The following is a 144,179-nucleotide window of genomic DNA, read 5'->3' as shown; positions in this document are numbered from 1 at the left end:
TCAAATTATTAGAACAGATATTCATAAATAATGTGTGGGAAAGCCTTTGATATGGCTCTAGTTAAATTATCTGTAGTAATAATAGTGGAGGTAGACTTTAAAAAAAGTTATTCAAGAGAATAATGCAGTGACTATGAATGTATTAATACACAACAGAAAGTAATGGAGAGTTAGAATAATTGAGGTTTACATCACTGGAGACATACCAGTTTAAACAGAAGTCAAGAGCTCAAACAGGGCATAAAAGAAAGATGATAGAAAGTTTAAAAGTGAAAAGGAGTCAGTAAAACATACCCAGGAATGCTGAAAGAAAACATTAGTCTTCTGGGCATCTCACAGCATCTTGAGGAGCCTTAGAGAAGAGAAAAGGCTTTTCAAATATTCCTTTTTATGCCATGCTGAGGAGGATGAAGAGAAGTTTGTAGGTACTTTGACTGGCTGAGTGCAACTGAAGAGAATATGTGGCTTGTGATGATAGATCCTTAGGAGGGTTTAAGAGAGTGAGAAAGTCACTGAGGTGAATACCACAGTATTTCTTTAGTCTCCAAACCAATTTGATCAAGCTGCACATTTTGGAAATCCCACTTGTTTTCAAACTCTGGGACATCTGGAATTGGTAAGAAAGGAAAATGGTGGGTGAAATCCTGAAAAGACTGCTAGGTAGAGAATTAAAGGCCAGTAGCATAATTAGCTCCAGGCAGCAGGTTTTGTATTGAAAACTGACCAAAATAATGTATGTCCAGTGATGGAAACTGCCTTCGTCTCGGGCTGTGCGACCAGCTGACATGGGTAAGGCAGGCAGGTGCGTGGTGGTGGCAGGTGCGTGGTGGTGGCAGGTGTGTGGTGGTGACAGGTGTGTGGTGGTGGCAGGTGCGTGGTGGTGGCAGGTGCGTGGTGGTGGCAGGTGCGTGGTGGTGGTAGGTGTGTGGTGGTGGTAGGTGCGTGGTGGTGGCAGGTGTGTGGTGGTGGCAGGTGCGTGGTGGTGGTAGGTGCGTGGTGGTAGGTGTGTGGTGGTGGTAGGTGTGTGGTGGTGGCAGGTGTGTGGTGGTGGCAGGTGTGTGGTGGTGGTAGGTGCGTGGTGGTGGCAGGTGTGTGGTGGTGGCAGGTGTGTGGTGGTGGCAGGTGTGTGGTGGTGGCAGGTGTGTGGTGGTGGCAGGTGTGTGGTGGTGGCAGGTGTGTGGTGGTGGCAGGTGCGTGGTGGCAGGTGCGTGGTGGTGGCAGGTGCGTGGTGGTGGCAGGTGCGTGGTGGTGGTAGGTGTGTGGTGGTGGCAGGTGCGTGGTGGTGGCAGGTGTGTGGTGGCAGGTGTGTGGTGGTGGCAGGTGCGTGGTGGTGGCAGGTGTGTGGTGGTGGTAGGTGCGTGGTGGTGGTAGGTGCGTGGTGGTGGCAGGTGCGTGGTGGTGGCAGGTGTGTGGTGGTGGTAGGTGCGTGGTGGTGGTAGGTGCGTGGTGGTGGCAGGTGCGTGGTGGTGGCAGGTGTGTGGTGGTGGTAGGTGCGTGGTGGTGGCAGGTGTGGTGCCTCGTGTCACTCCTTCAGTGCCATTTGGCAGGGCTGACTCTGCAGTGGAGAGCTGCAGGGGCTAGGAAACGAGAGGGGATGAAAGAAGTGTATAAACCTGCACAGGGCTGCTCTGCTATTTTAATGAGTGTATTAAGGGCCAGTAAGGGAACTAAGGAGGATCTCCAGGGACTTTTAGCTCCCACTGAGTTTCTGAAGTTATTCCAAATGCAGCCATTGCCAACAAAGACTGGCAGCTTGGTTGTATTCCAGACAAGGACCTGAAGGTTTGGTGCACAAGCCCAGTATGCCTTATATCAAGCAGTGAAAATAGTTCACAGCTGTCATGTCTGGTCAGATGAGCTTTTACAGACTACAGAGAGTCAGACTATTCATTTAGTTTAAAGCAAGGTTGTGTTCCCACAGCCGAAAATGATGGAATTGTTGCAGACAGTTTGCAGTTAAATGTTTATATTTTTTTTCCCTCTAATGCTTCTCATTTTTCTAGAATATTAAGTGTAATATCCAGGGCAAATTGCTGTACTATAGCAACAACACTGTGAAATAAATCGAGCTGTTTAAAGGGAATGTAAATATAGAATGAATTGCACTAAAAATAAAATTATTTCAAATTGCCATTAGCTATTTCTATCCCAATTCTCACTAAGCAAAGCAAAATTGATTGACCTGCTGCCAGTAATACAGCACCACTTTATACATTACTATTTAAAAGATAATTCAAAAAATATTTGTCCTTTTTCTCTGTTTTCTTACTGTTACCATCCAGCAAGACACTTTCATGGCATCAGTTTGGGTGGTGCCATTTGGCTCCTGCAGAGGAAAAAATGGACCAGTTTTTCTGTTATGCTGGCTACTATTTAATCCTGATTTATTTTCTACCCTAAGTCCTGACAGCATCTTTCAAGTTTTGTGGCCTTGCAAAGACAAATTGAAATGCAACTTCTCTGCATTTGAATACCTGCATGTCTTCCACTGAATGGTTGGGCTCCTGTCCTGATTAACTTCACTGGGTGGCAAGGGAGGGTTACACATACCACAGCTGGGGCTGGAGTGACACCTGGTCTAGGAGAGCAATGAGAAATATCTAGTGCTTATGTCCTCCCAAAGATTAATTACTCTTGAAGATGAGAATAGAATCTCTCCAATTATTTGAATTTGTATCTGGATCACGAGGTGTATCCTTCCCTTTCTGTGCTAGCACTTATTCTCTGCAGCTGCCTGAAAGAGAAAAAAACATTTACCTTGAGATGGATGATAGTACAAAGGAAATTTTTATTTCCATTTAGGTATAGAAATTGTGCTCTAGTGCTGAGACTTTGAAATGCACAGGAGGCTTATGTGCAGTAGGACAGAAGGCATCTCCAGCTGTGGAATTGGCCAAAGTCATGGAATAGGAAGTGCTTGTTTTAAAGTGTGCGAGACACTGTCCTGGCTCGCAGCACAAGTTATGCATCTTCCCCTTCCTGCAGGCCTGCACTGTGTGTCCATGGCTGAACACTCAGTTCTTGGCCACAGCGTCTGGATAACAAAGGAAATGGAAGATTTTCTGCTAGGCAGAGCAGGCATTTCTCACTGAGCCTTGTCCTGAATGACATGGAGTGTGCTCTGGGGATGGATGCTGCTGCTTTGCTGAGAAAGGAGCACTATCTAAAAGCAATCACTGCTGCACTTCTGACAGCCATCCCAAGTAATTATCACCTTGGTAGATGAAAGGGAAACAAAATTCAAAACACTTGAGGATAACTCAGTGCCTAAAAAAAAAAAAATCTCTAACGCTTTCTCATTCCAAACTGCACTATCTTATTGACATTATGGCCAAACTCACTCAGACCAGACTCTCTGCTCCTCTTCCTCTCCCATTTGTTAAATGTGTATCTAAACCTGTTCTAAAGCCCAGTCTCCTTTAGCATTCACAGTGTAGAAATTAGCACTTAATATTGCTTGAAATGATAGTAAATGCTGCCCAAGGGAGGAATTTTTCACTGCATAACCTGCTGACTTGGTGATTACTGTGAAATGCAGTTATAATGAGCAAGGGACAGCAAAGGCATGGAGTGACTTAGGGACAGGAGAAGCCAGTGGATGAGTTGGTTGTCCTGTCTGGCGGAGCTCTGTCTCTGTAGAGAAACCCTCAAAACCAAGGGAGGCAAACAAAAAGACAAAATGTGTTTGTCCTTGGCTCCTGGCTACAGAGCTGTGTCCTCTGGAAAAGTGCCTGGGAAGTGTAGCACACCTTCAGGCGTCATGGGAGATACATGACACGTATGTTACAGCCAAGAGCAAGCTGTAAATGTAAGAAATAGAGAGCAGCCATTAACAAGGCACCGACCAGTTTAGTTTAAATTAGAGAACAGTCAAGCTATGGCAGTGATACAGATCATATTCCTATAAAACACAAACCTATCTCCGACCCTTAGAGCCGCCCCTTTATATTTCACTGTCACAAAAGTTACTAACTGCAAAATACTGCTTGGCCCTCATAAAACTGTACTCAGTTTTTGAGTGCTTTATTTATGGGATAAGTGGTGTGATGACATTTTAAATGCTTTCTCTCTGAATGGGAATAATGATCTAATGATTATTTAAGTGATTTTCTCAAACAGTCCTGCACTGAAGAAACTGAAATATATGAAAAGTATTGCCATGCAAATGTCAGTGAAAGTAATTAAGCAGTGAGAAATTTAAGAAGGTATAATTTGTTCCATTTCCCCCTCTTCTGTGAAGATTTTAAAAATGAGCAGAACTAAAATGTCTTGGGAAATATTATGGGATAATAATATGGCATGATTTAAGGAAGGTTTTCCATCTCCATTGCAGTTGGTACTTGGTATTTCTGTAAAAAAAATCAGAATTAAGTAAAAATGAACTGTACACTGGATCCCTAAAGTAATTTAATGACATACATTCACTTCTGAGTGTAAACTGCTATATCCATTAGAGCAGAAAATAGTTTATCAGGGGACTACTCACTGGAAAGTTATTGAATATTTCAATATAAAAATAAGTAGGCTGGTAAGAATGTTGTCCAGTGACTCTATGAATTTCTGTAAATGGAAGATTTTTAATACAGGTGAAGCTATATGTTTCAGAAATTGTTTAGAAAGGTTTATCAGGAGAGGTCCTTCAGGCTTCACAGAAAAGATCAACTAATGGTATAGATTGAGCTGATCCTTGAGGACAGAAGTTGTAAGTCAGTTATTTTCATGAGGTCTTTCACAGACGATTGAGGATTCCTTGATTCTCTGATCCTTTTAAAAATCCAGTCAAATTAAGATAAAAAAAATGACAAGATAATAGCCTGTAGAACTAGAACAGATTTTCTAATAATTTTCTAATATTCTTTCTGGTTTTTTTTTTCTTTTTAGGTTTTGTGTATATATCACTGAGAAGTTCTCTTTCTTTTCTTGTATATAAACAATAATGCAAATATCATAGTGCTAATCTGTCTGTATCTGATTCATTTTCATATATGCCATGCTCTCTACTCAGTGAATTCACTCATTAATTTTCTATGCAGCAGCTTGTATTTCATTAGATATTTTTTCCCTCCTACAGGCAGAAATAGCTCTGAAGAAACATTTATCCCTGATTCCTGCAGAAAATATTCTTAAATTGTGAGCAGCATAGCGATTCTTCTGATTTCTCGACTTATTCTGTTTTTCACATAACAGTTATTTCCAAGACAAAATCTTGGAATGTGTGGCCCTTCATTCAGTTACGACTGATTATCATGTTCAATTCTTTTTCTGACATTTATGAGGCTGCATTATTTTATTAATATTTAAATTACTTTATAGAGACTATAATGCATTTTTTTAATCTTGAAGAAATTATGGCTTTACTATTTGCTTAAATAGATATTTTACTAACAGAACAAAATAGAATTAAGAAACCATCTGTTGCATGTAGGTAGTGTTTTTCCATTGTTAAGGTAGTGCATAGGTGTGTATTGTGAATATACAGCATCCAGATATATAAATGAAAGTAGGATAGCATTCTGTATCAGCAGCTTAAAAGCTGAGATTTCTGTAGCTGATGATGGAAATTATATTTGATAAATTAATACTTTACTTCAATGTTCAGAAATCTGCATGGCCTTAACTGAAAACAGACTTTATCCCATCACTAACAGGAATGCACTACAACATCCTTGCTAAGTGTGGCATTCCTGATTCAGGCAGGGCAAGTGAGTTACCTGGTGAGTGTTCTGGGAAAAAGAGGTGGCAGGGATGGGAGTGGTGCAGTTAAGAGTTGCTGAGAAGGCACAGCTTCTCACCAGGACATGTGACTTGCCTGGTAGGGACCAAACTCAATTTTTATTTTCAGGTCATTAACAAGCATAAAGTTTTTACGGTTAAAAACCAACCAACCAAATAAACAACAGGGATTTTGAAAGCTGACCACTTCCTAACATCCCCAGAGTCAACAACAGATAAAAATACCTTCAGGAAGAAGGTCCCCACATGAGGATGCAATGAAAAGCATTTCTCCTGGCCAGTAACTTACAGTTATGTCCCCAGTTCCCTATGTCCCATGCATTCAATATAAGGCTGTTTTTGACAAAATTGAGAAAAAGCTGTTTTAGCACTCCTCTGATCTGTAGCAAGCCTTGGTTCACTGGGCAGCACCTTTTGGACTGGCCATGTCTCAGCCTGCAATTGCACATGGCCAGAGAGTGATGTCTCAATTCTCAGCTAGACTCAATGTGCAAAATTTTGCTCTGTACTATGATTAACAGAAAACCCTTAGGAATATTTGCATCTTCAGAAAGGATCTGGTGCATAATGATTTACTCAGGAGTGGTGAGAAATGCTATGAGTCTCAGCAAAGAACCAAATTATTCACTGCCTCATCTTCTTCTTGCTTCACAGCCTAGCCATGACTCTTGACATCCCATTCCTACACTAAAGACATGTTTACCTCCTGCCCTTGGTACAGTGGGAATGTCCCTCACCCCACACTTCATTTGGACTGCCAAACAATCCTAATGCCAAGAACAAAAGGTCTTTGTGTTTGATTTTCTGTGAGCATATTTCATCCAGTAGTTTCAAAACTACATATTTTAAAAACATTAGTTGGATTTATCGCCTGTGACTTCATGATCTTCTTCCAGGAATTCTCTCTTTGAAGTGCTTTTCCAGAGAATATTACAACTACGTCTGTTCCTTTGTAAACTCACTGACACTACTCTTTCTTTTCAGATAGATAACACGAGCAGTTCCCAGGCTGCTATGATTTAAACTCATCTCTTAAGCATGCCCCAGAGCAGTATAGTGAATAGATATCTCTGATGTCTTCTCATGCTATGGAGACTCCAGAGCCAATGGTTCCTAGGACAGGAAGAATCCCTGCCAAACTTGTACCTGGTCTAAACCCTGTGACTTGTCCTATCCAGCTTCAGATGTCAGCACTCAAGGACATAGTGCTCCTGAGTGTAAAATTGGAGGATGAAGTTGGGGTTGGATATTATAAACTCAGAGCTCAGAGTTGGGGTTGCTCAGCCTGGAGAAAAGAAGCCTCTGGCTTCTTCTTTTTCTTTTTTTTTTTTTTTTTTTGAGCAAAGAAGCTCCATCCAACCTGGCCTTGAACACTTCAAGGGCTGGGCCAGCCACAGCTTCTCTGGCCAGCCTGGGCCAGGGCCTCACCACCCTCACAGGGAAGAATTTCTTACTCATATTTAATATGTAGATATTATAAACTCAGAATTTCTTTGAAGATCTATAATGCCCCATAAAGAAAAGAGAGGTCCAGGGATTCCTGTACACATAAGGACATCAGAAAGGCCATAGTCCCAGAGTCACAGTATTCCTGTCATTCCGACATTGGCGTCCATCTTATTACCTCCATTTCTACATTTGTGCCTTGCAAAAGAAAATAAGAAAATTCTCTTGCAGAGAATGAGAAAAGAAGTATCTCCCTCTCTCTACATGGATTTCTGAAAGCAGCTTTTCAGGAGGTGAATCACATCCCAGTCTCCAGTTCAGTTTATAGGACAAGGGAGCATTGGCCTATAATCATGATTCCACCCTGAAGTACTGAACTAACAGCCTGGGTTCTTGCTCTGAGAGTTACCATCTTGGCATCTCATCTGCTTCTTCTCCGAGTGGCTTTGTGTGTTTGGTCTGCCATTGTAGCAGTAATCACAGAACACTTGATCTGATGGAAACAACTCATGAGAGGAAACCCAAAAGTCACATTAACAACAGGATATTGAAATACTCTTCTAGGCTGAACACAGAATGGGTTGGGATGGAAGGGACCTTAGAAACCATCTCATTTCAACCCCCCTGAAAGGAATGCCTTCCACTAGACCAGGCTTGTCAAATCCCCATCCAACCTGGCCTTGAACACTTCCAGGGATGGGGCAGCTTCTCTGCCAGCATGAGCCAGGGCCTTGCCACCCTCACAGAGAAGAATTTATTAATAATGTTTAATCTGAATCTACTCCCTTTCAGTTTAAAACTATTGCCTCTCGCCCTATCCTTCCATGTCCTTGTGAAAAGTCCCTCTCCAGCTCTCTCAAGTAGCCCGTTCAGGTACTGTTAGGTGTTTTAAGGTCTCTCTAGAGGCTTCTTTTCTCCAGGGTGAACAACCCCAACTGTCTCAGCGTGTGTCCATGGGAGGGCTGCTTCATCCCTCATGCCCCAAAAGGTCCCATTTCTTTTGATGGAGCCTGGGATATTTGAAAACTGAGGCTTAGCAGGGTAAAACCACTCTACTAATGAGGGAATAAATATTACTAAAAATATTTAGAAGGTTGATTGCAGAGGTTGTAGAAGATGTTTTTGTACTTCAAGACCCTTCAATAGAAATTTGAAACATGCTAATCGTTTTGAAAACTACTAGGGATTCCATCTTGACTTTTATCCCAAATGCCGTAATCCTCAACACTGTTAAACCTGGATTTGTTACTCTTGTAAGTGCCCTTTGTGTTGCTCTTACTGTTAGCATCACTGTTCCCACAAAATATATTACATTTGTTCTTTAATGATTAATCTCTCCACTTTCCTATTAACAAAACAGCAAATGGGATGCTAGTTTCCTTCCTCCCTGCTGAGCAGATAATTTTATACAGTTTCCTCACAACAGACAGTAAAGGAGAAATAGAGACTGGTTACTGTGAATTGCTGCTATGGATACAAGTATCTTCCCTTTCTCGGGGTTCTGAGACTGCATGGAGTGCTTGTTAGCATATTAGCCAAAAGGCAGTCATTGCTGACTATAGCTGTATTATATTAAAATCTACTGCCCATCTTATTTTGTTATAGTCTATTCTGTAGAAACAAATGGCAAAGGTTGGTTTTCCCTGTAAACTGCTAAACTTCAAAACTAAGACATACAAAGCTTTAGTGTTGATGTTAATGAGAGCTGACAGCCTCATAGGGAGCATAAAAAAGATCAGAATTGACTAAAGAAGAATTTACCATACATATAAGCCTCTACCACCCATATATCAAACATTTAAAAATAACTCTTTAAACAAAACTTGGAGGAAATTAACTTCTGCTATTGTTTGCACAGTGATCCTTATGCTAGTGCTGGTATATTAGTAGGTCACAGCTATTTAGCTGCAGAACACCAAACAGTGTCTCTTGCCTAAAGACATCCATCCCTTTGATGTCAGAAAGCTCAAACATAAAAGCAGCAAGACAAACAGGCAAAATAGATCAATTTAATTCACCACTGGAAGGATAGGGTTGTACTTCTTAATAAGATTAAATAAATGAACACTTAAATGACTGCTCTGTGTGAAATGACTTGATTTTTTTAACGTATCCACTCAGTGTTGTGTTCACAGAAAATCTCACATGAAGGATAACAAAGGAAACAGTTCTTGCATCTCTTATTTGCCTGTGGTAGAAATACAATACACAGTTAATGTGAGTGAAAAGTTACTGATGTCATTCTGTAAGTATCTCTGATACTTCTTTCATTTTAGGCTGTATGTAGGTGATGTTTTCAAGAGCCTTCACCACTGAGTCATGTAAATTATGCAAATTAATATTTGCATAATTTAACTGTGCTCTAGCACACACAAAAGTATGAATTATAACCATAACATTTTTCCAGTTTGCTTGAAAAAAATCCAGCTTGAGAGGTGTACACCGAACATTTGCAGCCAATGAACACCTCAGCCTGTTTTCAGTGTTACTTTTAGTGTCAAACCACAAGCTCAAATAATTGGAAGATGAAACCAACAGAAAGTAACATTTTAACAGTATATAATATTATTTTCAGGACCTCTAATAACTAACCATATGGAGTGTTGTATGCCCTCTCTTTACTCTGTTGAGTTATGTATCTTTTATAAAATAAAATGTCAGGACCTTTTCAAGTTCTTGCTAGTTAAGACAATGTTTGTTGTAAGGAAGTAGACCACTGCAGTCTGGGACTTGATCCAAAGTCTATTTAAATCACTTGAAAAATCAGGTGATGACTGCTCATACTGTATCTTGGGCATGTGTTCCATGTTCATGGGATTCTTAATCAAATGTTTTTTTCCAGCAAAGCAAGCACATGAGTGACTTGCTTAGTCAAGGTCTGTGAAAAAAAGAGATTATCCTGTCAGCACATAATGGTAATTATTTTGTGCTGTTTGGCTTCTGAGGCACTTCCTTATAACTTGAACTTATTCAATAGTAACTCAGTAAATACACTAAACCATGGATATTGTGCTATGAAATTAACTTAAATATATTTATGGTAACCCAGCAGCAATTCAGCTGGTATTGCAAATATCTTTATCATCCTTCATTGATTTTCCCTAGTGTCCCTACAAATTGATTCCTTTTGCTGCAGCTACTGAATGAGAGATTATCAGTCCAAATATTTCACTTGTTTTCTTTGGGCAGTGAATGAAATTGTTTCAAAAAATCAATTATGTTTTTTCTTCCCTTGATGTTTGATCTCACAATAGTCTTCTTAATGCTGAGATATGAAATTATTGTAAAATCAAGCTTTGTTTTAAAATCATTGATCAAATTTTGAGACTGTCCAAGAAGCAATTTAATTACCTGTTCTACAAATTGCACACAGCAAACACAACTGCAGACCACAAGACACCGCACAGTTACAGGTTTTGTTTAAAAACTGTCAGAGCAGGCAGACTTGGATTTATCTGAGCAGATTTATTTACTTTGAAACTTTGTGCCTTGACTTATTTCATTGAGGTACTCAGCAGATGAGACATTTCATAGATTACTTTTGGAGTAACCATGTGCTAATATTTATAGATAAATGTCTGCTAAAAACATGTTCAAGTTGCATTTTGATGGAAACCTTCATGAAGCAAACCCACTCATGGGAGCTGTTGCTATGGCATAACACATGATTAATGGGCAACTGAGGATGAGCCTTGATCACTGTGAGGGGCTCTTAATGAAAAAGGCTACAAAAAATCATATTAAGAAGGAAATTTATTATCTGGCATTGTTCAAGAATAATCCTTACTAAATCCAGGACAAACAGGCTGTCACGGCTCTGAGAGCCAGACCGCAAGGCACTGACCCTCTGCCTGCAAACGGAGCCTGCGTGGGCAGATAGGAACAATCAGTGGAGATTTAAAGACTTTTTAAAAGAATTAGATACAAATTGGCCAAAAGGACCAAATGGACCTTGGGGGTACATCAGGCACAAAATCCCTGGCTGGTCCAAGGAGGGGATTCTCCTGCTCTACTCTGCCCTGGCGTGGCCTAACCTTGAGCATCGTGCGCAGATTTGGGCAGCACGATATAATAAGGAAAAGCTATTGGAAATTGTCCAAAGGAAGGACATGAAGATGGTGAGGGCCTTGAGGGAGAAACAAGAAGTGGCTGCAGTCACTTGGTCTGTTCAGCCTGGAGAAGAGGAGGCTGCGGGAAAGAGGAGGGGCAGGCACTGATCTCTGCTCTGTGGTGACCACGACAGGATCTGAGGGAATGGCCTGAAGTTGTGTCAGGAGAAGTTTAGGTTGGATGTTAGGAAAAGGTTCTTCCCCCAGAAGGTGGCTGGGAACAGGAGCAGGCTCCCCAGGGAAGTGGTCCCAGCACCAGCCTGACAGAGGTCAAGAAGCATTTGGACAGTGCTCTCAGGCACATGGTGTGACTCCTGGGGATGGTCCTGTGCAGGGCCAGGAGCTGGACTCGATGATCCTTGGGTCCTTTCCAACTCACAATATTCCATGATCCCCTGATTCTTTGGAAAAGACTAAGAGTGCCAGAGGAATTCCAGATCACCACATTTTATTTAAGATATCAGTATAGCATTAAGATTTGTTTTGCAAATAACTCAACTGCTGCTAAACCCTGCAGAAATGAGAGAAATACCTCAGCTAGTCAAGTGGCTGAAAAATACAAATTAAAATTGCAATTTTAAGATTGATTTGAGGATTTTCATTACAAAGGTGAAGGTGGGAAAATCACAACCCTGCTTTATCAAAAAGTAACAAATCATTTATCACTGACATGAGCCTGATGCCAGACACTTCCATGGCAATAGTGTGGTATGCTTCTTCTGAGAAGTGCTTATCTGAATGTCATGCTTCCTGTACTGGGAAATGCTCTAGAGAAAAGTAGCCTGTTATTTCCATAAGTGAAGGTTTTGCAAGAAATATTTATTGCAAAAGCACAAAAGTACAGAAGGAGAAATAAAATATTTTGTGTCAGAGAATTTAATTACACTTGAGTGTATGGTACTAAAATCTCTTAAAAGTTGAAACATTGTAAGTGCAATGGCAAAATACACAACAACAAATTACTGAAGTGCCCGCAAATAAAATAATGTAAATGTTAAAGTGAATTATAGAAAGAGGGAATATTAAAGTCTGTATTCCTCCTTCTCAACGTTACTGCAGAAAATGACCTTTCCATTAATGCAAGGTGTGTTTCTTGCAAGTTCTGAAGTTATGAAGTGTCATAACTGTACCTGAACTGCAATTATGAGAAAGCCAAAATCAGAACAGCTATAGAAGTGTGTGTTGGAAAGATCAGCAGTCTTAGATATAAGAAAAAAAAAAACTAAACAAAAAAACAAACAAACAAACAAACAAACAAACCAACAAATAGCAAGGAAAGAACCTGTAAAATGGAAGTAAAAGTGAAGACAAAAACAGAATGGAAAAACCCACTGTTTTCATGATTAAGGCAGACTTTGGGAGGACTTGGCAAGATGGATACTGGCTAGTCAAAATAACAGTGATTAAAAAGGCATCTCCTCACCACATCAGTGCTGGCTCTGGCAGGTCAGTGCCTTCAAAGGCAGCTGTGGCTCAAGGACTTCAGGACTGTGTAGAGAGGGGAAGCAACCACAGACACTCATTTGCCACAGTATTTTTCAAACTGATAATGGCACTCACTTAAACTGAGTTTGGGAAGCCTTGCTTTAGGCTCTCAGATGTTCCTGAAAATAAGACATTGCCTTATCTTTTTACCTATTATTAATTATTATGTATTTGCAAACAGAAAAATGGTGGGATTTCTGTTGGGTTTAAAACACTTAGCAACCATTGACCACGTGTCTCTCTAGAAAAGTCCTTCATTAGATATTTTTATTAATTTGATTTAACGAAAAAGAATTCTATGAGATTATTCTCCTGCTCATACTTTTTCCATTTCTAAACTGTTTTGATAATCCATGATAAACTAATAAGCATGAATTGCTTTTCACTGAAATTCCTCTCATGGTCTCTTAAACATTTCTGATCATGATGAAAAGTAAAAAGACGAATGAATAGGAGTTATGGCTAGTATTTGAGAATTAGAATTTATGTTTTTATTTATTGAAATAAAAACATTTCTATTAAAGGAGAAGGCTTTCTGTTACAATCTCTGCAAATAAAACCACATCAAAACTCTGTAGCTGAAGTAACTGTTTTCAATAATTGGGTTTGGTTTGGGGTTTTTTTGTTTGTTTGGTTGGGTTTTTTTTTGTTTTGTTGGTTTTGTTTTGCCTTGGGTTGTGTTTTTGTTTTTTTTTTTTTTTTATTTCTTTAGGAATCATATTACTCTAATTAAGGGGTGCATTGATTTTACTTGACTGTAATTGCAGTATTTCCTAAGATGGGGCAAAACCACATAAAAAAATTTGAGAGGCTCATAGGAAGATGGATGTGAAAATAAATGCATATTATATACAACATTTTACATTCTGTTTTCTACTTGTTATAAATTACTTTTCAATCAACTCAAAATACTTCTGCTGTGTCATGTAATGAAAAGAGAAACCAAATGTTACAGAAAAGAATATTCTACTGACAGAGAGATTCAGATTCTTGTTCAGTAATTCTTTTTTGCTCAGATATTTCATGTAAATTCACAGGACTTCTGTGCTGTAAAGCTTTCAAGGTAGCGTGTTCTGAAAATAAGAAATTGAACACATTATGGACAAGATTTAGAGAGTCCTGATGCATTCTTTTCTGAGGTTCATTTTGCTTTAAGTCAGTTTTGTTCTTGAAGGTATGCCTGTCAAAAGATGAGCAGTAAAACCCCTAGCTGTAGGTCTACATGACATAAAATTAGCCACAAATATAGCAAATGTGTTCTCTCAGAAAGGTGCCTTTAGATAATTTTGTGAAAATGCTGTCTTGCTGCTTAGTAATGGTCAAAAAACAAAGAGAATATTAAATAAGGATCTTCAATTAAGATCCCTTAGTACATATTTCTTAACAAACAGTAATCATAACTAAGTCATAGAAATCAGTGGTGGAGCCATTTCCTTATCACTATGTGCATCTCTGGTTCCCTTTGAGAAGGAGATGCAGCAAAACTAGAGATGATACAAAGAGGGCAGAAGGGCAGGGTCAGAGGGACAGAGCTTCTACTGCACTGGAATGTAAAGAGTTGTTGTGGATTGACCCCAAGAGGCAGCTCAGCCCCACACAGCCAGGCACTGAACCTCCCTCAGTAGGAGAGGGACAGAAAGAGAAGGGTGAAAGGAAGAAAACTCATGGGTTCAGATAAAGGCAGTTTAACAGGCAGAATAAAAACCATACATGCACAAGCAAAGTAAAACAAGGAATTCATTCCCCCCTTCCCATGGGCAGCGGGTGTTCAGCCATACCCATGAAAGCAAAGTTTCTTCACACATAACAGTGACTTGGCAAGACAATCATTCCAAATGTACCCCCTTCCTCCTTCTGCCCTCAGCTTTTATTACTGAGATATGTGGTGTGGGATATCCCTTTGGTCAGCTGGGGCCGGCTGTCCTGGCTGTGTCCCATCCCATCCCATCCCATCCCATCCCATCCCATCCCAACCTGTTGTGCACTCCCAGCCCTCGCTGGTGAGCCAGTGTGAGAACTGGAGAAGGCCTTGATGCTGTGTATGGGCTGCTCAGCCACAGCTGAAACATCCCTGTGTTATCAACACTGTTTTGGTCACAAATCCAAAACAGCACCCTAGGACTGCTATGAAGAGAATTAATTCAGTCTCAGCCAAACCCAGGAGAGCTTGCAGGCACTACCTGGTTTGGAAGAGTGGTGACTGCAGAGAGGCAGTCCCTCATCCCTCTGGAGCCAGCTCATGAGTCAGGCAACAAGGGAAGTGTGTTCATGACTTCCCATAACAGAAAACCTAAAGGACACACAATTGAATAATTAAGCTTCAGCGCTAAAATAAAAATAATTACGTTTTCTGAAAATGCATAGCAGAATTGTAGTACTCAGATTTTGAGGGTGCTGTGGCAGTCAAAAAGATGTAATTGTGTTCAGTTCAGGTAAAGGAGGACAAGTCTAACACTGAGGACTAACACTGGATACAACTTTGACTCAGGATGTTTCCAGGCATATAATAAGCTGGAAAATGGGAGAAGGAACTCAGGAAAGAATGCATTTACTCATAGTTTTCTTCCCATTCCTTTTCCTCCTGCATCCACCACAAGTTCCTGCCAGAGGCAAACTAATTACCTGGGCTGATCTCTGGGTCAATATAATATGGCATTTATGTTCTTATTCTCCACAAAGTTTTTAGCAGGTGAGCACAAACCAAGACTGAGGGAGGGAAAATCATCATGTCTTGGATGTGTCAGTGTGGCTGCAGCCACCTTGAAACATCACACTCCAGGACATTAGGAAACTCAGTTCACACTGCACATAAATAACATCTCCATGAAAAGACTGAAAATGCATCTGTAAAACTAAAACTCTTTGGAGATGGGAATTAAACAGTGTCACCTTGGCAAGCAAATATTTAGAAGAATGGAAAAATCCTCAATGTTATCCACATATTTATATAAGCAGTAAATGCAGGTTTTGGGCGGATGTTATCATAACCCAAGCTCACAACCACCTTCCTATTCTCTGCAATTGCCAGGGGAAAACACGGCTGCAAGAATATAAAGATAACAGCTCAGTTAAATTTAGTAGACTATTTTAATCTTAAACCTCAGCCTCTAAACACATGTAATTGATAGTATATGAATGAGTCATGGAAACTTGCTTTTTATGAAGAAAATTACTAATGTTCAGTTCTGGCTCTTTTCATTACTTTTTATATCACTAGCTTTCTTCCAGTATGCAATTTAGTGATCCTTGATCCTCAACATTTACAGCAATTTAAATATAATTCAGATGCTGGTAACATGGCTCCTGCCATTTCAAATGTTCATGAGTTTCCAAGCGATTCTGCTTCCATTTTTGCTCTTTATGAGCAAATAATTATTTATGAAGATTTTAATGATAAACTCCTGCTTTTCTTAGGGTGGAATGCATCCCTTTCACAGACAGCTTGCCAAGTCTTCTGCACTGCACTTCCAGTGCAGCACAACTGGGAAGGGCAGCTGGGATCGGCGGAGAAAAGGCACTGGGAGCAGAAAGGCAAAGGAGGTTCTGGGCAATGCATGGTGGGCACCTTGATGAGCTCAGACAGCAGCTGATCACAGAATCATAGACTCTGCTGAGCTGCAAGGACCCACAAGGATCATTGAGTCCAGCTCCTGGCCAGAAGCAGCCCCAAGAAGCACATCATGGGCCCAAAAGCACTGTCCAAACACCTGAGCAGTGATTTCAGAACATGTGGGTCTCCAAGTGAGATGTTTTATGCTGCTGTAGTGATATGCTCAGGAATGTTAACTTAAAAAATATGCTAAAAGAGCAGGATAGGACTAGGAGTCAGCCAGGAGCTGGGATGTACCTGCCTAGACCTTTGAATTATAGAAAATGTCATAAAACAAAAATTATTTTGGGGGTTTTTCAACAAAATTTCAAGATTCAGTGGAAAATAATTTTAACAAATTAATATTTTTAAAAAGTAAGATAGAAGTGAAATATCAAGAAACCCAGTTTTGAAGGGATTCTGGGGTGGCTGCAGTCTGGACTGTAGGATAAGTTGCAATGTTATGTTTTTACTTTTCTTCCAAAGCTCTGAATAATGTCAGATTTGAGAGACACCAGCATGCTGATAAACTGATGGCAGGTAAAGGAAGGAGTAGAGAGTAAAAAATTTCATCTTTCAAGAAAAGCAGGTTACACAGACTCTCTCTCTTCTTCAGAAAGATTTCACAAGAATAGTCCAAGTCAGTCTACAAAAGTTTAAGTAAACTAGCACATATTTAATGAAAAGGTGAAAACCAGCAGACAAATATCTGATTTGACCTTGTCATCCAGAAAGGGAATAGGTGATATCTCATCATGTACAGTTTGCATGCAACCCTGCAACATGTCCATTTGAAACTTTCAAAAATGTCTGTATCGTTCTTGAAGTTTCTGCATTCTCTCTTCCCTTTCAGTGTCAAGCCAGCCAGTCTGCTGGTAGATTTGGGGTCATGTCCATGCAAATTTTCACCAGTAGCTCCAAAAATTCATACACTTAATCTAATTTTTAATTCATTTGTTGTTGTTGTTGTTTTGTTTGTTTGTTTTGGTTTGGTTTGGCTTTTTTTGTTGCAGTGGTAGGAAGGAGGAGGGAGAAGGAAGCTCTTTTGGATTACAAAATATGACTCAAGTCAAGTCTAAGGAAAGCTGAATTTATAGTTAAATACAGGGCTGATATTCAGAAGATCTGGATTATATCCTGGACTGCCACAGACTTCCTGTATGATCCAAGCATATGAGAAATATTCAGTTTTCACCTAGGAAAAATATGATTAGTTCTATCAGGGTAATAAACTGGGAGAATTTATTAACTGATATTTTTCAAGTACTCTGACATATTTGTTTGAGACAGTATAGAGTAACAAAAAATGGTTATAAATTATATTTCATCACTGTGCATAACAGGGTATCTACACCTGGAAGTTATTCTTTTTCTTGGCAGGAGCGTAAATTATTCATGCACTCCACATTTTTACCATGAAATATTAGTATATTCTTATTTCTCATTTGGTAAAATTAATTTTCTTTGATTTGTCTCTTCATCATGCATTTTCCAGCCCTTTCTCGTGAAGCTACATTTTCCCTATAATCATACTTTACTAATTGCTTCTATTCTATGGAGATTCAACTTGCAGTTCCTCTGAAAGGCCACAGGTAGGACTTTATATTGTCCCCACACATGGGCACAGAGTGACAAGTCGTTCTTTTTGGCTCAAGCAGCTTCTGGCCCCCTTTTTCCATCCCCTTTCCTTTGTTGACAACACTCAGTGTGCCAAATTAACCATTTGCAGGGGAACATGATGAAGATAAAAATAACCAGATTTTGCTGGGTGATTATCTTTTGGGATAGACATCCACAGAGAGAATGCTGCCTTTGCCAAGGTACCAGAGAGGAGGTGAAATTGGTAAGTGTCACACTACGACACAAAATAACTCACACACTCTCTCAAGATGCAAAAGAAGAAAAAGAGGAAATTTTACTTCTGACCTCGCAATATATAGAATTCCAAAAGTGACAGTGGATTGGAGGATGAAATTGCCACCTCTCCAACCACACTGGTGAAACCAACCATCAATTCTCTCCTCCCACAAAGAAGAATGCAAAACAATCATTATTTACATGAACAGTGCGTGTGAACTCCAGTAGAAATATGTAAACATCAGAAGGCACAGAAAGCTTTTTAAAGAACTTTAAAACTTTTAAAAGAACAGGGCAACACTTGGTCAGCAGCACCTCTTGTGTCTGTGCTAAAACTCACTGCCATTCCCTTCCCTCACCTGCTGACCAGGGTCTTGTGAAGATTTCTCTGCACCACCTCCTGCTCCTGCTTTTGAAGAGAGAGGCAGAAACCACCCTCAGCTTTCAGCTCCACTTCAATGAAACCAATCTTACATGTAATGAGAATTGACAGCCCCTGAAGGATCATTAACCAAACAGTTTGATTGCTTAATTAACTGCCTGATCAGTCTTGCTCCTTCCCAACAAGAGCAGTTCAGTTGTTCCTTCCAGCTCCACAAAGAAGTAAGGTGATCTTTCCACAAAATCACTCAGAGCTGGCCATACCGGGGGTATGCCACATTATTTGAATTCTGGATGTCACCCTCAGAAAGCAACCCACAACCAAGCCAACATGCCCATGGTTTATTCATGAATGGAACAGGATATGAATGCAATCCTAAACACCATGTGTTAGGGAAAAGGATATTAGTCAAATTAAATAGCTTTGTTTCAATTTCACCACCTGTGGTATCTTTAGATCTTTTTGCAGCCCCACAGGCAGAAAACAGCTTTGAATCTGGCAAAAAATGTGCTTTGAAAATTATTCATATGATGCTGCAAAAGGTTTTACTAAACATTTTCAAAAGGACATGATATATGAAAGCAAAAAAAAAAAAAGTGAGTAAAAGTATAAAATGGGAACAATTACACAGTTTCAAAGAGAAAATTTTTCATAAGACAACAACCAGAAACAAACAAGTGAGGTTTTGTAGCAGACAAATGGGTACAACAAGGCTTTCTAGCTTGCATGAATGAAAGAAAATTCTGGCTTTTGGTCCTGTTTTTATAGAGAACAAAAAGCAAGAGAAGGCAGGAGTCTTAAAACTTCATCTTAACTTCCAAAGTTAATTCCAGCTTTATTAACATTGGGATGAAGGAGTCAAATAAATATTTTATAATTAAATGCATTTAATTAATATTTTGTAATTTTATTTGTTATTGCATACCTGTAAGGTTTCTGAGATATTTGATCTGTGATGAAGCTTTTTATTCTTCTGGGAGTGGAAATCCTGAACAAAATCATCAGTACACGGGATTGATTTCATCTATGTAAGCATCCTGGGAACTGCTATCCTAAGGGCTGGGGAAGGGCAAAGGGCATCTTCCAGCCATCAGCAGTAGCAAGAAAATGTCTTGGTGTGCAGGAAGGCAGCATACAGCTGCACAGGGAGATGCTTCAGCCCAGAATTCAGTAAGGACATGCAATACCTTAATTTGGAGACTTCAAACTAATGCAACTACTGTATTATACAGCAAGGAACTGTGGAACTTAGAGAACGCACTGATCAGCTCAACAAACAGAGCTGAAAAGAAAGTTACCCTTTAGAAAGGACAGTCTACGGTGGGTAGGATTGGCAAACAGAGAATCAGTCTCAAGAGAGTGTTAGGGAAGAGTTGAAAGGTAGCACAAGGAGCTGGGTGTCTCATGTGTCTGGGTGTGAGCTGGGAGCTCTGGGTTAGAAAGAGACCAAGCAAAGGTTGCACAGTAAAAATGTTGATGGGTTTTTCCTGAAGCTTTTGCTATATGTGGCCATTGATTTGATCTAGTATGGCATGCCGTACTAGCTGTGATATAGCAATGCATTCAGAAATGTTTCCAAATAGATAAATAAACAGAAGAACCCTCTTGAAAACTAGCAAACATGCACACAGTTTATACTCAGTTTATAACAGGCAGTTGCAGTCTTTATTTTACACCAGTTATTTCTCTTTGCAGGGACGTCTCATAGAACCCAGCTGAAAGATTCTCAGAGTAAAATGGTATTTGAAGTAAATTTATGAGAATCTGAACAGTGTGCAGATAAATAGAAAGCCTCACTTTTAAGCCCATAAAATTGTCTATTTCTGGACCACTAATTTTATCTGTAAGCAAATCTGTGTATTTCCATCACTGCTGACTTGAGAAAGTGAAGTCCAAGCTTTCTTAATTTTCCCCATCCAAGACATGGCTTTAGCAACAATTATTGCATTTGGATTGTGTGACTTAGTGGAGATCCTTGAGTACTTTAAATGCACTCAACCATTCTCAAGTGCAGTCATTAATTGCACAGAAACTTCTGCACTAATTCAGTGTCTTGTGTCAGTGATTTAAATCCTATTTTTCAGTGTCCGGGCATCATCTCTGGGGTTTGTTAATTTGGTGCTAAAACATCATGTCATAAATCACAAAAAATATTGCTGGGGTAGTGGAGGGACACAAGAAAAGACAAAAGAAATATCATATATGGGAAATATAGCTTAGGAATGAGCAGGAATTAATATAAAATGCCATTAAGGATTACTATTCTGTACAAATAATGCTATAGACTACTGTTATTGTCCATACACAACATACGAACATTTAAAAAATAGGCTTGCATTGGAGGTTGCAAGGAAAATCTAGTGGGCTTCTCTCTCCACTTGTTTGAACTCCTCATCTACATTACAATGTCTGGTTTTTAAAGAATGCTAGTGATCCTGCGACCTAGATGGACATGTCTAAGTGTTTATTTTTTTAGTGTAAATTGAAATTCAGCTAGCTTGCTTCAAGTTATTATTCACCAAGAAAAGAAGAAACAGCATTGGGCCTAATGGCTATCTGCATCTTGGCTGGTTCTGTATCCTCCAACTCTGAGACTGCTTTTAATTTACTCAATATCTCTTCTTCTAGAGTAACAAAGTCATAGGCCTGGTAGGAGTATTCAAAGTATCTCCTAAGTTCAAGTTCTTAGTAATTAACTATGATAAAAGCCATCTTGATCTAAGTAACTGCCATGAAATTAAAACAAACATTTGTGAGGCGATATCTGAAAGAATAAACAGAAAATCTGAGCAATGACAGTGAGACTTTCTGATGTGTGAGCCAGAAATCCTGATGGAACCCACAGCTGGGAGGTCATACTGCAAGTCTGGGGCTGTCTGCACTGCTGTCCAATGGCCCCAGACAAGATTAGGGTGATTTAATCACTCACTGAAAAAAAGTCAGCTAAAGTCTTCAAAAGTCAGCTAAAGCCTTCCTTAGCACTGCTGCAGCTGATCCAAGCTCTCCCCTGATGCTCTTCTAGTGGGCTGTCAATTTGTCAACACCAAGATCACTTAGGGAAGGGTTTTAGACCCCTCTGTGGGAGGCACTGTGGTATCTCCTTGGCTCTGCCCATGGCAGGGTGGGTGCTCAAGGCTCATTCCTGCTGCACATTGACACGCTGCTTTGGTCTTCCAGCTCCCTGCCCTGGCACTCCTGGTTCGGTGTTCCAATCTGTTTTCTTCCCTGAAGGGTGTCATGACTGTCTTGTCTCAGCTGTAGCTGTGATCTTGTTTTCCTCCTGCCATAACAATTCTGAAAAAAAAATCAAGAGACAATAAATATTGTATCCAGATAACAATGTCAGCAAACATGTCCATATAAATTAAAGGGAAATATGTACAACATCGTAAAATAGTCACAATATTGTAAAAGAGCAAACTGCATCCTTAGTGCAGTGCAAAAGATGAGTTACAAATATACTGTAAATGGGTAAGTATTGATAAGGGATTCTCAAGATCATACATAATTTACACAATGGAAATCATAAAGCATAGGCAATGATGAGCAAGCACTGCTGCTCTAAACTGTGTTTATGATCAGCAAAACACCAGATCAGCATCCTAAGTTCTGCTGATGTTTCAGGACTTAAGTATAGGCTTAAAGCTTGAGATGTACTTAGCTGGATACCTGAATGAGCCTGAGAGAATGTGGTTCTTTTGTAGGAAATGGCCAATATTCCTAGCTGGTACCAACCTGTCACTTGTCCCCCCAACAGATACAATAATACAGCAGCTGAAAATTTGAATACTTAAGAGCAATAAAAATTTATGGTAAGCAGATATCCAGATGCTTTTGGGTTTGGCTCGTTGCAGAAGATGAATTAAAACATATTGCAGACGACTTATTTTAGAGCAGCAATTAATTTCCAACTACTATGTGCAATGACATCTGTGGATCTCATTGGAGGAAGAATTGTACACAAAGCACAGGTATTTCTCCAGCCAAAGCTCGTGACAAATGTCTTCCCTGAGAGGATTTCTGCCCTCTTAAATTGTTCAGTGCCTGTTGCTGAGGGACATGAAGTACAGATTGAATAAATATTTCAGGAATAGCAGAGACATCATTAAGGCTGGGATAGGTCACAGGTCATCTTGCAGGAGCTTGACTCAGCATGTCCAAAATTCATGGTTTTACAAAGGCAGATGGCAGACTTTAAACTGTATTAATAACAAAACCAAATGCTATTTTCAAGTAGAAAATGGAAGGGCAAATAATTCAGTTGTGCTCAAAAACTGACTTCCCACTTAGCTGGTGTTGAGCTGTGCTTTGATAGTTGGCAGCCTGCTGGGATTGTACCTTTAGTGAAGCATTTGCAATTAAATATGTACAAACTAGATACCAGTGGAAGACTGAAAGCCAAAATTATTGTGTTTTGGTTTGGGAGAATCATAAAATAAATATTCAACACATATGAAAGTATAAAGGGTATTATTTTTTCATTAGTGACTTTGGCTGTGGAAATCACAGGACACATAATCAATCCATCAGCTGACAGAGTTAATGCCACAGTGTTTAAGTTTGGTAATGAGATCAAGAGTCATGATTTATGTTTAATGCCCCAAAATGTACTACCTTATTAACTTACTGGTGTAAAAATGTTTTCTTGGTCTGGTGGTGTGAAGGGCTTTTGCCTTTTCTGTCTTAGAAGATGAATCAGTGCTTTCAATTCTCTTATTTACTCAGAAAAGTTTTCATTTTTTCATATGTAGAGAGCCAAAAAATGGCCTTCATGTAATCTAAAACTTGTAAAATTTCTATGTAAAAGGTCAGGAATTTAGACCAGCAGTTGATAGGTGGATTGTACCTCAACACCTGAATTTTTCAGACTGTTTATCTTAGCTGCAAACTGGAGCAAAATTGTAGAGGTTTTATATGTAGTACATGGTTCTGAAAATTTAGGTTCTACTTTAGCTTCACACATGCACAATGGAAAATATTTAGCAAGATCATTCACAGTTCCTCATGAAAACGGTCCTCAAGGAGTGATTGACTCAAATGGGATCTTCAGCACAGCTCCTTGCTTCCTATCACAACCTTTGTTCCACCCACTTCGTTCCACATGTAGCCTCCCCAAACCAACCCTCCCTTTCCACTTCCATTGTCCCAGAGCTTACCTGTATTTCCTCAAAGTTAGATCCCAGCTTTTACCTCAGTTTATTCCCCAACTTTGCATCCTTTTTCTTGATGTTTTCCTTCTAATTTACCATTTTGCACTAATATGAATTTTTCAAATGTGCTAAACAGTGAAAATCCAGTCAACCACAAGTTAGTTGTGAAGGTCAGAAGCCATTTTCCACCCTACAAGCCAACCAAATACTTCAGTATCCAGATTGTCCAAAGAAACTATTTTTGAAACCTGATGACACATGGCATGAGGAAAATTAAAACCACTTGTAAACATTGCCAAATGCTGAGATGAATAATTACAACTCAGCGGAAATAAACTATTCAGCCCAGACATTTGGAGAACATATATAGCAGTACAGTTGTACTATTCACGGATCGTTATATGAATAGGAAATTGGAAGAACTTTTCTAGGCTTGTGATGAATACAGGGCACAATAGAGGGAGAAGATGAACTGAGACTAAAAGTCTCTTTATAGTGCTCACATTTCTTCCAAAGCATCTACGTCACAGCAGTTTCCATTCATCCAGGCACAATGGAACAGCACCAGACTGAATCTACAGCTGAAATAAGGGACTGAAATGGCATTAATAGCAAGTTTTGTAATAGCAGTTGACAACAGATCAAAACATAATGATTTTTGTGACTAGTTCATCTGTCTTAACTCTCTGATTTGTGTAAGTTTATAATTTTTTTCCTAACTTTTCCTGTTTCTTTCCAAAGCTTTGGACATACTAATGCCGTTAAAATCCCATAGCCTGATGGGAGTATAGGAAGTATAAGTGTATGGGTCATGAGGTTTAATTCCCTGTTCCTTCAGACTCCTAACATGTTACTCCTCCTAAGCCATATAAAAGAAATCTAAAAGTGGAATTTTCCTGAGATGCTATGAAGCTTTTTCAAAACCTCACTGCTCTGTTAATTGCAAATAACTTTCTAGCTTCCAGCCTCAGTTTATGTGATGCCAGTCAATATTTGACTTACTCTTATATGTAAATTTGCATAGGAACCAGAACCATAAAAAACACCTGATGCTGATTTTTGTGCATTCAAGAACAGTTGTAACTCAACTTTAATCCTTTAAATCAATTATTATGTTTGAAAACATTGCTCTAAATTCAATATTTCACTGCAGTGAAGCCAGAAAGGGTTGTAAAGTATTTTCCTACTGGATATCATGAGGGTGGATTAATAAAACCAGGGATCTCATGGTTTAAATTAAGATTCAGATTTTGTAAGCTGCTGAAAGAGTGGGAAAACCTCACCATATCTACGGCACAGCCCTGTCAGAGTAGCAATGAGAGGGGAATTGTGTGTGAGGGGCAGCAGCAGACTTGCTGAACCCTCCGTGGGGACATGGGACTGCCCCTTGTAGGCACCAGGCTCCTCTGGGGCAGGGCATGAAGTGTCCAAGAGGCAGGAGAAGTGCTTGGGCTGGGTTTTTAGCCTTGCATTCAGTCAAAAAGGGGAATTATAAATAGTTAATTGAGATGTTTCATGTCGGACTAGGCTTCAATGATAAAAAACCCCAATATTGCCTGTGTCTTTCAAGCTGCTCTCAGCTCATGTTTGGGGCATCAGGAAAGGCAACCAGAGCTTGCTTGATCAAAGTATCAAGCAAGGTACTGTTGATCCAGGTATATGCTGGGCTTTTAAAAGGTTTTTTTAAAACCCCCTACTTATTAAAAATATTAATTCCATATGTTTCATGACAAGAAGGTCCTTTTGAGTGTCTAAATTGATAAATTATCCTAACCCAAGAAACAGGATGTTATGGCCTTCAAAAGCAAAATGTAAATGATTTTTAAAAGATGTTGTGCATTTGAGGGAAACAGTGTTTTTCTTCATGTTTTTATTGTTGAGTAATAAGGTCAAGTTAAGTGTTTTTTGAAACAAGCCATATGATTTTGGTACTTATCTGAGTAACAGAAGCCATAATCTGCAGGAATGATTAAATTGTCCAATCCATCACCTGGCTAAGGCACAAACATCCTCTATAGCACAATTTTGTGTATTACTCAGATTATATTTTAATTTTCAAATTGCTTCTTGTGAATGCAGTTCTGTGTAACAAAATGTCCCCTTGTAGTCAGAGTCCATTATTAATTATACTGTTATAAACTTGCTTACTAATTCCCTCATTATTTCCCTCAGTATTTTTTCCTATCCTACAGAGACAGGCAGGCAAAGCCCAAGGCACTAATTAAAAGCAGGTGAAGAATATAAGCAGGAAACCAGGGATAAGCAGTGGCCAAGGGCTATTACTAAATAAAGCCTTTCTGAACAGAGAATTTCACAGCTTAATGGGATTGTGTTGAGAAGCAGTCTCAATTACAAAGGCACCAACTGAGAAATCCAGAAGGGTTTCAACATAAAGCACAGCTCTTCATTTCGATTTCTGTAGCCTTCCAAATCCAATATCCATATTTAATGGAATATCCTAGGGTAATTTGTGGGATATTACATGAAAAATATTTATTTATATAAATAAATATATGTGTGAAAAATCTGTAACTATTTTGATGCAACGCACACTTATTTAATGGTTTGATGCAACATATTCTTATTAAATGGTTTGATATAATCATTCAACCTAAATTGCATGTCAGCCAGCTCATAATATACTACGGTCTATGTTAAGATAAGGACATTAAAATATAGTTGATTGTAAATAATAGCACTTAACTAACAGGTAGCATTTTATTTTATTCTGTTGGACACATACGGCTTGATTATTTAGGACTTTTTTAACATTGTGCAGGGAACCCATTTGCAAACTAGAATGACCTGTACCTCACCAGAGTGACTGCTTTAAAAACTTACCCCCTGACTCCACAGACAGGGAGCCCACACTCCGATTTGGCCTTTGCACAGCAGGCTGCAGGGTGTGGGGGAGACGCTGCTTTTCCTGAGCATGGGCTCTCATGAGTGCCCTGTTCCTCCTCATGGTCTGTGTCACCTCCCTTTTAGATTGTCACTCTGCCACCTAAGGGCTGAGTAGCACTGAAACTGGGAGATAAATGGGATTTGGCTTATGCACTGCCAGGGGAAAACAAGGTGTTCTCTAAAAGTAACCTCATTCTACAATCCACACCAAACTGGAACACACACACAGAGTGTGCAATACCTTTTCTCTACCTGTGTGCTGTAGTTTTTTGGTTCAGCTCTCTTACAGAGATGAAGATAGATGCTCTGACTCTTCCACCCTCCCATCCACTGGTCTCCTTTACCTTTTCAAGTGTCCCAGTTAGAAGCTCCTTGGTGCAATCAGAGGAAGGGGAGTGTGTGGGTTCACATGCAGTTTGTGCGGTATTCACAGCTGCCTGTGGGCCAGTGGTTGTGAGTACAGAGCTGAGAGACCCCTGCAGCTGATACTGCCCAGTGTGACCATGCAGGAGCTGTCAGAGAAGTGTTTCCTTCTTTAAGCTGCTTCTGAACTGCAGACTCCCTTATTCTTCCCCTCCACAGTACACTGCCTGTATTCTGGGGATAACCATTCCTCTAACTATCCAGAACTTTTCTAAGGGATCCACTTCTGCACTTGAGAGGACTCCGACTTGCCATGGAAACCGGCAGGTGCTGTTGCCAGAACTGAAGGGAAGTGGCCCAGTGTCCCTGTTCATCTGCACCCTGGCTGTCCTGCATGCTCAAGGCTCAGCAGCTCCAAAGCAGCTCGTGCAGATCAGGGTGACCTGCCTGTGGGGCTGCCCCTTTAGCTCTGAGGGACAGAGGCCATGCATGTGGGCGAGGACACTGATGGGCTTTTGCGGACGTGCTGTTGGTTGCCAAAGGGTCCAGACCGATGCAGCTCCTACAATAACTCCCATAAGGTGGGAGAGGGTGAGAGCTCAGGTCTCCCAAAGGCTCAGAAGAGCCCTCTGGGTGGTGTGGCTTCTGTGATTCACAGAGACACACTCAGGAGGGGATGGACTCTCTGGTCCATGAGACACCAAAAAAGGCTCCATCCTCTGTCCCTGCTTGGTGTCACTGCCAGGGCAGGGACTGCCCCCACGAGGTGCCACCTCCTCCCCCACATGTACTCCCCTCTCTCTCTGGCCCCATCAGCAACACACCGCTGCCAGTCTCCTTCCTGTGCTCATTCCCATTACAGGTATAGAAACAGACACAGATATTTTAGGGAAAAAACCCATGATAAATGGTGTTGCCTCTGCAGGAGAGACATCACAGCTTTCCTTTGCTCTCACTGCATTATACTGTACTCCAGACAGACGCCTGTACTTCTGACAGATAACTGGGCAATCAAGTTTTGAGCAAGCCGTGATAAATCAAAAATAGCTGCTGGCCATGGAGATGGTGCCATACACAACAAATGGGATCATATGGTTCTGCTCTAGCTGTGTGCCATTCTCAAGCCTCTGTAAGCACACCTAGGTTACAGAAAGCTACATATGAAGCTTCAGTGAAGCCAGGGGCTGTTTTTCTTTAACATATGTGTCTAACAGTTGTTCAATTAAAAATGAAATATTAACTTAGGCACATCCTTCAGCATGGCTATGACCCACTGAATCAGTAAGAAAACTGCATCACTGCACACAATTTCTAAAACACATAAATAATGGAATTTTTGTGCAAAACTTTTAAAATTTTTATTCTCTGATTCCTCTTCGGTCCATTATGGTGTTATTGACTATTATTATCTGTAATAGCATAAAGATGTAAACACTTATTTGTTCACAGCTTTATATATAACATCTCAGAGAAGGCTGTTAGGTTTGTGACATTAAAAACTGAAACCAGAAAAGAACAAAAGAGCAAAACCAGAAGAAAACTACAGTGAATTACAGTATGAAATCTATTTACACACATTAATCTATACAACATCATAATCTGTACATTTTGTAAAAAATAATCACATTCATTTACATACTCTTTAATTTTTACCATACTTGACAGATATAAAGTTATTACAAAGATGACAAAAGAGAAATTTGATGTAATACTCATACTAATGTGTCAGGGCAAAAAAAGCTGCAGGTAATCATAAACTTATTACAGTGCTTTGGGAAATAAGAGGAGTTTGGGACATTTCAGTCACTCTTTTTTTTTCTGAGAATGGAGATGTTCCTGACTTAGATTTAACTACACCAGCTATCATTGGGCAGAACCAGATTCAACAGAGTGGCAAAACCGTATCACAGAACGCTCCTTTTAAATGCTATCCTGATGTATTCTTGTAACACACATGTTAGAACACTTTTTAATTTTTTTTTTTTCAGCAACAGAATAGCACTGCGTCCTAACTTCTGTATTTGGTCGTGTCAGGGTAGTACTGACAGCCCACAGCTGAAATAGGCACTCATGGTAACATGAAGGTATTTCCTGTATCACTGTGCACAGACAGTAATTGCTGAGACGATGACCCTTATACACATAGCAGCTTTGTCTGCAGGTTACCTGCCAGTTTTTTCTTTTTGTCAAACAAATTTAGGGCTTGATTTTTCCTTAAGGATGTCTGAAAAAATCTGTATAGACTGAATTTGGAGTTTATCCCAAATCACTTTGCTGAACTGGGCAAATTCACAGTTAACAGAAGATGATTTTTAGAAAAATAGAGGACAAATGGTGCAGATGATTCATCTTAGTCTTTGCACATGGACTGTGTGATACCTGCACCTGGCAATGTCTTATTTCATCAATCTGTCCCAGACAGAGTCTCTGGTCTGCTGAGGGTCTGTGATTGTTGCTTGCCTTTTTGGCATGTTAAAAGCAAAGGGAAGCCTAGGGTGAATCAGGACATGAAGCAGATGCTACAGTGGGGTAGGATAGCTCCAGCTTGACTGCAGAAGGTTTTTTGTAATGCTATTTGCCACCAATTATCTATTGCTGCTACAGTACACCCCATCACAGCTTAGACTGGGTATTCTTCAGCTGGCTACCTGCAGTTCAACATGAAGAAAATCTTGGGTACTGTAAAGTGCTTTCTTTTAGCATATGGCCCCTCCTACAAACGGCAAAAACCAAAAGCCTTACTCAAAACAACTAAAATTGGTTGGAAGCTGAGGCCAGGCAAATCAAAATGGAACATAAGCCTGTGGGATTTATCAAGGAAGGCAGGGACACCTGACCCAATGAACTGTGGGATCCTCCATTGCCTGACCTTTTGAATTACACGGCACATTTCTCAAAGGGTAACTTTGGCCAGCCCAAGGAAATCGGCTTACAAAGGAGTATCTGTCTAATATTACCCAGACAGTTTAATGATTCTGCTGGAGGGATACATCTTACCTGATTCTATATCTGGAGTGAGAAATATAAGTACCAGCCAGCTACCCCAGGGTCATTTTATGCTAACTACAGAGAAAACCAGGTCCAGCTTACCTGCCTCAGATGCCCAACTGAACATGGAAGGAGTCATCTTCAACTAGTGCCTATTTCTCTATGATGACTGTGGAAGGCACTTGAAAAGTGTTTTTAGCTCAAACATGCAGCTTTTAGACACCAAAACCAGGGCAGATGAGTTTCAACTGAGTTTATCAAGCACCCAGCTGAAATTGACTCTACAGAGGAAAATTTATATTTTTTAATTGGGGTTAGTAAGTGGAGAGCAAGCTGTCACTGTGTTCCTCAGCAGCAGGTAATGCTGACAGAAATCACTCAGAATTAATGGTGCCTCCAGGGGAGGTAAAGCACAATTAACCATGGTACTGGGAGTGAACTGTATTATCATTCTTGTTCAGTAAGTACAAACTGTGCTTCTGGCTTTTCAGTGGGGATGGACAAAAAAACCCCAGGTTTCCTGCCTTGAAGACTTTACAACTCAGTTTGGACCCTGATGTAACCAAAGGGAAAAAGGCAGTAAAGGAATAAAGAAAGGGAGGTGCAGGGAAAGGCTACACTTGTCTTGCAGCCTCTACTTCCTCCCCTGCTGCTGCTAGGACTAAGTGAGAACTAGGATTAGGGATGTCAGAAGGCCAAAGGATGCTTCATTGCATTGTTCTTTGGTATCTTTAGAGTCACCACAGCACAGAACAAGAGCATTTAATCCCATACTCCTCAGCAAAATGTAATGAAAGACAAAGCCATGGGAAGCTGTCTTGTTATGGGTGTTGTAAAGATGAAAAACACTGATCAAGTTCTAGATTTGTCACACTGTTCTGCACCTTTTACTGACATTTTTATATCTGTCCATGAAAAGGCAGCTGAAAGTCAAACTGGTGATGACAGGGTTGATGCTATAACTTTGCATAAAATTATTTGGAAATCAGAATTTTCTGTGAGTAAAAACAAGTGAGCAGAGTGCCCTCTGTGTCTTTACTGCCATGATAATGCTTGAACAAAGTATTATGAAGTTGAACTGTCTCACAAAACAGTATTTAGATTATCTGCATTTATATTATTAATAGAGGGATGAGGTTCTCCAAAGTACTGTACTTTTCACTGGTTTGAAAGAAAAATATATACAGCACTTCTCTCTCCGGTGTGCCATTCTTTTCATGTCCACATTGTCCTTTACAAACTTAGTGGTACCTCTATGTCCTACCAATTCTCATGTGGCATTTCACCCTACATGAAAAGTAGACTCAAGCCCAAACTCATCTGCACCCTGTTAAAGGAAACAATGATGGTTTGTTGCAATATAAAATGTATTTTCTTATTAAGGCTTTTCTTTTTTATAACCCAGAAATAATTAAAATGCAGATTTTTTTCATGCTCACCTAATTAGAACAAAGACAGTTTTCTCTAAGATACAATGTGTTATAAACACATATAATTGGTGATGCATCATGCAGAGCAGACTGATGGAAATGATTGCCTGAAACATCTATTTCTGTGCTGTCATTCTGTCTGTGTGTCAACTCGCTCACATAACCTCATTTGAGCACAAAGATGAGCACACTTGAATGCTTGTCACATGTGCCTTTCTACCCCAGAAATTAAGGGGAAAAAAGAACATCCTGCACATCACATCTCAGGGAACTGAGCAGTCCCAATGCCACTGCAGACAAAGAATCCTAATGTGCACAGATGTGTTTAATTTAGGTGTAAAAGCAGCTCCCAAAGCTCCAGTGGGTCTTCATGTATTTGCAGGTAAGAGCTTGTGGTAAGTTTCTCAAGAGATCCAGGAAACATAATAAATTTTAGCAGTGTTTCCTCAGTCTAAAGTCTTTGGGAATATACTGAGTTCAAATACATGTGGAGGGGCACATCTTTAGATCCCATGGGAATGTTCTTGGGCAGCCTACTTCCATCCAGAATCTCATAGTTACTTTGCCAAACAGAAAACATTATGAATGATCTGGAAGTGATCAATAGCTCCTTTAAATTCAATTTTTGTAAGTAACAATTCTTTTGAGTGATTGTTGTTTAGCTCAAATGATACCTACTGGCGTCACATAATAGTCACCAGGTTCTGCAGTAGTCATGTGAGCCATGGGACCCTTTCTATCTTTGGTCTAACAAAACTTTGTGTGACTCCATGGCAATCCCATTAAAATAAATTGTGTTTGGCTGGTAAATAGCTGGATCAAATCAGACCATGGATTGTAATACACTTAGACAGCTGCTGACAATATTCCCAGTACTGGTAATATTTTCAAGGATGTACAAATATGCCTGCCAAGAGATGCCCAGGCTGCTGTTCTTCCCTTTATCTGACAAGAGTAGGGACCTTGGATTCTGCTGGCTCCATAAAATCTGTTACCTGAAATATGAGGGCAATGGTTTGTATGGAAGTACTCATGCAAATACATATTATTCCCACTTGTAATGTAGGGTGGACATGGTTAAACATTGACATGGGAAGAGAACATCACTGGGTTTATTTCTTTTAAAGAGTGGAAATGTTATGTATATTTTTATAAGCCTGTCAGTTCCCTGCCTTTTTTTTTTAACACGGCTACATAAGTGCCTTGGCGTTGTTAAAAATTCCTTCTTTATGCCTTTTATGGTAATTTTTAGGGATTCTGTCTAATTTTTTTTTCCTGGAGTCATGGTTAGGACTAAATGTTAAATAATTTCAAATAGATATAGAACAGAATAAACCTAAAAGCATTTACATATTTTGTTGAATGTGAGTTGTAGCTTCACTGCAATATTCCTTGTGTTTTGCAGTCAAATATGTAGTTCATAGAGAGATTTCAATGATAATACTGTAGAAAATTGTATTTTCAATGTGTAATGAGCTATCCAAGGCTGTTTATCCTATGCCAGGCTGCTTTAGCAACAGAACATACCTCTACAGAAAATTCCTTCATGAAACAACACAAATGACTTCTGACTTTAAACAGAAGAAAACAACTGAGAACTACTACATTCAAAAGTAATATAGTAGTTTTTTCTGTATGTCCTGTAAAGGTAGCCCTACACTCTGCACCCAAATATTAAACCAGGCACTTCTGAAAGTAATAACAGGATTGGAATCAAACTCTGTAGAAAGTGATGTCTGAAATTGATACCATTAGCCTAGAAGTACTACCTTTTCCCCTCTGCACAAATCATGTTAATGATTTCCTGGATTAGCACACTGAACTCCCAGTGTGGTTAATTATGGTCTTCATTTTGTTTTATTTTTTATTTTCCATAATTAGAAAAGAATTTCCTAATCCTTAAGGCAATGTTTCCTTAAGTATAAATAAAGTGTATGAGATTTTCTTGCTTCCCATCTTAACCCCTACATGTGCCAAAGAAATCTGCATTGAGCAGGATACCCTGCACGGATCTTGCAGCCATTTTGGAAGGTAAAGGGACCTTTATGGAAAATGAATTTTTGAATTGGTAAAGCTAGTAAACTGCAAGAGAACATCAGAATTAATATGAATACCATTTAAACAAAACAGAAAGCATCCAGGGGGCAGGCTTCTCTGTTATTAATAGGTTGTCTGCACAAACCAATTCCCCAAATACCAACATGTAGAAAAGCAAAGCACTAAACTGTACATGTTATAAAATATCACATCAAGCTGCATAATGAATTATCCCACAGTTTTTCATGATTTGGTGGACCTAGCTCATTTATATCATGGTGGTCTCTGTCTGCATAAATGAGTGAGCTCTTGAATTCCTGTGGAGCTGGGAAACACTTTCAGATCCATTTCGGGAAATGGACGAGTGGAGTCTGTAATCTCTGCCTGCTGTCTGCTTCCAGCACAAACTCCGCCACTTTCTTTTCAGCTCCCCCTGCACCTGTGTTCAAAACAAAATGCACAATATGAGCTGAACATTTTCTTTTATGTGAGGAAATTTTCCACGTCGGTTTGCTGTCACATGGGGATCTCTAGGAACAGAATCATAGAATGGTTTGGACTGGTACAAACTTTTAAAGATTATGTCGTTCTACCCCCTTCCATGGGTAGGGATTCCTTCCACCAGACCAGGTTGCTCAGAGCACCATCCAGCCTGGCCTTGGGATGGGCTACCACCGCTTCTCTGGGCAACCTGTTACAGTGTCTCCACCATCCTTACAGAAAAGATTTTTTCCTTCCTAAATCTACCACATCAGTTTAAAAATGTCCCAACACTACAGGCCCTGCTAAGAAGTTTTTTGCCATCTTCCTTATAATCCCCCCTTTATGTACTCCAAGGTGCTATAAAGTCCTCCCAGATCCTTCTCCTTTCCAGGCTGAACAACCCCTATTCCCTCATCCTGTCTTCATAGGAGACCTTCTGATGATTTTTGTGGCCTCCTCTAACAGGTCCATGTCTTCCTCATACTGGTGACAATTCACTTCTCTTGACCTGCTGGCCATGCTTCTTTTAATGCTGAATAGAGGCTCAGCATTAAACTTTTTGGGCTACAAGTGCACATTGCCAGCTCACGGTCCATTCTCCATCCCCAAGTCCTTCTCTGTTGGATGGCTCTCACCCCCTTCATCCCTCAGTCAGCCCTGCACAGACCCAGGTGCAGGACCTTGAACTTGGCCCTGTTCAACCTCTTCAGGTTCTTTCCCCTCTCTCCACAAGCCTGTCATGGTCCCTCTGGATGGCATCCCTTCCCTCTAGAGTATCCAATCAGTTTTACAAAGGTCACATAACTGAGGCAAAGGCTGCCTACGCTGTGTGTGAGGAGGTGCCCTAAGGCCACTTTCAAAAATCAATTTTGTATCACTTGTGCTGCAACATTAGGTTTTGGTATGGAGCTATTTATCTCATGTACTTAAGGCATAGAATCAAATGATTAGCCCAAAATCAGGCATCTCATGAATATCAAAGACCAGAACAGCACTCAGGAGAGCTGATTGTTAATTGTCTGTGCAGGTGTCTTTTTCAAACATATTCCTTCTGTCAGACACTGCATAGTGGCTGAAATCAAAAGGAATTCCTTGCATCTTTCTCAGTTGAGACTATGAAAACTACGATGTGCTGAGCACTTCTGAAAATCTGTTGCTGTTCTGACGTTTAGATACTGACAGAACATTACCCCTAAATACTTACTAAATGGTATTTCAAGTTCCAGATGAATTTTCAGGCGTGTTGCACCTCACTTGCACGTTGCTTCTAGCAGAGCTAGATTAGATCACGTTAAATAGCAGAAGACACTAACACCTCAGTTTGCAAGGAATTAGATTTTAAACAGCTCTTAAAGCTTTTCACCCAGCTACACTGATTTCTCCTGTTGTATAAAAACTGTCACAAATGTATTCCACTAATAGCAATGCAGACATCTTCCAAAACAGTTTTGTGTATCAGAGCAGAATTACAGGGGCACTTATACATTTACCAAAACCAATATTTAACATTCTCAGTAGGAAAGATGAGACTTACTTCACTGTTCAAAAAACAATACAGGACTGCAACAATCAACCCCTGGAAAGAGACAACATTCTATAGTTAGTTTGCAGCACTCATCTAGGTCAGTAAAACTTCTTTTGAATAAAAACCTTGAAATTTACCTGAAAAGATCCCAAACACAACTCAAAGATTATTTTATAATTGTTGGAACTGCGGTCAGGAAACAGAGCAAACACTGTGTAGTGAACTCCAAATAAAGGAATAAGCAGCAACGTGGATTTTGCAAGTCTCCTGGGTAAAGGAAAGAGACAAAGCTGAAATTTGATGATGAGCTCTTGTTTTACTGGGATGAATGTGTAATTTTAGGGTTAGTCTGTACACTGCACATGCACAGTATGCAAACAGTACCTAGGAAGTGTAATCCAGAATCATCTCAACTAAGAGATTTTCATGAGCCTCAAATACTAAAACTTCATAGCATTACTGATGGTATTAAGCATACGCCATGAAATAATTTTCAGTGTTGTCAATTACATAAAAAATTTAGCAGAAGACACTGCTTACTGAAGTTAAGGAAACAGAACTTTAAATTACTAAGCAGAACTGCTCTGACAAACAGCTTGTGAAACTACTGGAATGATAAATTGCTACTTTTACCTAATGTATCATTTATTTCACTCTGATAACATCAGTTTTATATATTATACAGGGCCAGCCATGGATTGGCCAATTTTGGATGTCTGGTATCAGATAAAACTTGAGAAGTTATAATGTTGAGCTCCATAATTCATCACTGTATTGATGAATATAACTTGATTCAATGATGAAAGGATGCTGTTGTGAATTCAACTATTTTAACAGAAAAGTTAAGATATTTCAGGTAGTTTTATTTTTTCTGTGTCAGTCTTCATGGCCTTGCTTTGTTCATAATAGTCCAGGGGCTCCATCTGTTTATGTGGAAATGATAACTTCTGACAGCAAAGCTTCCCAAGAATAGCAAACCCCTCACATCTAAAGATGATACCAGAAGCAGGAAAAATAGGGATTCCTTAGCAGAAGAAATTAATTTCCAACTGGAGGACACTGACACTGACACCAAATTTCCTGTTTTCCCAAATGAAATGGAAAACTGATTTTATTTGAACTTAGCCTTGTCCACTGCAAAAGTAAAATGAACAACAAAAAGAACTGAACCAGCTACAAGCATATTCAGAGGAAGGGAATAAAAATGGTGACTTGCATGAGTAGTATTCATTTTAGATTCATATTTCACTTTCACTCCATGCTTGGCTTAGTAATTTTTGTTTAGTTGATACTACTTTCTCTATACTTCACTTACATTTTAGTAAAAGAAAGGGACAAACAAAACAGCCTTATTTTTCTCTGCATTTTAGAAAATGCATTTGCAATTTTATAAACGAGCCTCTCAGATCTTTTAATTTGCTTTGTAGATGCAGTTTCTTGAGGAGGTTAATCTACTTTCTCCTGGGTATCGGCTAAAGACCAGAAATGCAAACTTAATCAGGTAATCAAATGCTAAAAGCAAAGAATTTACAGGGCTGAATAATGAAGGACAAGGTCGCTATTAATGTGAATATTTCATATTATAAAGTGCTACAGTAAACTGTGGAAAATGGTGAGACTGAAAGTAAGAGAATGCCTAATTTTCAAAAATTAAATAAATACCACATGGAAGCAAAGAAAACTTTATGTCACAAGAAGTAAACTTGAGGGGATTTCCTGCCTATAGGTTGGCCATTGTGCTACATAATAATGTGACAAGTGCACAGTTTCATCTAGATTCAATAAGCTCTCCCACATGTTTAGATAATTGAATCAGCAAACACAAAACAAGACCCTTGTAGCTCTGCAAAACAAATGTGCTTGTCAATCCAGTTGTGTTGACTTTTCTGTGGCACATCAGAATTTTTCACTTTTTGCATCAAACATGTCACATTGTCTACAGAACACATAAGGTCCTGCTTCTCTTGGCTTTAAGGAGTCTTTATTTCTGCATACCATGTTTTGTCAGCTTTTAGAACAGGAATTCAGTATTTTTTAATGAAGGGAAGGTGTTATCCAGGAGCAGTTTCAAAGGCCACTCCCATGGCTTTGGATTTTCAGTGTGCATGTGAGGTTTCGTCATTAAGTATCATATTGACACCCTGAACTGTCAGAGTCTGTGTCTGGGCTTTAAAATAAAACCTTCTGCAACAGACTTGATTGCAGATTAGTACTTATCCAGCAGCTCTTATAATAAACAACAATAACAACAGGTATGGCAGTGAAGAACAAAACCAATCTTAGCAATGCATTTGAATTGTCCCCCAATATCCCTGGATTTGAAAGCTGTGGAAACAAGAGATATTTTAGGATTTGATGCTCACACCGAAACACAAAAGAGGAAAGTCTGAACAGAAATGAAGTTGATCTAAACCAGAAACAACTGTTCTCCTCTAAAAAAGTAAAGATGATATTTTAAGTCAGTATAAAACACTCTACTTAATCTTTAATATTTTGGTAACAATTAGAATTTCAGCTTTTAAAATATATCTAAGTATTTTAGAAATTTAAAAAAAAGTTTTTAAGGAGGTTATAGGAAAATTATTTTAAAGGATTTTAAACTTTTCTTATGTCAAAATGAAATATTTATATATCAAAAGGAAAATATTACTCTCCATATATTTTATATCAGCATATTCATTCATTGATTAAACTCAAATTCAATAATAGCTTGTTGGTCTTTCTAAATTAAATATTTTTATTGAATTTAGTGTTTGATAAAAAATATATTTATCTCAATTTCAGCATAGTTATATTTATTAAACAATATCTAAAAGTAGTTCTAAATTAAATGTAATTATAGTAACACAGCAGTTGTTGGTTTTCAGCAGATGAAATCTTATTATTTTGGTTCTGTCTATAATATCTAAAAATATGACTCACTTGTACTGTGACTGGTCATTTCCTCCAACATCTGGAGATCTTAACTTCTGCAGTAAGATTCTTATGATGCTAATGAAAAGTATAAAATTCACCTGCAAATAAAACAAATATAATGGTGATTTCTGAACTGTCTGCTCAATCTGCAGCCAAAAGAAATTCTTATCGAGTCAGACAGGAGCCAAGTCAGCATGGGAGTCAGGCACCTCCCTCCAGACCCCCTCAGCTCTGCAGTGCCAAACCTCTCGTGTTCTGCAGCACCACTTCTGCCACGTCCAGCCACCACTGCAGCCCACCACTGCCGCTCGGGCTGGCAAAAGTCTTTGAAAGCCCCAATTTTCAGAAGTGTCCTCCTTCCACTGCTTCAGCTGAGGACAGGTTTCCCAGCAGGATGGGACACTGGATGTGGTTTTCTGCAATCAAGCCCTGTCCTAAATTGTCACACGGATTCACAACTGGAAGCCCAGAGGCAGTTTTGACCCTCCCTTGCTCCTCACCTCAACTTTCAGTATTTTCTGTCTGAATTAGGCTTAGAGAAGATTGTTGCACAGCTGATCTGTCTACTCCACCAAGCACAAAAAGGGCCTCTCACTGGTGTCTGATTGTCTTGGATATTGATGCTGACATTACAAATGAAGGAATCACAGAACAGCTGAGGTTGGAAGGGACCTCTGGAGATTATCTCGTCCATCTGAATCCCTGCAGCCTAATTCTCATGACAGCCCTCCAAGACAGAAGAATAGCATTTCATTTTGTATTTTATTTCATATTTTATTTTTCAGAAAGGCACTTGCATAAAAAATCATTATGATCAGAAACTAATCAGTCTAGAAAACTGAAGTATAAAACTCAGGATATCCTAAGTCTCACTCCCATTATTTCTTCAGCCTTGACTTTCAGCTTCCTCTGGTCACCATCCCTTCTGGGTTGGATTCTTTGGTGTGGTCTAGAAAACTGCACACTAAATACAGCACGTCCATGCTGAAGTAAGGGAACAGTTGGAATCCACACCTTCAGAGCTACAATGTGTGCTGAAAGCTGCAACTCCAGCTACATAAACAGATGCATCAAATGCACACATCTTAGAATAAATTAATCTAGAGAAAAATTTGTATCACAGTGAAAATGAGAATTTTTTTGTTTTAAACTAACCCCATCCCAAAGCAGAAAATCAGGAGGTGGGGTACCTAACCAGACAGTGCCTGTCTCACTGCTATAAATCTCTGTCTTCATGTATTGGTGGAACTCTTCTTTCTCCTAAAAATTTGGCTCCAAGCTTTTCAAGTTCAATTAATTTCTGTGCCTTCTATAACACAGCCTATAGAATTTGGGATACTAATAAATAAACCATGGTCATAGCAATTGCATGTCCCTCTGTTTTTAACATTTTGTTTGAAATGACAGGTGAAGGTTAGTGAAAGGAACTGACAGGGATGAAATAAAAATTTATGAAAATTATATCTAATATCTTTTTAAAAAGAAATGTTAGAAAAGATAGGCTTTTGCTGAACTTAACATACATTTTTTCAGGCAGATGATTACTTAGAGGCTTACCTATAAAGGTAACAGACAGAAATCTGTTATTGCAGATTTTATCTGCAGACTTAATGCAAGTGCTCACTGCAGGGGATATTAACTCGCCATAGGCACTGGAGCCAGTATTACTGGACAAGGAGAGAACAGGGGTAACAGCACATTCATTTGGAACAGCCACATCCAACTGAGTAACTCTGAAGTGTGTACAGCATGAAGTGTGAACGGCTGCCAAATGACTTCTCTCAAGCCAAAATTCCCAGGAGGAAATGCCAGGGAGGGTTCTGACACAGTGAATTAACTGAAGCCATTCCCACTGTGCAAAATGGTATCAGAACTTGCTCTCACAATTCTGTTGGATAGATCAAACTTTGCTGCCTGACCAGTACTCCATCTGACCTCTGCCAAGTCTAAGATCCAGCTGCAGTTCAGGTCTGCCAATGTGCCCTGGGATAACTTCCACTTCCAGGTCTGGGACTGCTTTGGAGGAGCACTGCCTTCTGGCACACAAAGTCTCAGAGAGCTGTTCAAACTGAGCATCCAGAGAACAGGGTTTCCTGTAAACACCAGGTGGTTTGTTTTGCTTTCATCTTCCAACATATTTTCTTAACTCTGGATTGTTCCCCATTCTCCAGCTCCTTTGAGGTCCAAGTATTCCATTCCTGCTGTAGTTCTCTTGTATGCTCATTTCTTCATAACATAAATCATCTTTGAGGCCCTACCTTATGTCATTTCACACATATGGCCTACTCTTCTTTCTCTTGAAACTGCAGAATTCACTTTGATTGTGATGACAGGAATTTCTCCCAAAATGATTTTCAGCAGGCACAGATTGAAAGGCAAGCCCAAGCTTAATGCAAACTCCTGAAATCTTGTGTAATCTAATAATGCCCTAGATCTTCTGCCTATAATTTAAAAAATTAAGCAAGTATATCTAAAATACATTAATTTGCTCTCTATTTTCAGAAATGGATATATAACCATAGTATATTATGCCCAAAGTTAATTACGCAATCATTACAATGAACAGGAATTTTATTACACTAGTCCAGTTATTCTAATGAGTTCCAAACAGGAAAAGCCCTTGTGAAACATTCTTAAATGGTATTATTTTGCAAATACTTCATGTTCAAGATATATTTCAGTAGGCTACCAATTAAAGATATACACAGCCATAAATTTTTTGACTTAATATCAGATTCTCAATTGCAAGACCATCTATTTACACACAAAATCAAATCTGCAATTCATTGAGAAGTATAATTAGATTTTTTTCCTTCCTCCAGGCTCATAAACAGGAGAGATATTAAAGAAAGAACAACACACAAATAAAAGCTACTGCTAATTTAATAGGAGGCAGATAAATTTTGAAGGCAACAAATTTTAATGGCCTTGGCATCTGTTTAACATTTCTTCTGCAGCACAATTTCTTTTCATTAAAACAGAATTCTTGCCTATCTGTAACTAGCAGCAAAGAATAATGGCTATATGCACTGCACAATGCTGTACAGATCTATAATTCATGTTTCAAATTTTACTTACTATAATAGAAATTAAAATTGGTATTCGTATAACCCACCAGGGACCACCATGCTCATTTGTATCCCAGCAGCTATTAAAAAAAAGAGAGAAAATCATGTTGACATTAATATCATCTGGCAAGAAAGACCTATGAGAAATATTTCTTATAAACAAGTCAAAGCACACTAAAATAATGCCTGCTCTAGCCTAGAATTTGGCATTCAATAATTTCCTGCTATTAATTTTATTCCCTTTTAAATGCACATTGATTTCCCCACCAGGAGCACTATGTCCAGGGGTGGAGTCCTCAGCATAAGAAAGATGTGGCCCTGTTAGAACAGGTTCAGAGGTGATCACCCAAAGGTGATCAGAGGGCTGAAGTACCTCTCCTGCAAAGACACGCTGAGAGTCCAGGTTGTTCAGCCTGAAAAATACCAGGCTCCATGGATAAATCATTGTGACCCTTCAGCACTTAAAGGGGGCTTATAAAAAAGAGAGAAGATGACATTTCACCAGGGCATGTAGTGACAGGACAAGGAAGAATGGTTTAAAAATTAAAGAGGAGAGATTTAGACGTTAGGAAGGAATTCTTTACTCATAAAGTCACAGAATCATTTATGCTGGAAAAGTCCTCTGAGATCTTTTGAGTCCAAACTTTGACCAAGCACCACTAGACCGTGGCACTGAGTGCCACATCCAGTCATTTCCTGAACACCTCTAAGACAGCTGACTCCACCACCTCTGTGGGCAGCCCATTCCAATGCTTTACAACCGTTTCAGTGAAAAAATTCTTCCCAATATCCAAACTGAACCTCCCCTGGCACAGTTTGAGGCCATTTCCTCTTGTCCTGTCACTGATTGCCTGGGAGAAGGGAATGACCCCCTCTTGGCTACAGCCAGGCAGTTGTAGGGAGTGATAAGGTCTCCCCTGAGCCTCCTTTTCTTCAGACTAAACATCCCCAGCTCCCTCAGCTGCTCCTCTCCAGACTTGTGCTCCAGACCCTTCCCCAGCTCTGTTGCCCTTCTCTGGATACACTCCAGCACCTCAATGTGTTTCCTGTACCGAGTGGCCCGGAACTGGACACACATCTCAGGGTGTGGCCTCAGAGAAACTGTGGATGTCCTATCCCTGGAAATGCTCAAGGCCAGACCAGAAGGGGCTCTGAGTCACCTGAGTGTGGCATCACTGCCCATGGCAAGGAGGGTTGGCACTGACCAGTTTTCAAGGTCTCTCCCAACCCAATCCATTCTATGATTCTATGAAATCAGCTAAAACATCAAGCACACTGGGCATTAGACATCCATTAGACATCATGGAGGATGTTGACCTTTGTGGGAACCAAGCTCAGTTTCACTTTGTGTAAGGACACTTCTCCAGTGTGCACTTCATGCTGACCTCTGGGTAGCAGGAAGATCTAAAGCAACTGACAGGTGCAATTGAAATTACATACTTTCTTGTGGGATATGGAGGTTATAGATGCCTGGAACTTGTTTGTGAAAATGTGAGACTGAACCTGAGGTTCTGTCTGAAAACCTGAATATTTCATTTTCATCCTGGGCTCAGCCCTTTTGATCCCTTTTGATCCAATACTCTGAGTGCTCTGAAAGGTTAGTCAGATTAGAGATTAATTACCCTTCAGACTTCCTCTGTAATCATAATGACATAGGAAAAAGGAGTTTGCCTTTGATTTACACATTAGAGGTCTTGCAAAGAAAGCCTTGAAATTACGTAGGACATGATTTTTCAGTTTAATTACAGAAAAAATTGAATGATAATAGTTAGTTGGATAAAATAGGACTGTGCAAACTGTTTGTCCACTAGTTAGGAATGTTCTCCCATTCCTTGGGAGCAGCAGGATCAAATCTGATTTTCCTACAGAATTCTTGTCTCAGTTCCCCTTCACATGCCAGGAGCCAGGCTTAGCTCTAGTTAGCTTTAGTTTTACCTGGCTACGTGCATCTGACACACTCTTACTTCATTTCACTTTTGGGAATGTAATTTATATGTAGCCAGAGTTATCTCCACTTCAATCTTCTGAGTTGCCAGTTAGCAAATTAGAATGGCCAGCGCCTTCCTGCACACGTTGCAGCACTGAGCCCAAAGACACCACTGCTGCTTCAAGCATTATTTTGACTTCCCAAGCAGATAGCTCCAGATGTGGGTTCCAAGGAGTAACAGTAGTCATAACTTTGCTCTCTCCTGCTCTCTGAGTTTTTCAAATAAACGTCGAGCAGCAACCACAGCTGAAGAGCTCTTAAACACCTGCCCTTTTATTGCCATCTCTGAAATTACAGTTCTGTGCTCTTCCCCTCCAGAGCAGCAAACCATCTCTGTGTGAGCAGCCCCATACCCAAGGCAAGGATTGCACAGGCATGGTGGGGATTTAAGGTTTCTCTCCCACACACACTCACCCAGTGTCCTCTAGAATGATCCGTGTCACTGTCCACGTGATAATGAATATTGTAGGAATTCCTGAAAAATGCCAAAGAGGTTCAGAGATTGATCACAAAAATACAATTCCACAAAAAAAAAAAAAAAAAAAGTTCAGCCTGTTAGTAAGTAGTTATTCCCCAAATACACAAAATACACAGCATATACTAAACAGTTCAGTGAATGGAAAGAGAGGTCCATCTGGTATCTGATGAGCTACATGATTGCATGTATACATCAGCAATGTATAACAAACAAAGACTGCAGGGAAGTGAGTTTATTTCTCATAGAAATGCAGCCATAATTACTAATACACAAAAAAAGCCTTTCTTAGGTTTCTTGCAAGGCGTCAGAGTGACTTACAGGGAAATAGATACAAGTTATGCATTCCCAGTGCACCTCCAAGGACTGCAATATAAAATAGAAGTATAAATCATTTCATAAGGATCCTTGTCCACACACTAGTTTATTCCCATTTCCCAGCAACACCCAAATGTTTTATGACCACCTATTACTGGAAGTATTAAAGTGTTCCATATAAATATCATGGCACTTTCTGTAAATGAAAGGAATATATGTATTTAAAACCAGATGGACAGTATTACTGGGCTTTTCAAAAAGGAAAATTGCATAGTATAGCTCATGGCTGTGTAGCTGAACTTTAATTTTCCTCACAAATTAGGACACCTGAATCATGTGTTTTGCAGTGGCAGTCCTTGCACCAGAGCAGTCCCTGGGTGTGGTGCAGATGGCACAGGTGAAAGCCGTGCCAGGGATCGAGTCAGCAGTGAAGAACTGCTCCAGCAGTTTTGTGCCTGCTCTGTCCCATGCTGCAGCAGCTGTAACCTGTGCTGGAGCTGAGCTGAGCAATCTGTGAGTCTGAGGAGTCACCACCAGAGACAGCTCAGCTACCTTGGTATGAAACACTGAACCTGACCACCACACACACACACACACACAATAAAAAGAACATTACTGGAAGATGTGAGAGTTCTTACCCCATCCTATCAGCAGGTAGATCGTGAAATGTCTGTTGGGGGAGAATATTAGCACAAGGAGAATGTGGAGGTAAAGTCCTTCTACTAAAAGCCAGTAAAAGTTTGCCATAACACCGTACTGAAAGAACACCAGAATTGCCTTGCAGCCCACCTGAAATATGAGAAGGATCAAGTTTGTCACAGGAAACATGCCATATTATTTTTATTACTACAGCCAAAAATCTTAGCTGTCTTTGCAGTATCAACAAACCAGGTCCAGTAGAAGTTTATATCTTCAGTCAAGCAAATTGAGACATTGTAAATGTTACTGTATATATTAAGAGAAAGTAAATTACTAAAAATTATTTAGATGGCTCTCATTGCAAGTTCACTCAGAAATTTTGAAAACTTCATACGATAAATATAGAAAAATATAGTGGCTATCAATAAATGCATACTTTTGCAACAATTTATTAATAAATGGCTATAAAATTAAATTATCATCTACTTGGAGTCTAATAAATGCATTAAAACCTCACATGGCTTCCTAACACAGTAAAACTTAACAAAGAAACTACTTCATGATTTTTTCAAAGCTAAATGTGAAACTGAGTGAAAAATATAACTTTGTGGGATGACTCAGTAAACTTCAATAAAAAGTTGGCTGGATTTTTAAAAACAATGTTTTCCCTTTACAAAATGTTTTAGAGTTTCTTAGTTAACAAAACACATAGACATGTATCAAAAAATGATACTTATAGTCTGTGTGCTGCTCTTCAGAATTAATTTTCAGATGTCTGCGCTGCTGATGTTCCACGGTGCTGGCTGCTGCTACTTTGGTACTTCCCAGTAGGAATCTGGGATGTGAGAATTGAATATGAAAATGTTCATATGGACTGAGAATGTGCCGAGAAATGTGATGATATGGTGAATGTAACAGACTACACAATCTGGACCAAATAAAATCTCTGATTTCTACAGCTTAGCTCACTTCTCCATTTTAAATACACTTCATACCTGCATTTTTCTGTTGAAATTCCAAGTACACCAGATACCTAAGCAGGTAACTTACTCATTTCCAGTGACTGATTCTTCTCTCTAAACACAGATGTTTATTAAGAAGTGAGATGCAGTCACTAGCTGCTAAGCCAGAAGGGCACAGACATCCTCACTTCTTTGTATCCATCAGCCCCCTATAATGTCTCAGATACCTCAGTGCATCCCAAGTAACATCCATGCCTGTGTACATGCATGTACAGAAAACTAAGGAAGAGTCCAAAGGCTTGAATTAATTTCACCTGATTTTTGCTGCCTACAACCAAAGTCTGAAAGCTAGCTAACTTTGGTAAGACTGATCTTACCTCTGGACTTTGGGATATCCACTGCAGATCAGCAATGGGCCAGAAAATATAAGATGGATAAAATTAAGCATTTCAAAATGTGTTGAAATTTTGAATTTTGTTGAAAAAGTTGAAATTTTCAAGCGAGTTGCAATTTGCTCTTATGCTTAGGACTTCTTACAATCAGATCAGCAGTGAAAATTTTGTAATCCTTTATGAATTTCAATATTACCTTGTATTACATTCTCAATTTACATAGCAGAAACCTGCATCAACATATTTTCCCTTCCTCCTTCAGGTAATCTTGTATCAGCTGTATTTACCCATGCTGAACAGTGAAGGTATCTATCAGAAAAGTTAGCCAAAATTAATTCTCCATGTAATCCAGAGCCAGGTCCTACTTACAGAGCCTTATGAACTCTGTGTTTTAGACCTCTGTGGGTGCAGCAGAGCTGTGGAACACCACACACACGTAACAAAAGGGACAAACCCTGCGTGCTGTTACGTGTGAAAGGCAGCGCAGCTTTGTCAGGCTGCTGCCAGATCATCCCAGGTACAATGCAACAGAAATTAGCCAGAAGTCCACAAAATCTGACATATTTAAATAGGAAAGTATAAGGCTTTGTAGCCAAGAATAAGCGGAGAATAAATGAAATTGCAGAAACCAAGTTGTATTTTGAGAGTCCACTGAACTGTCTTTGAAGGACTTAAGAACTTCTGATTACCCCGGGTAATCTGTCTACTATCTACTTTGCCTAATTGGGGTCTACTAACACGGTTCCTGTTTTTCTCCATTAGAAATGTCCCAGATTATTAATTCCTACATACAGCTTGGTATTCACTGCTAAGAACTTCATGTTTTGGGACAATATGGCTTCATCAAAACAGAAGTATCTTATTTCATTTGTTTTCCTCACAAGCTTAAACTGTATTTAATTAAAAATTAGAAGAGATTTTTGACTGAAACAACACAGCAATGAATGGGCTATATCATATAGAGGTCAGTGTTTTAACAGCAAGACTATAGATTTTTTTAAACCCTGTACATGAAAATGCAGTAAACATATTAGCTTGCCAAGAATGCAGATGATAACAATGATAACACTTCTGTCATAGCCCGGAAGTACTGAGGAGTTAATGAAGACAGCTCCTGCAAATATTTAATTTCCTGAGTTATTCCCTCCCTCCACTGATACCTGTCCAATTCCTGGACCCCTGATAAAGCTGTTGAATACTTCCAGAGCAGCTGCCTTTAATCACTCCCAGCTGATAGCACTCCTATTTGCCTTCAACCCTCCCAGCTTAATTAATTAAGTGGCCATATTTATTTTGAGCTGATTAATGCAGATTAATGCTGCAGATTAATGCAGTGGCCATATTTATTTTGAGCTGTATCTGGTTATGATTTATCTTGGCTGATGACAAGTTGTCCTTCATGGACATGCAAACAATGTTAAGGTCTCCTACTTGTGCTGCAACCTTCTATCACACCTTTCTCCTAGTCATTATATTCTCTTCAGAAATGTCTACTCTGAAATTTTAGTACTCCTAAATATTTAAAAGCATTAGGGAGGAAAATTCAGTGACAAAACAGTGTTACACCAGGTAGCAAATGAGGTTTATTACCCATGAGGTTTGATCCTCTGGACAGTGAGCTGTGTTGGAGCTGGAATAGAGAATATCATCCTTGACTAAAACAGAGATTGCTCTTAGAATGAAAGAGAGGAACAGGTTCAGATGGATGTAATTCCGAGTACAATGAAGTTTTCTAAAAAGAGATTTAAAAAGAAGCATTTTAGATTATGATGTAGAAACTGTTGAACAGACTTCTATTACTCTGTGGACATTTCTTAGCAATATGAGCCTTGAGTAAGAACATACTCTTTCCTTTTCTGTCATTTTGTCAGGGCTGCCTTGCTGTTTTCTTTCATCTCTTACTTCTGTTCAGTATCACAGATTAAAAGATCCCAGTGGTATTTCTCTCATATTTTACCATAACACAATAAACTGACATAATAAGCTGACAATAAACATAGGCTATCGTATCCTTCTGTGTGTGCACTCATTCCACTCTGTTTTTCTTGCAAATACAACTTTGATTATCCTGGATATATTTCAGATGTGCTCTCACCTATTATTTTCTGGTTTCATTATTTTATTTAACTGCTTTATTTTGCTATATAGTGACTTTTGATCCTATCATGACGGTGTATGCAGGAGCAATTAAAAATGCATTCAGAGCATTTGATCACCTATCCTTTCTATCAAAGGAATGCAAAACTTGAATCTGGCAGCCATGTGAAAGCCTTACAAGCAAATGACAGGTTAAATATGCCATGTAAATGAATGAGTACTCAGGGGAAGCAAGCTAGAAGTTGATGGATTTTCACTTAAAATACAGTCCCTTCAAGATTTTCCTATTTAAAATATTCTTTCAATAGAAAATCCCTAGAAATCAAAGTGCTAAGAGGTTTTTGTGGTCACAACCCACATGTTGAGCTGCACCTGGAAACAGACCAGAAGCCAAAGCATTTTAGCAAGCATGAGCAGTGAAAACACGAAGATGCAATAGGTGTAATGGCAGTGTGCAGTGGCAACTTACAGGTATTCTTCCAGTTGTGGGTTTTACCAAACATACATAATCCATTCTGAAATTACTCAAGCAAGTGTGAGGAAGTAAAGAACAGATCTGCCATGCTAGCCCTGAATTTGGCAAAGGACATAATACCAGGCTGAATTTTAAACAGTTGTCAAAAATGCAGTGATTGCTGTGGACATGCACATCCTTTGCTGAAATACCACTATTATGTTGGACTGCATCACGTGTTCCTGTGGAATTCAGAGATACATGCAAGCTGCAAATAGGAGGAAACTATTTTTCTTGAATAACTCATGTAGATGATTAGTTATTCATCTCATTCAGTAGCTCAGATAATAAATGCTGGATATATACAAGGCTGTCAAACAAATATTCTGGAGTTAGTGGGCAGAAATTGATTCCTAATTCAACTCACTATGTTCAGAGGCCCCAGTTCCCTGCAAATAACAGAGAAAGATTCTTCTTGAAAGGGGGCTTAGAAGAACATATGTTGCCTCATGAAAAAAAAAAAAAAAGTCCGTTTTTCCCTGACTCAATTGGAAGACTGTAAAAAAATATCTTTAATTAGGTATTTAAATTGAAGGTTTTGAGTACACCTCTTAAATGCTTGATTTGTTACATCTGACTTCTGATGATGGGTGACATTCAGATGTCTGTAATTCTCTGTATTAAATGTGGTTTTAGGTTTTAGCAGTTTTGAAACTGCAGTAATCTGCATTAGGATCTGCCTGGAGCATTTGCTGGTAGAAGGAGTATAACCATGACTGGCTCAATTCATTTTTTCAAAAGGTATTTCAAACATAATTATGGGTTATGTATCTGCTCTGAATGGTCTCTGAAGATTTAGATATTGAGAAAATTTGATGGCAGACTGAAAGGCTTACAGAACTCTCCACAGGAATATTTCATGAGAGGAATGAGGCTCGGACAAACAACATGCTGTTATCTATGTATTAGTTGTACTTCCTTTCTACCAAAACTGTGAGATGCGCTTTCTTGGTTTTCTTGGTCCTAAGTGGAGCAGAAAAGCTGTGAAAGCTGTGTGAAGTTCATAATGGAGAATAAAAAGGCTATTCTGTTAAGACAGGTGGAAGTGATACATAAAGGCATGAAGCTGGAGGGACTGAGAAAAACTGCGATTCTGATAAGACCATTTAAGAAGTTATTTTACTAGTAGAAGATTGCCTTCAGTCTGAGAAAAGTCGCAGAAATTAGGCAAAATCAGCAGGAAGTACTGCCTTTCCTAAAACTGCCTAACAAAAACATTGCAGACCCAGTACAATTATCCACACCTTTACTACTGTGCTTGGATCTGTTGAGGCTTTACCTGGAGCACCATGTTCAGTTCTGGGCCCCTAATTTCAAAAAGGACATTTCTGTGGTGCTGGAGGGCATCCAGATAAGGGCACTGACCTGGTAAAGGGTCTAGAAAACGTCTTGTGCAGAGCAGCTGAGGGAACTGGGGTTGTTTTGTCTGGAGAAGAAGAGGCTCAGGGGAGACCTCCTCACTCTCTACAACCACCTGAAAGGAGGGCGCAGCCAGGTGGGAGCTGGTTCCTTCTGCCATGATTCAAGTGAAAGGATGAGAGGAAATGGCCTTTAGTTGCATCAGGGAGGTTTAGATTAGGTATTAGACAAAAAAATTTCACTGAAAGAGTGGTCAGGCATTGGAATGAGTTGCCCAGGGAGGTAGTGGGGTCAACTGTCTTTGGAAGCATTTAAAAGGTGTTTGGATGCAGCACTTGGGGATATGGTTTAGGGGTGATTATGGCAGTGCTGGGTTGATGGTAGGAGTAGATGATCTTGAAGGTCTCTTTCAACCTTGGTGATTTGGTGATTTTGTGATTTACAGCTGGACAAATTAGTGACTGCCTTTGATTAGAGTACCCCTGGAAACCACTCGGAAGCTTCTGCAAAACACAGCTGCACTCCTGTCCAGTGGTGAGATCAGCATCCAACTAATTCTCAAGAGCAATTCAGTGTGTTAATTTTAATAACCAAATAGAAAATGCTTTATGTAATCATTCCTAAATTATTGTTCTTTCTTACATGGGCTGTAATGCCTGTAAATTTATAAAATGCTTTGAAAATTGTTAATATGATCATTGCTAGCAAAAATCTAGTCAGCATTACATTACTGTCAGCTGTTTAACTGCAAAAAGTGCAAATTCCATGCATTTTCTAAATAGCTGTGCAATCAGACAACAGTTAAAGATGTTTATCGTTGTTAATATTTACTCATGAAAAACACATACCTGAAAAGGCAAAGAATTATACTTCCTGTTGTAAGAGCAATCAGAGATACGCTGTGTCCAAGGGTATAAATTGCTTTCACCCTCACATAGAAGTTGACCTGCACAGAAAAATATATATGCAGAAACTACTTACTGATACATCAAATTGTCTGTGAAATGATGTAATTGTCCATTAAATAGCTCTGGAAGTTATAGCATGATTTTCATCTTTGCTCTGCAGTACATGATGAGAATGTTATATCTCTATTCCAACACATTTTGCAAGGCAACATCTCAAGATAATTGCCTTCAGTAGAAAATTCAGCCTCAGGAACTCAAAACATAGATACGCACTCTGGTACCATTCCAGTTGATGATACCATGTCAATGAGGTCAGACAAAGAATCAGATTCATCAATTTCCATGAACACAATCAAACTGGTAAGAGCAAGTCAGTTTGAAAGAATGGATTATCTCTAAAAGAGATAATTTCCCTCAGTCCTTCTGCTCTAGAGTACTTTCTAATGCAGTTATACATGAATTTAGTTCTAAAGACATGTTTAAGTCTCATTAATTTCTCATTTTGAATTTTCAAATAATTTATTAAATGGTGACACAAACCCTTTCTTTAGTAAAGTTACTTGCTAAAACTTGGAAAGGAAGTTTTTCTATGGAGGAGAAGCAGGCTGAAATGCACAGTCTGCTTATTAACTGCATATATCTGTAAAATCATCAGCTACACACTACATTAAGTCCTACTCTGAATAACAACATCAAGAAAAATAGGGCCAAATATTGTCAGAATTGCACTGCTTCTGCATTTATGCCTGTAACAAAGTCATTAATCTGATATTAGTTTCCACTCAAGCTAAATAAAATATTAAAACAGTGAGGTTTTTTTATTACATTATGAATTTAAAGATTTTAAAAGCAACATTGAACATGCTACATATAAGAGACAGAATTTAAATATTTAGTGCACATGGTTATCATTTTCCTTCCCAAATGAGACTGGTAAAAAGTAGCAAGGAAGCAACTCTTTTAAGTAAACCAACATAGCCAAAGGAATCTCAAATTACTTTAGTGTATTTATTTTCATAGCACTCAAAAGGCCAAGTAAGGAGGTTATTTTAGTAATCCCAATTCATGATGAAATTAGCTGCACATTCCCTTTGCAAACGTTACACAGATATGGAAAATGCAAAATGAAATGTGAAATGAATGAAGACTCTTGCAACTGCACTGTTCTAGATATGGTTAAAGTGGAAAAATATGGGAAGCAACTGCCATGGATCTTAAGTGCATTCATAGCAAGTGTTATGTTGTTATATATTTCAACCATTAGAATGTAGAAATTGTCTTTGGTACTTTGGTATAAAGAAAGTAGCTGTTCAAACTGCATTGGGATGATTGAGATATGCCCAACAAGAAAGCTGGACTGATTTAATTTTTCATCATTCTACACCATTTTCAAAATTCTGCCCAGATTTGATTTCAGGAAAACTCCACTGACTGAGACTTTTGAAATTGGAAATTGAAATCGGTTTCAGAATTCCTAAAAGAAGAAAAAAAAGGTGGAAACCCTGCATGAACTTACTAACAATGCAACAGTTGTCCAGCCCCAGTGCTGTAACATTGCCTTGAATTTATCCTCTGGCCAGGTACTCTGAGCTTGACAGAAATCGTCAGGCTGCTGCACATGAAGTGACTCTGTCACTTCGCCCTGCTAGGGAGAGCAGAAGAGATTGTCTTCTGCCAGAACAAACCATGCTATTTCATGTAATGTTTCTGGCATTCTGTACACACACATGACCCCTACAACAAATAGCCTGGCTAAAACCAAAAGAAGAACCCTGTGCAGTTTTAGCCCAGCAAACAGCTGCTGGTATCAGCAGCACTGAGTCTCTCTGCTGGCCATTCCTTGGCCAAACAGATGAATGTGAAATAACTGCATGGAACTACGTCAGGATTGAAGTCAATCAGCCAAGAGTGCTTGGGCATTACCTTAATAATGATCATGGTCATTTTACTCAAGCTAAGCATGAGAAAATAAGAAATAATTACACAGTTGAAATTATTTTATCATATGATAATAATTATCCTTATTATACACTTGAAATGGTAGAAAATAACACCTTTCCCTTTTTCACTGACATTTTAGTGGTTTAGTTTTATAAGGGACAGAAATCTTACATGCTACTGGTAAATTTTTCTACTGGTCAAAAAATTAACCCTGTGTCTCAAACTGTTGCAAAGGTAAGTAAACACTAACCCATTTTAATCCATCAAAAATTACAATGATTCAAATTCATATATTTTGATTTTCCAAAAAAATTTAGATGATTAGAATGCTTTAGATTATTAACATGAAGCACTTTATCAGACTCAGCACCAAAGATGATGCAATCATACTGCTCCTTATATTTCTTGTATGAACATAAAAGATGTGTCTTAATTTGCCTGTAAGACCTCTATAACTCCTAGTGACTCTCCAAAAAAAAAAAAAAAAACCCAAAAAACTTAGTAAAAGGTGTTCTCAAATTATATGTCAGTTAAACACAGAAACTCTGTATAGACAAAGAATTAAATTCCACATTGTGCTGTGGCAATTGAAGACCAGGAAATACATTAGGCTCATATTGACCTAATCACAGCTATTAAATATTTGTCACTCATCTGTATTTAATCCAGTACCCTTTAGAAACAAACTCTTTGTATGTTATTGTTGCAAAAGAAACAGGCAAAGCAATGCCAAATCTGATAGCACAAAAAACCAGTGACTTTTATACAAAATGAGATGTCTTATTTATTTCTTACTGCTCTGTGTGAACAGTAATTACTCATGTCTCAAGTAACATTTAGCTTTAACCTCTAAACTTAAAATATAAATGTGCAAGATTGTCAGGAATAAAATGACTGCAACAAAGGTATGGATTGACCAAAAGAGAATTTCCGAAATTATATTTTCAACATATTTTAGCACAGAAAAAATATTATAACCCCTTCAGATTTTATAGCTCTTTTCAAAGGAAAAACTGATTCAAGTTATACACATGAAATTGAAATCCCATTATGAAATTGAAATGACATGAACTTTTCTGCAGGTCTAACAAAATCAGAACATAGTAATAACAACTGGCCTCTGCAAAATATTCACAGGATTATTTAAGAAATACTGATTCCAAAAATGAAATAAACTATTTATTTTTAAACCTCTGAGGAAAACATTAAAATTACAACCACTAAACCAAAGTCATTAGGTGGTTAGGCACAGGAAAAAAAAATCAGTGGCTTATGATTTTCAGGAAAAAAAACCAATGGAAATGGTTATAGGAAGTGTAAATGTTTCCTAAAGAGCTAATCCTAAAATGTTTCCTCTTTTTTTTGCGGCTACGTAACATTAATAAGTTTTAAAAGGGCACAAACCACCACGCATAAAATCAAATTGGATTAGTACAAGTTTGTCTAATTAGTCTTAACTTCAGTAAATTTTTTGTAAAGTGTGCCTATTTTAGGCACACTTGTAGTTCGTTTTCTTAGAAAAGACACCTGGTTCTGCTAATGCTTCCTCTAAATTTAGTTTCATGTTATTTTTACTCAGTTCAGGAGACAGAATTCTTCTGTTTATTTACAAAATAGCACAGAAGAGCAGAGACACTTCCTAGGCAAAGCTGACAGTCACCGGCAGAGCTCCCAGCCTCAGCCTTGGTTTTGGAAGGACCTCTAGGGGTGAGAAGGCACCTCAGTGCTGAAGGAGAAAACACTGCAGAGAGTTAAGGGCTTGATTCTTTGTCCAAAAGTTTTGCTGTTGACCAGAAATCACCCTTAACGTAAAAGAAAAGCCCTCAACTTTTTATTCATTTCATTCAGAAATACAATTTATCATTGCTAAGGAATATATGACCATTACCATCCCAACTGACTCTTCATTTTGTTTATTCCGTGGGCTAATATAATCCTGTAATACTGCATCTAGGAGTTTCCTCTTTACAGATATAATGATTTGCAACTGTATTACAATTTGTGATCCTAAATCTTCATGATCCATGTGTCAATATTTGAATATTTCATAATATTTGAATATTCATATTCAAACATATCAGAAAATCTTAAACTGTACAATGTAAAACAAGAACTGGGCCTAGCAAATGAGTTCAGTGCCTTAGAAACACTGAAATGAGCAAAGGTAAACAGAAATGGAGTAAGGAACCCTAGTTCTTCTGCAAAATTAACTTCAACAAGGCAGTAGCCATTTTAAAAATCCTGTACTCATACAAGAATAAATATAAACTGAGATAAAGAGATGGATTACATGTTGTGGAAAATTTAATTCTCTCTTATAGGATACTTCTAGACATTTTAAAGTTATGTATGTAGAGAAGAACAGAATTTACTGAAAGACATGTAATAAAATTGGTATTCCTCATGGTATTTAATAATCTTTACACAAGTAATTAATGATATCCTTTTTCAGGCATTTTTCCTTCAATTCATTTTGAGCCTGAATACCACCCAGAAAAAAGATGAGATCAGCATTGCCATAAGTATCTCTTAGTAATAGTGGCATCATTAATTTTAATTATGTCAGTCAGAATGTCTTCTTATTCAAAGTTCCCTAACCATAATGGGAGAGATGACAACATTGTAAATGCACAAATTTCCACATATTCCTGTGTAAACATGTATCAGCAGATGAATCTGTGAATGTGAACACTCGTGTACTGGAATTAAGCAGTTTATTAATATTCTGCAATTAAAGCAAATTCCCTCTGTGCTCTACAAGAGAGAATATCAGCTAATATTCAGTCCTAGCCGACATCTACAACACTAGCCCTCACTTGAAGGGAGGAAGATTTTATTTTAAGGAATACTGGTCTCTTAATCACACCTCGTGGAAAAATATGAATGAAAAATGCAGCATAACATAAATTTAGCATGACTTACAGGCACAAGGAAACACATTGGTGTGTCAGATTTTGGTGAGAGGCAAAGATTCAATTTAGACTCACTGCAAACAATGCATTATTCCAGAGCAATGATCCCCTCCACAGACAGCAGCAATGCATCTGTTTTCTGAGGGCAGCTACAGCCAAGGCACCGCTCGTGTCACTGCCTGTACTGCCTCAGCTGCCCTTGTCTGGGAGCTGCTTCTGCTGCTCATCCAGGGTGATGAGAACACTCCAGGAATTGGGCAAATGGGGATGCTTTTTCCATGGATGGTGCTTCTACTAAAGGCACAAGCTGCAACAGTGTCAGCACACTTAATAGCCCTGAGGATCTCTCTCTCCAGGAATTTCTCTTCGTATGACACTACACATTCAAACCTCACAGCCTGAAACTTGTATATAGTGGGGTTTTTGTGTGATCCTATAAATCCTGGGCCAATTCACAGTAAGATCAGACAAAGCTGTATTAACTGATGCAGCCATTATTTTAAATAAAGTGGGCACGTTTCAGTGCTTTACATTCACCAGACATCTTGCTGTATATGGATAATGCTGACACAGCGTTTAATGCATTCCGACAACAGCAAGGACATATCTCCAGCTCGTTCAGTCTAGGTAGAAGATGTCAAAGTATTGTCAAGGAAAGTGACAAGTATTGTCACTGCAGTGAGGCTTGAGTTTGGTTAACACACCTTGACGTGTGTTTGTAGCATGGTCAAATCAAGCTTGCTTTTTTTTGTTGCTTGTGTGTTGTACTGCCATGAGCTCCACAGAAAGATAAAATGGAAAAAAAAATTTACTTATCTGAATACCTAAGATGAACCTAAAACGTGATCTTGAAGATTAGCAGTAACTAGTTTACTTAAAGAAAAAGGTCTGGAAGCATATAATTGTAGTAAGTACAACATCTACAACATATAATAAAGGTTTAGATATACACTTTGATGCCATAACATAAAAATATTTTGTTCAGACATTATCATTGTCATACTTTAACACCAGTGGCAAGAAAACATCACACAACCACCCCTTCCCTCCTTCTCCTGCCATGGGGTGGGGAGGACAACTGGGAAGAAGGGAAAACCTGGGTTGGGATAAGAAGACAAGTGATGCCCAACTCCATTGCTCAGCACTGACTGATGCCCAGCCCGTTCTGAGCACACCCTGACAGCTCCCAGCCAGCTCCTCCTGGTTTATACACAGGACATGACATTCTGTGCTGGGGAATGTCCCTCTGGCCAGGTGGGCTCAGCTGTCCTGGCCATGCTCCCTCCCAGATCCTTGTGCACCTGCTCACTGGCAGAGCATGGGAAGCTGAGAAGTCCTTGACTTAGGGTAAGCACTACTTAGCAACAGCAAACCACCAGTATAATCAAACTGTACCAAATAATCAACATTATTCTCACACTAAAATCAAAACACAGCCCTGTACCAGCTACTAGGAAGAAAGTTAACTCTATCCCAGCTGAATCCAGGGCAGTCATATTTATCAAATTGATTTCCCATTTATAATGGCAAGAGCAGTAAAGAACACTAAGATCTAACATAGAATAATCCAAGGGTTTTGTATCAAGCAGTTACAGTTAATTTCAAAATGTTAAGCAAATAGTTTCTTTTTATAGACCCTGCTAATATATCATTAAAATGGAATAAAAATGAAACATTTAAATTTGAATATAAAAATCAATAGAAACTGTGGAAGCATGCAAGATCTTTCAGTAAGGAAATAAGAGGTGACATGTTTATGCTATTTTTTAATAAGCTTCCTCATTTCAGTGCATTTTTAAGCATAGCAATTTGGTACCTGTTAATAAATTATTCAGTATTTGCTCACAGATCTTTATCATTTAAACCTTCTCTAGAATATTCAAAGCTGCCCACATTTAATGCATATCTGCAGAGAGATATATGCTTGTGCATATATATATACAATATCTAGAATATGTACAGAAATAAACCCCCTTTAGATTAAAAAGTCTGTGTCTTAAAAAACAGAAAAAAAACCCCACAGGAATAAATACTTGATTGGATCTATAATAGAAATTCATTCAGCAGTGAAGATGCAGGCACCAAATTTACACCAAAGACAGTTTCTACTCCTCTAACATTGTCCTCACAGCAAAACATAAAAAAAAAAAAAACACTTAGGACTCACTCTAGAAAAACTACTTTGCCACCTTCCCTAAAATATTAGTTAATGTAATTTTGAGGTCAGTCTCATGTACTTCATACCCCATACTGCAGAGCATGTTGCGTGACATTTTTTATGCCTGGAATACTCAGTATCTAAACATTAGGACTTTATTTTTAGTTCTCATAGTTGAAATATTAGATTTTAAAAAAAAAACCATCGAACTATACTGATTTATGATGAGTAAAGGTTTTGGTTTGAGGGGCTACCATCGAGCACCAAGATCTGAATTCAAGAAAACATCTTTTGTGAAAACAAGTAGCTGATGCAGAACCTCAAATGCCTCCAGAAATCTCACTACTGCAAGATACTTGCATTTTTCTATTTTCTCTATGATTTATATTGTATGTATGATATTATATTGATTGTATGTTTGCCATTATTTTCTAGTACTTGCTTTCCACATCCCTCTCCTGATTTTCATCCTCACACTTTTATTATTTGCTTTTTTCAAGGCTTTTGCAAATGTTGCTGCTATATCCTATTTCAAGCTGTCTAGGTTAATCCCTGCAAGTATATTCAATTTGCATTTCATTCACCTCCTTCAGCTTACTAATGAATATGTCAAAAAAGAACTGCTTTTCTATCATACGAGTTCATCTTCTGTTTCTCACTACTTGAAATATTATATTTTGTTAATTTGAATTTTTATGTTTTGACCCATTTTCACACCACATGGCAATTCCTAGGTTGAGTGACAATGTTTAAAGTGGCTGTTTTAGCAGTAATACATGTGTGTTCCCAAGCTGTCAGATGACACAGATGTTTTAGAATTTGTCTTCAGAAAAGTTGGAAAAACAATATATTCTCTCAATTATTCTCTATTTTCAATGGCAGTATATGGTTGGGCTTTTGAATGCAGAAAAAAAAAGCCAAAACCTTCCTGCCTTGGCTGGAATACCAGGGCAGTTTTGCAAGCCAGACAGAACTGATCTGCAACAGCTATTCCACAGATACTAAAATCCAGGGAAAAAACCCAACTGGACAAGTATCTTTGTTCATGAGAGAACTTAATCCACTTTAGGTAATAACAGTTTTACTGACACTGCGAGCTCATCCTTATAAACAAACTCTCACTCTGTTAGCCTCAGCAGGAAAACAAACAGAAAATACAGAAAACATGATGGTAAAAACCCTTCCCTCAATAAAAAGAGATAGTATCTGCAAAGTGAACTAATTCAGTTTTCCATGCATACTGCATTCAGGATACCTTGATAGCTTTCTCAATAACTTACAACTGCTAGCACAATTTCAAGTCCAATATAAATCTGCCAATAACTCCAATGACCTAAATCAATTTTATTTTACTGATAACTTTAACACACAGCATCAACCAAGTTGTGCATGTAATATTAACGGATTATAACAGATTATTAGCATTAGGTTTTGAGATAACTTTTAAAAAACATTCTTTGGAAATAACAAACATTTAGAAATAACACAATGCAAAACATATGGTGCACCAGCTGAGTAGCACTGAAATATTAGATATACAGATGCTTCACTGCAATTACCAACTGTTTATAGCCTTAAGTTTCAAACAGTTACCGAGTTCTAGATTCCTGATTTTATCTCATTAGACAACTGCAATCCAAGCGTACTGCAATCAGTGCTACGAAAAATTATTACAGATTTTCATTAATCTCATTTTTATTCAGTCTGAGTAAAATGGGGTTTATTTAGAAGCAGAATGTATCTGATAGCTGTACTGAACACCATCATCTAAATAAGTAGAAAAAGTATTTTTCCTACCTTATAATCATCTTCGTAGTCATTATATCCACAAGTACTTAAGATGTCAGGAAATATATCCGACCATCCATTACTCGTACAATTTTTGCTAATGTTTCCTGTAAAGCAAAATTAGAGAGTTTAAATCAGAAAGATTCAAAACTCTCCTCATCAATGACTCCTTAGACAATCTAACTGTGTCATTAGCTGGTCACAACCTAGCTCTTTTTCCTTTGTTTCCTAGGACTCAACCCAGCCATTTCCTTTCATGCTCTTTTCATTCATATTACTTTGGCTTTTACTCTTGCTTGGAGTTACCTTTGCACTACAGGAAAACAGAAGTAAACCCGAGACTTTTCCTTTGGTATAACAGCTATTTCTGTTACACATCTGCAAAAGCCTAAACGGTTCTGCTGTTTTATTTAAAATACTCAGAAGGAAGCCATACACTTCCCTCTGTAAAGGGGCTATTTGTAGGTAATTTGAAAGAAAAGTAATTTCAGTGAGTATTGTTCTAAGCTCCTATTTAAGCCTTCTGAGAAGCCAATATTGAGGAATCTACTGAAGACTTACAAAAGCTCTTAGACATTGAGGTGATGACTTACTGCTACAGCAAATGTTGCTAAGACTGGTAATTAAGTTTAAAGGACAAATTATGTCATAGACTGAAGAATGAGGTAAAGATGCATGCTGAATTTCACTCTTTGAACCAATATTGAAACAATGTCGTACAGGGAATGTACAGGACATGTGGAAGTATGGTTGGAAAGGAATTTGGAACATTTATTAATTTCAGAAAGTTTCTGTTTGGAGATGACAGAAAAAGTTGTCTCTTTCCAGAGTTGACGTCACACAGATGAGATGGGGGCAACCCATAATTCTGCTTCTTAATCTAATTAAAATGAATTAATTTTCATGCAATAGGGAACAATTTCAAGAAGGCAAAACAGAAAAGCCTGATGTCAGACTAAAGAATAGTCATCATATTTATTATAACTTACTCTTACAATGTAAATTCATACCCAACTTCCCCTCGCATTTCTTAGAGCAATTTGTATATCTATGATACTTGAAATCTATACTAATATACTGCTTTGGTTTGGAGTTTACCACTGGTCTATAATTGACTTAAAGGTGCCTGGTTTTCACCATAGAAAAATACATTTATGTGCCATAGGTCAGTGTTGGTCAAGAATAACCAAACTTGTTTATATACACTCCAAACTAAAACTTTTGAGATCTTTATTTTGTTGACTGGTTACTGGAATTTCTTCTTTGTATAAAGTCTTCAGTGGAAAGTTGTAAATATCCCATAAGTGGTTCGCCAGCCAACAACCAAATCTTTCCAGCTAATAAAAAGGCCTTGACCTGAACCCACAGTCTCCTCAAACAACAGGACCACTTTTGCCATTTGGCATAGAAGTGACATTTTTAAAAGAAAATGTAACCTATTTATACACTGTGAAGAGTCTTCACTTTAAAAGTACATCAAGAGTCTCAGACAAGGCAGAGCAGAGGAATGTGTTAACAGAACCACAACTACGTCAAAGCCAGTTTTGCAAGAAAAAACTCAATGTACTCAAGACGCTGAAGTATTTTTTACTTCAAATACTGCAATACCTTCTAACCTAAAGAGAGCTGGGCAATATTCTGTGGAAGGCAATGTTTATTTCTACACCATCTCTTCATGCAATTAAATATTTCAGATGGCAACCTTATGTAAAACCTATAACTTGACACACACATTTGAATAAAAACTTTACAGAATAATTTTCTGAGACTAATAAACTTGCAAAATACAGGAAAAACATTATAGGATAATATGATTGCTTTTACAGTAAAAATTCTTTTAATCAAAAGTTACTAAAATTCAATACAGAATTAATCATGTGGTATGCTTAAACTATAACATAGAGCACCACAGAAGAAATTTAGAGCCAGCTCTCCAAAAAGATGAGAAGATGAGAAGACAACTATTTATTAAAATTCACAATTTAAATTGGGAAATCCTTTAAGAAATTGATAGTATTTAAAAGCCTACTTGAGGTTTGGAATATTTGCATAAAAATAAAGTAGTCTAAATCATCTTGAAGTAGAATTTGAACTCCTCTTAAACACTAAAAGCTAAAACATATATCTCACAAATCTGGCTAAATAAAAAGAGTGAAATCTCTTGTTTGAAGGTATTTTCATAATTTTCCACCATAAGAATGAAGTTTATTTGTAATGTGCTGTGTATGAATTAAATAAATTACATATTCCTGAGCATAATCAACTTATGAAAGTATCAAGATGCTTCGTTAGCTCTTAATTGAATCAACTATGCAAAATGTTTGTTGTCTTCCTTCTCTGAAATTTTAGAAAGACAAGGGTTAAAAAACACTCCTAAGTGAACAGGAACCTCTAAAAATCAACCCCATTAGTTCCACAAGCAGGAAGTAAACAGGTAGCTATGAAAAAAAGCTGGATCTGGGAAAATTATAGCAAACTACAAAATGAAGAAATATTTCAGTCTTGCTGACACCATGGTGAAGTGAGATAGGGTTGTAATGCACTGTGAAGGTTTCAGACGTAAATATTTATTGCTGTTGTTCTATAGTAAAATTAAAATGTTGTAATATAACTAAGGTTTGTGAAATAAAGTCCAGAGAGAGTGTGCATGCTCTAGCTTTTGGCAAATAGACAAAAGCAGTGTGATTTAATTCAGATTTTGAATTTTTGATATTTATTAGTTTGCCTTGTCTCATGAAAACACATTATTATCTTCGTTTGAGTAATTTGAAAAGTTTTATAGATTTCACAATATTTAGTGATGATTACACATACTTTCCCCTTTACAAACTGTTTAGACTATCCATGATAAACTAATCAAGATTCACCAGTTCCAGGAATGAAAACCTTTGCTCATCTGTAGATTGTTTTACTTATCTATTTTTTACTGGAATAAGACTTCTTCAACAATTTTGAGTCTAAAGGTATTTTAGTCATACCCCAAATTAACCTCTAATTTAAAAGTAATATTGTTAAAGCTCTCCACGGATACACCAACCCCTCTCCCCTCCCCCCAAAAAAGAATTACATAACTGTAGTAAGTTTTTCATCTTTCACCAGCTCTTCATGACAATGGTTTCCCACCTGAGCAATGGGGATAAGATTTTTTCAGCAGCATTTTGAGATACATGTGAAATACTCTGTGTGCATCACCTATTTTCAAAATCCCACTTAAATTCCACAGGGCAAAATATGATGTATTGACAAGATGGTGCAGAAGATGGGAGACTTAAACTAGTTAAATGTTTCAGCAGTCTGAGACACTGATGAGCTCTTTTCAAGTTCCATTAAAAAGAAGAATAAAAGGTTTCATAATAACTACCTTAAATTGCAATAGCAGTAATTTTAGGTATTATCTGTTAATGTGGGCCCTTTATTCTCGTGATGGCAAGGCAGAGCTCCCCTCCTGAGACACAGAGGGGATAACCTACATGTGGCCTGCTGACAACTGTTAGAGATGTCAGTCAGGCTCAGCTGCCTTAATAATTAACAAAATAAATCAAAAAAGAGCAAGCAATGTCGGCAGCTTTGGTGAGTATCACTGTATCAGAAATATATTTAGTATCCAACTCAAAGAACACCAAATAGAACACAAAGATGATAATTTGGTCTTTTCATGGTGTATCCTTAACAGCTCTGACAAGAATTTCAAATCTACAAAGAAAATTAAACCTGCAAATAAACCATTTTTAGCACATTATGTTACAGAAGACCAGAGAGAAGCCAGTAAAAATACACCTTAAAATAAAATACCTGGTTTGCCAGAAAAAAGGCTAAATACTTTTGGACAAGGGACAGTGACAGTCTCTCCAATCTTCGCAGGCCGCCAACAGGTGATATTATCCCAAACTCCAACACATCCTGAAACAAAACCAGCGTTAACAGACTAGAAAGCTGGGTTTACCTTATAAAGACCTGGTGAAAGCTTTGGACAAGTGGTTCAAAAAATATTAGACTCCTTCAAGAGAGCTGCAAAGATGATATTTTCCATGAAAACTTTAAAGGAATCATAAGAGTGCTGATTAACCAGCCAGTTTTTAGGTCAGTTAATACTTTATTTGGAAAATGTCTCATTAAAACAATGTCATTGTGATGTGAGGATGCTAAGGAAAAATAAGAAAGATTAAAAAGTAGCTCCTGAGCATTGATACGGATTATTAAGAATTGTAACATTTTGAGAATTTCCTAATCACAGTTAAAATGGAGTTTTCTATCAAGCAGATTGAACATCTCAGATAAATATGTCAGTAGGTCATTGGACTCAGCACCACATATGATAGGCATGCATTATGATTGGAGTGTGTTTGGAACAACAGGCATGGACTTACAGAATAATCTCTCACACTAAAAAACAGACATTTCAACAAAGAATGCTTTTATATATTGGTTTCAGGAAGGGCAGGGGGCCTTCAAATTTCAGAGTCATATTTTATAGTTACAGTAAATGCTTGTTCCAAAGAGAAAGTACCTTAATAGAGCTTTGCCCATGTTGATATCCATATCAATGTGGCTCAAAGGCTGTATCTTGTGAATGAGTATAAATCTTCCTATAGCTGCTATAGGCATTTGGCTCAATCATGCCCTGTTTAAAGGTGTCTGTTTATAATGCATATCTTCTAAGCTAAGCAAAGAGCTATGAAAGTTTGTCAACACGAGCCTTGAAGGACAAAGAAGTAAGGAAATTATCTCAGTTCAAGTTATTTAAAAAAAAAGAAATCGTGCAAAATTCTGGGCATTTATGTCTTCAGATAAGGCAATTAAAAAATTTCATTTGTAATTAATATTAAAGACAGAAATCAAACTATTATACCACTGGTGCTATCTCCAGAATATTATTAGCAGTATAAGGGACAGTTTGTTCCTTTCAGCAGAGAACATAAAACTTGGATTGGGAACTGCTCACAGCCATATTATTCTTCAGAATATTTATAGTATTAGCAATTCATTATTAATTTATTCTGTGCTAGTGAGGTCATGCCCAAAATCAAGCCACATGAGTTAAATGAGACTTGAAAAGGAATATTTAGAAGCTCTATATTTGTATAAAAACTTTTTAGTGTGATTAAACTTGGACAGCTTGTGTTGACTTAAAATATGCAGCATCCTGCTTTCAAAGTTTTCAAAGTTTAAGTTACTTTCAAAGCACATGTAAACTAGGGAACCAAAGAATGTGTAACAGGACCAGCAACTGGATTTGTCCCAGGGCTATGTCCTAGCTGCAGCACGAAGGAAAGCCAGTGGCACAGTGTTCCCATGGGCCTTGCTTTCCTCTGGAAACATCCACCCAAGTGTGATAGCTGTGAGGGAGTCTCTGAGTGGCACAAGAACAAGGTTTGGAGATGATAAATTAAGAATAGAGGAGGATTATGGGGGAAATTCTGCATTTGATCACCAATTCCACAGAGCACTCTTCATACAGTTTCCCAAGGAAGTGCAATTCTCTAGAGGATTCACTTGCTTACGGGGATTAGGTCTTTCTTCACTCCTCATAGGATTGTACAGTTCTAAATGCAGCATCTGTTCTATATTCAGAAAGATTATGCCAAAAATAAGGGATTACTAAAAGGAACACTTCACAAAGTTTGTCTCCATGCGTAGATAATGTAATGCCTTATCCTTCACTGCCCTGTGTGCTGCATCAGCCTCTCTTGGCATTACCAACAGTATCCCTGAGAGATCTCTGATGGTGGCTTGGCCATCTGTACACAATTTCAGAGGTTTACACTGAGCAAGTCACCTTCAGAGCCTTTGAAATGGAATTTCAACATGCTGAGGTCCTTCCTGAGCTGCAGTTCTGGGTCAAAATCAAGCCCAAATCTCTATGATGCAGCACTAGAGCTTACTTAAAGTAAAAGAATGTTCACCTGAACCAATTCAGGTCATGCTTCCTCCCCAATTGATTTTAAACCAAAAACAACATCAATAACACGACATACAAGTAATCAGAAAGACAAAGAAACTATTTTCTTCATCTGCCAGCACTCAGAACTACAGTGACAAAATGAAATTATTTTGGCTTTGATTGATGGACTGCCTGAGCCAGCATAAACAAAGCCCTGGAGTACACAAGAATAATTATTATCTTGTAGGACCTCAGACATCTTTATTTCAATTGCATTTCTACTAACAGTGAGAGCCAAGATGAGTCATGAAACTGTTCATGCACACCCATGGAAGTTGACAACTTTCTGAAATTTTCCCTTTTGTTTAATCCACTCTTTTTAAAATGGTGGGTTTGTTACAGTAATTTGCAAACAGCTCACAGGCCTTTATAAATTTTTCCTATGCTGCTGTATATTGACTGGGCTAAGGTTTTGCCAAACAGGCAGCTGAACTGCATGGACTTCAGAGCTCCATTGCTATGTTTTCCACAGAAAATACTTAAAAATCTTATTCAAGTCTCAATTGCATGGAATACTATATAGAAAAATGGAAGTTCAAATTCTACTGCTACCGAAATCAATCAACACAATTTGTATCAATTCTCAAAGCTTGCTGGAAGGAACTCAGTATACAAGTTTCTGATGTCCAAAACATCACAAGTCACTAATGGTTTTTTCCTTTATTTTTCCTCAGTATTTTAGGACTTTACAGGCATCTATGGCCCAGGAGAGAGTGGCAGTGTTTCAGATTCCTCAAATCAAATGGATGAAGTAACACCAAAGACATTTCCTACATGTAGACTACATTTAAATGCAACATAAATCATGTGAGTGAAACTGAAGTGGCTGTCACCAGAACTCCAAGAGTATTAAGCCTTGGCTTATGTATATCTATGGGCTTTTTGATAATGGTACAGGACATCTGAGAAAACTGCTGAAATATCCTGGAGGCATTTACAGTCACTGAATGACTACAGTGGGCATCTGAAAACTGGTCTAGACTGAATGCTGAAATGGTATTACTGGTGTAATTACTGCTAGAATTACAACTAAACAGCAATGCATCTTCTGGGTTTTCAAATCACACCTTTCCTCATCGCCCCCTTCTTCCAATTACTACAGATTTTTAACAATATTGCATTCATATATCTTCTTTTTCTGTTTGGAAAACATACCCTTATGCAGAGGTGGGATACAATTAACTTGACTTCATCTTAAAACACACGAAATTAGGCCAGATTAATTGCTCCCAATGATTGCCTGTTTCTTTCCAGCCAACACAAAGCAGTCTATGGTGCTTTAAATACCACACTGCTGGGAAGTGAAGGTGTGGTAAATGCTATGTTATATGTTTCTCTTTTGCTACCTATGATATCTAACTTGATCCAACTTAGTATTCTCCTCTCTACTCTACAACTCTCTGTCCAGCCATTAATTCATTCAGTGTTAGGATTTCTGGACTGTCATCCATCACTGCATCACTCATAAAATCATTATTTAAAGTCTCATTTTTAGAAATTTTACCCATCTCTCACATATATAGGCCTGCTTCCTATTGTCTCTGAAGGATATTAATCAAGTCGCATTAAAAAGATTCATATTTTTAGGTTTAAATAAGCTTTTACATTTTAGTTCTGGTAACAATTTTACCAGTAAAATGATACTTTCTATAGTTAGCTTTCTATTTCTTTCTGTAGCTCACTTTTAAGGCAAAAGTTTAATTGCTTCAATGTTTATTTCCTATAATGTCTGTAATTTTTATTTATATTATTCTTAAAGTATTCTAAGTACCCAGATGTACTTCAATGTACATATTTTTTTTCTTTTATGTTCATTATTGGATTTAGTCTCCATGTTTTCACCGTGCTTCAGTAATTTCTCAAGTATTGAGTGTTTTTGTCCTTTCACTTTGATACGTACACATAAAAAGTCAGTTCAGCTTAGATTTGTGTTAGCTCCTCAACTTTTTCTGCTTGTCCACTATTATATTCTTTAGCTTTTTCTTTAACTGTTGGGCTGGTTCTGGCTGGGATAGAGTTAATTTTCTTCACGGCTGCTAATACGGGGCTGTGTTTTGGATTTGTGCTGAACAGTGGGTTTTTGCCTTCCCTATTAAACTGCCCTTTTCTCAACGCAAGAGTTTTCCAGCTTTTACCTTCCCAATTCTCTCCCCAGTCCTGCTGATGGGGGAGTGAGAGAGTGTCTGTGAGGGTCTGGGTTGATCTCTGGGGTTCAGCCATTAACAACTGTTAACAAAATGAGCAAAGGCAAAAAGAAAAAAGGTTCTTGATCCCCGATTCCATGGTGTGTAGAAGAACACTCCTGCAGCCTGCATAGAACAATCCCTTTTCAATTGCTTCATTTGCACCATTTATTTCTTGTGTTCTTCACAGAACATCCAAGGAAATAAGCAAACTTCCCTGCAAAACCTTTGCTCAGTGACTCGCCCAAAAGTCTCTTCTCCTGCTCCTCCGGAGGATGCTGCAGATGCTGTTGTCAACTAGTTTCAATGAGATCACTTACTTTATTTGAATCTTTGGTCTTTAATGCTTGTCATGCATTTGCAGATACTTCATAATTAAAGGAAACATAACAGACTATAAACTACATTTTGCTTCCCATTTTCTTCAGCTTACATAAGTGCTGCCACCCCATTTATCATCCTGCTTTTTGAGATCCAGTCTTTGAACAACAAGTTCACTTACCTACATGTGCTTCTTTGTCTATAAAAACATAAAACACTGGGGCTTGTGCTGGGAAATTTTGTTTATATATAGACACCTTTTATAAATATTTAACCACTAGGTGGCACTTTGTATTTGGATTTTAAAATTGTCACTTCCAAAAGACGTTTAGCATTTTTCAAAACTGTCTAGGCATGCATAAAACATGAAAAAAAACAACAGAGTGCTTTGAAAATGAGTCAGAATGTCGACAGCTAGCCTAGGGTTTATTTTTCAATGTTTTGATTTTTGTACTTGGCAGAGCAGGAGCCATCTCACCTCTTATGGGCAATGATTTCTAGACTGCAGATCTGTGTGCCACAGCATGGAACCTGGGTCACATGGGAATTATGAACATATATGGACTGACATTCCTTCTGCATTTTCACACAAGTGATAAAAAAGAAACCTCTTATGGGCAATGATTTCTAGACTGCAGATCTGTGTGCCACAGCATGGAACCTGGGCCACATGGGAATTATGAACATATATGGACTGACATTCCTTCTGCATTTTCACACAAGTGATAAAAAAGAAACGAAAAGCAGGTGCCGCACAAGTAGCAAGCTAGCAAACTGGGAGCAGAGCAGGACTGCTTAAGAGTGGGAATAGGAATGAGACAGTCCCAAAAAAGGCTACTGCTCCATGCTGCCTCACTGAGTGCATTTCCCACTTGCTTTTGCCTGGGCTCTGAGAGCACAAACAGGCTGTGGTGGGGCTGCAGCTGCCTTCCTCCTCCCCAGAGCCTCCTGTGCCTTCCTCTCCCCTGCCCTGCGCTGTGGCCCTGCCCAGCCATCCCAGAGCTCTGCCCAGCCCTGGTGCCCTGAGCTGGGCCCTGGCTCAGCTCTGCAGGCTGATGTCCCTGTCCCAGGGAGGTGACACCTGCCTGGGGCTGGAGCTGCCTGGACCTAGGGGGAAGGAGGTGCCAGACCCTGCCTGCCCAAAGCTCCTCTGCGTGGGGCTGCCTGCCTGCAGTCCTGTGACAATGCAAACAGTGGGGGCTAGGAGCAGCCCCAATTACTCAGAAACTCTGAGGAAACTCCATGTAAGGACGTTTAATTTCTAGTCAACAAACACTACTCGTAGACAGCAAACAGAAATTTGAAATTCTACAGTATACATCAGATTTAACTAGTTTAAACAGAATGATGAAACCATTAGAGTTTATTTCATATTAACCTAAAATATTTAAAGTTCATAGGTTCTTCAAACGCCAGTTCTATTACCAGGAGGGGCAAAAATATGGTTTCCAAGATTTCTAAGGGATTTCTGGATTTTAATGAAATTAAACACTCTAGAAGAAATGTCTTGTTTCCCTTTTGAAGAACAGTTTCCCTTTGGACAATCAAAAACCTATTGGCCAGTTTTATACTTAATGAAATTTACATATTTTTAGGGTACTGTGGGGAAATACGGAAGTTGCCAGCTAAAAAAGTCCCTCTCAAAAAAGAAAACAAACTTTCATCCAAATTTTCCAGGTAAATCCTGCTTTCCAATTACTCAAAATGTCCTGTAAAGACAAGAACACTTATTTTTGTTTGACTGAGCATCACGATAATCTTACATAAGGGTCAGTTTTATGTGGTGTCATTAATGATGACACTTCGATCAGTGAAAGCCAAAACATAAAAATATCCAAAGCAGCCCCTTTAACCTCCTTCATTAAAAAAAAAAGTGTGAATTGAAAAGTAGCAACATATCTGTACTACACCTGCAAAAGCAGCAGCACAGAGATTTAAGAAAGCTAAAGCTGTGCTTCCAAGAGTTACTAGAGCTGCATGAAAGAGGTTCCATGACCCCACCACCTCATTTAATTGTACTTTGAATGCTACCTCAGAGAACCGTCAGCACCACTGCAGTCTGAAGTACTGACTCATTTTACAGAGAAAATAGCTCCAAAACTAAAAAAAAAACCTGATGCAAAACCTTGATGAGACAGGGAGCATAAGAAAGGGGGAACCTTGAGGAGATTCCTGCTCATGTAGCAAAAGAAAGGCCTCCTCTGGCTTTGTGTCAGTCTCCTATTTACTAACGTGGAGGACAGAGTGATCACCTCAGTGTAGCTATAGAGAGGGGGTGTGTATCATACACAAAGGTGTGGGGGTGTGTGTAAATGCAAAATATGCACTTTTCTTCCTGTAAAAACAACCTTAACAGGTAAGCTAGTCAGATATTTAACTTCTGGGCAACTTGCCATGGGTCTGACATTTGAATGTTCATGCCACTGTTCTGAACAGCTCTGTTTCATCCACAAGATCATGAGCTCAGTGCAGGAATCACTGAGGAAAATTCTATTGACAGTGCAATTCGGGAGATTGGATTACACAGCAATATTGGTCCCTCTTTCTTTAAACTTAAGAATAACTGAGAGCATCATTTTGGTGTCTTGTCTCTTTTAATTTCCTATTACAAGCTGCATTATGAAGCTTCTCTTCAAGAGGTTTATGAAATTCTTTCCAAAGCCATTTTTCTTTTTGCCTACATCCCTTTGTCAAAGTTAAAAAGCCATACCTAAAATTAAAAATATTGTCTGACATGTGGGTCTCACAAAAACATATTTTGGAAATCAAAATCTGAAAAGACACATTTAACTGTGCATCCACTCAGTCCAAAAGGAATCAAAAGTCCCTAAACTTCATTGTTCTCATAATGAAATCGTTTTTAGGACTTTTAGTTGTAGAACCCTATTAAAAATCTTCTGAGTTTTAACATTTTTTACCATAAGATTTCATTTTTTCACTTGAAGATGAAGATAAATGAGCCAGTTACTTTATAAGGAAAAATTCTAAAACCTCAATAAAGGCAGAAATTTGCAGAAGGACAATTTTTATGTATTTTAAATCAGTTTTCTTGGGAACTTAATATTTTTTTTATTAGAAGACAAGCCATTGGGAGCCGATAAAAAAACAAATCTTTTTTTTTTTCCATATAGACCTCAAAATCTGTAGCTATTATGAGCTAGTTAGAATGCAATTCATCTGCTCTTCAAAAATAAAGAAAATGTGCCCAAAGATAGAAGAACCTCTCCTAGGCTTCCAGCTACGGTGCATCCATATCTCAGGGGCCAAATTATGGGAGGAAAGAAGATAACAAATGTGGATAGAAGCTAATGCAGTCTTCATAAAATAAACAACCAGATGTTCTAAAGAGCACTACAGAGAGGAAAGCACTGCCACAGGTCTTTGGAGAGTGACTTCTCCCCTAAATGGAGTGTAATGCTGTCCACTAATGGAAAAGTATGTGCTAATGCCTGAAAATCCCCCAAAGGGTGCAAAGCAAGAGGTTTGGGTGTCTCACAGTTTGACATTGGCAAATGAGCAGAATTTAGACCAACTGGGTCCCTTGGTTTCAGTATATCCTTAGCATTGTTCAAAGGATGCTTATGTTGTCTTTATACAATGTTTCTTTGCAAAACACACTATTGTTTTATTAAGCCATAAGTGCTTTATAGACTTCATAGTGATTTTAGGTGCAATGCAAAAATTACTCAGCAAAATTCTTCAGCCCATGTCTTGAGACAGCTCAGGTGTAAGATCATTTTATCACGTCAAAGAAAACCAAATAGCCCTTAAATGTTTCCTTTTTACCTCCCTAACTGGGAGCTGAAAAGATAAGATATTTGTGGCAGCAGCCCTCTGGCCACAGAGAGCAACAGGCACAACTTTCCCAGGCACTGTCCTGGGGAAGGCTGTGAGAAGATCAGAGAGAAGAATGACAAACAATTCTTATCTTCACTTGCTGCACCTGTTGCTGTGAACATGTGAAATGTGTTATGGAGATTTGTTTACTGAAGAGTGGTTTCTTAATTAGCCAATGGTGATGATGTTTGGACTGGAGGACCAATTAGGTCCACCTGTATCATAACTGTCTATCAAAGCAATGGTTGTCTTAATAAGGACAAAATAATAAAGAGATTGATCAGCCTTCTGTGAATCATGGAGTCAATGCTAATTATTACCTGGCCAGGAGCCTGTGATGACAGATATTTAATACATAATTGTCATCTACTCGTCCCACACAATTTGGATCCTCCAGAATTCAGAAGCTGTGCATGCCAGCCATATTCTAGACCATGTGGCATAGAGGTGCAAAGGTTTCCCAGGTGTCCAATAAATTAATGAAAAGATTCCCACTGATTTTGATAATGGAGGTCCAAGCCTTCTGTGGATAATCTCAGGTAACCCTTATTTCCAAGATCAAGACAGTTCCTTCACAAGATTTCATTAACAGCTTTTGTAAGTCAGGTAGCACATACTAAAGCTAGAGCAGTATGACAAGGCCTGTATAACCATCTTTCCCATTCAGGAAAAAGTGGAACAGCATTTGGGAATTTATTGTAAAGAATTATGTTTCAAATGTATTACAAGTTACACATGGAGCTACAATTTGGACAAGTTCCAGCTTGTCAATTTTCTTTAATAATCCTACTTTTTCAGTAGTCAGAGTATTGCTGTTCAAAAGAGTCCTTACTTCTTTGGATGATTACAGAGAGCTTACTAGGAAAACAAGGGCACACAGAGAATGTCTATTTTTGTAAATGTAAATGCATGTATTTAACATAGGCTACTCTCTGGAGGTTCTTGGTGAGGGTATCTGTAACAGAAAGCATAGAATAAATTCTCCTGTACTATTAAACATGCAGTTTTCATAAAGGAGGGGCTTTTTTCCAGTGTCCAACAAAATGGAATATTCCTTTAGTTTCAGATGGGCATTCAAGTGTCTAAATAATTTCACTGCTGTTTTGCCACTGTCTGCAGGGTTGAATCAACACCATCAGACATCCTGTGTCCTTCCAAGATATGAGTTTTCTTTCACATCAGTTTTGCTTCAGAAGGCACCCCTTTCCCAGTGAAAAGGGGCTGAGAAGAAAATACTGGCAGCAAACGTCTTTCTTTCCCTAGGAACACAAAATAAAACTGGTGTGCATCACAAAGATACCCTTGGAGCAGTCCAGCATCTGGATCATGAAAGTGTATCTTGAGAAAAGCTTTACTTTCAAAGCCATGTAACAGCTAGCAGGGAATTTACTGGTTCATGATTTAATTCATTAAGCTGGCCTACTAATTATTTCCCCATCTGGCTTTGCACTAGTATTATTTATGTAACAGCCATCTTTCTTCACCACTCATATATAAATAAAAGCCTTAAATCTAGTTTAATTATTCCAGTAAGATTTTGCATTTTTAAATTACTGATCTTGATTAATAAAATTGAGAAATTATAATAAAATAAAAACTGTTGGTGATACTTTGAATTTTTTAAATCCAAATTAGTATTAGAATATGCACTGAGAGAGTTGCACATTTAAATTGAGGAGAGGTGGAAGAAGCATCATAAGTTGAGACTCATGTTTATGCTCAAAGAGCACTGCAGATGGCAGGTCTCCGAGGTCCCATAGTCATCATCAGGGTGTATTCAAAACAAAATGAACACAAAAAAGCCCAAATAAACCACATACTGACAATCTGAATTCATCTGTCACCTTTTTATTCTGCTTGCTGAACAAATGGCTTTACCAGCAACATCAACTTACAAGAAAAGTGTTATTTTTCCATAAACTTTTTTTCTCTTCCCATGAAAATGTAGGAAGGAAATCTAATAAAATCTAAACAAATAAACAAACAAAAAAACCCCCACCCCACCAAAACACACAAACCAAACAAACCCCAAGCCCAAAAACCTAACAAAAGCCCCTACATCTACTATTCTTCTTCCTTCCACTCTATTCTTCTTCCTTCCACTAAATTACAGTTTACTGTATCACTAGCTATATATTTGTCTTTCTATGCAGAAAGAAAATGAAAACAATAAAGTGACAGAGAGAGTTGGGGTTCTGGGCATAACACGACTGTCCAGTTTTCCCTTTGCACGACTCCATGGTCCTCTGGGTGTGAATCTGGCCTTCAGTGTGAAACACTGTGCACTTGGGACACCCAGAGATCCTTTCTGCCACTAGCACTTTACTCTCAGCCATAGCTAGGGAGAGATGCTTGGATCCAAGGCTTTCAGCTTTCCCTCAGATTTGCTCTTCCTGCTGGTCCTGTCATCACAGCTGCTCTGCCAGTCAGAAAATGCTACAACAACTTCTCAGCACATAAGAATGTGTCTGCTCCCAGCTGGTGTCCCAACCAGGGCATTCTTAGCACCTGCACACCTCTCACCACATGCTTGCTGCAGCAATACATTTAATGCAAAATGGCATAAATTCTAAAAACCGTAAAATCCCAAGCACAGTTCAAACAACTACGGAAACCACAATCACAACAGTAAAGAAGGTAAAGAGAGAAAATCTTCAATATTCCAGTTATCTCTATATTACAGTTTTCTTACCCTTGTAGTCCACTGGCTTTGCATTCTTTAGAAGTTCCATGCACCTGGTTTCCTCCTTGTGAATCTCCAGCTGAAACCTGCATTCTGGATGGACACCATTCACCTGTGTCAAATTAACAAATGGCTTGTGTCTTGAAACTAGAATGAAAATGCTTCATGAAGAATGCAACTACCAATAATGAAATCCACAACTTTAACTGGCACAGGTTTCACCCAAGCACGTGCTAGGCACACTCAATGCCAGCTTCTCACACACTGACTTTTCAGAACAAAATGCTTAAACACTCTACTGGCTTCTTCCTGTAGCATTTATTTAGCTTTCTAGTGCATTCCTCAATATTGTGCCACGAGATCTTTTTCTCCAGAAAAACTCTGAGCTGAAACTGTAAAAGGAGAGTAGATACATTTGCTCTTCTCCCCTTTTGTAGTAAGTTAGGGAGCTGAAAGTTTAACACAAATCACAGAACATGAAAATTGATCAAACTTCATTCTCTTTGACATGGTAAATTCTGGTTTTCTTCCCCCCTTTTCCACCATGTATGTTTTATCTCCTGAAGGCCCCAGACCATGATTACTTGATTCAAGCAAATTCTCCACAGGAAGAAAACCCCACTTCCTAAAAATTAAAGCACTAATGCCTTTACTGGTTCAAAGCCCTGCCCTCAGTTCTTTGGTTTTCAGAAAAGTTTATATATGTCCGCAGGAAGAAACGGGAATGCAGCAGTACTGGAGAGAGAAATGAGACCCTGGAAAGTTGTACTGGGGTCAGCTGAATTCAGAGAGGCAGTCAGAGCCTTACAGAGAAACACACGGAGTCCGAAAGATACTGCATGGGAGAAATTACTGCAGGAGGTGGCAAATGGAAAAGCTGGAAACATCAATGGAGCTGGTGGGACAGTTTGATTAGCTCAAATGAAATCACATCTTAAATAAATAAAATGGGAATATGCAGTACTTCAGTCATCCTCACACCTAACACTTGTAATTACTAAGAAAAAGGTGGTCTCTCTCCAAGTTTCTGTCTTTTCTTTCACATCTTTTAGGAGACATTTAATAACACTGTCTGGTAATGATCTCTGATGTGTGACACAGCAGTTTTTAAAAAATGTTAATAATTAATTAAGTTGTGATTCTGGGCCCAGAACCTTGGATCCAGAGTTAGGACTGAGAACCTGGTGATGCTGCAGTCTCTTTGTGGACAAACCACTTCACAGCTTTTAAAAAACAGTGCAAGAGCCATAAGCATAACAGCAGGGACTGTTATGAAAACTCACAAAAATCTGTCTCTTCTCCAAATGTCTCATTTCACTGTCTGCAGCATCAGAACCTGACTTCCCTTTCCATGTCTTTTCTCTGTGTTGAGTATTGAAATTACAGGTTTCAAGTGAAGAATTCTTTTCCTTTCAAAGACACATATTTAAAATAAATTAGGATTTCTAGAATTTGTAATTTAAAGTTCAGCATTATACTGAAAATACCTACATTTTGGTATGTATAATCCTTCTTGCAGTGAACGGCCATGTAAAATAAAAGTCCCACATACACATATTGTTTTTTAATAGCGCTTCCCTTTCACAAAACTTATTTTTGGCTACTTTTCATTTCTAAGTGCAAACATTCAGTAACTGACAGTGGATTTCCTACTCATCAAGAAGTATTACAATTACTGGATCTTGGAAAGGAAGGTTCAGTAAATAAAAAAGTTAATTAAATGAAGGATAAGTCCAACCAGCTACTGTAATTAAGAAGCCTGCTGAGTAAACAACTTCTCTTTCTGATACCTCTGAAATATCAGTGACTAATAGTAAAGCTTTGTTAAAAATTTGTTACTACCCAAAGGCAGCTTATTACTTTTCACAGCTGGGCTACATGCTAAACTGTACTATACTATGTTCTAATACATCCAGTTCATTCAGATGGACTTCACAAAGCTTAAGAGATTTAGGGTTCCAGACGATGTGGCTCTGACCACCTCCCGAAACACATCAAGATTTTGAGGGCACTCACCACTCTTCAGGACTTGTGCTCATTCATATTTCCCTCTGCTCAACCAGCGGTAGGTTATCCTTAGTCACCAGTGAATACAGCACCTCATGTAAAGGTGCACACTGAGCTGGATTTCCAGCTCAGGAGTCTCTCTGCACTTTAAGCAGCTTAACAATTTCTGAAGCATCTAGACCAGCAATTTGATGAATAAACATTTCCTCTGACAAGCAGCTTGCACTCACCTTCAGTATGGTTTCCCGACTTTTGGTATTATACAGCAACAAAAAATTTTAAAAGCTTTAAAAAATTTTTTTGTGTGTATTGTATTTCCATCAATGTAACTGACTTTTACAAACTACTTAAGAAACGCTTGAAAATACAAACATTATAAAAGCAGGCGCCCTAAAGAACACTTCAATATTCTGACTACTTTGTGCATAGCAATCCCACTGTACGTATCTCAGAGCAGTTGTGGATGTGGGGCTTTTCCCCGCCACGATGATGGCCAGTGGCCTCTGGACCGTTCCCGGGCAGCGCTCCGTGAAAACTCTTCGCAAACCAGCGGTGTCCACCGGCTGCGGGAAAACTGCGGAGATCAAGTGGCGGCTCCGCGGGGATGGGACCGTGCCCGGCGGAGCGGAGCCGGGCGGAGCCGTCCCGGCGCTGCGGAGCGCCCGGGGCTGCGGCAGGGAGCGCAGGGGAGCGCCCGGGGGTCCCGGCGGCGGCTGCGCGCCCGCTCCCCTCGCCGCCTCCGCCCGGGGACGGCCGGAGGCCAGCGGAGACAGGCAGCGCCGTCCCGGAGCGTGTGCGGCGGGGCCTCCGCACCTGCCGCGCCGAGCCGCCGCCCCGCGGAGCTGCGGGAACAGCGCGGAGGGCTCCGCACGGGCTCCTCAGGTAAGAGCCGAGCGGTGAGCCCGGCCCGCGGTCCGGAGCGCAGCGAGTGTTCCTTGGGCGGGCTGTGTGAGACTTACCCGCGCCAGGCTCCAGCAGAGCGAGAGCAGGAGGATCGGCAGGGTGCTCATGCCCGCCGAGTGCCCGTTCGAAGGCGCTCCGCGGGCCCCGTTGGAAGGCGGGGAGCGGGGTCCGGGTCCCGCCCGGCACCATAGGGCCCGGGGCCGCTGCCGGCTCCCCCGCCCCGCGGGCAGCGGCGGTGGCGGCTCCCGCACCTGCCCCGCTCCGACGCCTCAGCTCCCGGCCCGACCGCGGCCGTGCCCGCCGCCGCTCTGCGCCGAGCTCCTCCTCTAGCCCCCGGCTCCTGCCCGCCCGCCGTGTCTCCCCAGCCCCTGTCCTCGCCTGCCTTTTCTCCTCCTCCCTCTCGCTGCCGCCGGCGCTCCCCCCATAAGAGGTGCGAGTCGCTGCCCTGAGCCGGTACGCCCCCCGCCCATCGCTGCGCCCCGCAGGTGCCCACCGCCGCCCCTGGGCTGCTGCTGGGCACTGGATGCTTCTTACCCCTCGCTGCCCGCTCCCAGGTGCCGGAGAACCCCCTCTTCCCGCGATACACGCCTAGGGAGCCTGGGTGCCAGTGCCGGCAGGGCCCCGGTGCCAGCACCGGGGTGCCTTTTGCCGGTGAAACCAGTAAGATCATCGAACACAGACCCCTCAAGCCAGGCACGCAAGTAAAACGTTGAGGGGTGAGTGAAGTGATCCCTGGCAGGGCCCATTTTACCACTGTGTAGAGCAACAGCTGGATCTTTCTTCCCCACAACTCTTTTTTTTTTCGAGTTCTCAATAGAGAACCAAGAGTTTAAGGCAACTCCATGTTATTCCCTGGCAGTTTACACCAGGTATGGATCTGAGTTTTGTCTCACAAGGCACTGAAAATACACAGTTAAGTGACGTGTTAGCACATGCCTTGTGTTATAGAAAAAGAAGCATTTATATATTGGCTTTTAGCTGAGAATGGGAATATATTACAGTTGTCTTTCCATTGATTTAATATGTGTTGTAATGTAAGTATTATGTACTAAAAGGGACTGAGGAGGCAGCATCTCCTAAATAGACCCCCAAAATAACCAGCTACAAGCAAAGCAAGGACACTTCTATGAGAAAAGCTAAAGAGAATTTTAATTTTTTAATGCGTATGCAAAACTTATTTTCATATATTAAGAATATATACCTGATTATAACATCTTTGGTATCATAAAAAGAAATACTACAAACTACTAAACAGTATTATAACCTGCATGCTGAGAGCAGAGGGAAACATTAATGTAGAAAGAAAAACTTGTAGGATGGTATCTTGTCAGGTTATGAAAGTATTCTCATTGTAGCAGGAAAGAGTACCTCTTTGGATTGACTTTCATCTGCATATGACAGATGGACTGAAGGGCCAGATTGCATCTACTCCTGACACAGCTGGTTTGCAGAGGAGACTGGTTATGCCATTAGCTCTGCGATTCCTGGGCAAGCTCTCAGGTCAAAACTCCTAGACACGGAGAATTGCACAGTGCAACCCCTCTGATTCCTGAGACCGGTGTCCAAGATTCCTCTTCAGGCTCTTGGTTGACACAGGCAGTCTGGATCCGCTCTTCACAATTTCTTATGAGCTATCAGTCTTTCCAAAATAACAACCTCAAAACCATTTCTTTTATCATTCACAAGAAGCGGATGTTTTATCACTACTGCAAGGCTTTGGAAAATCCATCCATTCTTCTCTCTTTAGAAGTTCTTTCTTGCTCTTTGTGATGACTGGCATCCCGCTAAGCGAGCAGTCGTTCTCATGAGTGGAATTAATACATGCCAAGGCTTATCAGGTTCATCAGCAATAAAGCCCAGGGCAGCCCCTGTGCAGAGAAGCCACCAGGCAGGCTGTGCCCCAGCTGGGCTGCCCCAGCAGCTGAGGACACAAGAGTTGCCAGACACCAAACTCCAGTGTTTAATTCTTCGAGCAAATAATTCATTAGGCTGTTGAAGCTGAGTAGCCTGGGAAACCAATTAACAAATTGCTGTTAACGTTCTGTGTAGAAACAGTCTTGGGAACTGTCATCATTATTCCTTCTGTGGAATGACAGAAACTAATATCTCAAATATTAATAGTCCACACAGCCTAGAACTAGCAAAGAAATTTTGAAACTTACATCTGTTCTATCAGAAGATTGTACACAGTCAGATTTTTGTGCTGTTTTGTTTTCAATGAATCAACATTTTTAGGTGAAAAGAAATATCATCAGTTATTTCTCAACCCTTTCCTCTGTTGCTGTTCCCAGTGACTCTTTGACATGAAAGAGACAGCAGATGGAGATGCATAAAATACTAATATTTTTGTTTATATATAGTTAAGTGCTTCTTTTTCCCTAAGAAGAAAACAAATTCTTGATGAAGCCCAGAAATCATGGTTCAAGTTCTTTTCCCTTAAACATATCACAGTTCAGTGCTCTGTTACAATGGATGTAGAAGGGAAATAAAGAACAAGAATGAAACTAGAACAGCTGTTGATATATAGAGGTAAATACAAATGAGACTGATATTCTTAATCAGCAAAAAACAGGTAGGTTTATGAAAGAACAAATGAGTCATAAAATTTAGACAGAGTTGATTGATGACATTTCAAAGAAGGGACTGTCAAATTAAATGGAAAAATTTTATGGAGATATCCATGAGGCACAGGACTGCAAACACACAGAGAGAATGGAGTCCAAACATGAACAGAAATTCATCACAATAGAGGTGGTAGAGAAGTAAATGCATTTTGACTGAAATAAATAGCATTTTGGATCAGCTGAGCCAGGGTGTTCCTCAGAGGACAGTAAAAGTGGAAATAGAAAGTTCAGTGACGGGCAATGGACCCAGTGGCAGGCAGTGCCAAGGTACGGCAAGTTCTCTGCTCTCACAACACATTCAGGACCCAGAAGCTTTTCCTCAGTTCCAGCTGTTGGAAGAATCTGCCAGCTGAGCAAAGGTATATGCCAGTAGAGCTATAAGTAACAATTATTTGCTGCCTGGCCATCTATCTGTTTGGAATCCTCTAATTCAGTGCTGGCAGTAAATGGCTGATTTAGAGTTTCCATACTGAAGTAATGACACCAAACTTCTTTGAGCTCAGTTCTTATATAAATTGTTGATGGAGTTCAAGATGCTTTGGAAATTTGTATTTTACCCACAAATCTTCTTCATGTTCTGTGTATAAAGTCTCCAAATCCATTGCTTTCCTAGTTTAAAAGGAGTTTTCTTTTGTTCAATTGTCTAACAATGATTGCTCACATAATGCATAACATAGAGTTGCCAGAAATACCTAAACTGCATGAAAAGTTTTGAAGGGTTTCCCTCAAAGCATGTGTACAAGCCATCCTGAACAACGTGCCTCTTGCAAGTGTGTCTGTCTCTTGAGCTGCTCAAGCTGTTTCATGTGTTTTGAGCCCTACTTTCCAAACCACAGAGAGTTTATGTGGAATGCTGTACTGAGTCTCATTGCCAAAGGAGTGCTCTTCCTAGGTGTTCACGCTTTTCAAAGACACTAGGTCTTCATCAGGTATTCCTAAATCTCCCAAAGGCACTCAATACTGTCATCCTGCATTTTGTTTGGTTGTTTGTTTGGGTTTTTTTCCTGCAGCCCAACTATTTAAGGAAAGATTCCATTAGCCTTGGAAATAGATTTTAGAAAGGGTTTCCAGGAAAGAAAGATTGCGACTAACGTATGTGCAATTTGGATCTTTTATACTGGAGTAAATTAAAGTTCTGTAAAATTTTAGTGTCAGTAACTATTACCACACTTGATCTTACTAAGCCTCTCTCAATGATCAGCTAGAATACAACAAAGATGGCTCCAGGACCGAGTGAGGCAAACAGTATGTGTCCTGCTTGTGACAATGGGATTTCAGACCTTGGGCACCCTCCAGGGTGTGGCTGCAGCACCATCCTTTGAGAAGCAGCACAGTCATGCTTCTGTCCAACTCTCCGGCATCAAATACTGTAGCTGCAGTAAGAGGAGAAAATGAAAATCAGGTTCTCTGTGTTTATCTGAAGATCCAGATGGTGTCCAGAAGTTCTAAAATTTTGTCACCATTACCAATCATATTATGTCCCCATAATCTCTTGAACCCTGTGTTGTTTTCTAGGCAGAGAAGCAACACCACACAGAGTTTTCTAAGGAAAGGCTGTCCTCAAGTGTGTCACCTCAGCGTTTTTATTCTCCCTGCTCTGAGCATCCCCAACAGTGTCCTGCTGTGTCTGGCCATGAAGGGTAGCTTTATGATGTAGCTGAGGGTGCATCTTCTAGTGGTGAGGCTCATACTGCTCCACAAAACACTTTTTGGCAGAGGCCTGTGGAGTGGCAGTTTGCCAATATCAGCACCCCAACGCAGAGATTCCCAACCAACGACAGGGATATGGAGAACCCTCCAGAATTGTCATTCTGTAATGTGCAAGTAGCTTGGCTACAAAAAGATGTTTCTGCAGATCACAAATACAAAGAAATTCAGTGAAAACAAAGACACTTTTCTGTTTGGTTTGTTAAGTTCAGGACTGCTGAATAGCTTATTTAAAGTGAAGTTCACAGTCTATAACTGTGAAATCCTCAGTCAGAAAATGGCACAGGGACACTTTTCACTGAAGACACAGAATGCAGTCTACAGTACTTAGTGTAAAATATGCAATTTTATTCTTTCTCTCTTTCAAATTTAGAAGACTTCTATGTAATTTCAAAAGAGCAAGAGAGATCCCATTTAGTATAATAAACTCTTTCAATTTCTTGGCCAGGGTATCCAATTTTTCTGATTTCCATTATACTCAGATCCTTATTATACTCATTAAACTAATAGGCATTCAGTCACATTTACATGTGTAGGTGAAGTAGAGTTTGATCTTTTAAATTTATAGGTTAAATTTAAAATAAAGAAGTCAGGTATTTGGCATAATGAAAAGTACTTGGCTAATGTCATTTAAACTCTTATTTGTTTCAAAGCTCCAGATTTGGTCAGTGCTTTTTATTGAGGGTTTACTGGACATGAAAACACGAAAAGAAGAAATTTCTCCCGTTACTTTTAGGTGTTTTGTAATGGTTAGTTAGTATGTTTGGGGTTTTTAAAATTTTTTTTTACAATTTAAAGTAAAGGGTAGATCTTCCCAAAAAACTCTAAAGAGAAAACTCAAAACCTACAGAAAAAATTAACTGATAAAGTGGCATAAAAGGCTTTAGAGGAATAGACAAGAGTAAGTGCAGAAGGGAAAACAAATGAAAAATAACATAAAATCCAAGTAGTGTTTATCAAAAGGAGTTATCATGTCATCTAGCATGAGATAATACTTTACTGAGAAAAAAGTAAGAAAGTATCTTTGATACAAAGAAAAGTCATTAGATTTGTTCTAGATAGCTCTCAGTAATGTGTTTGATACGGTGCCATAGAAATTGCTAGTTGAATTGATGGAGCTAGTTGAATTGATGATCTGTTTGGTTCAAATGTGATTAAATAAGCCTGACTAGTAATGCTGATGTATAAACAGGAGAAAAAAGGAACTAGCAGTAAAGTTCCTCAGAGATCAGGCCAGGGTCCTGTTTTATTCTTTTCAGTAATTATTTTCATTTTTGACAAAACAAAATTTGCTGCTGATTCAAGGTGCTGTCAGTAGTAAGCAGTATCCAGAACTGGATCACCTGAAAATGAAGTCCTAAAAAGTAGTTGGAAATGTAATAAAGCAAGATGGAATGTCATGTGCTAAAAACAACAAACGTTACCACCATAAGCTAAAGGGCAATAGCAGGAAGTCCTGTGTATACCAGTCAGTGTGTGGCAAATATGAGCATTAATGTGACATGGCTTTTGAAAAGTAAGTGTGATCTCAGGAGACATGGGATGGAGACTTGTTGTAGAGTTAAAAAGCAATGAATGAGGTCAGGTAACACACAGAGGTCTGGTCGGGTCTTATCCAGAGCATTGCATATAAATTTAGCAATCTGCCGTCAAGAAAGATGAATTCAGCAGATAAATAATATATTAATGAAGACCAAAGGATTTTAGAGACTGTTTGGTGCAATTGCTGGTGAAAATGTAAACTGATATTAATATGTCATCAGGAAAGGAGCTATGCAGACTAAAAGAAATTTGGCAGAAAAATGGGTGGATTAAGCTAGGTGAGGGTATATGTGCAGATTCATATCCAGGTGCCTGTTCTGGACAAATATTTTAACAGTGAAGGCAAAGAATTTTTTTTTTCAAGATAGAACATGATTAGCCAGTTGAAAGGATTTTTCGGTGGCTCTGTGCACAAACAATAGACTGTGATTTTCTCTAGGTTTTTTCCAAGCCACTATCTTACTTTATCATAAATAGTCCTCCAAATTTTCTGTCAAAATCCCTGTTCTACAGAAACTTGTTTGCTGGAATTTTTTTCTTTTTACACAGAAAAAGTAGTTTTCTGTACAGAGTGCACACCTTTGTGGAAAATTCTATTTTTCTTCAAAAGTCGGACTATTTTTGCCAGAAATACAAATATTTAGCTTTTGGATAAATATTTCTATTTGGAGCTTTTCAAAACAAGCATAAATTTTGCTAGAGAGGAAACAGAAGTCCCTAGTAGGCTCTACTTTCTGAAGTTTTTTTGTTCAATGGAACCTTTTCTTGGAGCAGAGCAGATTTTAGGCAAATTTGAAAAAACTGCATCTGGATCCTCATTTTTTTGGTAATCTGGGAGTATTTGTATCAGGAAACCTGTACTGGCCGCTTCTCCAGAAATAGGGGAAAATAAAACATCTAGATTTGTACTAAAGCATGATTGAAAAAAAGAGATGAAGAATCCCAGCCATCACTAGTCTTGGTAAAGGGAGAGGGGGGAAAATTGCTTTTATGTAGTCAAAAGATTAGGTGCTAGTTTTGCATTATTTTAAATCTTGGAGTAGAGCCAAGTAAACATATAGTGAATTTTCAGTCAGAGCAAGTTGCAGTTTGAAGTTGTTTTGATTGTCAAGCTTTTGTAACTTTATGATAGAACATTGTTTACACTGTGGTGGGTTTTTTTTGTCACTTCAAGAAGAAGACTGAAATGCCTCTGAAATTAAGAACATCATTCTGTCAAAGACTTTGACTAACCATGAGCCTAATGGATATAAATAAAGCAACAATTTTAGAAAGAGGAGAGATGAGATTTCAGTGTAGTTATCAATATGAGGCTTGGTTTTTGTTGCTTATCTCAAGCCTACCCAGGAGATAGGAAAGGAAAAATGTCATCATTGATGTAATCGAACTTCTAAACACTCTAAAATTACTGTCTCCATTAAAAGAAAAAATCATCATGTAGCAAAGTAACAACACTGTAAGTGAAGCCGAATTGTCCAGTGTAACGTGATCTGAATGACACCCTGATCAGGAAAGGACTACTGAGGTTTGTATGAGGAATTTTCCCACATAGCAGGAGGGTAAAGAAATACATATTGACAAAACAAGCCCTTGTAATCCACAGGAATGTTCCATAGACAGGATCAGTACCCCCCACTTCAGGTCCCAAGTTAAACAGAAAACCAGAGAGTCAGGAAAAGGCAGGGCAGCTGTTCTATGGGCTGCCAGCATTGGTGGGTGAAGACAGATGGGTGTTCAGGTGAGCAGGTGCTCTCTGGAAAATGCAGTATTAGGAGCAGAGGTGTGCTCTGTCCTTCTCTAGATAACACCGTTGGTACTGTGTCTTGGAGTGAGATGGGCTACCTGGTTTGAAAGTTGTTAGAAAGGGTTGGATAGAAAATGAGAGCCAGACCCATGGTGGCAGAGTGGCCTGGCTTCAGGGGGACACAGCGGGGATGTCACTGAGCAGAGAGCCTGGTGGATTGGACAGCCAGGAGCTGTGTGCTCGGACCTCCCAGGCTTACCTAACCCTGGATGCCTACCTTTCCCACTTTCTGGAAAAGTGCATTTATTGCTGTGGTATTGCACAGACTATAGGTATTAACAGCTTTGTCTCTGAGCAGATGAAATAAAGTGTTTGTAGGCCCTAGATGCTTGCATTTTGCTGGAAAATGGGTGTCCATGGATGAGATCTTGCCCCATGTTTCCTCAATTATTCTTTTAACAAGTGCTAATTCAACACTAAGAATATAATTCTGAAATCTATTTAGCTCTGGTCCTAGGGAGGTGTTGAGCGTCCTTGGGTTTGTGCAGCTGCACTAGATATTGAGAAAGCTCAAACTGGAATCAAGAAACCCTCAAGAGAAACTTGGGTTCATTTTTGGCCCAGCCCTGTTCACCTTGAGATCAATGGCAATAGTCCCCTTGGCTTCAGCCAGGAACAAAATCAAGCATTTGGCTGTGAAAGCATGTAAATTCTATTCAAATCTAAAATTTCCATAAATCACGCTGCTCTTTTCAAGGTGAGCACATAGCTGGCTGGGCTTCTGATCACCAGAGGAATGATGGCACAGACCCTTCCTTTTTTAAGTATCCTACATCAGGTATAGTGTGGGGCATCTCATGTACCAAGGAATGATATGCACTAAATATGCCAGTAATTAGTTAACTCAGTCTCCACAATTGAAATGCCAGTAGAACTTTTCCCCAGTTGCAATGCTGTTTTGGACTGAGAACCTAGAAACTGATTCTAGAAGTAATTTCCCTGCTTTAATATATACTGTTTTTAATGGAATTGTGCGGAATGATTAGTGAGAGGCAAATGTCAAAACACCAGACAGAAACTGACTCACCAGTCATAGGATTTAATATTAAGGTCAGGCTATGGAAATAACAATGGTGCTCAGTCTTGATTATCTTGTGCCTTGTGCAGTGATTTACATTGGAGAAAAATGACTGGAGTGGATATAATGTGCTAATTTTCCAAATTTGGTTTTATTTTATATATTCCTTCCACACTTGTTAGGAATGACACAGAGCACAAAGCAGTTAAAAAAAAGACAAGAACACAAAACAAAGGAACAAGCTCAGAATGTCCTAGAAGATTATTATGAGCAATTGTCTACAGGGATTTTAAGGTTTACTCTTTTTTCTTTTTAGGCAAGATTGAAATGTTGACATTCTGTCCAAATACAGCATAGCAAGAGCACACAAAGTTCACTCTTTCCCTTGCTAGTCATTCCAATTTCCCCTGCATTTTCTTAATGCATTTGCATGTGCCAATTGGTAACAAACCTTTAATGTTGATGCTTTTTATTTTAAAAACAGCTTTCATCAGAGCTTTGATTGCATGGACTGCTCTGTGGTAAATGAGCTTGAAATTACATTATGCTTGAACTAACTGCATCTGCTCACTACGAGTATCTCAGTCCACAGTGACACAGGAAGACATGAAAGGTTGTCAGGTCAAATGCTGATACCAGCTTTCCGGCAGCACTAAGCTTCCATGTTAATGATACTTGATACTCCTTCTGTATTACTGAAACAGCCCCAAACTCTCACCCTGTGTCATTGTAAGTTCTGTCCCTTCGCTGCTAGTCATCACTCTCTGCTGCTGGTTTGTGTTTCGGCTGTAGAAAGTTGATGAATTATAGGCTTCAGACTCAAAGTGTCATCTACTCATGTTCTCAATTTTTGTTGTGTTTGATTATCTCGGTGTTTATTGGCATGTGGCCTTTCTCCAGTGCTGTCTACCAGCCTTGTAGTGGCTGGACACTAGATAACATTGGTAGCAATTTCACTTTTATTTCCTCAACACCTTTTTAAGGTCATTTTCCAGCTCTCCCTCATCAAGCCATGATGATAACTTATCTTGGGAGTGCAGTGTTTGGTCAATATTTGGCTTTTAGAATAGCCAGTGGCTATGATTTTGACTGCAGTAGCCACAGCAACTTCAGTACGACTTCATTTTGAATATATTGTTCATAGAGGTCACTTACCTTGCTGAATTTGAAATTAAGAGCTTTTCAGTTATTTCTGAATTATGTGTTTCTGAAAATTAATGGTATGTTTTTCTATTCTCTTGTAGATACTCTGAAATATGAAGGGCTTGCCATTCTGCCAAGGGCTGAGTGCATTGATTATGTTAATGCAGAAGGGAAGAAAGATGCGGATGTGACACTGCAGAAATGATGCATAAGGGAAAAATCAAATTCATGGAGGTAATACAAAGTTGAAGAAATAGTCAGTTGATCATGGAATGATCCAATCAAATAAATGTTCATGGAATGATAAAGTGTGGAAAGGTCTATAGGAAGATACTCAACAGTCTGTCACTTTCTTTGGAGTGTGATGCCCCTGAACCTCTGGATTAAAGAACACATGATGTCTCTGTGTAAGGCCTAAACATTAGTGTAACTTTCAAATTCGAGAGAAGGTACATAAACAAGAATGCCACACCTCTTATTTTCAAAAACAAGAATTACATACAGAGGAGGAAGCTCAGTTAAAGGGATAGCCAAAGGGTAAAGCCCTGGCAAGCAGCAGAGGCTCTTCAAAGATACCATATGGGAATTCAGACCATCCCATTTTAGAAAGAGAAAAAGAAATCCAGCATGGCTGAACAGAAAGGGTAGGGAAGGTTAATAGATGCAAGAACCTTCAAAAGCTGAAAAGATAATAACCAGAAAAATCATAAAACTCCATATAATACACATGAAGGAGCAGAACAGGACAGGAGATGAACTTCCAAATGGCACCAGTATTAATAAAGTCTTTTCCACACACATCGGAAGCAGCAAGCCTGATGGAGCATCAGTGTAGCAAATAGAGGATCAAGATGCATCAACATTTTTAAAAAGATAAGCCTTAGAAAAAACCCCAAATGGATTCATTGCACATGTGTACATAATGAAGGAGTGAGTACAGAGAGCTCACCGTGGCAGAACCTTGATCATAAGTGATGTTTCAGGAAAATCTGTCTGTAGTCAAGATTTTTGTAGAAGTTTATGGAATAAAGAGACAGGAAGAACAGTAACTACCAGATCTGGCAATATTCCCAAAAGATCTTAGATGAATTTCCGAGTGAAAGAACTGAGCTGCTAATAGTGGGTGATGTTTCACTTAAATCTTTGGTGCAGAAGGCTGGCAGTGAGATCATATGATACAAACTTTTAAATGGTATTCCAGGGAATGAGTATGGATGTCATGAAGATGAGTAAGGAAAGTTTACTGATACTCTCAATATAAAGATTACTTAGGACATGAAATTAAACTACTAAGTTACCTTTTTCACACAATGCACAGATGATTAGACATTTCTAGAGGATGCTGGTGGCTAAAAATGAATACAGGATAGAAATTGGAACAAATTAATGGAAGGAAAGCTCAAAGAGGGTTAACCACGAAGATATTATCACTGGCTTAGGAAACACTTGAAATGCAAATCACTGGATTCTGGGAAAATACTCACCAAAGACCAACTGTCCCATTTTAAAACTCTTCTGTACATATGTGCTGTTTGCTGCTGTCAGAGACTATGTGTTGGATTAGTATGGAGTCCTGGTGTTAGCCTTTATGTTCCATTGGTTTTATGAAGCAAATTAATTTCTGCTAGCTGTTTTGCAGAAATTAGAAATTACTCCCTGGAAGATGAACAAATGAGACCAATAATTCCTTTTTATTTAACTCTTCTTCATCTCTACCCAAAATATGTAAGAAGAAACTGAAAGATAAAAAACAAATAACAGGAAAAGGGAAGGCAGTATCAAAACTCTGCCTTTTAGTTTTGTTTTTTTTTTCTTTCCACAATAGTTTTAGTTTTAGTTTTCCCTTTTGATTTTAATACACTTTGAGTAACTGTATACACATTAGTAAATACTAGTTTAAGGTGCATATTTATTTCTTGCTGACAGGCAAAATTATTAATATTTTATGATAATATATTTGTCATCTGAAGTTTGCTTAAGCATTTTTTTGTCCATTTAATTGTAAGGAAATGGAAAAGTGAAATCATACCAGCCTCAAAAGAGTTTATTAAAGGGCAGAAACAGCAACTAGAAATATGTGTTAGCCAAGACTATTGTACACTGTGTTCCCAAACTAGCAAGCACAGAAAGATCTATTTCAAATGATATTTTATTTGGCATATAAATTTACTCTTATACCACTTATTCCATAAATTAATCAGGTACAACATACCTCATACAGTCTATGGATCCCCTCATGCTAGAAGTTTAAAATAATATTCACAACTGGAGCTCCAAAGAACTACAGCATATCTAGAATGACCCATAGTATTTTTCTACTCGCCCCTAAGAATTCGTATTAGCAACCTATTACTGCATCACGGCTGGCTTGTCTGAGAGGCAGAACTGAAAGGTCTTCCAGAGAAGTCTTTATTAGCTCTTGGCAGCACAAATGTGATATTCCTATGGTATATCATGTTTTCCTAAGCCAAACTAATGCAAGGAATGTCCATTTAACACATCTCCTTACACAGGTTGAACATTACAAAGTGATGGAACAAAAAGTAGCCAGAATATACAAAAAGACACAATACACCTTGAAACTAAAAATCAGTATTCGGTTTTTCAAGGGGCCATGCAGAAGAAAAGGATGATGCTCTCAGGTATAATGCTACAGGTAAAACCATGCTTGGGAGAAAAAGGCTTCCTCACAACTCAAGTGTAGAGCACACAGGAGAGAATTACTTTTGCAGACACTGTTAAGACTGAAAAACCTCCTGAAGGGAGCTGTCCTCATATGAATGTCTGGTGATTTTGGACAGTCAGTGAACATCATCCTGGAAGAGCTTCTTGTTGATACTTTATCAATGACAGGGAAGCAACTCATTCAAGCAACACCAATCAGTAATTTGGGAGCACGTCGTTTTCTCCAGTGCTGGGTGAGTAACTGGGTAGAAAGAATCAATTGCTTCCATGCTGCTGTGGGAACATGGGACACTTTTTCATGGACTTTAACATTGCTTATGAGTTTGAGCTGGTAGGGCTGCTGCTGCAAATTAGATGTGGGATGTCTTGGTAAAAACTCTGCACACAGAAAGGTCTATTTACTTCCTTGAGTCTCATGAGCCAGATACGGATATCGTGACAATAAGGCTGGCTTTGACTGTCCTATTTCTAAGGACTATCCAGATCTCTCTCACAGTTAATTTTTATTTTTTTTTTGGAATCAAGAAAAATGTGGCAGAACATAAGTTTAAAAAGTGTTGGCCAAAGAATGGCCAAAAGGAAAGTTTTAAATGGAAACAATCCCAAAAGCACCAAAATCTATTCCTAATGGACAAAAGAAAATAATTTTCAGAAAATTCCGGGCTCAGTCTTGGTACTTGCAGACTACCACAGTGAGAAGAGTTGCCAGTTCCTCCTCATTTTTCTGGAAGATTCTAATTTCCAAAAGCATGCATAAATGTGTTGCAAGACTCTGGCAATGATTTTAGGATCCCATGGCTGCTGGGTGAAAACTAACCAGCTTTAACACCACAAGGCTGGATTGAGTCCCAATACAAATGCACAAACTGTTTCATTATCTCCAAATATTTATACTTAAAAATGTATTTCAGTAAAAAAAATGTGTATTGTTTAGTAAGATTTTCTCTGGAATTGCCCAGAAAGAGAAATATAAAGAGAAAAATAATTTTCTGCAAGGCCAGTATTGCTGAGATGAATACATATCCTTGTTTATTATTTCTGTTTCAAACTGATTCATTTCTCTGTAATAACTTTCTCTGGGAGATAAATCTAATCTCCAAATCCCTCCTACTGAAATGTAAACAAATCAGATAAAAAAGCTATAATCTGGTTTCATTTACAAACAGAAAATGGAGATTTTAAAACTTATAATTGGGTATCAGGACAAAGAAAATTAAATACATTCCTGAATGCTAGCATGGGCCTTTGTTTCCAATTCCTCATCCCAGATGAAGTGAATTAGCCCAGATTTTCTGTTTGAAGGCTTTGGTAACAATGCTTGGTTATGAGACCAAATACTGGACAGTGGATGGCTTTTGTGTCTTTCTACCTGATCTGCACTCACCAGCTTTAAATAACGTTCTGCCAGAATGGGTCTTGCAAACATTTCAGATGTTCCTCAGAGATGGCTTTCCTGAACTCAATCTGTGAGATGGGGGCTGGATTTTACTTTCCTGAGCCTGAAGGCAACATTTGGTCTTCCCTTGGAAAATCAAGAGACGCTCTTCTTAAAATTTCCTTGAGATTAAATTGCAGCATCTGCTCAAAATACTGAGGGAAGTTTAAACCAATAAAGCTGCTGCATTTCCGAAAATACCAGGATTGAAGAAAATACACAGTTCTTCTGGGGTTTTTTTATGTTTTAATTGATAATTAAACAAGAACTAAAATTTCTTTCAGCAGTTCCCAAAATGAGTTTTAATATCTCTCATGAACTGTCTTCTATACTCCATTGTATATGCCCAGCCAGTAAAATATCTTCTGCCAATTCCTGCCCCCGAATGAATAAAAATATTAAGACCAGCTGTATTAAAATAACTGGATTAAAAAGATGGCAGAAACTCTTTGAAATGCTGTCAACATAATTTTGATTAAGGTTATTTCACTTTCACAGCAGTTAACCTCAAAATAATAATAAAAATTGTTTTCAAGTTTCCAATTTCTATAGTATTACCCTGAAATTTTCATTTTAGACCCATATTTTTAAAAACATTTCTTTGCAATATTTTTCATTCGCTGGACATGGAGAGAAATGTCTGTTTATTTATAGACTGTAATACATATGTCAGCTGAGGTCTCAGCCTTCTCATGTCTTATGAACTCATACTAAAATTTAAGATAAAGGCGTTTATTGAACATAGCAAATTTGAAGCCCTGTCTTAAAGGTGGTCTGCAAAAATTGTATTTAGTTTTCTAAGGTTGTGAGCCCTTTGTGATGACACTGCTGGCATGTATGTGCTGTCTAACATTGGTCAAAAAATGGGATTTGAAGAGAAGACTGTGGGGGGTGTTATTGTTTGGTTTTTGTTGTTTTAATTTTTTTTCCTATTAACTTTAAAAAAACCTCAATACATATAAGCTCTTACTTTGTTTTGTTTAATTATTATTTTGAAAAATAAGGATACCATCTGTTAATACCTTTTTTCAGATGTGATGCCAAATATTTTTCAAAAGGCCTCCTGAAGTTAAGTGACAAAACATAAAGAGACATGAATACCCAGAACTTTTTTGTTATTAGGAGAGAAAATTCTTTCTGTTCTGAATAGCTTCAGTTTCACTGTCTTTGATCTCAGGATGTCACTTCTGATGTACAATATGTCACTATTGTACTAATCTTTTCAGACAGACTTTACAGTCTGCTCATATTAATAAAAGGGATAGCTGCAACCTCTTAGCTGCAACCTCATTAAGCCCCATGTACTATTGAGAGAGGAAATTTTATTGTAGCTTGTGTTATCTAGCAAAGAGAACCATAAAGGAAGAGTTGAGGTTTTCCAGAAGTATTTAACACATTTGATTAAATTACTTAAAAACTTGCCACCAAAACTGGCCACAAAATTTTCCAAAGTACAGAACTTTTGTTTTAGACATCTGTAAGTTCCTAGAATCTTAAAATTCAAATAGGATCAACCAGGAAAAAAAGTAATTGCTGGACCAATGGAAGAGAACAGCATTTTAAAGGATGTGTGTTCAGCTTTAAATGAGAACATTGGTGAAGGGAACTCACATGGAACAAAAATCTTGAGGGAGGAATGCATTCATCAGTGCCTAATAGGGTAAAGTTGCCACTGACATTTTTGCCGTGTTTAGAATATTTCTAACATTTCTGTATTCCATGAATTCTCTTTTTCATAGCAAGGCCAGAGCTACTACTGAATTCTTCTCTGGGGATGGATAAACTGATGGAATACTTCCCTTTTGATTCAGCCATTTTCATAAAAATTCTGGCAGATCTATGTTTCTGCAGTAATAGGATAGTCTGGCTTTTTGGGGGTTGTACTTGAATGCAAAAACCTCTCCTTGTTATATGATACTACATATAAATCCACTGTAAACAAAGAAAAATGGAATTTAACAAAAATATTATTCTAGATATAGTTTTTTAAGTGATAAAATTGATTTATACTGTTCTAAGAATAAATCCTCAGGTCTAGCTTTATTTTAAGCATCAGCCTTAGTTTTATGATCCTATATACTGGCAATGGTAATGAATTAAAATCTGCATAGCCTTTGCTTTCAGAGCTCAGCTGATATTTCTGTTTTCATAGGGAGGGTGAGACACTCACACAGAAAAAATAGTAAAATAACATTAAATAAAAAAAATAGTAAAATATTACCTATTATAACCAGTTTTCTATATTTTACTGTGTTTCTGTTTTGCATATTATTTTGAATATAAATACTCACATAGGAAATATTTTGGGTTGGGTAAAATCATTATATTGACAACTAGACATGGATTACTTTGAGATTGATTACTTCCCTTTTTTCTCCAGTGACCTGCTATGCTTCTTTGGAGAGGAATAAAAACCACACTGCACCTTGGAAGTTGCAATTCAACCAGGTAACCTGGCTCATGGAAAAGAATGAAAACAAAACATGTTTGAAATGCATTTCCCAAGTACTAAAGCTGCAAAGACAAGGATTTAAAAGTTTCAGAGGGAAGACTAAAGGTTACTTCTAACTTTCTGTTTACCTTCTGCATAACAATTCAGACCTTCATTACATGATGATATTTTCCCCCCAGTTATCTATCCCTCATTCAGTTCATGTACATAGAATAATTTCTTTTATTTTATTCAGTATGTGACCTTAGACATCTTACTTAATTTGTGCTATCCAAACCCTCCTTAGAACAGAGATTTGTCAATTTTCTCAATGGCTGTTCTGCTATGCTCAGTGTCAAAGTATTTGGATACTTTGCAAATGGAATGGATTAATTTTCACTGCACCCAGACGAGGTGGTACATTATTAGCCCTTTTTAGGGACCTAAAGATGAAGATCAAAAGGTGACCACGTAATTTTGTGTTCCAAGCCAAAGTGCCTGCAGCCTAATTGTTTAGGACTTCCCATGGTACTTTTCCAGCAACCTACAAACTGCAATTTTAAGATACTTTGGTGAGAGTGTTTCAGCCTGTCCAATGAAATCAGCTCCGAATGTCAGGCAGAAGCTCCTAGAAGGGCACCTATCTCACTAGCATCCTGCAAGGACCTGCAGTGTTAACCCCTCAGCCCCACACTCCTCAGCCAGTGACCAGCTCTCCTGCCTCTGACCTGATCAGCCAGACTTTGGTGGGAGAGAGGGAAGGCAGGCTGAACTCCAGCCTCTGTGCTGCCACTTAATTCCACTGTACCTCCCAGGGCCTGTCTGCCCCTGCGGACTGCTGCAAGAGGGGAACTTCCTTCGTGGTCACAGCTTTTTGGAGGGACAGAGAGAACTTTGACTTCAGGCCAAGCCTGCCAACACGCCCCAGGTATGTCATCTTCTGGGGAGTGAATGCCACCTCCTGCAGGAAGTCTTCATGCGTGGCTAAAGCAAAAAACCTCATCAGAACCTCACAGGGTCCCTCAGTGAGAGCAGTTGGGCAACCTTCCATGGCTTTTTGTGAATGTGAGAGGTCTCTGGGAAATAAACCATTATCACACTAGCCTGGACTTCTGATCTCAGAGCACTTCTGATCTCCCCAGTGAGTGTAGAAAAAGAAGCCCTGATAACAATCTTTAAATATTAGTTGAGCCCTTTGCTTCTACCAGAAAAGCACTTTCCTCTGTTACCTAAGAAAACAAAACAAACAAGACACCAAATCCCATCTCAAGCCTCCTTTTCCTTGTAGTTCAGCCTTCAGCTCAAAACAACGGCTTATTTTATCCCATAAAACTGAATGAGTAGAAAACTACCATTATTAGGAAAATGACCAAATTAACTCCAGCACACCCCTACCTCCAGCATGCAACAGCCTCACTCCCCCAGGTTGTTCTTCACATACAAACTCTCAATTGTTGTCATCATTCAGCTTACATGGCTCTGATGTCAGTGGTGGCATGAGGAAGGTCTTGGGCCTAAATATTCCTGTGATAAATATAACAAAGGGTCCCAAGGTGATTTGTATACTTTGTTATCAAAATGTAAGCAGTGAAATAGAGAAGAAACCAATTTAAACTTCACATAAAGAAATGGTCATTCCCTCCCTGGTGTTGTGAAGTCCCAGGACAGAGCTAACTGTGACAATAATTTTAGGAGGAGCTAGGGAAGAGAAGTTTTTGGGTGGAGAGGTAAAAACAGTCAGGTGTTTTGACCAGAGCCAAAGGAAAGGAGAAATCCTCACCCTGTTGTCTGTGTCTGCAGCACTCTGGAGCCATCACGGGTGTGTGTGGGAGAGCTCCCACGAGCCTGGGAAATTGCTCTGGTGGGCAGGAGATGCAATGACACTTAGTTCTCCTAGACCTCAACAGAACACTTGTGCACATGACACCTTTTCATGTTTTGTTGTATTTCTTATATTTTGAATGGCTGAATTTTCAACCATTACTTAAGTTTGGATGTTATGTCAATTTCTGAAAATGGTAAATTAACATCAGCTTGTATTATTCCTCTTAAAATGGTTGAAGTGTTTGTCATGGATTTCACCATGCTCTTCTGCAACATGCCCAATTGGTTTCACTAATTATACATAATTTTTGTATTATGTCCTGGATATTTTTTCTCTGTTGCTTCTGTTTCTTTCTTATGTGCTTCATGGAGATTCTCTCTCCCCCTAGCCTCATGCCTTTACTTTTTCTTCCATACAATAGGTACATGGAGAGAACAGCAAAACCTTCTTAATGCTTTTAGCACCACCATGAAAAAAGAGCAATTGCAAGAAAAGAATAGCTCAAGCTCTGCAGGCGTTGACTGCAGCATACTGAGTGTTAATAAAATCCCAGGAGACTTACCCAGTTATTAAATACTGACAAGATTCTATTGCTGACTGATTTTTTCAGAATTCACAACATACAAAATTTTGAAAGGTTTACTTAGGAATGAAGCCAGCATAACCCTCCAAACCACAGAGGTCCCCTGATTTAATTCAGTTTGATGAATTCATGATTATTTCAATGCGCAGTTGTTACATGCACACCTCCTACGCCCACTCACAACCCTCCCAAGCCTGTCAAAGTTTAAGAGTCATTTGAATAATGCCCTTAACAACATACTTTACTTGTGATCAGCCCTGAGGTGCTCAAAACATTTCTTGTAATGCTACTTCACCCTTATCCTCGTGATGTTGGTGGGCTTTTAGGAAGCAAACCTATTGATCTGCAGTATTTATGCACTTTTTATTAAACAGTTAATAATTGCAGTTGTGCATGACAAGGAAAGTGCTGGAACCATTTCTTAGAGTGTTACAAAATAATATCAAGTGAGTTTTTAATATTTTCTCTGTAGTCCTGTTTCATTGGAAATTGGCAAGTTACAGAGACTTGGGAACAGTATATACCTTTTTGAGGAATAATTAAATGAAAAAAAGAAACTGCAGTCTAGAGGTTAAGAGCTTCACAGTTATTAATACATTTATTCCATAAATGCTTGAATATGCTCAGCATTTTAGACACTGCAGTGGTGAGCCCACGTTAGATGGCAGCTCAAAAGAGGAGCAAAATAAGGCTTTTTGTGCTGAGTCTGGAAAACCATCCCTAAATACTTCAAGAAAGCAATCATCTTTCCATTTCAAGAGTAGTGCACAAAGCTCTCTTCTTGGGTTTGCTCTGCTTTGGTTTCATCTCTAGCTGATATTTCTGAGTATCAAACCATTGTTATCAAACCTGTGCAGTGTCAATGAACTCTATGAAATTGCCAAGCACCCAACATTTTTAATCAGTAGAAGATCCATGCTGAATATTTTCTTATGCTTTATGAACAGAGAATAATAGGATTTATAAATTTATTTACAACTTCCCAGAGAACACTGCCATAGAGAGATGATTATCTAATGAATTTTGCATAATTATTTAGTGCTTTTTGAATTATATATTTTAAATGTTTTTATAAACTTAATTAGTTCACATAATCTTCCCTAATATTTTTTTAATTGCAATTAAATTGCATGGAAATTTTACATAGACATTGGTATGCTAACTCCTGTAAATTCCATATTAGTTTGAGGGAATAAAAATATTTTAAAATCTACAGTTAAATTTACAAAAGCATGTCTGGTTTCAGGCTCATTCTTATGGAGGAATCATGCATTTCTAATATACCACAGTCAGTCTGGTCAATGTTATTCTAGAAGTCCCCTCCCTTTGTCCTTCCCACCTCTACACTAACCCTGAATACACATGTATGCTTGATGGAAGGTCTTGTTTATTTGTTTTAAGCTGATGGAACATTTGTAAATATACATACTTTTAAAAAGTATCTGCAGTGTCATGGCAGAACACAAGTGTGACAAATTAGAAATGGTGCAGTATTTGTAGGCACAATGGAGCAGCTCCAGCTCCAGGTGCCAACCAACAGGACTTCAAGCACCTTGTACCACTACCTGTTCCAGTCCTGAGCCCTGGAGCGAGAGTGCAGTCAGGGGTGGAAGAAGAAGAGGATGTAGAGGAGCAGGAGTGTGTGTTCACAGTGTCAGTGAGAAGTGGGTTTTTCCCATGAAAGCCAGCATTGTGGCTGCTTTTTATAGCCACATAGCAAGCCAAGACTTCAGTCTTCACCATGGGTCCAGTAATACCAAAAAGCAGAGCTTGAATGGTGGACTCAAGTTTTGAGTGAATTAATGAGTTTTTTGAACTACTACAAATTATTTTAAAGCACTTTCTGGAGTTCAAGAATGTGCCAGGCTGTTTCTCTATACACAACCAAAGTGTTTTGCTTTGTTGCCTTGGTGAAGGTTTATATGAAGACGTATGCTATCTGGCCCTAAAAGTTTTCTCTCACAGCCTGCCTGAAGTCAAAAGAAGGGTTGTAGGAAGAAATCAGGAGGGCTAAAAGGGAATTAAACTGATACCCTGAAGTAATATGAGACAGTTTTGTTGCAAGACATAATTGCACAATTTCAAGCTATAGTAATCCTTCTCAAAAGAAAAAAAAAAAAAACACAACAAAATAGATATATTGGATTGCTGACTGCTAGTGGTCATTGGTTGCTGTTTCATTAGTTGCATACTGTGTCTCTTCTGACATTTAATGTAGAGTAGAAAACATTTTCAGATGCTCTGAAATATTAATGTGGAATATATCAAGAATTGTCTGCAAAATCTCAGGGTTGCATTGTGATACTGTAAAAGACATCAGTGCAGCTGAGCACTAGTGAACTGCATAAATTCACAGCTACAAAGTGTTTCTATGGAATGAAAGAGGTGAATGTAGATTCGATATTAGGAAGAAATTATTTTCTGTGAGGCACAGGATATGGTTGTTGAGAGGAGCTGTAGGTGTCCCATCCCTGGAATTGTTCCAAGGCCAGGTTGGACGAGGCTTTGAAGTACCTGTTCTAGTGGAAGGTGTCCCTGCCTAGGGCAGGGGAATTGAAACAAGATGATCTCTAAGGTCACTTCCAACCCAAACTCTTCTATGATTTTATGATTTAACTACTTTTCTACAGTCATTGTGTTACAACTGTAACATGGAGTCAGGAAGAGTCCAACAACAGTCTGAAAATATGCCCCTTTTTCAGAGGGAGAATTTTGTTCATCTGTAGCTAATGTAACATTGGATAACTTTTGCCCCGTCAGCTATTTATTAGCTAGAAAATATGTTTTTGAGTAACCCCAAACCACTTACAATTGCAGACTGAGTTCAGAGAGAAGATGTTCATGAAAAATATTACTTATTATTCCCTTATTGCATACTATGAAAAGTTATTAGTAACTTATTTTCTATTTATATTAAAATAATCTGACCAAAACAGTGAAAGAGAAATCATCAGTTAGAATCAGAAAATACTGGAAGAGGTTGGATCCTTTGATACAGCAGTTAGGCTTTTACCCAGGGAATGGAGAACATGTATTTCCTTTTGTTCTTTAGATATCCAGATCCACGTCTCCCTCTTTCCAAGCATTTCCCTCCCCTGTGCATAGCCTGCCACTAACTATACTGTACTAATCACAGAAATGATGTCACTGAAACATGCCCACATGTAGGAAGGGACAACAGCCACCCTGTGAAATGAGTCTTTGTCTCAGTGACAATATTGATATTATATACTTCTTGCAGAGCAGGGCAGGAACATGGTAGGAAATGTGGGAACCTTTTAAAAACATTAGAGGAGCCAACCTTAGATGTGGTAGTCTTTTATATTAGAGTTTGTTCTTCTGTAATATGTTTTAATATTCCTTGTTATAAGTTTGTAATGCTTCATTCTGTGTACCCTATTTGGCTTCCCTAATGGTTCAGTTCTGAGTTGTTTACCACAATTTTCCCTGCCAAAATGTATGTAAATCTAGATGTCGTTCCACCTGTATACCTCCCTTGTTCCCTTGTCTCACCTCTGTCTGTCAAAGATAGCACACTCCTTTGTTTCTGGAGTGTTCCCTGTCTTTCATCCTTTCCTCGAAGCAGAATTGGATTGTAAGGTTTGCTCCCTCCCCTTCTATTGGGGAGCCCTTACCCTGCACCCCTCCCCTAATGCCCTCCTATTGGTCAAAGGTTGTGTCCTCCCCGTGTTCCCCCTACCCTTTAAAAGTAGCGTGTTGAGGTTCAGATTTGTCACTCGCTCTACCCTACTTCGAGATTAAATCTTTGGAGACTCACGCAAGTGTCCTTCCCTTAGTCCTCTGCCTCAGTTTCCTCGTGCCCTGTGCCTCTGCTGTGCTACCCACGCCGCAGCAATCATCACCACCTGCAACAGTCTCGGCAGAGTCCTGGGGGCAGCCGCTCGCGTGTCTGCCCTGCGGCCACAAGCGGGACAGCGACCAGCCAACCTCCATCACCGAGAGCCAGGCGCACTTAGAGCTCTAACCAGGGGGGATGACTTAATTTCAGTTTACAGAGCTCAGCATCACACTCATATTTTCATCACAGTAGAGGCTGAGGCCTGATATTCAGGCCTCATTAACTATCATTTTGTTGATAGTTAAAAACATATATTTTAACTTTTTTATGTTAAAGAAGAGCATAATTGTTTGTCTTTTGTTCTTTCCTACTGATTGCTTGATTTTATGAGCTCTACCAAGAAATAATTATGTTCACTGTGGACATTTATATCATTGATGTCTTCCTCAATACACGAGAGAGGAGAGGCAATCATAGAGTGAACGGCTTTCAGGAATAAGGAATTGCCTTCAGTTCAAGAACTGAAAAACAGTTACAAGGAACACTGAATTTGCAGCTTATCTAATCTAAGGAAGTTGGAAGGAAAGAGTGATGTATGTTGTGATTTCTGGCCTGAGTCTCCAGTGCTCTAATCCATATACTACTCACCAGAGTGCTTATTCCTTTGTTAGTGAAATAGCTGCAAAAGGATTTTGTCAACCAGATTAACATTAAAAATTAGCAGCATTTTTAATGCATTTATATTTTCACAGCTCCTGTCAGAGCAAGATCATCTTATGCTAATTGTACAAACAAACATTTCTGATCTCTTGAGCTAATAGGTTGAATTCAGATGTAGTGTACAAATAAATGGAGAGACTGAAGAAGAGGACAGAAGGGAAAAATGATAAGGACACTTAGATGAAAAGACCTTGTACATGCATAATTGAGGCTCTATTTATAAACTAGAGCTAAGCATGAGATACTGAGGAGGTTAGTAATCCCTGCTGGCCAGCTGCAGAGCTGTTAAAGGAAGGACAATTTGTCTTTAAGGAGACTGGTCCTGCACCCCACTGTGTGGCTGAGTAGTATTTTATAAATGCCATAGAGTTCATGCAGTTTTTTTAAATCTGCTGGCCTTTCCTTCCTGAGTCATGTATGCAAGGATAAAAGTTGTACCTCTTATGGCTATATATACTCTGTAATCTTCTTTAACACTTACAGCATATTAGGGAAGTCCTTTCCCACCTCACACTCTTCATGGAGACCATTTGACATATCAGGAGAGAACAACCAGGTTAAAGGTTTTTTTCTTTTTACTTACAGGACTTTCCATAATTTCTGCCTTAGTAGTAATAAAAAGCCATTGTAATAAGCAGATATATTACATAGAACCATAGAATGGTTTGGGTTGGAAGGAACCTTAACTGTCATCCACTTCCAGCATCCCTGACAGGGACACCTTCCTCTAGACCAGGTTGCTCAGAACTCAATCCCACCTGGCTTTGAACACCTCCAGGAATGGGGCACCCCCAACCTCACCACCATCACAGTAAAATTTTTTTCAAAGTGTCTAATCCAAACTTACTTTCTTTTAGTTTGCATACACTCCCCCTTGTCCTGTCCTCACACAACCTTGTAAAAAGTCCCTCTCGAGTTTTCTTGCAGGCACCCCTCAGGTATTGGAAGGCCACAATAAGGTTACCCCAAAGCCTTCTCTTCTCCAGGATGAACAATTCCAATTCTCCCAGCCTTCCCTTGTAGGAGAGGTGCTCCATCCCTCTTATCATCTTGGTGGCCGCCTTTGGACTCGCTACAAGAGGTCCATGTCTTTCTTCTCCTGGGCACCCCAGAGTTGATGCAATATTCCAGGTGGGGTCTCACTAGAGAGGAGTTGAGGGACAGAATCCCCTCCCTGCCCTGCGGCCCACGGGGCTTTGGATGCAGCCCAGGACACGTTTGGGTTTCTGGGCTGTGAGTGCCCATGGCTGGGTCACGTCCAGCCTCTCACCCACCAGCACCCCCAAATCCTTCTGGGCAGGGCTGCTCTCAATCTGCTCATCCCACAGCCTGTGTTGATAACAGGGGTTGTCCTGACCCAGGTGCAGCACCTTGCCCTTGATCTTATTAAACCTCAGGAGATTCCCATGGGCCACTTCATGAGCTTGTCCTGGTGCCTCTGGATGGATCCAAGTGTGGCAACTACATCACTGAGATTGGTGTCATCTGGAAATTTGGTGAGGGTGCAGCTGATCCCTTCATCTGTGACACTGATGAAGACATCAAATAACATCAAATTACATTTCCCCAGTACAGACCCCTGAGGGACACCACTTGTGTCATCAGGATATGAGCCATTGACCACTGCCCTCTGGTAGTTTATGACTACAACAATAAATATATTTTGGTAATAAAAGCTTTGGATTAAAATCAACCAGTCTCCTCCCTTCTTCTTTCTTCATGAAATCTAATCACTCCTTATGGTGTCAGGAGCTGCTGTTAAAACATTGCTCCATGCAATTTTCCATTTTATCTGTGGCCCTCTGCCCAAGGCACAGATGCACGACCATCCTTGGGCTGACACTTCCACTCACAGGGAAGAGTGAGAGGTGACTGTGGGGCTGGGGTGAGCTGTGCTGGCAGGTGTTGTGGGGCCAGTGTGCTCTCAGGAAACATGTCCATGTGTGCCTGATTGGATACTTCCCTGACAGATAATTCTGCCTTGGATTGCCATAGCTGCCTCTGTGCTGATCCTGGAAGACAGATCTCTCCCCTGTTCTAGTTCATACAAGCCAGGACCTGAATACAGTGAGAAAGTAGATGTTGCCAGTAGCAGTGAGTGGCAGGGAGATTCATCTCTCATCTTCCCCTCCACCCTTCCCTCACTTGCCATGGTTTTGAATTGTTTTCTCAGCTGGTATAAACAAAACAAACCTCTCCCCAATATTCTTTGCTAAGATGTTCACAACCTATGAACTGCCTGCTGTACAGGAAAAAATCAGCTCAGAGCAAGAGTGTTTGTACCTTATGAGGAAACCTGCTGGTTGGTGGGCAGTGAATTCACAGCTAGAAAGGAGATGTACAGGAGGTTCAATCCTTCTTCATCCCATGGGAAGGGGCTGTATAGCTCACATCCTGCATAAGTAGTGCTCAGCACTGGGATGCCCTCAGGAAAGCCCTAAAAGACAAGGGCCAGTGGGAGCAGAGATGAATATGGGGCTGTCCTGTTCTCATGCTTTTAACTTGCCTTCTGCAGCTGGTCAGATACCAGGCCAGACAAATCTCTGGTCTGAGTAGGTCTGTCCTTGTATTTCTATGGTACTCTCAGCTATCATCCTATATTATTATATTAGGAAAGGCATCTCAAGTCAAAAACTTTCTATCTTCTAAACATCATCTATCTCACTCACTCCTCTCTCCTCCACTTTCTTAAATGCACCTCTCTTTCAACTTCAAGCTTTTGGGCAATCTTTTTCCATCTTTGTTTTCACATTGCCCCGGGTCCCTTGGGACTAGAATGGGAATAACCAAAATTCTGTGAGAAAGCCTTTTCTTGGGCTATTTACAGCTTATCCAGAAGCAAAAAGTACTTTGAAAAAAATAATAAAAAAACAGTTCTCACAAGACTATCTAACCCAATTTAGCAGATAAAAGAGATTCTAATAGCTCCATGAACTATCCAGACTTTTGTCTGGTTCTCAGTCCTGAACTTTTTCAAGTTTATGGTTTACTGACCACCATCTGTATTTAGTATCAATGTTATGACATCAAGATTTGTTTCTCCATTGGGTTGTCTGCATGGAAGTAGATTTTACCTTTCTTTTTGAACACAGTGAATTTTACAGTCAATGAAGAGAGATGGGTGCTTAACTTACAAGCTTTGCATCTTCTTCTAGAGCAATAACAGAGATAACATACTGGACTTGGCCTTCTGATTTAGGCACCTACTCCATTCCTAAGATTTACGGTACTGAATCCTCCCTTCAGCTTTAAAGGAAAAACAATCTTGCCCCAAAACAGGAGATTTCACTGTGGAAAGTCTTAATATTGTGGTTGCACTCAACAGTAAACCTTGCTTTTCAGGCCATAAGCAAAGTTAATTGTGAAAAAAAGACAATTTTCAAGCTTCTATGTAGTGGTTTTTCAGACAGATGGCTCAGAGGCTGTCCAGAAGGTGAGAAGAATGTTCATTTTCATATTTCATGCCTTGCATGGAAGCTAAAAGGAAATTGGTACTGGAGATGATCCAGTGCTTCAGTTTTTAGATTTTCCCTATGTAATAAGAACAGATCCAGCAGGGTTATAAGATATCTACAGTTCCTGATGTGCAATGTTGGTCTCAGTAAATTCAGTGGCAGTCCTTCCATTGACTTTAGCTGCAGTCACGTTTTTCCCAGAAAAGTTTGTCAAGAAAGGTGTTTTTCCCTCAGATTCTTTAAAAATTACTTTACAGAAATTTGAAGCAGTGATGTGTTTCTAAGGAGTGTCCAAACCTGTCTACTGACCAGACAATCCACCCTAATTCCCTGAATCCTATATGAAAATGAGCTTTTGCTCCTAAGTTTTGAGCAGAGGAGTTGTTGCCTACTCAGTAGTGTTGTGGTACCCTTCACTGGAGTTACTCTGGTATGAAGGACCTTAAAAAAGGCTGATTTACCATATTGAGAAGTCTGCATTGTGTTCATACCCATCATTGTAGTCATACCCATCACCATTAATTATAAATCTAGAGAGGATTAGGAAGGAGAAATGAATGGACCATTAACCTTATGGGAGCAGGCTGTAGTTGTGCAACAAAATTGTAGAATGAGAAACAGCAGTGAAACTGTTGAATTTGGGGTTTTCAGGCTGAATGACAAGATCCTTGGTGGAGTATAGTGCATTATTTCCTACATAAAAAACTAAGGCTGAAAGATCATCTCCTTTTAGGCTACAACTCAAATCTTATGTATTTGCAGCAACACTACAGCTACCAGCTATCTCAGCAAGACAAACACAAGGAGATTATCACTGTGTTTTTTAACAGCAGATTTGGGGACCTGTTTTCTTTGCACATCACTTGTGTGGATAATGTTTACTTTATGTCTACGGCATAATATATCATGGTTTACTAAGTTAATTCAAAATGGTTTGCTAAGTTAATTCAAAGTCTTTAAACTGTCTCTTTGCATAGATGAATATCTTGACCAAAATATAATTAGACTCTATGATGATCTCGGGAGCCTGGCAGTGAAAGAAGGAGAAAATAGGCTGGACAAGGTAAAGTCTGCATTTGCAAACATCTTGCATAGCACATACAGCTAAAAGAGACTAAGCCAGAGACTAGAAGAGAGAGAGCTGGGCAGATCCAATGGAAATCCATTGAGAAATAATGACAAATTCCAATTGGCTTTTTCTTCCTCTCTTTCTGAGTAATTAGAGATGTCCTGGAGAAACAGACAGCTTTTCCAGGACACAGGCAGGAATTTCCACAAGGTGGGTGGGATTTGGAGGCAGTGGTGGGGAGAAGAGCAGTGGCAAGGAGCCACTGGCCATTTGGTGGTGAGGAAGGAATGTAAGGCCAGTATGGGTGATGTCAATGTGAAAAGCTGGCACAAAAACAATGGAAAGCTTTGGTTGCTTGTGCATATCCAGTGCTTCAGTCAGGAGGTGACTTAATTGTGTTTGCTCTTATGCTGACCCAAGAGAAGTCCTTGTCTGAATGATACAAATATCTGCTGTACTCTGTTTATAGTACTTTCAGTCAAAAATAGCCAAGCCAGGAGGGAGTCATTTAAGGAAAGCATTTTGCTTATGAAAATGCATTTTCCTGTTTGTATATAATTTGTATACACACCCACACTCTCACACGTGCAAAGCCACAACTCACAGATGAGTTTTTTCCTAAAGCTGCTCAGCTCACAATACTTTCTCCCAGCTTTGCTTACTAGCAGTGTTTGGAACAATGATCCCAGGTCAAAGCCCATTGGAGTATATGGAAAGATGCCCATTGACTTCACTGAGATTTGGATCAGGTCCCAAGTCTTTCCCTGTTTAGAAGCTGGAAAATAAGCTGCAATTTCTCAGCTGTATATGCTGGACTAACTGGGCCTGAAACTGAGTGCACAGAGAAGCTTAACATACCCAAGGCTGTACGTTGCAAATAAGTCTTTTGTTTCTGTCTGTTCACGGATCATTGGCTTCTTCAAAGTCAGACAAACAAATAATGCTCCTAGTCATTGGGTTTTCTGTCATTACAGGGTTTGGCAGTTGTCATCTGCAAAGATGGAACCATCCCTGTGGACATGCCAGAAGACACAAATTTGGTCTTCTGCAACAGTGAAAAGTAGTGGATTTTTTTTTAAATGTAGGAGTAAGAAATACATTTTGAAGAAAACTTTTTCAGATCCTCTTCTGCAAAACAGATATTCTTCATGCATCCAATAGACTTGAATAAAAAGAAGCATCCATGGCTTAGTCTTGGCATTATCAGATAAATTTCTTCCTAATGTACAATTTTATCAAAGAGGATTTTCAAAATATTTTAAATAATGACAAGTGGAAGCTTTTGCACGATGAGGGATGCATTGACCATGCTATTTCTGATCCACTTCTTGAAAATTAACTGACTACATTCACACTTTCTTTTTTTTTTTTTTTCCAGGCTTAATTTCATTTTTTTTACTGTAATAGTAATCCAGAATATTAATTTTTGTTTTGTTTTTAATTGAGACATTACAATTATTACTCCTGCTCATGACAGGGGGGATGGAACTAGATGATTTTTAAGGCCCCTTCCAATCAAGCCCATTCTATGAACAGACATGAATAAGAATAATAGGCTATATCCTGTCTTTCATATTGGAGGAGACTTGCATTATTTTAAGGGCTTTTAGCATCCCAAAGAGTTTTTCTGTTGATTTCAAGGTGAATTTCATTGTTCTGAGGGCCAGGAGAAGGGCTGATGGGGGACAAAGGTAGCTTTAAGCTAAATGTCAGCACTCTCGTACTTCTGCACCAGAGGAATCCATTCCAAGACTACTGTTTTATGCAGCGATACATTACTAAAGTGACATAATTATGGGTGTGGCATAAGAATTATGATATCCTTAATTATTTATTTAAGTGTTTAGGGATTCCTCTTATATGACAGATGTACACTTGTCAAGGCACCAGCTGAAGTGTCTTCTTCTATTTTAATAAGCTTATTTACTTCTGGAAAAAAAACCCAGACATAGACTGTTGTTGATTTTTTTTTCAGTTTCAATTTCATTCAGACTCATAAGAGAGTTTGTCTAATTTTCTTATCTTCATTATATTTTGATGACAACTTCATTATTTTAGAAAAATTAATGATTACTCCACTTCCCTGTGTTGAACATGAGATGAGCATTATGCACTAATTATAAGGAATGAACTACAACTGATGTCAACAGAATTTGACTGCACATATTATAAATTAAATCAGAATATTATACAACAGCTGGAAGACAGTCTAAGAAATAACTTTTTGAATGCCATGTTAAAGGACATGCTGACTCACACATCCATTTAATTCAAGAATCTCTACACAAATAATATTCTTGTCTACCGACTTTTGCATAGCCTGGAAAATGTAAATGAAATTATTTCCATGCTAGTTCTGGCCAAATCTAGTGATTCCCATTCAAATGCACCAGTTGTACTCTGATTAGGAATTGGCTTATACTGCAGTGAAGTCTGGCTTAGGCAGAGCCTGAAGAGCTCAGGGTAGCAGTCACACCTATGGTCACTGTGTGTGCAGCCACTGAAAGGCTGGGAAGGGAATTCATCACCACCTCCAGGATTTGGAGAAACAGGTGAAGTTCAACACCCTTCTTGTTGTGCTCAAGAGCTCATTTTAATGGTCTGTGATCAAAAAGGAACACCCCAGCTTTTGATCTTCAGCCACATTGATCCTGCTCCTTTCTGGGTATAGGGGATTTTCTGTTTTTGCAGCACTACATGAGCTGGGCCAAGCTGTGCATTGAGATCCTGCAGACAAGAATGGCCTGGAAACAGTGTTTCTGAAGTAAACAGTGGGCTCCTTTCTAGGATAAAGAATTTCTTAAAGGAGGTGAGAGTGAAACAAAATTTCTCCATTCACACATCTGATCTCATAAGCAATCTCATAAGCACAGATTGAGCAGTGTTCACTGCACACTCCAGTCCTAGGACAGATAGCTGGCTTTTCACGTGTGCAGACATTTGAGATCAGACCTCTCCAAAGCCCCCACCTGTAAGCTAAAACAAGAATCACTACTAATATCTGTTCAAAGTATTCATGGTAACTAAAATTATAACCAGTCTTCCTTGTGCAAAGTCTTTATTGTCCCTTGCACACTGACATTCAGGATTCTGTGGAATAGTTTGTTGGGAAGAGAGTGGCAGAACCAAGTGAGTGTCTGCTGAGGATCAGCTTCTGCCAGACTCATTCCAGAAAATGGAACATAAATTGTCCATTAGCCAAACACCATTTTACAAATCATTGGCCTTATTGACAAGATTATATTGGAAGTTTATTTTGGCAGGTCACTCATTATATTTAAGGTAACATCAAGGACCTTTATTTTCTCAGTTTTTTTAGGGGAAAAGTTTTCGTTTTTTGCTATTGCCATATATTTTTCATTTGTACCTGAAGAGAATTTACTTTGGTAGACTGTAAAACTACTTATGAATTTGATATGGCAATTCAGTCTATAAAATCATCCTTTATTCCAAAACAACTTGGGTTTTACATGTGGTATATATATTTTTCTTTTATTAAATGGTCAGTGAAGACTATATTAATATTCTGCAAGACTGTTGAATATTAGATACCAGAAATTGCTGGTTCATTCCTGCTGCTGGTACAATGATTCTTGGCTGCAGGGGTGCAGACTGAGTTCTGTAACTGAGAGTCTAGAGCTGTAGGCTTGATGTTGCATTTTCATGTCGTAGGTCAGGGTGAGGGTAAGAAGAAACCATCTCACTGAACACAGAGCCAGCGTTCAGGGGCTGAGGTCCCACTTCTGCCCCCCAGCATGGGCGACTCCTAGGAAACAGAAAATGTGAATGGAAAAATTGTAATCTGTCTTGAAGAGTAGCAATCCTCTTGAACACATGTCTTGAGAGAGTGTCAAAGCAGTGTTTTGGTTTTTTTTCCTGAGTTTATAGGTTATTCCCATTCAGCAGTAACCTATGAATAACACACAGCAAATGTTGGGACAATAGTCTTCTTTTAATATTTTCTCTGATCCTTTGACAAGCTTCAAGCTTCAATGGAAAGGGAGCGAAAATGGTATTTATCTTTGCTTTTCATTGTGAAAATAAAGAAATTTCCTGGTAAGGAAGGAGATAAAATCACTTGGCACAAGGACTTCTAATTCACACTGGACAAATTCAGGACAGTGTTATTATATATCAACAAGTAATGATGGAGGAATTTCCTTATCATCTGACAGTATTTTCCCAGACTTCTAGTAACAAAATACTGGTTTAAGATTTACTTAATGGAATGCAAAGTTTGCCAGGACTCTAGAGTGGTGATCTAAGAGAAGTTTAAGTGCTGATATAAATATATTTTACCTATATAATTTGATATCTTACATATCTATGTCTTATCAACCTTTATCTTTTAATACATACATACTCCTGACAGGCAGGACAGGATCACACACATCACCCCTGTGGTTACAGACCTGTTTCTGTAAAATTTGTAGCTCAAATTACTTTGCATCAAAACACTTTTATGTGAGTGTATTCAAGAGATCAAGGACAAGGTTTGGGAGCAGAAGTTGGTGTCTTTTATGAGAAAAGTTAATATCTGTGGGAAAACACAAATTTGGGGAAAAGTTTCTTGTTAATCAAAAGGGCAAGACAATACAAAGTTACTAAACTGTAGCAAAACAAGTGAAATTTAAGTGTGCTTAATCTTACTACAACTAAGATTTTTTTTTCTCTCTCTCTTAGTAACTTTGATGAAGCCACCTACCAAAGTTTGTAATTTCTCCCAGGTATATAATTTGAGAAAATGGAAGTATATAGCAGTTTCTAATTACCTGCTTTCTGTGTCTTGGAGCAAATTCAGCTGGAGCAGCTTGCACCACTTCTCCAGGCAGCTCACAGCTTTGCAGGGAGGACATTTCCCTGAAAGATGGGTGCAGAAGTGCTGAGATAAAAACACACTTGGATTTCTTTCTCTCTTTTAGGGCCGTATGTCCTGTAGTACAAAGGTGCAAAAATGGGGAAGGTTCCTATGTTTTGAGAAACAAAAAAGTTTTACTCAGGAAGAAAAAGAAAGGAAGAGTGACCTACACATGTTTCTTCAAAGAATGGTTATAGACTACAGAACTTTAATATACAGAGTGCACAGCCCTGGGAAAAGTGCTGCAAGGTGGGTTGTGTTTCACAGGTAACTTCAGAGCTTAGTTTTGTTCTGCCCGAGGGGTCTCCGTGGTGAGTGTGACAAGAGCTGGGTGTTCATCCTCTGGTGCAGCTTGGTGAATGCAGTGAACTCTGTTCTGGGATGAGGCTTTGGCAGCTCAAAATGAAAGCATTTAACTATTGAGATCCTAAATCTTTAGGTGTATCCCTAAAGCTTTCCAAATATTTTCTTATCCCAGAAGGTGTGAAGAAATAAGGCCAGCCAACAGCCTAGGTAGTCTAAGGGTTATTTGAGACTGAGGCAAGAATCAAATTGCCTTTTAAGGTTGTAATAATTGCTGTGTGGTGAAAATGAACTTTATCAAGGAACATTCAGGAATGCCCAGGGTCTGATTTCTGTTCACTACTGAAACCTACCCAGTGTGCTAACCTTATCACTCCTATCCAATTTGTATTATACTTGATTCTTAAATATTTTCCTCTACAATGTTTCATGTGTGAATAGCAACTTACAAGTATTTTGTTGTGAGAAAGGTTACCATCCATCCAGCACTGACAGTCAGTCCCTATTTATCTTTCCAACAACATACAGTCTTTAAAAAATCCCATAGCTACCTGATATTTATAGGCACATTTATTATCCTAACCATAATTTTACTTGTGGGAAGGCACACAAATACCCTGCATTGCAGAATGCCTGGTTTGTTGGGTTTTTTTTCCATTTTAGTATTTCACTGAATTTATTAATCTTAAAATGGGATTCAGTTCACCTGAGAGGAAAATATTTGAGTGAATCCTTTTGGGGCACCTTTTCCCAGCAATTTATAGAAACAGCAGGGAAATAGCAGCTCAGCCCAACAGTCTGGGATGTCTGTTTCTTTTCAGGAGGTGCCTCTGATCCACCTCTGAGATGGGGGCTTCTTAGATGTCCTGCCCACCTTTTAAATGGTACTTATTAAATGAGGTGAACTCTAACTGCTAATTTACAAAAATACTTCATACATTCCAGGTAATATTCTGACCATTATCAAAATTACATTTAGGTTCTGATTAAAAGGGTTTAACCTTTTTTTTTTTTTTTTAATATGAAATCTTGGCTCTCAATTTTTGTAAACAAAATTAGTATAATATAAGGAAAAAAGAGTTAATGGTGACTTTAATTTAATTGTAAAAACTTACAAAAATAATATCAAGTGTATTCTCTTTTTATCTGTGTTTTGGTTCTGGCTTTAATTGTGCTGAGTTTCCATTCACAGTCCTGTCAGAGTAGTGTCCTCTATCCCCCTATTTTTAAATGTGAAAATGCCTATGAAAATTGAAATATTTTGGATGAAAAAGGGATTCTTGACAATATGAGAGCATTACCCCAAATATGGGACAGATCAAGGACCAGACATGCAACTAAATGCGGCAGAATTTCATTCCAGACAATGGAAAATGAAAAGAAACAAAGATCCTGTCAAGCACATCTGGCCCTCTATTTGATCAAACCTTGTTAAGAAAAAGTAAGAGATTTCCTAGCAGTGGCAAGAGGACTGGACTCTATCCAGACACAGACCTCAGCACTGACATTCTGGGACCTCACTTGGTGTTGGAGGAGAGAGGATGTTTTATTTTTCCCTTTCTGATGCATATAGGGGAGCAAACTTCCTATCTGCAAAAGACAAAGAAGTAGAGGAATTTCAGTCACAATGTACAACAATGGCGTTAATACCAATTGCTCTGTTGCCCAGGCATTAAATCATAGCTGTATAGCTGCTTATTCCCTGTGTGGGGAAAGAAGAAAGAACCTGAATCCCTGGACATTCTGATGACATGGGAGGACTGCCTGAATTAAAACCATGATAAATGCATCTTTTTTGTTATTATTATTATTTTAAAATTTTATTTTCATTAAAATGTTTGCCTCTATCTTGTGAGCACAAAGACTGTGGACATCTTGGGTGGCTACATTTCACCTGGGCTATATTTTTCAGTATACAAGGCTGTGTGCCCTGGAAGTCACAAAATCTTTGATGAGACAAGCAGTGCTATAACTCAGATCCTTGCTTTAGGTGAGGACTAGTACAGTAGATTTTTATTATTTTTCAAAGTGTTGTTGGCAATCACTACTGGAGAAGCAGGGTATCCAGTTCTCAATTTGCTTTTACAAATCCACCAGTGCTTCGTAGTAAATCTATCCCTGTTTAAATCCCTGAACACCACCAACCTTCTATAGAAAACAGATGAACCAACATCTTCTGTTACTGAGACTGCAGTAACTAAACAGACGATGATGGACCTTTCCAAAAAGCAGGAAAAAAAAGCAAAATAAAGACTTAAAAGATTGGCTGAATTGGGCTCTGAATTACTGTGCTTTTGATTTCCTAGGCTAATTTGCTCAGAATGTCTTCAAGATTCCTTTGTCCTATGCATTAAAATCCATATATCAAAACACTGTATAATCTATTGTGTATGCATACTTTCTTTTCTTTGAAGTTCATTTGGATTTATTTATTTATTTAAGAATAAAAAAGGATTTTGCTTCCGGAAAGCCTAGAATGTTGGTTGTATGACAAAAATCCTTTTGCAGTTTTTTGCTAAGAAAGGAAGCTCCATAAGATGTACATTAGAAGCAGCCCAGAATTACATGATGATATTGCAAAGCAACACAATTTTTTTCTGTGAACCCTCAGTTTTGGAGCTTGTAGGAAAATTTTGGACGAGATATCATAGTACTGATAGATTGATTAATTGATTGATTGATCCCTTTTTTGGTTTTTGGTTTTGGTTTGTTGGGGTTTTTTTAAGAGCTTATTTTAATTCCCTTATGCAGATCTAGAATACCTACTCTAAAATATTAAAAAAAAAAAAAGTATTTTTTTCCTGGAACTGTCATTTAGATCAGCCCTTAGTAGTAACTTACCTGAATCGAATTCTCTCCTTCCTCCATCTTCTAATCTATAATATCTGAATTTATACATGAACAAGCAGAAGGAGCAGGTTGCAGCTGGGGGAAAAAAGATTGACTTGCTTATCTCTAAGAACCATGCCTGAACCAGGGCATACCTGCAAAGGTCTCAGTCTTAAGACAGGAAAGCTCTTAAGCTGATCAGGAAATTATGAAGAGATTACAACAAAAATATGATAGATAGTCATGGTAGCTCAACAAAATTTTGAATTTTTTTTTTCTGACTAAACTGACATTTCTTCGTTTGAATTCCGTTTCCCTCACTTGACTTTAAAAAAAGCTTAATGGAAAAGACAATAGAAATTACAGAATTCACTGAACTAAAAGTAGTTTTTTTCACAGAGAAAAAAAAATCAAAAAAGCTATCAGGAAGAAAGAAAAACTTTTCAAAAATGCCCTCTATGGTAACCTTAATCATAAAATGAACTATATATCAAAAATGAGAGAATGAATTTTCCTTCACTCAAGTGCATAAATAAATGCATATCCAGAAATATCTTTCCAGATTGAAAAAAGGCAGATTGAAAAAGTAATCCTTTCACATTCAACTCATATAGCAGAAAGTCAAAAAAAGGATTCATCCTGACATATTTATGGTTTAAAAGCACTGAGAACTTCCATATATTTCAAGGCTAATCATGTTCAGAGGGGACTTAGCCTTGGAGCAGGGTATATATATTTATAGTTATTCCGTAATTCTTCCAGTACTAAGAAGTGAAACACTAGACTACTCTTTTTTTTTTTTTTTTTTTTTAGCAAAGCAATCACTGATGCACTTAGGGATGGCAGCAGTCATATAGAGACACAAAGCCCCAAAGACAGTGGAAACAAGATCTCTGGTTTTCTAGAGGAACGCTCAAGTGATTCCACCCAGCTCTGGACACGGGGCTGTGCAGGTGGGACACTGGAGTGGCTCCAGGAGAGGCTGTGGTACCACCTCAGACTTCAACACAGCTAAAAGCAGGATTGTGCTCTCCTACTTTGCTCTGTGTGAAATGTATACATTGATACATTGGTTTCATGGAATCTCAGAAATCATAGAAACACTTGGATTGGAAGGGACCTTCAAGACCACCCAATTCCAAACCACCTTCCCCAGACAAAAGTGGTACCCACTTCACCAGGTCCTCAGGGCTCCATCCAGCCTGGCCTCGAACTCTTCCAGAGATGGGGCATCCACAGCATCTCTGTAAGTCCCCTCACAGCAGATGGTTGGTATGGATGGAGGAGATTCTCAAAAGTGCTTCTCTTGCTGCTCTGAGCTGGCTGGGCATAAAGCTCAGTCCAGGCTGGGATTGTTTGTGGAGGGTTTGCTCCAGCAGATCGTGTACGTGGCTGGCCCGTTCTGGCCCGAGCCTGGCCAGGCCTTGTCTGCAGCGCCTTCACAGACAATTTCAGCTCACACTTCCAGCTCAGGTCCTCTCAGCAGGGCAGATGCCATTTCGTTTTCATTTTCCTGCTCCAGGTCGGAGGAACAAGGACTCAGACTTGTTGATTCCTGCTGAAAAGTGAGGGAAGGGAGAATGACAAAATCAAAGCCAGAGGTCAGGGGCAAACTAAAGAACAGTCACAAAGACTTGCCTGCCAAGAAGAGAAGGTGGGAGCATTGGGTCCTGGTGGAAGAATGGCTTAACAGGACTCCTGCTCCTGACTTGTACCCAGTTTCCTGTCAAGGCAGCAGTGCCTCCAACTTCTCAGGGCTCAAAGGCAAAGCAAACAGGTTTTGGCCCCACAGTGGCTTTAGAGGACCGTGGCTCCACCTGTGCCATTCTGCAATGAACTGGTCTGAGTGTCCTGATGGATCTCATCCACCAGCTGAGTGTCCCTGCAGGCTCAGGCTCTCCCCTGCTCAGCCTCTATCCCTTCACCAGGAAAAACAACTCTTCTGGGCTGTACGTGGGGAGAGGGGAGGGAGGGTGTGTTTGTCACGTTCAAAATTAGTTCTGTGGAAAGATAAGCTAACCCTAATGACTTTCAAAAATTAATACTGCATATCACCAAAATTAAAAACGAAGAACTTTCTATAGGCATTCCAAAGTGCCACTTACAACTGTAATTCAACTAGCAATTCAATTTTCCAAGGTCTAAATTCAGGATATGATGTGTGAAAACGGCCCAATTCAAAAGACATATGAATTAAATGGAAATGCAAGCCTGTGTGATTCATTCTGTCAGCATCATCAGCTTCACAAATGCAGGTTCAAAATACCCAAGGTCAATATTTCTGTTTATTAAAGTGAAAAGAAACTGCATTCATGAAAATCAGCAGTAACTTCAGAGCTGTAATGAGGGATCTTGTGAGGAGTAACAGCTTCTTTCTTTCTTTCTTTCTTCAAGGCATGAAAGGTAACTGCAAAGGCCTGACTCTGAAAATAGTCAATGGCTTGGCTTTTGTCCCATACAATCAGAAAAGAGCTAGGAAAAAAGAAGAAAAAAGTTTTCTATTCCCCTTCCTTTATCCCATTTACGTTCTCTCCACCAAACCTTCCTGCACGGGAAGTTACTTTCTCTGACCCTTTGGAACGTTTTCCTGTCAGGCAGTCGTATTGCCTGTAGCTTCATTCCAGGATGTGCTGGAATTGGGGAATTTTAGGATAAACCTATAAATCTGTTATCAATTAATCTCTGCTCAATATTTACTAATTTTCCATAGCTTTTAAAATTATGGAGACATCCAGATATGAATTCGGAAATTATTTTCAAAACAAGGATTAGTTTGGTCTTGAGTTACTAAATTTGCAGTGACCACATTTCTTTTGACTCAATGAATGATGCAACTCCAGTTCATAACAGCTTTTCATCTTGTCATTTCTCATATCTACATGAAAGCAAATTGTCTTAATACTTAATATTATTGTACTTAATAACCCTTAAGTACAGTGCCAAAATTAGAAAATATTTGGTTTTTACGACTGCATTGTTTTTATGACTACTTATTAAGCCACTTTTTCTTACTGTTCTGGTTCACTTTCCTGTTATCTGATTGACATTAGTAAAACATAAGTGGTGTTCTGTTGCTGGATCACTCTGTTCTCCCTTTGTCTGTCTGACTTCAGCTTAAAAACTTGTATTTTCAGTGCCAAATGCCACACTGAGAGAACCCCTCTGACATCAGTGCTACTGTTGTTGACATCGAGTACACTTCATCTCTGCAAGATATGCCCTGGTATAAAACCATCTAATATTCTTCCTGCTTATATAGTATTCCAAGAAGTTGTATTTGTTGCTGTTTGATATCTCTGACATAGTCTTTTATGGCTGAAAATGTGCTTGAAGAATGGTGAAGACCAGCCTTTTTCTTGCTAAGCTATTCTTCATTCTTTTTAAGATGCTTTTGTAAGTAGCCTATTTGTCTTATCAATTCTGTTGTTGAACTTTTCGTAGATTGAGTTCTATAATTTATTTAGCTCTTATAACTTAATACTATAGAAGTCTGTGAGCCTTGTGATTTACTACCACATCTTTTAACATTTATATAAATTTTCTTACTATTCATGCAAATCCTCTTGGATTTTTCTGTGTTGATTTTGCTTCACAGTAAAGAAATGGGAGTTTGTTGGAATTTTTAAACATTTTTTTGAAAAGTGTATTTTGGCTGATTTCCTTTGGTTAGTAGAGCTCTATATCTACCCATGCTGAAGGATTGCCTCTGTGGAAACTATTATTTTTTCCTGAATTTTTGATACAGAGAAAAGGTTTCAAGATGTCAGTGTGGATGGTCTGTGATTAACAAAGCTTTCTGCATGTGAAATCTTTAATTCAGTTTGGAAATGTACAGTAAATAGCTATTCTTAGTCCTCCATGGTCAAATTACTCTTCCAGCTTTGGGTTTTTTTCCTTGTGTTTCATCTGCTTTCTTATCACATATAGTTTGTTATATTTGGTTCTGAGGATTAGGACTGTGGCAAAGCCAGATATTCATGTAAGTTTTTTCCAATACATACATGGTACCTGGTAGCTCTGTTGGGAGAATTCCAAATTACTTCATGTATTTCTTCATGAGAAAATGTAATTCATAAGCTTCTGTGCCAGAAACAACTCAGATTTCTGTGCATCATTCTAGTTTGGAAACTCATGCTATATTTGTACATATATTCTGAGTTGTTTTCCCAGCCACTGGGTCTGAAGTTCCTCATTAACCTTGCTGGAGATTTATTTAAGTAAACTGGGGTTGGAGTTTATGTGAAAACAGGAAAAGATTTTGCCTGGATTCTTTGCTTAGTTCAGATTTGTTTTTCCTTTCTTTTTATTTGTTTGTAAATTCTTTTTTTCCTAAACTAAAAATGAAAACTCCCTACAGTTAGATTTAGATACAACTATAGGAATGGAATGAGACACATTCAGTCATTAATAAGTTAAATATTTCTTTAAATTATTTCCCTCAATGTCTTTGACAGTATATTTTTTAAGATATAACTTAGAAAAAATACAATGTTTGTAATCAGGAGGCTCTCAGATCACCAGACTGTGCTAGTAAGAGGTGGCATGTCCTGGTAGTGGACCAGTTATGTGGGGTTTTTCCAACAGAGCCTCACTCCATATTCCCACTCTACTGCATTATGCTTAAACCTGGAAAGTAAATGTACATCTATACTTAGCCAAAGCAACCAGTGCTGCCAATTCCTTAACTAAAATGTAATTTTTATTAGAATTTAGAGGCAGATCTCACTTTCCTTCCAGTCAGTGACATCTAGGGGATGCAGCCAGTTATAATCAGCAGTAGACAGGAGGGGTGCCATTACCATAACCATGTTAGTTTCAAATATTTAATTTTTTTTTTTTTTTAGTACAGTATTGTTGATATGAAGTAGGAGTTAGTAGCACATGTTTTTATTTCTCTTACCTCCAGTGACCAATTTGTATTTCATCCCCTCCTGTATATATATGACAAGAACATACTGCCAGGTATTCAAGACAGAGTTAAAGCAGAGCAAGTCAAATTGGAAAGAAGCCTTTGGAATACTGTTACATTCACCATATGGTATGAGTTATTATTATGCAATTTTCATAGGTATTGGTATAAACTAAAACATTTAGAAGGGCCTTCTTAAAACACTAGATGTTATTAAACAATTCATCCAAATCCCTAATCCCTGAAAGGCCTTTTGGACCATTAATCAAGCCATGCTGGCTTTTGCCCTGCACATTTTTCTTCAGACTAATCCACAGAAACAAGCAAATAAATTACACATTAAAATTTATGAGTACAAATTTTTCCTTCCCTCTAACTAACGTGTACAATTTTCCCTGGAGAAATTCCCTCCTGCATAAGAAATTAAAGCTTTTAAGCAAAGAATAGCTCCATTGTCAGGAAGAAAACCAGAACCATTGCCATAGCCATGATATTTAATAATACTGAATACTATATTGCTGATGTGAATGAGGGCTTATTAGCATATACAACCATAGTAATACATATAATCATAGTTAGCTCCTGAATGTTTCTGCACTGTAATACAGTAGGAAAAAAAAAATCATTCTTTTTTTTTTTTTTTTTCCTGCCAGAAAGGAGACATTGTAACAGTTTGTTCTTTAAAGAAGCCTCAAAAGGACAAAAAAAACCTCAAAGCAGCAAACCTTTTGGCTCTTTTGATCTCCTGGCAGCTGAAATCAACAACTGCAGAGCCTAGGGACACTTTGGTTTCCAGCCTAGATGATGGACTGCATATACAGGAGGTTATTATCTGTTTGTTGGGAACAGACAGACAAACCAGATGCCTGAATTTAGAAGGCTGTCTCAGTTCAGATTAAAATTTTCCTCAGTTTCTGAAGACTCAGCAAAACTCCAGCATAGGTTGTTATTTTAGTCAAGAGCAACACTTTGAGGTCAAAATCTACCTTTTAAAAATCATAAACTTGTGGATGTAGGCATTTTAAATTCCTACTTGATAAATTACCACAATATTGCCTCTGGGGTTTACTTCAACATCCTTATTAACATCATTTTTACATCTGAATGCTTTTGAAAACCAGATTATTTGTGCAGAAAAGTAAGGGCTTTATCTTAGTTTCCAAGAATATACCCAGTGCAGTTATCTGCTACACTATAAATACACATTGTGCAAGAGGGAAAGCATAATTATCTAATGCCATTGGAGCTGATGGGTAGAAGACAGTTATTTTCTTGGATCACATCAAGATGGAGCCTTGATTAGTTCTATATTAAGCAAAATTATTGCATCAAACACTTGAGTCAAGCAGGCCTTGTTTTTAGCATTATGTATGTAAGAATTTTATCAATATATTGCTTATGTGACTTTCCAGTTGTAGAATGGAAGGACCTGCAAAGGTATAACCAGTCCATGCTTGCTGAATTTTCACCTGGCACTTGCCCAGCATTTGAAACAGGTAAATTTGTGTGTGGAATGTAAATTTGGTTGTGGGCTCCCAGCAGTACAAGGCCTTGCAAAGCAGAGCAGTGCACTGAGAGACTCTTTGCAGTCAACCTATTCAAGGTAATTACACCTTCCTGTTGCTGATAGTTTCCTCTGAAAGGCAGAACAAGAGGGACCTCATTTTATTTGAATTACATGGAAAACAGATTTACTGAGCTCAGCTGAGTATTATACATAAAAATAATAAAATAAAATAATTTTAGAATCCTAATTTCAGTCAGACCCGCAATAAGCTGACAAGTGGTTTTATTCTATACAGAACAAAATCAGAAAGATTAAATTTTTTTGAGTTATACAAAGATGAAGATAAAATATTAGAAGTCGTTAGAAAATTTGCAATTTCTCATTTTATCTTCTCTTTACTTAGGGGACTTGAGACTTTTTCAAACTAGGGGGAATTCTAAGGTTGGATTATTAAGACAAATCATGTAGATGTTTACTTAGTAGCCAGACACCAAAGTAGAATTTGGAAGGGAAACACAATCCATTTTTAAGATAACACTCCAGTAAGTCTTTAAACTACAGAATTCGTCAAGCAACTCCCTGTTTGATCCTGACTGCTCCACTCCAGCTTTTCAATTTCAATGTAAAATTGACTTTTCTGTGCAAGGCAGAGGTTTCCCATGTTCCACAGTGCTCAGAGGAGAGCCTGCTGTGCTCCAGAAATGAGTTCTGCCACTTTCACTGGGACCATCAAGCTGTATTTGTTCTCTGGATATGCTTAAAGAATGAGGACATGAAAGTCTGTCATGACTTATTCCTGAGCTTTCATCCAGAAAGAGATTTAGTGGACCCAAGAGATAACACAGCCTCATACTTTTTGGGAGAAAATAGTTCTCAGGAAAGAGGAACATTTGTTTTTAAAATAACTCAGTGGCATTTTGGGGCAGCTTGGGAATGAGAAGGTCTTTCACATAAAGGAAAAAAAGATAATGAATAGCCAGAGTTAGATAAATGTTTATGACCTAGCCACATTCTCAATTTGATCAGAAGAATTACAGAAAAAAAAGCAAAACACGAATACAATAATTTTATTTTAGTCTTTCCAGATCTGCTTTAAAGATTTAAGAAGGTCAACGAAGCCACTGAGACTTTGCATGCTCAGTCTAAGACAAAACCAACAGGCAAAATTTTGATACCTGACAAGTACTGGAAACAAACATTATCTTTGACCTAAACTGGTACTACTTGTTCTCCTAATTTAGAGGAGGAATTGAGGGGGTTGCTTATTTATTTTGTTTGTTTGTTTGAAAACATATATGAAAATTGCCAATGGCTGTGGGAATGGGTACTCATAATAGCAGCTTTTCATGTTTCTCTTGATAAGCTTAATCAAAGTATCTGATTATAACACTTCCCTTAGCACTTCATGTATTGTTTCCTTGGGAGCACAATAGATGTAATTTCACTCTTTCAGACTAAATGATTTTCATGGTAATTTCATTGCCATTATCCATCCCACATGTGGTGGTTTTGTATATAAATGTGTCTGACCCATGGCTTCTCACTAGTAGTCTGGAAAAAGTAGCTTCCAAACATAAAAAGGTACAAGTCATAACAGAGCTAATAACAGCAAGTACAGATAAAAACACATAACTTGGACACAACAAATTTGCTAAATAGAAGCTGAGTAAGAGGAGCATTATGAGACCATACCTGATTACTCTTTGGTGGAAATAATTCTTGTAAATATATCATATAAGTTAGCTCTTGCTAGATTGTTCTACACCTCAGACATTTCATTTTCATAAAAGGCTGATGCATCTAATGGCTCTCTGTGGAAGATATTTAATGTGATTCACCTTTGGTTTCACTATTGAAGTACTACAGCTAAATCTTACAGCTTACTCTTGTGAGAACCCTGATTACAGGGAAATTCAAAATTCAGGATTCCCTTTACAATGCACAGACAAAGCTCTCCTGTTTGGCTGTGCTGTTCCCCAACAGTGTGAAGCATCACAGCTACTTTGGGGTTCACAGCCAGCACCTTCTCCTGCAGTTAACCAAGTTAACCAGTTGTATCTGCTCAGTCCTTTCTCATAATGCAGACCCCACCAGAGGAGGAGGCTGGCACAGCAGCATGGGTAACTGGGAGACCTGAGTTGGTTTTCTCCCTTCAGGTGGCTGAAAACATAGAAAACTCAAAACAGTGTCTTCCATCTTGCAGGTGTGTACCATAAAAACTGATATATTTGGTTTTGTCACGCTGAAATGCAAGACACACAAATGATGGGCAGAGAAGACTTGAGAACGTGCTGAATTTCAAGAGAGTACTTGAAAACCCCACAAGGTGATGATATGTGGGCTACAAAACAAAGGGACTTTTGCTTCATTTCAAAAAATGTATTAAAAAAAGAGTGACCTTACTACTTTTGCCCTTTCAGAATGTTTTCCCCTCCAGTTTACAATGCACTGCTCCTTAATGTCTAAGAGACTGTACTGGGCTCAAACTTTTTTTGCTGTTATAATTTGTCTTTTCACCGATCAGGGAAGCCATCATGTCTACTGTCCTGGTAGAGTTGGCTTTCCTGTGCACAAGGTGGCATATGACTATGAAATACTCAGATTAGGTCAACATTGCACCTAAAATTCCTCTGAAGACTTCAACAACTTGAAAAAAATTCACTAAAATATAATGGTCCATGCTCATATGACTAGAGCTAGGCATTAATGACCTGTGCTCAAAGGAACAGCTTATTTCTCTAATGGATTGTAAGAAATATAACTTCATTCTTCCTTGGGAGAAATAGCAGGAGCTGATCAAGCTGTTTTAAAAGCATCTTATATTTTATTTATATTTTGTTGTTATTCTCGTTTTGAATTTCACGTCAGTATGTGTGTTTGACACAGAATGGTGTTGAGAGGGCAGGTAAAAGGAAAATTTGAAGTTGTTTCAATGAAGGAAAAAAAACCCAGTTGTTGCAGAAGAGCTAGTTCATTATATTTAATTCATTAACACAGAAAGTTTTAACATGCTTCAATACACTCTCACATTTTTTGAGTATGATTTATACAAAGTTTGGTTCCTTTATAAAAGGAAAGAGAACTTTCTTTGTCAGAAAGAGAGAGATTTGAAACTCAGAAAATATACTAGGATGCAGATTTAAATTACTTTGCACTAATCAGATAAACACACTCTCCCTTACTGTGGAGTGACAACCTACCACATTTGAGCAATCATGATAGAAAATATACCACAAAGGCATTCATTATTTTTCCAAATGCATAATATGTCATGAAGAAACCTGTGCTTTACTTCAGCCAAACCTGAATTCCTTGAAAGACCGAGTTGAAATCACCCAGCCTCATCAGGCACCCTGGCTCTGGGGCAAGGTTTCAGTTCATCTGGGGGCAAACGCCACATGGGGAGAGCACCTTGGATGGCAGCAGGTCTAACACAACCTCCTTTCTAAGGGCTGTGTCCTGTTCCCAGTGGATCCCTTAGGTCCTGACTGCAGCAATGCGCCTCTGATATTCCCAGTCCTGACTCTCTCAGTGTTCCCCATGTTTGGAGAGAATATCCCTTTGTGCCTGTTCCAGCAGAACCATTCACCATCCATTCGGGCTCGGTAGCTGGAGCCTGGGCTGTAGCCAACAATGCTTTTTGTTTATTCTTGGTGCTTTGAGAGCAGTCCTTGGGCCCACTCTCATGGCCTGGGTGGACATCCAAGTGAGGCTGGGCAATGCCAATGTCATGAGATGTCCCAGAGCCCTCTAGTCCCTGTGTGACAGGTGATGGGCTGTCACCAAACCATAGATGGGACTGTTGTCATGGAAACAAAACAGCATCAAAATACTAAAAATAAAGCTGGCCAGACAAACTTGATAGTTTTTAGGCAGAAAACTGGAGTCAGAGACTGTCATGGATATACTTGGATTTTAGACGGGCATTTGCCAAGGAAGTATATGATAGTCTAGAGAGAAAATTAAATCAGTTTGGCTTGGACAACAAGAAAATTGGTTCAATCTAAAGCAGGCTTGTGAGCTACTGACAATGAAAAATTATAAATAATCTAAGAAGAGAGAAATTGGCTAGTGATATCCCATTAGAATTAGCATTGAGCTACCTGTTTAAAGTTTGGATAAAAATATCTACAAAATTCTATAAAGAATAATAAGTTATTCAAGATACATGTAGAAGAGAGAACAATTTGGAATAATTCACTAAAGTAGAGAATAACTCATTTGTATCCCAATACTAACTGCTGTGAAGTATATGTGTGCTTATTAAAATACATTACCAAATTCTCCAACCTTCCCCACCCAAACACTTTGGGCTTTTATCTGTCAGTGGAAGCTTTCTTGTAGATAAGCCTGATTTTACATGTCTCCTGCCAGCAGAATAAGGATAAAGGTCTGAGAACTGGGCCTCTCCTTGGCGGGAGAATCCAAAAATCCTTCAGTCACAATTTTCTCCCATTTAGACTTACATTTTCCAGTATTTCCTTTAACAGCAACCACACCAAGTAGCAGCATAGCAGATAACCCAGAGCATAGCAGATTGCCCCCTGCAGAGCTGTGGGTCCCTGGGCTGATATCCAGAGATGCACTGAGGAACACACAGGACCCTTCTCCATGGTCAGGTAGCTCAGTATATAGTGGCAACTTTATTCAGCTTTGTTAGCATGTGTGATTAAATTAGAAACCTGCTAGTAATGTCTATGATAGAAAAAGCTCTTTTACCTTCTTGATGACGAGAATATTTTTACTATCTGGTCTCCGATAGTGCTGACGCCTCAGCTGTGGAAAGCATGGTGCCAATAAGGTAAATGGACTATGAAGAAACATTTGGGACGGCTGTAGCTGTCTCATCCTTGACTTTACTATTAATCATTTAAGTCATCCAGCTGTTGCAAACATCAACTTTAAATAACACCAACAGCTAAACTTATAAATACATCAGTAGTCAAGTCTTGTTCCCATTTGGAAAAGTGGTGAAATAGCCAGAATAACTGTTCCATTATAAATCCTCAAATGCTCACTGTTTACTGAGACAGCCATTTCACTTAATTTCTGAAGGCAGAGAACCTTTGAGTCATCAAAACTATCTTCATTGTCACTGAACAGGGATTTTCAGATAACTGAAAATTTATTTTATATCTCTTCCACAGTCTTCTGTCCTATCCATTATTCAAGTAACAGCATTTTCTTCTGCTCTTGAATTATTTAAACTGTTGTGCATGCAGACAAACACACTTCCCCAGCTCTGAAGCAAGATTCTGTTATAAGCATATACTTGTATCTATTCACATGCATTACTGAACTTAAACACTGAACACATCCAACATTGTGATATTTCTTGGATGCAAACTTCCATCAATACTATTTAAAAAAATACTTAGGGCTTTCACTTTAGATTTTCTATACTAATTTTTTTTTTTTGTAAAGGATCCAATCTGGCTGTGCTAAGTGTGTATTCTCCCAAAAGTTAATGCATGGAATCTCAGGCTGAAGGCAATTTATATTTGTGATTTAAAACTACCATCTTAATCAGAGTATTAATGTTATTATCATAATACTCATTAATGTGTTTCTCATAGATAATTTAAGTATGAATCAATGCCCAAAAATAACTGATTCCTCTGAGATCAAATAAATTAAGGAACTGAAAGATGTAAATAAAATCTATTTATTTCAAATTAAAGCAACAGCAGCATGTTTAAAGTTTAATCTGAGACTATTATGCAATGGTAATGCAGGGAGAACTAGCTTAGGAAAACTCAGCATGAAGTACATAATGCATTCTTGAGAGATTCAGTTTTGCCATGTAGAAGAGAGAGCATTCTAACTGCAAAATGTATGAGAGTGGTTGGGACCACATTGTAAAACCTCTGTGGTGAGAGAGAGGGAGGCACCTGGGAGAGCCAAGGTGATCATATTCAAAATTATAAAGCAGAATGCCCATTACAGACACTAAAAAAAACCCACAGTGGGGTTGAACTCCAAAGACTGTGAAAGTCTTTCAATGACTGGAGAGCCTCTACCTCTCTCTTTGCCACCAGGAGAGGAGAATGCTCAGGATAATGCCATTCAAATAATAAGAATTTTTTGGTACAGTATTTGCCATCCTATTTTTCATGGAATAGATAAGTTCTCTAATACAGAGTCTTCATCCTTTCCCTTGGAACCATTGATGAGACACAATTCAGAGGCCCTTTCAAACCCCCCAAAATCCCATTTGTGCTGTTCTTAAATTAGTTTGAGAGGGTTTCTATGTGATTTCAATGGCCCATGGCATTAAGTATACTGTTCATGTGGAGACCTCAATTTCAACCTGTTTTGTACATTCCATACATCTTCATGTTAGAGGTATTTTGGCATATACGTAATATTTTAAGAAAGTATCAACAGTGATACACATTTGGCTACTGAGAATAAAAAGAAATTTTAGAGGAAAGGATTTATGGGTTTCACTTAGAAGCTAGTGTTCCATGAAAAGTAAAGAAAAATCTTAGAGACTTCTAGTAACACAGATCATTTCAGAAGTATTTGTTTGGCAAAGGTTTTCCAATTATAAACTTTATAAATGTAGGTAGAAATGAGCAACTGCTACAGTGTTTGAACAAATTAACACAGAATGTTTATGAATCCTTTGATACTATAAATGTGTAGCCATAGGATTGTACAAAACCTTCTACATTCCGCTATATATTTTCTGCTCTTAAGTTATTTAGTTTGTGATAAAATACAGTTTTCTCCTAACCACTGGAAATAACAGACTTTCTGAGCCAGAGGTGATGCTTCTTCCAACTCAAAAAGCTTCACTAAACATTGTCTGAAGTTACAGTTATGTAGTGGCCCCAGCTGACATTTTAAAGATTCAAAACTCTGTCTAAAATATCACTTGGAGACCTCAGATTTTATGGCATGATTTTTTTAAAAACTGATCAAGATTAAGCTCTCTATGGCTTTTGCTGTATTTATTGTACTGGAAAGTTGTTCCAGACCACACTGCTTTGATGGGTAAAATTCACCCTGACTTCCAGCCCACCTGTATTCCTAGACAGTCTGGATTCATTATTTCTCTTGTTAGTTATATTAAGTAATCCTAAGAGCACTTTGTTTTTGCTCTGTTTTGATATATTTCCAAACCCATGATATTCCCTCTCAGCATTTGCTTCATGTAGTTAAAGAAGATGAATCTCTTGCACTCTTTTTTTCCCTCTTGGTTGCCTGCTTTTTTTTTCATGGAGACTTGAACTTAGGTGATTAAATTTGCATGTAATAATCCATCAGAGTCCAGCCATGCCTTCCCCCGGATCATTGAAACTACTCTTCCTCTAAAGAAAGGACTCAGCCTACAGCAATCCTGCCTTTCATTTCTGATGGTTGTACATAAAAATGGATCAAGATCATTCTGTGACCTAAGTTAGCCAGATTTCTTTTTATTTCAGTGCAAAGAGGAAATAAGCAGCTACAGCCAGTGAACCAGTTTGTATTATCCCTATCATCTATGTACAGTGTTCATTGCATCAGCTCCCAGATTTGTTACTTCAGCCTGAAAAAAAACCAGTTAAAATCCTGAGGATCACAAGGGTGACTGCAGCCAAGTGACATAGACCTCCAAAGCAGACTAACAGGGAAAACTGAGTTCAAGGGGGTTGAAACAAGGAATGTTATTGTAGAAAAAGTCACAACATGCACCTTATTATGGTGTTTTACCCCCATGTGCATGTAATAACAATGTATTCATAATTGCACAAAGACATCTTAATGTAAATAAATCACAAGATAGAAAAAAAAAATTGCTGCGATAAATCTTAATATTGGAAATCCACAGAACCGGATTCAAATGTGTTCAAACATTTTCCTTAGAAATACAAGTCATTCAGTGTTATATAATAGTGTGCAGAAAAATTTGGAAGAAAGTACTATTGTAATGCAGCAAAATAATCTTTTCGTTTATAATTGGAAAAGCATTTTGAAATTAGCTTAATTTATAACATGAGCAGTCATGAGTATAAAAATAAATGCATTTTGGCTTTTTAAGCAAATTGTGCCCTCATTTTAGAACCCAAAGTGACGTAAATCAGTTAGTTCTCATGCACTTGTGTGATACTCTGAGGTATGTGTATCTAGCATGGCAGAAACAGGTTTAATTTAAAAAAATATTATTGTTTTCATTCACATTTTCAAAAATCTTGGAAGTTTTCCTATCCTGATTAGTCCATTTAGGGGAAAATCTAAAGTTTTGGGTCTTATATTGCCTGAAAACTCTCTTATCATTGTCCATGTTACAGGCAGTAATCTAACTAGAGAGGTCACTGGTGAACTAAAGAAGAAAAATGAGTATTTCTATTTTAAGAGACACATAAACCTTGTTGAAATTAAAATACACTGGAAATGTAACCCCTGAAGTGGCAGAAGACTTTTAATGGTTTTCTAAATTTTCAGTGGAGCTGCACATACAAGTAAATTACTATTACTGGAATTCCATCAAGCCTCTTTCTCCTAAAATCCAAATTGCATGTATATTTTTTGCCAAAAGGTTAGCAGGTGACACTCAACACCTGAAGCAGAGTTTCAAATCTGAAAACCCCCAAAAATGCCCTGCCAAGTAGGCTTACAGCCAGCTGCAGAGTATTTTTAGAAGACAAGGATCAACACAAGCCTTGAGTTTTCCCTAGGCTGAGAAGTAGTAAGTTTTCCTCTGGATCCTTCATTCTTGCTGTGGTACAAAAGACCAGTTTGCCTGGATCAAACTGAAACAAAACTAGTTAATCACATTGCAGTGATGAAGATGCCAGTGTTAGGAAATATTAGTGATGTCTGTTAAAAATCATAGAAAACCACCAAGCCTTCCCACCCCAGAAAACTCAGAGACTAATGGATATTGCTTTGAATCAGCAACTGCCATTGCTGCAAAACTTAATCTCAAATTATTAACTATTATACTGAAAATAGAGAATCCTGATTTGTAATCTGTGCTCCCTGTTTTCAGCTGAGCACTTTAATTTTTCCTACTGCAAAATCTTTCCTCATTGCTTGTGACATCCACATTCCAGATCTGCAATATACGGGCAGCAGTTTGCCCTGAGCAGTTTTATTCCTGGTGTATCTGTGATACCATCCAGCTCACCCTCTGCATGATTCTTTAACTGCATCTAATTAATAGTTCAGCAATATCACATCTTTTAACTTTCCTTTTCTAGGCTGTTTTCCCTAAAGACAGAAATGGAAGATATGCAGGACAGGAAAAGATGGAAAAGAAATGAAGAGAGGAGTTTCACAGAAGCACCATTGCTCATGTGTATCATGTGTGAACTGTGGCATAAAGTGCACGAACCAGATTTTGTTTTGCCATATTTTACTTCATGGAGGAGTGTGAGTTTGCAAGCCCCAAGTTGGGCAACTCCCTGGGGGCTCCCTGGCAGGGGAGACCCTCCTGGAGCAGTTCTGTGTCAGGAACGAGAGACGCATTGGACTTTTTTGGTCTTCAGCTTCTGTTTATTGTTTATCAAAACTTCAGCACACTGTCTGCACCAGACTCTGCATGCAGGAAAAACAGCACAAAAATGGCTAACAATCTCCTGTTACAAAGCCTTTTAAGTCTAATCAAAAGCTAAACTACCCAATGAAGAAGTGACACCGAAATTATTTTCCTTTCTAACTCAATAACTGACCCCTAAAGACCCACAATGCGGATTTTTCTACCCAATTACAAGATACCACCTAAACCCAAGAAGAAAGAGGAAGAAGAAAGAAGAAAGGAACTCAAGACAACACCCTATATCCTCCATCTTGAACTCATCTATAACATACTAAAAATCCTAAAACCTAAATTTCTCACCCATATGAAATACTATACTACTGTCTACAATCTCTACAATCTGTTTCACACATTTGTGATTTCTAGTTTACCTTGAGGCTTTGGAAGTTTTCTCCATGAATGAGGGTCAAAGTCAGTGCTCCCCTGGGGATCAGGACACCCCAGAGCAGACAGAAAAATATTCCTGGTGCCCTGGGTTTCCACAGAGGAGCAGGACACTTTCTAAAAAGTGTGGCCTTGGAGGAAAGAGAGTACCTGGGGCAGTGCAATGAGAAGCAAAAAGAATCAGAAAGTTCTGCTAAGGACCCAGAGTGGCTCTGGCTCCTGCTGTTGTCCACCTCCAGGAACGGTATCTGCATACTCTGCTTCATGATTCAAGATGCAGTATTTGCTATGGTCCCATTTCACAGGTGGATTTAGAAGAGTTCTGGAAAAAAAATTGAGTTCTGGAGGCTAAGTTTTGGAAAAAAAAAAGAAGAATTTATCAACAAATCGACACATTCCTCAAAATGTTCCTTTGCCTGCCTCTGCTTCTCACTTCTCCAAAAAACCTGATTTATTTATTCCAAGATAAAATGGACCAGTTCTGGTGTGTTTTTCCATGTATGCTCAACTCACTATCCTTAGCCCTCTTTCCTGTGTTTCTCCACAGTCTCTAGTTACCGACCTAAACTAAATAAACAGTCCTATCTCTCAAACCATACTTTTTGTATGTTCTTCAGTGTGTCCTTGCCTTTTTCCATCCCCCTTTGAGGATCTCCTACAGCTCTGTCTTTTCTGTGTATCTTTTTAAAGTAAATGTCATCTACAAATAAAAATTCTCCCTTGTGTCTACCCCGTGTTCTGTGTCCACAATTGGAATTCAGGTATCTGAATGTAGGTATTTATTTCTGAAGAACCCATTGTAGGGTATATGTGTAGTCTGAAAAGCAAGCCAATAATATTTAAAGAACTGTATAGTTGAATTAATCCAAGTGCTAAAGAACAACATCTCTGGCAACTGAATGATGATCTAACTCTGCATCTTTCACTATGAAAGGAAATATCTACGTGGAAGCTATTGAAAGTTAGATAGGATAAATCCTATACTCTTGTCTAAATTAGAATTCTAGACCCTCTCTAACACTTCTTTGTCGACATTTAAGCTCAATATAGCCACTATAAAAGTAATATTTTTCATCATATTTTTTCTCATTTCAATTGACAGAACTATTAAGCCATTGATCACACAGGACCATAACCTGATGCCTTTATTGCCGTCTGATATTTCTAAAATACACAGTTTCTGATTCATTCACTCAGACTTATCCAGGCTCTGCTGTCCTGCATGTGGCATGCTTTCTTGGGACTGAGTAAATCCCATGCCTCCCCTCTAGACCCAGAAGACCTTTGCAAGGACAGTTTTCTCTCTGAGGTTGCTTCTCTCTTTCATATAAAAGAAAGGTTTCTTAGAATTTTCCCAGGCAACCACAGCATTTTTCTTCTGATTTGGCCCTGAAGCCAGCTTAGGGCTTTCTTCAGATCAAGTGGCTTGCTTGTACCTGGCTAGATTTTCAAAAAGCGGCTTTATTAGTTCTTTCCAGCCCCTGCTAATGTTCAAGAACAACCTCTTAAAGTATGTGCAAAACTGCCCAGTATGTCTTCAAACTCTTTTCTTAAAACATCTTTTTCCATAATGTTTCAACAGCCCCTTTGCTAGTTTGATAGTTTCCTTCAGCGGCTGTCCCCTCTTCTGTTGACAAGCACTTGTGAGACTTTTGGAAACACCAAGGTCCCAGGACATGTGTTCAAGTAGAATATATCTCCTCTAGCTCAGCAAATATACAAGATTTCAGAAAATTGTCATACTATGAGGGTTTTTACCAATATGTTCATGAAGTATGTACATTTCCAGAATTGATTTTTTAGTAGTTATTTCTTTTCCCAGCAGAAAAGAAGTTTCACTTAAAGAGCAGAAGAGATTGTCAATTTAGAGCATACATTTTACATTTATAAAAGTATACATGACTTGTCCCAAGGCAAAATGCATTAAAGGAAGTTCAAGTTTTATTGTAACTGTCAGTCAAAGAGAAAGGCAAGAAAACCCCACAAGTTTATCTAATTATTTTTATTTGTATGTATTTTGCATTCTTGATTAACTAAATCAAATAACAAGAAGAAGCTGCTGTGAATATTCTCCAGCTGGCTTGGAGGTGTAGGGATAATACTGCATGTGGATTTGCTAATTTCCCTTGTGGAAATAAAGCTTTTAGTGCATAGCGCACTGAAGCAAAACAAAGACAGCAACAGATGCTATCAAAGTGTTTCTTAAGTGGACAAATGGCCTTTATAACACAATAGAGACTCAAGAGTGTTATTTATCAGAAGCTCTCTAAAAGCTGACATTCAACTTTATCTTGTGGAGCTGGAGTCCCATTTTTCTCTTCTGTTGTAAGACAGCAATTGGTTCTGAAACGTGCGAAGTCCCTCCACAAGATCATTCAGGTGCTATATTAAAGATTAACAATAATTGCTGAAAAGTTCAGTAGACTGGGCTAATTAAAGATGAACAAAACAATGTAAAAAATTCAACTATCACTTGCTTAGCTAGCTTCAGCTAATCAAAACACTGGTTCAAACAATTAAAAAATAGGAGGATACTAAAAAGAAGTCAATTAGCACAAGGAACACACTGTGCTTCATTCTCTCCTCCATCTACTTCAAAAGCACTACATCTTGTTAACTGGTGTATTTCTCCTCCTGTGCTGCTTGGATGAACCTAATGACCAAGTACACCAAGTATTTGTTAATGATATCTCTTTCCTTTGGTTCTACACAGGTATAGTGATGCTTTCAACCTCATTATTTCCACTTTATTACAAGAGATTCAAAAGAGATAAATTCAAAAGAAAGGCATCCTGCTCTCCTCTGCAAAGGAAAAACAGAAGATAAACTGAAGTGATTATTAAGAGATGAAGGCTGCTATATAGCAGATATTAAATAATGTTCCTTGTAAAAGGAATCAGAACATATTAAAGCAGCAAACATAAGGCAACAAAATGTAGAACTAAAAGAGTCATACGTGTATCTGTGGGGGAAATCACATAGAGGAAATATCCACTCTTTTTAAAAGGTTTAAGCTAATGTAGAAGTAGTAATAATAATAATAATAATAATAATAATAATAATGTGCTTTATTCATAAATAGAGTCACTGCATGTTGTCACAGTGGTATAGGTTTACAGTTGCCCTAGTACAATAGATAATATTTTCTGATTTCAATTTTTTTCTTTTTTCTCACAGTAATTCTTAGCTTTCTGAGCTTTTTTAAAGATTGGCTAAATAGTGCCAGTCTTTGGCACAATGGTCAATTGTTCTCAAACTCAATGTCTCTTAAATTTTAGATTGAACATGAGTAATAATGGGAGCATCAGTGCTTTAAGAGTCCTACAAGAGATTTTTAAGAGCGTGTAATTTTTAAGTTCGAAGATAACTGAATGGGAAGATGAAATTTGTTCTGATATGAAGCAGTCCTGGTAAACTGGGGAGGTCCCAGACAGCTGGAGGCCAGCCAGTGTGGCACCCATGTATCAGAAGGGCTGGAAGGAGCATCCAGGGCACTGCAGGCCTGTCAGACCTCAGTGCTGGGGAAAGGCATGGAACAGATCACCTTGAGTGCCACTGTGTCCAGCTCTGGGCCACTCACTTTAAGAAGGACATTGAAGTGCTGGAGTGTGTCTGACAAAGGGCAACAAGGCTTGTGAAAGGACTACAGAAGATGTCTTATGAGGAGCATCTGAGAGAGCTGGGCTTGTTCAGCCTGCAGGAGAAGAGCTCGGCGGAGACCTTGCTCTCCACAAGTGCCTGAAAGGAGGGTGCAGCCAGGTTGCATGTGGGGAAGTTCATGTTAGATACTAGGAAAAATTTCTTCACTGAAAGAATGCTTAAGCATTGGACTAGGTTTTCCAGGCAGGTGGTGGAGTCGCCATCCCTGGAAGTGTTCAAAAAATGAGTGGACAGGGTACACTGGCATAGGGTTATTGGGAATAGTGGTATTCAGTCTAAGGGTAGGCTTGGTGATCTTGTCTGGAAGTCTTCTCTGACCTTAATGATTCTATCATTCTTTGAATAGAAAATAATAATTCTTAAAGAGGGAAATCAGTTTCAACTGTTTGAAATGGAAGGCCATCTTCTGAATGTAGTAGCTCAAAAAGTTTAATTCAATTTCTGTAAAGTAAAATAATTACTACCTTACACATTTTCTTAGTACTGTTTTTGTTGTTCATGTTGTACATGTGCAAGTACTGAAATCAAATGAAATTCCCTGGATTCTGAAAACCAGTTTGAGGGTAAAATCAAGGATGCTTTGAGGAACCAAAAGAACCAAGGAGTTAGATGATTTTTTGGTGGACGACCCAGTTATGCATAGACACACGAATTGCACCAAAGCTGCTTTTGGAGATGCACTCTCACTGAAGCAAGGAACCAAAAGATGAAATGATGCTTAGATGAAATGCCAGCTGTCAGATCTAAGTGGTGGAAATCTTTCCAGCATGAAAAGCAGAGCCTGGAACTGTAAAAGTATACCAAAATATAACAGTAAGATGTTGCAGGTGGCAAGTCTCAGTTTGTTGTGCTCCATTCTTTCAGCTTTCTTATGAAATGACAATGTATATTTTTAATAAAAAAATAGATAAGCAGAGACCACTCTGGCATCCCTGAAATTGTAACAGGCTACATGTGAATTCAGTTCTTTAATATTACCATTATGAAGCAGGGTGGCAGATGGCCAACTATTGCTAATTTGGGAGCAATAAAGCTAATTACTGCTAACTGCATCTGAACAGTTACCAGACAGCCAAAAATTCTCTTTCATTAATGGCTGACTCCCATCCTGAATTTTATTTCAATTCAATCTGTTCTGAACAGTGAAAAGTTGGAGCATGACAAAATCCTTTCCAAGGCAGCTCCTGGAGCACCAGCTTACAGGCTTCTGTCAGCTATGGTCTCCTGTTCTGGTGTAGCAGCCAAGAGACACATAAACCAAACTGGCATCCTGGTTTCTTACCCAGGACAACTCTCCTGAACTCTCATGGAGACTTCTCATGAAAATCTTTCAAGTTTTAATGATTGACACACTATATTCAAATGACCCTTGCTCAGCTGGTCTTCAAACACTCTGAGTATTACCAGACTTGGAAAAAACAGAGATGGGCTGCTAGACAGAGCTCTGTAGGACTTTTTTGAGGGAAATAAATGTCAGATAAACTTCATATCCCCTGAGATCTCAACAGGAATTGTGGGGCTAGCTAACAACTAAGATTACTTTTGAGATACAGTAGAATTTTCTCAAAATTTATTCTAATTATGCAGATCTGACCCTGCTTCTCATTGTCTGTTGTAAAATGAGCTTGGCACACATCAGCTGTTCTTACATTTACACATCATGGACAGAAAACGCTCTTTTATTATACATATGAAATATTTTTGAGTGTAGCAATGTTGAAATACACCCCATTAAATTAAATGCTAGAAAGAGAACAAGTGGTCTCTCTATGCCACTAAGGTTTCTCCAGAAGGATCCATCAGTTTTTATCAGACCCTTGCAATCAGGCACATCTTGCTGTCTTGAGTCCTCTCTCAAGGCCTCAAGAGGGATATTTGTACCACTTTCCATTAACCGAGTAAAATGGAAAACAGCATTAATTCCAGAAGTAAAATTCAGTATGTTTTGGTGATCAGATTCTTGTCATGCATAAAAGTATTTTAAATCAGCTAATCCACTGAGTGCAGAGGACTGTTTGCTGGACTAAACCTATGAGAATAACTAGTTGAAGCCATTTACATGGAAAAAGAATAGGAATTAATGTACATTCACCACTTTAGCTATTGTTCATGCCAGCAGTCATATGTAACTGGCCTTACAACATTTGGCCAAATAATGTGCTTATGAACACTTAAATTTTGGAACATGAATCAGTGGTTTGGGAGGAAACAATATTCAGTAAGACCTGATTCAGGATATGGATCTTTACAAGCTTATGGCATCTTCTATGCATTTAGAAACCAAGAGGCAATCAGGATTCAGTATAACTTTCAAAACCATTTAAAAATAATTCAAAATTTGTCACAATCTAGAGACATTACTGCATAATGCATTAACATTTGGCACTGAAACTGTTGGAAAATTTTCTAATTAATAACCTGTAAATTAGTCCTTTCTTGTATTGACATGAGTGATATAAATCCCTATGTTATTTTGAGCAGAGTCTATTTTGTCATTCAGTGCTCTTCCAGAAGCAAAACTAATTTTTTTGAAGACAGGAGTGCAATTCCACAGGACACAATTTAGTTTCAATAGTGGGCACAGGACTTTGCTAATGGGAGACAACTTTCATTATTTCAAATGCTATTCCAGGTGAATTGAATCATTCAATAGGAAATTTTGCATTTGTTTTCCTCTTTTTGCTGGGCTTCTCTGACAGGAAAATGGCCATACCGCCAGAGTAGAAGACAGCATCTGGAAAACAGAGCAAAGAAGAGGAAAAAATGCTCCAGGTTGGGTTAAGAGTCCTATTCTTATGAAAACAGAATCAAAATAGACCTCCACCAAGGAGAAGTTACCATGAAATATCATAATTTACATTTTTTAAGCTACTGCTATATCTAGATAAAGAATGGGGAAATTGCTGGATTTATTTTTCTCTGTAGCAGACACTAGATTAAACACTTTCCCAACAAAACTGGATTTCAATTCTAACCCCAAGGCAAAAAAACTGTCTTCATTGAGCAAAACAAGACCTTTTGGAGGGGGGCTTTGGTGAGTTCCTATGAGGTATTCAAAGACAAAATGAGTCAAAAGGTGGCACTTTGGGCTTGGCAAAAGCCTATGAGTGCAGGGGCAGAGAGCTGACCTTGGCCCATTCCCCTCTGGGTCAAATGAAGCCTTTTCTCTTTTCCATTCTCCCTTGGGCCAGCATCCACATTACTTATAGAAAATAAAAAGCCATGAAGAAATTGATAGGAAAGCAGCTTAGTTACTTTTGAAAAACCCCTTGTGTTTCCAGTTGATCTTTAGGAATTTAAGTGTATATCTACATACTCCAAGATTGAATCCTCTTTAAAATATTTAAATAGATGAATCACATTAATAAGCAGGAAATACAGAGACAAATACAGCTTAGAATCTATGACAAGAGATTTAAAGAATATTTTTGACTCTTTTCTACTTTCACAAGGCTGATGCTCAGGCTCAGCAATATGAAACAAGTGAACCTAATGATAATAATAACATTCATAGATTCTCCTTTAGCTTCCCACAGATCAGAAATGGAAAATAAAGTAACCTAAGATGGGTTTATAAACTACTTGCTTGTATTGAGAGATGTGTCATGGAACTTGGCAATTTTTCTCAGGTCACAGACTTTGCTACCACAGTGCAATGTGAGGAGTTTAACCAATTGAAGTAAGAATAATAATTTCCTATCCTTTAATCATAAAATGTCCCTAAACAGAGCACAGATAACTCCCCCAACATAGTACAGAGCAAGTGTTGTAAATGGGATTTGTTAAACATGTGTGGTAAGAAGACAGATAACTCAGTAGGTTTTAAGTTGAATTTGCATTTCCAAGGGCAGCCTCAGATTATGCCTTTCACTTCCATAAAATGAACAGGAGGACTTGCAGATATTTTCCAGGCTAATAGAAGAAAGTATTTCCCTGGTAGCATCATCCTTAATTGAGGGCTCTGCTTATCTCGTTCCTAAACTGAGAGAGGGAAACTACCTGAAATATTTTGTACTTCCAGCTACTGTTCTAATTAACCTCTTTGAGATGCTGAAAGTGAACTTCCCTATGCTTTTTGGAAGACAGCATGGTCTCTGAGGCTCTTTCCCACTCTGAAAATTCAGTACTCATTAGTGTAATCTCCTCACTGTGATTTAAAGAAAGCTTGGGTTTGCAGCTGACTGCAAGCCATGGACAAGGGGAAGGCTGGAAAAGTTCATCTAGGCTTTAATTACAGTTGAAATAATGCTAACATTTAGAAGACGTTTAACAGCAAGGTTAGCAGATGAGTATTCCTGGGGGGCTCTGTTCATTTTTTATTGTTATTTTTGACAATTGCGAAGTGTTTCAAAAGCAGCAAGATAAGTTCAGCCTGCATGTAAGAATGCAATGATAGCTCTGTTAATCATCCAGAAATTATCTACTTGGGACAGTGTGATAAATAACAGGCAAACTACTCAGCCAGTTCTTGGAAGCAGAGCCTCTGCTTTGGAACAGTGTTAAACCACAAATACTATCCATGTGCAAACAAATGTGACTTACAGTTTATCATTTATATTTGTGCTGCCCTGAAAATGTCTTTCCTCTTCCTGGATCATTAGCTGCTCTGAAAAAAAAATAGAATCACACACATATTAGAAGAGGTCGATAGAGGAGAAGCAAATGACAAAAATTAAACAAAACAATAGGCTGTGTTATGTTTCCATGGAAAGGCAGCAAAGGAAAAAAAGAAAGTCCAAAAAAAGAATGATGAAAGGATTAAACAGAACTTAGCCAATATTTCAGTAAATGGTGGCAGGTTTCTCTCCCCTTTGCAAATGTTTCTCACGTGTCAATAGTTACAGGTCTTACCATGGGCAAGCTGGGCAGAGCTCACCCACAGAATCACAGAATCAGCTAGGTTGGAAAAGACCTTGGACATCACCAAGTCCAGCCTATGACCTAACACCACCTTATTAACTAAACCATGGCACTGAGTGCCACATCCTGTCTTTTTTAAAACACCTCCAGGGACGGTGGTTCTACCTCCTCTCTGGGCGGGCCAACAACTCTTTCTGTGAATATTTTTTTTCAAATATCTGGCCTAAACTTCCCCTGGCACAGCTTAAGGCTGTGCCCTCTTTTCCTGCTGCTGGCTGCCTGGGAGAAGAGGCTGACCCCTACCTGGCTACAGCCTCCTTTCAGGCAGCTGTAGAGAGGGATAAGGTCTCCCCTGAGCTTCCTTTTCTCCAGACTAAACAGCCCCAGCTCCCTCAGTTGTTCTTCACAGGGCTTGTGTTCTTGACCCTTCAACAACCTTATTGCTCTTCTCTGAATATGTTTGAGCATCTCAAATTCCCTCCTAAATTGAGGGGCCCAGAACTGGACACAGCACTCCAGGTGTGGCCTCACCAGTGCCGAGTACGGGGGAAGAATGAATGACCTCCCTGCTCCTGCTGGCCACACTGTTCCTGATACGGGCCAGGAGGCATTGGCCTTCTTGGCCACCAGGGCACACTGCTGTCTCATGTTCAGTCAGCTGTTATCAGCAGCCCCAGGTCCCTTTCTGCCTGGCCACTGTCCATCCCACTCAGGACATCTCCTCACTCCTCTTTACACACCAATGTATTTATTATACAAGTTAGTTTGAAGATCACATTTTTCCATTTCTCAAAGCCTCCTCCATGTGTTCAGAATTGCATTAACACAAGAGAAAAAGATGGTGATGGCCCACTTACATGAGTGACAGACTATTACAGATGTAATTACACGCTGAGTCTGCATTTGCAGCATATTCCCCCTCACAGCTTCAAAGTTTCTCAAATCTGAGAGCTCTTCCAAGGAGATGTTGAGCTTACCATTATCTTTAGAGACATGGCTGAGTGAGAAAAACTAAGTGGATGCTGGTGTTTATATGGAAGCCTTGGCAAACAGAATCCAAGGCAGATTTTCACAAAATTTATTGCCCTGGTAATTGCAGAAATGAAAAAGAGTGGGTAATTGGGAACATAATACCAGTGGGCAAACACAACAGACAACTGTTGGGCATGTTATGGTGCCAGGAGAAAGTGCAAATTGGACCTGCAAATTAGAAAGTGCAAATGCCAACATTTACTTTATGGTAAAGGTTCAAGGAATAGCTATATGCTATTCACTCTGATTACACAGGGAAATCCATTTTTGCACTGTGCTGCTCTGGTTTTGTATGTGCCATTAGCACATTTGCATTTTGAAGATGCAGAGCAGAGTTTGCTTTTTTTTCCACATGCAGTCAGTTTTGGGGGCTATTTTTACCAAGTATTAAAGCCATAAATATTTGTGAACTATTTTCTTTTTTTCCCATGCTGCATTTATATACATGGTTTTACATTTTATTTCATTCTTCTGGCTACCATTCAGAAAAGGAGCTAAAGTGCAGAAAGGATGATAAAAAGCAGACACTACACAGATTTTGATTTTCTGCATTTTACTTTCTTTTGAAGAAATAACATTGGAAATAAGGATATACTTTCCTTTAGAAATTTAAAATAAAATAGAGAAAAGAACAATGCAAGTTCATACAGAGGTGATGCCTAGTTCTTGTGGGCTGTTTTCAAAAGGTTAAAAGTGGTGGGTTTCATCTGCTGTTCTGATAACAACACAAAGATTTGTACTGAAAAAGAGCAAATTAGAAGATCAGGAAATAGGTCATAACCAGGCATGCTATGTCTAGCATTAGTCAAAAAAGCAGTTGCAAAATTTCTCTGATGTAGGGGTTGTAGCTCCAGCCTGGAGGCCAAGGACCAGCCCCTGGTAAATGGTCACAACCCCACTGAAGTCAGAAATGCTTCCTCAGTTTACACAGGCTGGCCTTTTGTTTAGAAAATCTTGAAAAATATATACTCTTTAATTAAAATTACCTAAACATATAGGCCTGGAAAGCCCTTTACAGAGAAGCTGAATATTAATCTCTGATCCATGAGGAGCTTTCCACCAAGACTAAGTCAAACAGCTGCTCTTAAACATTTGTTGTTGAATGTGCCTCTAGCAGATAGCAGTACAAATTAACTCATGTTCTAGATGTTATATTCAGAATTTATAAATTATGTAACTAAACCACAAATTCTTCACACAGTACCATGCTTAGCAATTGCTGTATGAACTAATTATCAGAATAATTTCAGAATAACTGAATTATCAGAATAACTAATTATCAGAATAACCTTGCAGTTCATCTTAGCAGAGCAGGCTTGGGGCTCCAGGGTTTTGTCACTGCAGAGTGAGAAAGTGTTTTCTGCTGTAGCATAGGATGTGATTGCTTCTCAGTGCTGTGGGAATCCTCAGGAAAACATGTTTTTGTTACATCTGGGGACTGATGCTGCTATGTCTGGTTTCTGTTAAATGAAATCTTTTATCCTGTCAAAGTGCAGCCACCGCCACCTCTCTTAGGGAAGGCACAGTTTTCCCTGTTTCCCTGCTGCAGTGCTGGGACCATTGGCCACCGCTGCAGATTTGTGTGTGTCACTGTCCAGTCACACCGTGCCACCTGCTGGGACGTGCCGTGGGCACGTCCTCTGTGCCTGCTCTGGGTTGCACTGAAGATTGCCCAAATGTTAGAAGAAAGTGGAGGTGAATGAGCTTTTGGTGTTAAACAAACCTGGAGACACTATTAAAAATCTGCATTTCAGGCCCTATAACCTGTGTTAGGTGTGAGCACGTGGCAGACAGCGCTTATACTGTCCATTAATCTCCTTTTGTCAATGCCTCTTCTTAGAGCATTGCACCCTTTTGGTGAATTATGTCCAAACAGGGCTACATTTTTACCTGTCTTCTTCTACCTGAGATTAATAAATAGTTTGATGACTATTTGTCAGTGTGTGTATGTATGGCTTAAATACATACAGAGGATTTTATGTTGCTTACTGATTATTGGAAAAAACTGGTTTTAAATTCACTGCTAGTAATGTCTGTGCACCTTTTGTTTCATATATGGCCAGAGACCTATGCATATGGCCGTGCCACAGCCCCAGCAGGATGCCGGGGTTACTAATCAAGAGCATTTACTTAGCAGGAGATGGGGAAGGGGAAGAGGAGTTGATTCTGAAAGATGCTGCCAAGAAATCTCAGCAGACACGAGCTCTATGTGCAGGACCTTGCAAAAGGAATTCAGCCTCTCAAATCCATGGTAAGGAAGCTACACTCATTTAACTTTGTGGAACTATGTGTACCTGCCAAAGGCCACCTAATGACTAGAATTTTAACTTCAAATTTTTTAATAAAACTACTTTGACAGGAACATCCAAAAGATACACAATTTTTTTGTGTGTGTTTTCGTTATATTCACAGAAAAGCAAAAAGCAATCCCACACACTAGCAAAAACACAGATTACACAACAACTGATAAATAGAATATGACTCTTTTTTAGTTTTTCCCAGGATCCAAACCTGTGTGAAACAAATGAGGAAGTAGCTGTCATGCTGGGAGCCCTTCTAGAAAAAAAACAGAATTCAGAGGTAACACAGCTCTCAGCAGCATCACTGAGCACTCAGGACTTTGCTCTCCTTCAATTAATGAACTGGTCTTGGCATGTAACAACTGGCTGTTTCACAACATTTTAAAAGTACAGAGTTTCTATATTTAATCTAGATGGATGGCACATTTCATCATGACAGTTCTGATGGGCAGGAGAAGGATGCTTTTTTTTTTAATGGTATTCACAATCTATGTTTCCTATTTTTTGACTCTCTAATCCTAAAAGTTAAAAGGACATCTACAAAGCTGTATTAGGCTCCCTTTCCTCTCCAAAGAGCACTCAAAAGCTTAGATCCTCCTGTCCCTGCACAGTGAACTAGTGGATGGCCCTTTGCACCACGAGAGGGGTGGAGGTAACTGAAGACAGCCCTGAGGCACACAAATACCCAAGTGTGTGAAGGACCTGAATTCAGATACTGATTTAACACTGCTGGGCTACACGTCTTCTGAAATACCTTCAAGGATAATGACCCTACCACTTCCCTGGGCAGCCTGTTCCAATGCTTCCCCACCTTTTCAGTGATGAGATTTTTCCTAATACCCAATCTAGACCTCCCCAGGTGCAACTTGAGGCCATTTCTTCTTGTTCTACCACTTATTTCTTGGGGGGAGAGATGGACACCTACCCTGATGCCTTGGAATGGCTACCTAGAACAGAGGCTAGATAAAGTGGGTATTTATTAAAGGCCTTCAAAAGATACACCTTGGCCAGCCAAAAGCCTTGCAGAGGCTACACCAAGATGGACACTGGTCATGAGTTTTTCAGACATATATATAAGTTTGGTCTATTTCTATATCAGGCATTAATCCTCCAATTACAGCTTCAGGTAATGAAGAATATTCCCCCACTTTGCTCCTCCCTCATTCACTTTTTGGGCCCGAGGCTGTGATGGTGACCTTGGTTCTCAGGCCTGAAGGAATGTTTTGTTTGACCAAAATGTGAAGCTCCATATAGAGCTTACTAACACTCTATATGGAGTTCATTGGTGAACTCCAATGCAATATAGGATCTGAAAAATATAAAAGCTAAAAACTTTAAACTTCAACCTTGCTACAACCTTCTTTCAGGAGGCCTCCTCGGCTTGGTTTAACCAAAACAATGGTTGTGGAGGTGTGAGCAAAGCTGCAGGCTGGATCCATGCCAGGCAAGAAAAGCAGGAGCAGAGAGGTATTTTTTCTGAGAGACTAGTGGCAGCTCAGTGAGTCAGGAGGATAAATCTGATATGACAAGGTAAGTATAGGTATGACAATGTATAAAACCCAAGGGGGAAAGCAGGGTGTAGGAAAAAGGCAGCTCATCAGCACAAGGATCACAGAGGACAGTCCTTCCCCCAGGGCTGCCAGCAAAGGTGTGCAGGGTTTCTTACTAGAGACAGTGAGACACATCAATGCTCAGCCTAGTAAGTTACAAGCCCTTGGCTTCTGCTGTGTGCATCAGGCAGTAGATAATTGCCCTCTTCTCTTAAGTGGGTATGTCCCTCTCAGTGTCCCTGCTCACAGCAGTAGGTGATGAACCAGATGTGACCACTGGGAGAGGTTCTGCTCTGCTGCCTGGGGCTGTGGCAGCCTGAGGGCTACAGGGGCTCCGGTTCTCCCAGCTGGAGGCGAGCCCAGGACACCAGGTGCCAGTCACAGCTTCTCCTCTGCTCAGTGGCAGGAGTTTGCTGCTGTCTTGGTCTGAGGTGCTTTCTGTAGCTGGCCCTGAAGAAACCCTGCCTTCTGCCACATGTTCTTGTGCTGGCAGTTCAGTCCCCAGCACGAGTCCAGCTCACTACACAGAGATAAGGCCATAAAGAGAGGCAGAAGAGCACAGACCAGCTTGTGATATTTCCTCCTGGTTTGTGCCCTGATGTGTCCATAGCCCTCCTGAGCCAGGCATTGGGAAGGACACAGCAGATATTTCCCAGTGTTTACAGCAGTGCAACTCTAGCCCTTCCTGAGCCTGCCCAGCCAGACCAGGGTCTGGCTGTAGGTCAACATCCAAAAATTCACTGCAAGGTGCCTTCTACACATTGTGCCTCTTTGTAACCCAGATCCTGAGCCGGCTTAGGCTCTTTCACATTAACACGACAGCAAATGATG

General features: G+C 38.9%; 1 protein-coding gene and 2 long non-coding RNA genes across 6 annotated transcripts; 1 reads left to right on the top strand and 2 right to left on the bottom strand.

Annotated features, from left to right (window-relative positions):
- Positions 1–32,376: 32,376 nt before the first annotated feature.
- VIPR2 (vasoactive intestinal peptide receptor 2) lies at positions 32,377–112,438 on the bottom strand. 4 transcript variants are annotated; one of them, XM_068174272.1, is made up of 14 exons: positions 112,313–112,438; positions 110,403–110,563; positions 74,890–74,992; positions 63,708–63,815; positions 59,925–60,022; positions 51,057–51,154; positions 47,829–47,970; positions 44,884–45,034; positions 43,867–43,927; positions 41,476–41,545; positions 38,404–38,495; positions 35,619–35,748; positions 35,491–35,532; positions 32,377–33,912 (listed from the first exon to the last, which is right to left on the bottom strand). In XM_068174272.1, the coding sequence occupies exons 2-14, from the start codon at positions 110,484–110,486 to the stop codon at positions 33,742–33,744; spliced, it is 1,350 nt and encodes a 449-aa protein (XP_068030373.1). In that variant the 5' UTR covers positions 110,487–110,563; positions 112,313–112,438; the 3' UTR covers positions 32,377–33,741. The 4 variants fall into 4 exon arrangements, with proteins under 4 accessions (XP_068030373.1, XP_068030391.1, XP_068030383.1 ...); XM_068174290.1 differs by lacking the exons at positions 110,403–110,563; positions 112,313–112,438 and adding an exon at positions 78,325–78,415; XM_068174282.1 differs by lacking the exons at positions 110,403–110,563; positions 112,313–112,438 and adding an exon at positions 77,847–78,038.
- A 6,134-nt stretch (positions 112,439–118,572) lies between these two features.
- LOC137463192 (uncharacterized) lies at positions 118,573–119,976 on the top strand. The gene is made up of 2 exons (XR_010993856.1): positions 118,573–118,658; positions 119,183–119,976. It is a non-coding gene; the product is annotated as an uncharacterized lncRNA (long non-coding RNA).
- A 15,288-nt stretch (positions 119,977–135,264) lies between these two features.
- Positions 135,265–138,275, bottom strand: LOC137463186 (uncharacterized). Its single transcript, XR_010993854.1, has 2 exons — positions 138,149–138,275; positions 135,265–136,340 (listed from the first exon to the last, which is right to left on the bottom strand). It is a non-coding gene; the product is annotated as an uncharacterized lncRNA (long non-coding RNA).
- Between the last annotated feature and the right edge of the window lie 5,904 nt (positions 138,276–144,179).

Source organism: Anomalospiza imberbis, chromosome 1, assembly GCF_031753505.1.
Source record: "Anomalospiza imberbis isolate Cuckoo-Finch-1a 21T00152 chromosome 1, ASM3175350v1, whole genome shotgun sequence".
NCBI lineage: Eukaryota > Metazoa > Chordata > Aves > Passeriformes > Viduidae > Anomalospiza > Anomalospiza imberbis.
Note: the sequence above shows the minus strand (reverse complement) of the source record. Positions and strands in the feature narration are given on the sequence as shown.

Excerpts from the sequence above, each read along its gene's own strand:
- VIPR2 (XM_068174272.1), bottom strand. The coding sequence starts at position 110,486 with ATGTCCTCCCTGCAAAGCTGTGAGCTGCCTGGAGAAGTGGTGCAAGCT. Across the intron at positions 63,816-74,889 it reads AAAGCCAGTGGACTACAAGG|GATGTGTTGGAGTTTGGGAT; the intron begins GTAAGAAAACTG and ends GTTTTGTTTCAG. Across the intron at positions 41,546-43,866 it reads ATCATTCTAGAGGACACTGG|CTGCTGGGATACAAATGAGC; the intron begins GTGAGTGTGTGT and ends TTTTTTTAATAG.